At 39.2% G+C, this 136,750-nt stretch overlaps 1 protein-coding gene and 1 long non-coding RNA gene across 7 annotated transcripts; one reads left to right on the top strand and one right to left on the bottom strand.

The window, feature by feature from the left end:
* Positions 1 to 34,694: 34,694 nt before the first annotated feature.
* On the bottom strand, positions 34,695 to 116,336 carry Znf280d (zinc finger protein 280D). 6 transcript variants are annotated; one of them, XM_013116097.3, is made up of 22 exons: positions 116,189 to 116,328; positions 103,461 to 103,504; positions 102,409 to 102,470; positions 99,907 to 100,053; positions 97,153 to 97,218; positions 96,912 to 97,051; positions 89,130 to 89,247; positions 85,188 to 85,355; positions 84,674 to 84,783; positions 77,370 to 77,593; positions 74,042 to 74,199; positions 73,507 to 73,607; positions 72,346 to 72,492; positions 69,915 to 70,049; positions 67,897 to 68,204; positions 67,643 to 67,783; positions 63,428 to 63,490; positions 60,018 to 60,136; positions 59,840 to 59,876; positions 46,304 to 46,349; positions 38,370 to 38,425; positions 34,695 to 36,564 (listed from the first exon to the last, which is right to left on the bottom strand). In XM_013116097.3, exons 3-22 carry the CDS (start codon positions 102,434 to 102,436, stop codon positions 35,973 to 35,975), a joined length of 2,904 nt encoding a protein of 967 aa, XP_012971551.1. In that variant the 5' UTR covers positions 102,437 to 102,470; positions 103,461 to 103,504; positions 116,189 to 116,328; the 3' UTR covers positions 34,695 to 35,972. The 6 variants fall into 6 exon arrangements, with proteins under 6 accessions (XP_012971551.1, XP_012971552.1, XP_012971554.1 ...); XM_013116100.3 differs by lacking the exon at positions 46,304 to 46,349 and having other exon boundaries at positions 36,327 to 36,564; XM_040739590.1 differs by lacking the exons at positions 34,695 to 36,564; positions 38,370 to 38,425 and adding an exon at positions 44,509 to 44,630.
* On the top strand, positions 115,482 to 128,548 carry LOC110341572. The gene is made up of 3 exons (XR_002383539.2): positions 115,482 to 115,808; positions 126,730 to 126,812; positions 127,780 to 128,548. It is a non-coding gene; the product is annotated as an uncharacterized LOC110341572 (long non-coding RNA).
* Positions 128,549 to 136,750: the final 8,202 nt, after the last annotated feature.

Genomic DNA, 136,750 nt, shown 5'->3' with positions numbered 1-136,750 from the left:
AATAAAATGAGAGCAGTTGGCCCAGGTAAGCAGCAGACACATAGTTCCCTCCAGAAGATGCAAAGGGCGAGGAAGCCAAGACCATTCCTAGAGGTGGGAGGAGCATCAGACAGAAACAATACAACATGAGCGGTCTTAGCACACCAGAGAGAGGCTTCCCTTTAAGCCCTGAGAGGGACAGGCCTGGAGGGACGGCTCAGCACATAAAAGCACCTAATTCTCTTGCAGAGGACCCAGTTTTGGTCCCCAGCACGCACATGGCGGTTCACCCTCCTTAGCTAATTTCAGGGTACCCAACACTCTCTTCTGACTTCACTGGGTACCAGGAGTGCAAGCACTGCACAGACATGCAGGCAGGCAAAACATTCACATACATAAAAGAATTTTTTAAGGAGCTTCATTAAGAGTTGGGAGTGGGTGTGAGAGGGGTGGGGAGGGAGGGCAGAGGAGCCCATTGGGATGAATCATCTCCAGAGCAACTGCCCTGAACAAATTCTAAGAAAGAAAAGGAAAACTCATTGTTTTACAAGTTTTGGGGAGCAGACAGGGAGTGTCACGTCATGTAAGTTAGTTTAACCTACTGTATGTGACAGAGTATGGAGGGGCCACAAATTAAGAGCTGTCGAGACCATTTTCTAACTCTCTGTCCCATAGAGAGAGCTGCAGGGAGGCTATGGATCTGGCCCTTTAAAAGTGACAGTTGTCTTTTAGGGGCGGGTCTGTGTCCTAACAGTGCACATGTAAGTGCGAATGTGTGCACAGGCACATGCGTGTTTGTGGGGGCTGCAGACCTCAATGCTCAGCATCTTTCATGTTTTCCACTTTACTTTTTTTGTTTGTTTTTTCGAGACAGGGTTTCTCTGTATTGTTTTGGAGGCTGTCCTGGAACTCACTCTGTAGAGCAGGCTGACCTCGAACTCACAGAGATCTGCCTGCCTCTGCCTCCCAAGTGCTGGGATTAAAGGTGTGCGCCACCACCGACCGGCAACTTTACTCGTTTTTTAAGACCAGGCTGTGTCTATGGAGGTCAGAAGACACTCTGCAGGATCTGTTCTCTCCTTCCCACTATGTGGGTCCCCGGGATGGAACTCCAGTCCCCAGGATGGAACTCCAGTCCCTGGGATGGAACTCCAGTCCCCGGGATGGAACTCCAGTCCCCGGGATGGAACTCCAGTCCCCGGGATGGAACTCCAGTCCCCGGGATGGAACTCCAGTCCCCGGGATGGAACTCCAGTCCCCGGGATGGAACTCCAGTCCCCGGGATGGAACTCCAGTCCCCGGGATGGAACTCCAGTCCCCGGGATGGAACTCCAGTCCCCGGGATGGAACTCCAGTCCCCGGGATGGAACTCCAGTCCCCGGGATGGAACTCCAGTCCCCGGGATGGAACTCCAGTCCCCGGGATGGAACTCCAGTCCCCAGGCTTTGGTTGCCAGTGCCTCTCCTTGCTGAGTCGTCTCACCACCCGTCCATGTTAGCTTTTGTGAGAAGGCGTTGCCGAACTTGGAGCTGTTGATTGGCCAGACTGACTAGCCAGCGAGGCCAAGAGATCTCCTGTCTTTGTCTCTTCGGTGCTGAGATTTGAGGTGTGTGCTGCCTACACTAACGTTTTACACAGGTGCTGAGCATATAATGTAGGCCTTCATGCATACACATGGCAAGCACCATTTGTTTTACCTAAGCTTGGAACAACAGAAAGGTCACAAGCAAAGATAGGTGCCACATCCAGCCTGGCTCCAGAGATTGACCTGACTGGGGCATCAAGGGAAGGAAGGAATGACACACACAGACTCACCCAGAGAAGCTGGGATCGGGAGGACGGGCACTCTGATGCACGAATTAGCTCAACGTGGTTATTGTCTGCAGTTGAACAAGAAGGCGGGGCTATTGCAAACAGCTGGACAAGGAGGCAGGGTTTGTGGTATACGACTGGATCAAGGAGACATATCCAGCTAACTGTGGTAGGAGCAGACTCTGTAAGGGAGCAGGCTGCAGGCTATAAACATCTGGGTGGAGAAAGCTGTGGTGGACATTTTCTGCATACATTATGTATCAGTATCAATACCAACAATATCAACATCACAGCCCAGAGGGAGGTTTTGCCATTCCTCTGAGCCTCACTGGATCAGAGAAGGCCTTGCTCTTCCCATGGGGTTGAAGAGCTGGGATCCTTGACATGGTCAAACATGTCAACAGAACATATTCACTCAGTAGGACTTCCTCCGTTCCCCATAGGCATGTGTGTGGTTAGGATTAGCCTGATCGGGGTCTAAAAGTGCCTTCAGGGAACGGAGGAGACATAATGGTATGGCACTCTCTGATGCAAACTCAAAGCTAAAGCAGGAAGCTGGGGTTCTAAATAATTCAGCAGAAATGGCCCCAAACAAATGACTGGTGAAATTAGCACCAAACGAATTGAAAGGCTAGTGAAATGTCCATGGGATTTCTAGGGCAGCACAGAGCTAACTTCATCTTCTACAGGAAGGGATTTCTGTTCCCTGTGGAACCAAGACTATTGTTAAAGGGGTCACTTGAAAGGACATGCCTGTAAAACACTGTGATGGGGTCCTCAAGTTCTAGAACCGCTGGCTGGGCCAGCATTTTGCTCATGATTTTGAGCAGTGTTGTGTTTTCAGTAAAAGAAAAAAAACATGAAGATCATTAATTCTTGAAGTGCCTCCAGCTAAGAAATCAGGTACTTAAGCTTCCTCTAGAACGGGGAAGCAGCCTTAAATGGGCTAGATATGTCAGGGTTAGCCTCAAGGATGTCATAGCAGCCGAGTCCGAAGAGATGTTCCAGCTTGCTTCTTTGCAGAGCACTGGGGTTTGCTGAAGGGAGGGAGGGATTCATGGTGCCACATTGTGACCAAGAGTCTGCAAGGTGCAGCAGTGTTAGCAGGGTCTGTGGGAAAGGGGAGAGGAAGCAGCTGACACGCCCACGACCTCCGGCCCACTCAGCCTTGTTCCCCTGAGCTCAGCGTTCTGTGTGGTTGCTGGCCTAGGCATTCCTCACATTGTTAGCCTAAAATATCCACAGGCCTTCAGTATGGAAATGCATGTGTCACTGGAGGCTGGGGTGGGGGTGGGGCGCTGAGTCAAGTGCAGAGAGGAAAAGATTAACATGGAAAGATAGGCAGGAGTGTCACACTGTGGAAGTCCTCTGAAATCCAAGAGTTCCTTCCCTCCCTCCCTTTCTCCTTCCTCTCTCTTTCTTCCCTCCTCCCCCTTCTCTTCCTTTCTCTTTCCTTCCTTGCTTGCTCTTCAGGGAGGGCCTCACATATCCCAGGCCAACCTCTCACCTGCTATGTAGTAAAGGTGACCTTGAACTTCTGTTTCTTCTGTTTTCACCTCTCAAGTGCTGGGGGGACAGACTTGCACCCCCTGCTCATTTTTGTGGTTCTAGGGGTGGAGCCCAGAGCTTTTAGCATGCTGGGCAGGCACCTGAGCCACATCGTAGCCTTGGAGGAGCACAGTCGGGACCAAAGCCGCGCAGGGTTTTAGTCTTGGCAGTTTATTATGTATTTGCCAAAGCACTTGCAACCTAAAATTTTTATTTCCAACCATAACCCACAAAAGAAATTGTACAGCCCCTAAAATATTCATATTATTGCTGCTGCTAGAATTTGAGGGTTTGCTTTCGGCGATCCCTTAGCATAAAAGACACCATACTGAAAATAACTGGCACGAGGCCATCCACGTGCTCATTTGCTCCCTTTCACCGTAAGACAATAAAAGAATTAAATGATGTCTCATTTGGCTTTACACATTTGCATACTTAAATGTTTGGATACTTCCCTGTTAAGTAAATGGAGCCTGATAAGACAGAATGCTAGTGTGTGGATATCTAACATCTTCAAATGTATTCATTCTTTCTGGCCGTAGGTTATTAATACCTTTTGACTATTATACTATATGAATGATGTGTGTTGAATACCCAATGCAGGTTAACACAGCTACATATAACTGTGAAAAAATGATATGGATATTTACTTTTCCAAATACATATAGCATGGAAATACACACTTAAAACCACCAAGTCACCCATTAAGCCATGTTAACATTCAATAGCCAGATGTCAATGGCCCTAGGCCTTTCCCTGCTTAATTACAGAGTTTTGCTTTGACCAAGTCAAACTCTCAAAATATGTCCAAGTGTCCCAGGAGTATCCATGGGCATTAAAAAAAAATTAGTTTCAGGCCCAGCCACCCCATTGGTGTGGGAGGCCCATTACACCTGCATTTCTGGTGAATTTGAGATTAGTTAACACAAAGTAATAACTATTATGAAGTCACCCGCAGTCTAGAACTTTCTTAAATGTTGAGGCAGTGGTTCCGGGGTGACATGAAGAGTTTTCCTTCTCTTTCCTCAGCTGTCTGCTGGAGTCCCCATGCAGAACCATGTGGTGCCTACCTGTTCTAGTTTATGAAAGGTCCACATACTTGCATACATATAGCATAATACACTCACATATGCCTATGTAATATTCTTTCTCCAGACTGAGTGTTAGCCACAAGTCTTACATGTAAGCCACTCTTAAACACTTTCTTGGTGGAGCCAGTAGGATGACTCAGCCAAATAAAAGTGTTAGACATCCAAGTCTGACAACCAGAGTTTGATCCCCAGAACCTACATAATAAGACAGTACACATCTGTGATCCTGCATTCCTAAAATGAAATGGAAGACAGAGAGAAAACTCCCCCAAACAGACTGTCACACATGTGCTGAGGCACACACACACACACACACACACACATACACACACACACAGAGTACACCTGAGGGGACCAGAAGAGGGCATCAGATCCCCTAGAAGTGAAGTCAAGGGCCCCTGTGAGCCACCCTACATGCATGCTGGGTCACTGGCAGAGCAGTAACTGTTATTGTTCTCCAACACTGTCTTAGTTAGGGTTTTTATGGCTGTGTAGGCACCATGACCATGGCAACTCTTACAAAGGAAAACATTTAAGTGGGTGGCTTACAATTCAGAGGTTCGGTCCATCATCATGGTGTGACAAGGTGGCAGACATGGTGCTGGAGAAGGAGCCGTAGGCAACAGGATGTGCACTGAGACATTGGGTGTGGCTTGAGCATACAGAGATGTCAAAGCCCACCTCCACAGTGGCACACTTCCCCCAGCAAGGCCTCACCTACTCCAACAAAGCCACACCTCCTAATAGTGTTGCTCCCTATGAGCTTGGGGGGGCGGGGGAGGGGGGAGGGACAATTACATTCAAACTACCAAGAACTAGAACCTTTAAAAGTCATTAAAAATACCTAAAGAAAAGCAAAGACACACGTGCTGATGCGTGGAAGGCTTGCTGTTTTAAGATGACAGTTCAAGTTAACTGCTTAAAGAATTTTGGATCCAAATTTTGACAGCAGTTTTTGAGGAACTTGACGAGCTTTGCAAAGCATTCCTGCTTTAGAGTGTGGCTGTTTTTCTGGTTATTTTCTACAAAGCCTCGGGTTGCTTTCTCCTTTCATTACAACTCAGGTGATGTTTAGAGACAACGTGAGCGTGATCATTTCTTCCACCTCACTTGGGACGTGCGTGCAGAAGCTCCTGCATGTGTGCTGGGGAGAAGCGTGGTTGGTTCCAAACTCACGCAGAGAGGGAAGAGACTGACACTTGGAGCTTTTGATTGTCAAAATAGAGTTTGGCAGAAAGATGTCAGTCCCCAGATCCAATTATTTAATCACCACAGAAATGTGAGAACCCTTACTTCCCTTTGACCATGTTAACAATTAAGTGTGGAGGAGCCACTCAGAACTCACAGTGTTACAAAGAATATTCTCTCATTCTGTTTTCTCTCACACAACCCTCTCACATATACTCTCTCAAACACACTCTCATACACACACTGTCTCACACACAATTTCTCTCACACACCCTCACACACGGGCGCTCATACACTCTCTCTCACACACACTCTCATACACTCACACACACATACTCACACACACACACACACACCTGTGTATATACTTACTCCACAGTTACACCAAGAAATACGTTGTTTTACGCTAAAGAATAGCATGCTAGAAAAAGAGGCTTCAGAAGGAAAATCCTTGTCACACAGAGAAAATGTAAGAAGAGAATTAGACCCTGGGCTGTAGAGGTCTCTTACCCCATTCCCCCACCCCCACCCCCCTCTCTTTTCCTGGGGAAGTCATTTACTCAGAAGAAGTCACAGAGACGTCCAGCTAAAGTACACAGCACACCGTGGTCTCTGGGCCAGAGACGCCAGCTGAGGCCTCTGGTTCAGCCACACCTCACTGCCAAAAGTGCCCCTGGCTGGGAACAGTCCCCACACTCAGGGAAGAAATGTGCACCACACACTTAAACTGTGGGGAGGGGGCCTGGAGAGATGGCTCAAAGGTTAAGTGCACTGGCTGCTCTTCCAGAGGTCCTGAGTTCAATTCCCAGCAACCACATGGTGGCTCACAACCATCTATGAGATCTGGTCCCCTCTTCAAGCCTTCAGGGATACATGCAGGCAGCATACTACATACATAATAAATAAATCATTTTTTTAAAAAAAAAGTGTGGGGAAGAGAATTACCTACCCCTGGGTCCAGCTTAATCCTGTCTACCTACACTAGCTCATACCCATAGATGTAGACACTCCTGGGAGCCACTGGACCTAAGGTCCCTGACTCTGGCATCCACATAAGTCCAAATGGCATACATATAAGTACAGGGTCAAAACATCCTCAATTCAACATAGGGCTGCATGGTCCTCACCTGTGGGAGACTTTGCTGCCCCCTCCCCCTGTTTTATTTAATAACAGAACAACAAAAGTAAATGTTTCGATAGCTCCAGGCTTTGGGGTCACACAAAGTGTTAAAACAGAAGTTTTAACTTCTTTTGCTATGTCACCTCAGCATTAAGCAATGACAAGCGAGCACCTCCATTCCTCGTTCCCTTTCTTCCACTGATGTCAATTCAGAGGCTAGGGTGGGGAATGACTTCACATGTCTTTCTGTATTTTGTACCAGCAAGTTCTTTCTAGGTAGACAGCTCAGTCTCGATGCCTTACTGCACAGCAGGTGCAGTATAATGTCTGTCTGAGCTCCCTGGCAACCCTGCTCCATACACACTGTGTTCAGAAACTGCAATGTACTCTCTGGTCCATCAGTCATTATCAGGATGTCGAACCACAACCATCAAGGACACACAGGTCACAGGGGAAGATGTCCTCACCAAGGCTTACCCCCTGAACTTTCCATCTTCACTTTCCCTTTGGGAAGACAGCCTTTCTGCATGTCATATCACCCAGCCGGGGCAGGGATCAACTGGTACTACAGCAAGGAGACACTCCATTCCACACTACATGGAGGATGGTCGTGCCGGGATTCCTCTGTGGATGCTCTACCTTAGCTTAGCTTTAGTGGCCTGTCTTATCTCCCACAGCAGGAACAATGTAACTACTGTTTCCCAACACATCCATGGCTCTGTCCTGTCCCTATCTGGGTACCAAGTGTTACATACCCTGTCCTGGACATATGTAAAAACATTTATTCACCCTAAATAGAGTATCAGTGACAAACCAAAGGTCTCAACCCATGTCTAGTTTAATGAACCAATGAGTTTACTGGGTTTCCTTACAGGAACCCCCTGAAACAACTGCATCACCAGAATGCTACCAGTATGGATGATGACTTCTCCACAGCTGCAGTAGATGGCACTGTCCCCTTCCTCCTAAATTAGCCTCCCACACTCTCATCAGTGGTTCTCACCCTTCCTCATGCTGTGACCTTTGATACAGTTCCTCACGTTGTGGTGACTCACCAGCCATAAAATTATTTTTGTTGCCACTGCATAACTGCAATTTTGCTACCGTTATGAATCATAATCGAAATAGTTTTAGAGATAGAGTTGTTAAAGGGGTCACAACCCACAGGTTGAGAACCACATGCTGTAGCACCTCCCAACACTACATGTAGCTGGGACAGAATTACATCCAGCTAGATGCTGGGGAGGGGCGGGATAGCATCCCCTGTGAGGAAATGTCAGATCGTGAGGGCTGCCTGTCACAGCTGTTTGGATGAAGACAGTAGTGGCTGCTAGACTCCAGACAAGGTATACAGAATGACACTGGAGCCTGCTTTTGTTACCATATGACCTGGCTCTGCGTTGGGGCCCCTGGAATTCTAGAGGTGACGTCAGGGCACAGGGTTTGAGTGGACCCCTTGGACCAAGGAGCCAGTTGATGTCATTTGAAACCTAGTGGTAATGATAAGCACATATACAGACAGACAGACACATTTGTGCACTCACACACACACAAGTTGTGTGAGCCGAGAAACCTCTAGGGGTAGATGAAATAAGGTCTGTGAGTCAGACCCATTTCTGTAAACAAACACCCCCTCCTTCCCAAGACATGATCTTGGGGTTCAGAGTTGGGGCACAACATAGATTTCTTTTTTTTTTTTTTTGAGACAGGCTCTTGGAATGTATGCCTGGATAGCCTACTACTAGCTGTGTAGCCCAAACTGCTCTTGAACTCTAGGCAATCTGTTAATCTTAAAGATTCAAGAAGACCATAGACCCAAACCAAATCATCACGGCCAAATTAACTAAAGCAGTCAATTAATCAAACGCAAACTTCTCAATTCAGGTACACGGGCTGCCTCCCCCTAAGGTGGGGTTTGAGAGGTCAGCCTTGGATGTGAGGAAGGCAAGGTTTTCATAGCTCAGGGGTAGGGGCTCCAAATGGGGGGTTTGGTGGCCAATAAGGTGGGGCTACAGAAGCAGGACATCATAACAAGGTGGTTGTAATATCGTTTTTGAAACAAAGTTAGGGTTGCAAAATGGTCATTACCACTTTTTGAAACAAAGACACAGTTGCCATTTCCTGGAACAGGTGGTATTGGACCATTTGTAGTTAAGGTTACAGGTGGGGGCACAGTCCAATCCTTGAGAAACAGATTTAATCATGATCAGGAACGAGTCTAATTTGTCTTTAAGATGGCTTTCAAGCTCAAGGTGGAGGCAGGCTGGTTCATCGAATCCTCCAGCTTCAGCCTCATGAGTGCTGGAATTATGCGCATGTGCCACCATACCCAGCTGCAGACACAGGCTTTGGATTTGTAGTTGTATTTTCGTTTTCTGTTGCTGCTGAACAAATGACCACTAAGTAACTCAATGCAACAAAACTGTACGGACTCCAGGTTTGTGTGGGTTAGGAATCCAGGCACAGGTCAGCAGAACTGGGTTTTCTGTTCACCGGACTGAAATCAAGATGTTGACTCCAGTTGGGGGATCTCATCTGGATCTTGGGGTCTCCAAGTTGTTGGAGATTTTCATCTGCTTATGGAGAGACAGTTTTGGAACATCACCGAATCCTACACTGCCGCTCCTGAACACACTAGGAGAAAGAACGTGGATCAGAAAGGGTGGTATTCTCTATTTGCAAAGATCGGTTTCTGGGTTGTCGTAGGCTTGGCTCCTAATCTTTCCCTGCGTGTCTGTGGCTCTCTGCTCAGCTTCTCCAGTGTCTCGGGTGTGTCACCCGTTTAGTACAGAAGGTCCCACGGTGTCAGAGTCTAGAAGTCACAAGCGACAGCGAAGAAGTGGTTGTCACAGGATGATGAATAGCTGCCCTCTGAAGTTCTGATTTGATTCTGAAATGACAAAGCCGGACCCACTAAGGCACCTTGGTCATCCCGGCTCTGGCTGCAGAGTGGCCTCCCAGTGAAGACTGGGTCACAGCCACCAACCCTCTGGCAGGGCCTGAAACAGCAGCCGTAATTATAAGAAGCAGAGAAGAGATGCTAAAACTCTCTTCTGAGTGGCAAAAATTCTGAAAAATCAAGATAATTACAACCCGAGCTCGTCCTGATTTGCATGGCTATTTATAGCTGGGAGGCGCTGCTGCTCCGGGAGCTCTCCCTTCCTTCCGATTTTCCATTTGCATGAAACCCTGCGTGGCTCTTCTCTGAAGGGTGTGCATATGCTGAGTCCATGTGAGATGCCACCACGGGCACTTGTCATAAGAATTAAATCCCTCTCAAGGTTGTTTACAGCTCAGAGCCTGTCATTCTGCCCCTGGAGCTTCATGGCTGGCTGGGCTCTCCCCTTACCCCCAGCTCTGCAGAAGATTTAATTTCTTTTTTGTTTGTTTGTTTGTTTGCTTGTTTATGTTTGTACTTACCCTCGCAGGTGCAGGCTAGAAAAAAAATTGCTGTACCCAGATGTTTTGAAGCTGCAGCAGCATATATACAACTCAGATTAAGTAGAAAAATTGCATAAGATACAGCAGGCATTTCTAGAACAGTAGCCTCTAGGGTATTTAATAAACCCATCATATCTTCTTGACAATAAGACTCTCGAATATAACTTCAGGGGCAGAGGAATAGTTTAAGGCGTCGTTAGCTCAATTCATTTACAGGTGACTTTACAATGAAATTTGTCATTTCTGAGTGGGACTCATTACATGGACCCGGTTTTCACTTGGCAAATGCCTTCCCAGAACAGAACGGGCTGGGAATTGGGTGGAAGCGAGGCCCATCATGCTGTCGCAGTTCATTACTGCTTTAGTTAGACCGGAGGGATCCAGGGCCAGATTGCACCTTTGCTTTGGAACACAGCAAACATAACCCTAGCTCAAACAACCCTCTTGCTGCTTGTTGGGGTCTGCACTAATATGCAAGAGCCATGCCCAAACCGCTGACGGATGCCGATTCCATGGATCCCGTTTGGCTTTTCAGTCACCCAAGGCGCTGGGTTAACTTACTTTGTACATAGCAACTGTCAGATAAAGGGCGGGGGGGGGCTCACTCAGGAGAAGAGACACATGCTTAGAATTTTCAAGGCGGTCTGCCACCTTCCAGAACTTATTTCCCAGGAGTGCATGGAGGTGGTTCAGCCCCTTCATCAGCTAGCAGTTGTAAACACTCCCTCACAGCCAAAACCGAAGCCACTGAACTAGTCACCAGGCCTTTCTGATTAACCCTCCCCTCCCCCAATGACATGCCACTGTAAGTAATTTCTCCAGGGAACCTGTTTAAGGTATTAGTTTAAAAGAAAGCCCTTTGCTCATTAAGCAAAGACCCTCAGGAGTATTAGAGAGTGAGATTCTGGACTTCTACTTCTTTGTAGAAGAGGAGGTGGCACACTGAACTTCAGCCTCCATCCCTGGGCCCAGCTGGAAAAGCTCTTATTGTCATTCTTGGCCCACAGTTCTGCTTCTGCAAGATCAGAGCTAATTAGCATCATTTCTTTTCATGCCTCCCAACTCTGCCAAGCAGATACCATGCAGGGATCAGACTGCACATGCTCAGTGTTCCTAATTGTCACAATGCAGGTTTTCTGCTTGCATTGAGAGACCTGTGTTCCCCTAGGCATACTAACAATAGTACACACCCAGAATATCTTCTGGGAGTCTTCTAGAGCCTCACTTAGGACTCACAGAGTGTGTTAGGAATACACCTCCCCTGAAATGGCTACGTGAGATTACTATTTAGTCAAAGACGGCAGAATGAGCTCAGCTGTAGTGACACTCACCTTTAATCCCAGTACTTGGGAGGCAGAGGTAGGTGATCTCTATGAGTTCAAGGTCAGTCTGGTCTACAGATCGAGTTCCAGGATAGAGCTACACAGAGAAACCCTGTCTCAAAACAACCAAAACCAGCAAACAACAACATAAAAGGGCGAGATAGAAGCATCTAACTTCTGACAAATCCTTCTGCCTGGAAACCATGGATCAGATATTGCAACAAAATCATCATGCACTTTAAACTCTATTTGTATTTTTATCTCCTTAATTCATTCAGACTATCCCCCCCAAATAATAGTTATTCTCAAGGCAACAAGCTATGAATTCTTCAAGAGATAGATGGATTTTAAGGATGAATTTTTTTTTGTTGTTTGATTACGTAGCTGAGGGTGGCCTGGAACTTCTGATTTTCTGTCTCTATTTTCCAAGTGCTGGGGTTACAGGTATGTATCAACTTGCTATTTATGTAGATCTGAGGATCAATCCCAGGGCTTCATACATGCTAGGCAAGCACTCTACCCTCTGAGCCAAATCACCTGCCTTTACTTCACCTTTGCTTGTATGTGTGTGGTATGTGCATATGTATGTACAGATATGTGCACCATTGAGTGGTGGTCCTTAATGGTTGTTCTCCACCTTCTTTTGGAGGTAGGGATTCCCATACTGAACCCAGGGCTTGTCTTTTTTGTTTGACTGGTCAGCAGCCTCCAATGAGCCTTCAGCCTCTGCACTCCAGCTCTGGGCTTACAGATCCACATTCCTGCACCCGGCTTGTTCATGGGTGCTGGGGACCCAACCTCAGGTCCTCATGCTTGCACAGCAAGCACGTTTACCCATGGAGCCGTAAGAGCTTTACCACAGCTTTAACACAAGAACCTTGCACATCAAAACCCCATTCAAGCTTGGCTAGTTACTGCCAGTCTACAGGTGACTGGGCTACAGCCAAATTAGACATCAAGATGGTAGAGGTTAGAAGGCCACCAGCTCCTCACTGTGGTGTACAAATCCAAGTGATGGATTCAGACCAAGAAATGTCTGTTTTCCTGTCCCCAGAAACCTGCATAGCCACATACACAGACATGCATGTGCCTACTTACTAGATCTAAGGTTTTATGCAAAACAGTGAAGACTTCTGCTAAGATTAGATATACTGACTTCAGAAGTAGCACAGTGAAGCCACTGTGTTTCTTAATGTGCCTACCAGAGTCATTTCTTCCAGAGCACTGAAAGCCAGGGATAGGGGGTCTGCAGGTACTGACTCAGACCATAACATAAAAGGACCAGGGAAGTAGACTGGAGACAGAGGATACACTTGGGAGGGATAGAAAGAGGAATGACAGGGAAGCGCAGTGGGACAGAGGTCCCGCAGACCTGGAGCTTGCTAATTTGGCTATCTGACCAGCCACCAAGCCCCAGAGACCCACCGATCTCTGCCTCCAACATGCTGCAATTACAGGTGTGCAATGCCAGGCTTTGTGGAAGCTCTGGGCATCTCGAATCTGGACAGTATCATAAGCACCGTGTTTACTGACTGAGTCAACTCCCCAGCCCCCACGCTACCCTTTTTAAGAGACAGAATATGGGGTATTAACAAGTGAGAAAGCATTATGAAGGTGTCAATCAAAGCTCCAGTTTCTCTGTCACAGCAGTTCGATTTTCATCTCCGGACACGTGACCCTCAACACTTCCTTGCCTTTCCATGTCAGAGCTCTAGCCCTGGCAAGTGCCACACCTGGCAAAACCGTGGGAAAGGCTGACATCTGGGAGGTGGATTTAATTAACTTCGCGGCAGCAAGGCTAGCTCACACTGCTTCTTCTTGCTTTTGATGGCGCCTTTGCTCTCACAGCTGGCTGCGGCTTCATCTCAGCTCTCCTTCTTACTTGCTTCAGCACCTGTTAACCACAATGGTATGGTTTCTGTCTTGGCCTCATCTTTGCTCTCCGACTGTTGCTGCGATGGTCTAACCACAGCTTTGCAGCTGCGATGCTGGCCGTCACCCCAGGTACAGGGGCACACAGACTGCAGTACAGTGGATGTCTCCCTTCCTCTTTGCTCATTCTTCCCCAGGATGCTCAATACACTTCATCAGTTAGCTTATGTGTGCATCTCCCTCCTGGACCACAAATTCTGTCCTATCCAGCTTTTTATTCTCTCTCACACTGACTAGAGCTGACATTGGAAGGAGGAAGGAAGAATGAATGAATGAATGAACGAACAAATGAGTGGAAACATCCTCAGAGTTGCTTGTTGAAACTACAATAACTCTTCGTCCCTCCCAGCAGAGGTTGCTGTATTTGTCCCTTTGCCCTGGAAACGCTTGTTCTTGGTTACTGACTACTCATATCAGCAGAATGAAGGACACAGGCATGTGATCATCTCAACATGAGCAGAGAAAGTATTTGATAAAAATTACATTTCTGTACAATAAAAAATGAAGCAAAGCAGGAATGCTGCTCCCTGCTTTTTTAAGGTCCTATCTGGTGAGTGAGCATCACGCTGAATGTAGTGAAAGGCTGAGAGCTTCCTCCACCAAGCCTGGCGCTGATAGGGATGCCCGCCTTCACTACTCAGGCAAAACGGAATGGGAACCTCAAGCCAGGGAAATCAGGCAAAACAAAAAAGAAAGCATCCACGTTGGAAAATAAGAAGTCAAATTGTCACTTCTGCAGTCGACAGGGACCCTGAGAACCCCGCCAAGACCTATAGAACTAATACGTTCAGCAACGTTGCTAATAGTGAACTACCTGGAAAAGAAATAAGAAAAGCAGTCCCATCTACAATATCTACAAAATATAGCCAGTTTTAAATTTCATTAACAAGGTAAAAGATGTCTACAATGAAAACTACAAAAAACATTGATGATTATTAAGAATATACAGGAAAAATATAGACCAGAGAAATGGGCTCTCGTATTCTGTTGCATAGAGTGATCAAGTAAAGACAGTGTGCTGTATATTTAAAATAAAACAAAACAAAATAAAAAACAATCTAAAAGATGGGACTGGAGAGATGCTCTATGGTTCAGGGAACTGGCTGTTCTTGCAGAGGACCCAGGTTCAATTCCCAGCACTCACATGGAGGCTCACAACCGTCTCTAACTCCAATTCCAAGGGATCCAATGCCATCTTCTGTCCTCTGTGGGTACTGAGCGCACCTGTGATACACATACAATCACACAGGCAAAACACTTGTAATACATAAAACTATTAGAACATTAATAAAAATTTGAGTGTTTTCATCACAAGAGAACCAGGAGTCCTCACAGAGACAAATGTTTGCCACTTTGCACAGTATACAATGTTGAAGCACCATGTGGTACCCCATACCAGGTTTATGTGTTCATTAAATTAAAACCAATTTGCTTGTAATCCCATCATCCAGGAGGCTGAGGCAGGAGGATCAGGAGTTCAAGGTCTGCCTCAACCACATAGTGAGTTTGAGGTCACACACTGGCTCAAAACACACACAAAAATAAACACATAAATCAGTATTTAAAAGAGCTGTTAGTTTTCAGTTTGTCTAGATTTTTTTTCCTGATGTGAATGGGGTGATGATGTCTAAGATATTTCATGTCTTATCAAAATGCTGCTTCTTGAACATTTCCTCTGCACTAAGAATCCATTTGCATATCTTCTTTGCTTACATGTTTAATATGTCCATGTTGCATTTTACTTTTGAGTTGTAAAAATTTGAATTTTGTTCATTTTACATGTATTACTTAGAAATATTTTGCCCAGCTTGTGGGAAGACTTTGTTTTTTTTGTTTTTTTTTTTTTTTTTTTTGGTTTTTCGAGACAGGGTTTCTCTGTATTGTTTTGGAGCCTGTCCTGGAACTCGCTCGGTAGACCAGGCTTGGTCTCAGAACTCACAAAGATCCACCTGCCTCTGCCTCCCAAGTGCTGGGATTAAAGGCGTGCGCCACCACCGCCCGGCTAAGACTTTATTTTTTTAATAGTGTTTCTTAGAGAAGAAAAGTTTAAAGCATGGCCCACATGACCAATTTTAAAATGAATTGTGCTGTAGCTGTCTTACCTGATAAGGCTTCGCCTAACTCGCAAGAGTCCTGCCTGTGTTTCCTTCTAGAATTATACAGCTTTAGTTTTGCTGGTAGGCCTCTGATTCCTTTGAGATGACTTTTGTGTGCTGTGAGGTAAGGGTTCAAGTTCTTTAGTCAAGAAAGGAGGCTGATGAATATGTAACCACCTCAACTCCATTTCCTAAGGAAAAAAAGAACAATACCCTTCCTTCAGAGACTTGTACCCTAATGCTGCTCAAAAATCCACTGACCACAGATATATCTGAACTATCTCTTTCTTCACATTGGTTTTAGTGTCTTTCTCCACTGATACCGCCCTGCAGTGATTTCTGAAATCTTGTAGTGAGTCGGGAATTCAGGTGGTATGATCCCCCCAAGTTTTGATCTTCTTTGCACCATTTTATTTACTTATTTTTGTTTATTGTCTTGTTTGCCACTTAAGTGTTTTTTGTTTGTTTTTGTTTTTTGTTTTTCGAGACAGGAATTCTCTGTATTGTTTTGGAGGCTGTCCTGGAACTGGCTCCTGTAGACCAGGCTGGCCTTGAACTCACAGAGATCTGCCTGCCTCTGCCTCCCGAGTGCTGGGATTAAAGGTGTGCAACATCAACGCCAGCTACCATTTCAAGTGTTTTTCATTTTCTCCTACATTTTAAAATCAGTTTGCCAATGACTGTAAATAGCCCACTGGAGTCTTCATGGGAGCGTCACTGACTCTAGTTTTAATGTGGGGAGTATGGCCATTTGAACACCACTAGTGCTTGCCATTCATGACACGGTTATAGCTCCACTTGCGTAGCTCACTAACTTCCCCTGACAAGGGGAGTAAAGTGTTCAATGTGACAATTTGATTCCTTCATTGATTCCTAACTATTTTATTCTTTAAATGCTATTGTGAACAGGAAGGTTTAACACTTGGGCCCTGCCACAGTTGCAGCTCCCAAATAACACACAAGACACTATATTAATTATGAAGCTGTTGGCCGTTTGCTTGTTTCTTACTGGCTAGCTCTGACTTAAGTATTTAACCCATAATTGTTAATCTAAGTATTTCTCTTACCAGAGAAAAGGGTCCGGACCTCTTACTCTGGCGGCCTACAGTGTCTATCTGTGTCTCTCTTTCCCAGAATCCTCCTCGACTCCCAGTCCCACCTATCTTGCTTCCCTATTGACCAATAGTGCTTTATTCAAACCCATCAGACACATATTTACAGAATAACATCTCCCAACCGGAAGGGTTTCTTAATTTCATTATTAAATTGTTACATTGTAAAATAAAGTTAAATAAGTTAGAAAATAAAAGTGGGGGCAGAGAGGTGGCTCAGCTAGTCAAAGCACTTGCCACCAAACCCGATGACCTAAGTTTGAGCCTTGGGACCCTCAAAGTGAAAAGGTAGAACCAGTTCTTCCACGTTGCCCTCTGACCTCCACAGGCTTGCTGAGTCTCATACGGATGCCCCATACACACCCAACCGCATGGAAGAACTGTCAGGATGACTTTGTGATCTCAGACATGTATGCCTCATAGACACCTGCATGGAAGAACTGTTAGAATGACTTATATCTGTGATCTCACACATGCATGCCTCATAGACACCTGCATGGAAGAACTGTTAGAATGACTTATATCTGTGATCTCACACATGCATGCCTCATAGACACCTGCATGGAAGAACTGTTAGAATGACTTATATCTGTGATCTCACACATGTATGCCTCATAGACACCTGTATGGAAGAACTGTTAGAATGACTTATATCTGTGATCTCACACATGCATGCCTCATAGACACCTGCATGGAAGAACTGTTAGAATGACTTATATCTGTGGCCTTACTAACCTTGCTGTTTGCTCATATTTTTTGTTTTGTTTTTAATAAATTCCCTAGGATTCTTTCAGAGACTAAAGAGAATTAGGAGTCCTCTGGGAGGAAAAAAAAAAAAACCAAACATCTTTATCACAATGCCAATCATAACAGCTTAAAAAAAAAAAAACTCTAAGCAACAACAACAAAACAAAGAAAAGAACCAACCTGGGGTCTCATGTAGCCCAGGCTGGGTGAGAAGAGGGATGAGCTTGAGCTTTGATCCTCCTACTTCTCCCCTGTGCTGGACCCACAGGTTCCTATCTGCATTTCTGCTTTACACAGTGCTAGGGGCTGAGCCTGCGAGCTAGACAAACACTGCTATCTAAGCTTAATCTTTGTATATGGTGAGATTCTGTTTTAGGAATAGCTTTAATACAAATAATCTATTTTGCCATTTGTTTGTTTGTTTTGGGGGGAACAGCTCCTAGTGTAGCCTTAGCAGGCCTAGAACTCACTCTGTAGATCAGGCTGACCCCAAACTCACAAAGATCTATCTGCCTGCCCCTTCCTCCTGAGTGCTGGGATTAATAAGGAGTTTTACCTGCTTGTTCTTTTTTTTTTTTTTTTTTTTTTTTTTTTTTGGTTTTTTGAGACAGGGTTTTTCTGTATTGTTTTGGAGGCTGTCCTGGAACTCACTTTGTAGACCAGGCTGGCCTCGAACTCACAGGAATCCGCCTGCCTCCACCTCCCGAGTGCTGGGATTAAAGGCGTGTGCCACCAACGCCCAGCTACCTGCTTGTTCTTTTATCTATCAAATGAAGAGAAGAATTGATCTTAGAAACCCTGAATGAGTTTGATATGCATTTTAAAATAAGCAATACCAAGTAAGTCATAGATTCACAAAAGAAGGAAGGGGACCAGACAAACAGCATCCATCTCATTCCCAATGAAGCATCTCATTCCCATTTGAATATTAGTTCATAGCAAGGACAACTATTGAGCCTTGTGCAAATTGACAGTAGAGAATGAGGTGGCTTTGTCATTTTTCTTACATCATATTGGAAATATACTGGGAAAGGCTGCATAATTATACTGTTAGGAAAGGTCACATGGATATAGACATCACACAAGTTGGTCAAGTAGCTGTGCAACCCAACAGTTATTTCCAACTGGCTTCCCGGAGGCTCCTGGGGGAATATTCTTACTAATGGCCCAGCCCTTCGGACTTCTTTGACATTAAGGTAAGCAAGCCTTGGACTCTGCAGCAAGCTCTCACACTCATTCATAGATGGCAGTGGTAATACTGGGAACCTCCACCATGGCCTGCTGTTTTCTTATAGATGGCAGTGGGGTTGTGTTATGGAGACAGAAGGAACACAGTTCTTTGTTTCTCTGGGATAAACAGCCAGGACCACAATCATTGAGTTGTATCTCCATGCATGTCCCATCTGTTGAGACAATGCCAGACTGTTTTCCAGAGGGGCTCCATCTTGCTACCTCCCACATGCTATTCTCACTAGCAGTGGAGGGGCCGGGGTTCTGGCTGTCACTGGCATCTTTAAGATGCTCTGACCAGATGCACTGTAATGCTTTATTGTAGTTGGAATTTGCAGTTTGCTTACATTGACTAGTGCTGAGCACACAGCCATGTGCTTCTTGCCATCCATGTATGTGTCTCTTGAGTGTCATGAATCTTTATATGGATGTGACAAGGCCCTGGCCTTATGAATTCACAGCGGTGGCAGTTGCCTATGTAAGAATGAGGCTGTAAACATTAGTCGTGGCTAGGGAAGGGGCTTATCAGCTGCAGGAGAGGAAGCCATTGTCTTTAGTGACAAAGTCACTGCTGAGTTATTCCTGCCCTGGTGGGTAGCTCTACACCCCTGCCACTGTGGGTGGCTCTGGCTAAACCCAGTGAGTCCTGGAGCAAAAACCAAAAGTGAGACAAGTAGAATGGGGACTTGGAGGTGGGGCCGCTGGAGAGGGAGGAGGAGAAGAAAGGTGGAGGGACGTGACCGGAGTGTTACAGACGTGCACTAAAATATTGAAGAATAAATCACTGAGAAACAAAACCAAAAACACAAGTATCTCTGTATGTGCTTTGGCCATTTCTGATTGCTGACACTTGAGTGTTCTTTATATATTTTAGGTACCGGTACGTTGAGAGACACCAGTTCTGAAAATGACTCTACTCAGCTGTCATTTCTTCCTCTTAAGAGATTCCTAAGAATAAGACTTTTGCATTTTAATGTAATTAGGCTAATATTCCCATCATGGATAATACTTTGGGTGACAAATCCAAGAACTCTTTCCTCTATCCTACATGCTGAAGATAGAGGGTTTCTCCTATTTTCTTAAAAATCTTGTAGGTTATGCTTTATGTTTCAGTATGAGATCCATTCCAACTTAATTTGCGTAAGTTGTGAATCGGAGATGAAGGCTCATTGTTTAAACCTTGGTTGTCCTTTTGTTGTATCAGAATTTGTTTAAAGGGCTGACCATGCATCACACATTAGTCAAAACCTTGAGGAATACATTTGTGTGGACCTATAGTTGGGCATTTTTTTTCTTTCCTCTTAATCCACATGACTACCATGCAGCAATGCCATGAAGTCTTGATTGTTTTCATCAATCCAGCTTTTCTTTCCATATAATTTCAGAAGAATCCTACCTGCTTCTAAAATGCATCTGCTGTACTATTGATAAGGACAGGTACATGTGCACACAGACCCTCAGAGGACAGATAAGGACAGGGCACACCTGCACACACAGAGCCTCAGAGGATGGACAAGGACAGGTACGTGTGCACACAGACCCTCAGAGGGTGGAGAAGGTACATGTACACACAGACCCTCAGAGGATGGACAAGGACAGGTACGTGTGCACACAGATCCTCAGAGGATGGACGAGGACAGGTACGTGTGCACACAGAGCCTCAGAGGGTGGAGAAGATACGTGTGCACACAGAGCCTCAGAGGGTGGAGAAGATACGTGTGCACACAGACCCTCAGAGGATGGAGAAGGTACATGTGCACACAGAGCCTCAGAGGATGGAGAAGATACAAGTGCACACAGAGCCTCAGAGGACGGACGAGGACAGGTACGTGTGCACACAGACCCTCAGAGGATGGAGAAGGTACGTGTGCACACAGACCCTCAGAGGATGGAGAAGATACATGTGCACACAGAGCCTCAGAGGACGGACGAGGACAGGTACGTGTGCACACAGACCCTCAGAGGATGGAGAAGGTACGTGTGCACACAGACCCTCAGAGGATGGAGAAGGTACGTGTGCACACAGACCCTCAGAGGATGGAGAAGGTACATGTGCACACAGAGCCTCAGAGGACGGACGAGGACAGGTACGTGTGCACACAGATCCTCAGAGGACAGGCTGGTTTACCTCTTCAAGTTGGGGACTGCATGCAACCTTGTTCTTCACTCTTCAGCAGTCTCTAATTTTCAGCCCCTAAGTCCTACACACGCTTTTTTGGGATTCCACAAAACATTTTTTCCTATGGTTGTAAATAAAACTTTATTTTCTAAATTTGGTGTTTACATGTTCATTTTTGCAGCATAAAAATAGCTAATTTGTTGATATTCTGAAACTTTGTTGATCTCACTTATTAGTACCACATGGGGTAAAGATACCTGTGTATAATCCTTCCAACAATGGATAATATTAAGTAAACTTTTAATTTTTGCTACGCTAATAGGTTAAGAAGAAGCATCCTGCCAGGCGGTGGTGGCGCATGCCTTTAATCCCAGCACCCAGGAGGCAGAGGCAGGCGGATTTCTGTGAATTCGAGATCAGCCGGCTCTACAAGAGCTAGTTTCAGGACAGGCTCCAAAGCTACACAGAGAAACCCTGCCTCGAAAAACAAAACCAAACAAACAAAACCAATGCCCCAAAACAAAACAAAAAATGAAGTATCCCATTGTCTTTTTAAATGTCATGCTTTAAACTATGTGTTGCATAAACACATTTTTTTTTTTTTGGTTTTTACAAGATAGGGTTTCTCTGTATTGTTTTCGAGGCTGTCGGTCCAGTCCAGCCTCAAACTCACAGAGATCCGCCTGCCTCTGCCTCCCGAGTGCTGGGATTAAAGGCGTGCGCCACCACCGCCCAGCTATAAACACATATTTTTATTCATGCCATTTTTACATATAAAATGTTTCTTCCCATATTTCTTTCTTGAAGGTTTATTTTATGTGTAGGTGTCTGAGTGTATGTCTGTGCACCACATGCATACCCATGTTTACACAGACAGGAAGAGGACATCGGGTCCTCCGCAAATGGAGATACAAATCATTGTGAGCCACCATGTGGGTGCTGAGAACTGAAACCAAACGTTCTGCAGGAGCAGCCAGTGCTCTTAGTGCTGAGCCGTCTCTCCAGCCCCAAGATTACTTCTAATTATGTCTGTGGTCTGTGGCCTGCGGCCTGCAGAGGCCACAGGTGCTAGATGTCTCTGGAGCTGGAGTTAAGGCAGCCATGGGCTGCCCAGCACTGAACCTTCTCTCCAGTGCTACCAGCCCTGCTATTGCAAAGACTGAAAAAGGGTGTAAGAGCCGCTCCTCACCCCAGAAATCTTTAGTAAGGGGGAGGGAGATTTTACCATCTGAAGATAAACCAGAGCATAACTGGTAAGTTCTTATAGGGCTCCTTTAACTTTTTCTTACACATGAATTAATCTTTCTTGTGTAAAATTCTGGCTTGATAAAGCACATCGCGAATACTCCAAGACGACACGCAACGATCTGGTTCTCCCTGAACTTGTGGAGTCCTTATTTTCGTTATGTCTCACCGTGCATATAGTTTACTTTGGCATAGGTTGTCTGACTTACGGAGACCATGTTTTTTCCTTATAACCCACACTCGTCCCATACCAAATTCCCATATTTGTGGAACCTTATAGAAGGACTTCCCTCTATCCCATTATCTCTTTGGATATCACTTCTAAGTGTTGATGAATGAGTATGCCTCAATTCATCTTCTGCTCATATCTTAGGAGACAATGAGGAATTTCTCAGCTTAACTTTTCCTTTCCCTCTTTCCTTTTTTAATTTTCTGAGACATGGGTTTCACTCTGTCACCCTGAAAGTCACTATGCAGACGAGACTGGACTGGATGTCATAGAGATCCACTTGCCTCTGCCTCTGGAGCAGCTAGATTAAAGGTGTGGGCCACCACTCTTGGCCTAGCTTAATATTTTAATAAGCTCAAAGCAAAGCCGCAGCCTTTGAAATGTACTGTTACATACCTAATTACTGTCATGCTGCCTGGAAATGAAAGTAAAAACTCTAACAGCAAAACCTTCGAAAGCACAGGCAGTGGGAAGGCATTGTAATGCCTGATGCCAGCAAATGAACCGGCGGCATAGACCTCTAACATAACGAAGTCTTTTTGTCGTTTTTTTGTTTGTTTGTTTGGTTTTTATGGTTCCCTCCCAGGGACGAGGGGTGATTATGTTTAGCGCTTCAAACAGCGCTTTTCTATTGCTTCATCATTCGAGTTCATTAGGATGGGGCTAGAAAGACCTCCATGTGCTTTGAATTACCCTGGAAGTAAGTGCACCTTGATACCGTATCCAGATCGCGCATAGAAACCCATTGTCCAGAGCTGTTCCGTTACATACAAAAAAAAAAAAAATAACTATACCTCTGTCCTTGATAAACAGAAGATGTTAAAAAGGGAACACTGGAGAAAAGGATCTTGTTTTAATAACGGAGTCAGAATACATTAATTATTTCTCTGAAGATCTGCTGTTAGGATTTGTTGTTGTTTTTAATTGAGGTGGTGGGTGTTTTTAAAGACAGGGTCTCATATAGCCCAGGCTGGTCTTGAACTAGCTGTGGCTAATCTTGAACTACCTATCCTCCTGTCTGTACCTCTTAAGCGCTAGGACTAAGGCATACATGACCATGCCTGTCTTGTGCAGTTCTGGGGATAGAACCCAAGGCTTCGTGCTTGCTGTGCAAGAACTTTCCCAAGGGAACCACACCCCCAGCCCCAGATCTACCACTGAGAGTAGACTTTCCCATGGGTTTACCACCATGGTGCCACTTTATGTAGTCCTAGTGAGCACCTGAGGTCCTATTGTCGTCCTGTGTCATCCTGTGTTCTGTGGGTTATTTTTATAAAACATATAACTGCATTTTGAAATTCATTTAGCAATCTTTTTATTCCAAAAATCATTTTAATGTTAATTTCTTGTGATTGTTCATGACTTAAATTTCCTACCACATCATAGTTTTCTATTTTATTTGCTTTTATTTGTCTACTGGTTTGTTTGTTATTGTTTTAATTGCTTGAGAATTGCTTTTTCTTCTTTCACTGAGTTCAAGTTATTGAGCTACATGATTGAAAAACTAAAATCAGCTGGTGGTGGTGGTGCAAAGGCCTTTAATCCTGGCACTCAGGAGGCAGAAGCAGGCAGATCTCCAAGTTTGAGGGCAGCCTGGCCTAGAGAATGAGTTCCAAGACAGCCAAAACTACACAAAAGAGACCTTGTCTTGAAAAAACAAAATTACAAGAAGAAAAACTAAAATCAGTCAGTATTTCCTCTTTTTAAATTATTTTAGGTTGATTTAGGTTTTTTGTTTTGTTTTCATGAGTATGACTGTCTTGTCTGTGCTTATATACATGTACTATTTGTGTGCCTGGTGACCTTGGAGGTCAGAAGAGGGCATCAGATCCCTGAAGCTGGAGTGTCGGGTGTCTGTGAGCTGCCATGTGGGTGCTGGGAACTGAACTTGGTCCTCTGGAGGAGCAGCCCGTGCACCTCACTGCTGAGCATTGCTTCAGTCATTCATTGTAACCGCTTAACGACTAAGACTTAATTGTGAATGAACCTATATGCTCATTGTTTGATCACTTGGTTCTCAGCTGGAAGGTTGTAAAGACTGTAGGAGTTAGAGCCTTGTTAGAGGACATGGGTCACTGTTGGAGGGTCTTACGGATTTTGAATCACCTATTGGTTGATTCAAATAACTCTGATCACAAGGGAAGTTGAATAGTTTGGCATGAAACGAGGCTAAAACGGCTGCCAACAGGGACTTCTCTTTCTCGGTCAACCCTGGCCAGGCGAAGGAAGCAGGCGATTCTTATTTCTCCATTACTCCCAATATATCTCTGTTGAGCACCCACAAGACTACCTACATTAACCACCCAGTTTTAAGATTTTGAACAATGTGAATCTAAAGTCCTTCTGACCTACAATCTCCTATAACCTCCCTCAGCTTCACTTCCTTTAAGTACTGAATTTGGTTTGGATTATTTTCTTCCCCAAAATTCAGTTCAACCTCAGGTTTAGATTAGTATCCTGTATTGCCCAACCTATAGATTTAGAAGTTGACAAATTAAATTCAGGAAAAGAGGGAACATGACATGTAATTTCCAGACACATGGAAGAACCCAAGCAAACTGATCACATCTCTGAAGAGGGTTCTACATGTTTCTCAGATGGTAGAGTGCTTACCTAATATGCATGAAGTCCTGGGTTCCAGCCTCAGCACCACATAAAGCTGGGATTGGTGGATCACACCTGTAATCCCAGCATTTGGGAAGCAGAGGTGGGAAGGCCAGAAGTTCAAGGTCATCTTCGGCTATACAAATTCACTTTAGAATCCACAGGTTCTGCCATGTAATATTTATGATAACCCCATTATATATCACATATAATTTATAATATACATATATAATATGTGCTATATATTATGTATTATGTGTATATAAAGTGTGACATATACAATTATTTCTTGGGAAAGCTTTAATAATTCTCAAAATTAGCCAATTCACACAGAGTGAGAAAGCACTTCAAACGGTACCTGGTTGGTGTGTTTCCATCCTGCTGGGAGTGGTCAGGTCTGAATGGATAATGCTTGGTGAAAACCAAGGACACTATGACATCTGTCTTTGAGTGAGGACCATGTACTGCCGAAAGTTCCCATTTTGTCATGTACATCTTCTGGGTTACGATGATGAAGCGGGTCTACACTTGACCAGCAGGAGCCAGGATTCACTCAACAGCTTGGTTTTGGCTCTTACCTTAACACATATGACAAACACACAGAAATTCTGTATTATGAAATTTACAGTTGTAGAACAAAAACATCACAAATTCAATAATTATGTTTATATGTTGAGTTTATTCTTGTTGCCAAATGACGAAGAAAATGGTGATGATCATTGAGTTTGCATCAATCCAGGCTTGGTGCTTACTTATTCATGAATGCTATACCGAGTGCTCCCCCTAACTCATAAAAAGTTTATAAGCATGCAAGCAGGAACTTACTGAAAAGTTTTTAAATATTTAGTAACCGAATGGCAAGTTTTCAAATTGTGCTGGAAAATTAAAGCCATCTTTCTTGTTTCCTGTAGCAAACCTGCATTAGAATTTTGAAGTGGTTGTTTTGTTTATGTTTTTGGAGTCTTTCCTTCCATGAGGACATGCCTCTAGAACTCTAGCCGAGTGAAAATTCACTGAAGTTTCACTTGCTCTGATTTCCTATCCCAAATGATCTGTTCAGTCATTCTTTACCTTCTATTTTATAAGACTCCCAATGAGGGCGGAGAGCTGGCTTACAGGCACTCCCAGCACTCGCAGCAAGCAACCAGCTCACAACCCTCCAGTAACTCCAGCTCTGGACGCTCGATCAGAACCCCTCTTCCAGACTCTGCTGGGCACCTGCACTCAGTGTACACACCCCCTACACACATATATGCACATTTAAAAAATAATAAAAACACGCACCTGACTCTTTAGATCACTGCGGGCTCCTTGAAGACAGTTCAGAGCTTTAAGCCGTATCCTTGTCAGAGCGTTAATGGTGGCTCTCAGCTTGGCTGATGGCAAGAACTAGTAAAGAGAACTAGTTAATTTTAGATGCCAACTTTACTGCCTGTGAGGCACCAAGAGCCTTGGCTACACATTATTTCTGAGTGCATCTACGAGAGTGTGTCTAGATATGTTCTGTCGCACCTGCTGTGCGGCCTGCATCCGAGAATGTAGCGAGGTGGTCGGGATAGATGACACAGAGACCGGTCGGTTGCTTTAAGAAAACTTTATCTTCCCAAGTCAGTTTAGGAGAGCTCTCAGGAGAAATCTCAGGAGAAGTCTTTGGCGAAATCTCTGGAGAAGTCTCTCTAAGAAAAAGGAGCTTCCCTTTTTAAGGACTTTTGCCATCCATTTACATACCATTCTTTCCACTTCTCACCCTCCTGGCTGGTGGTTTAATCTCCGGCCCCAGAATCGGGGAGACACCACAGGGGGCAGGAAGAGGCATCTAGCCATAGGAGGTGTGGAAGGCATGGTATTTCAGTGAGCCAGCCCTATCTGAGCCCTATCAAGCTTTAAAGCACTGAATTGTTTTCAGTAAACATTACATAGATGCCTGCTCCCAGGCCGAAGGGGAAGTGGGTTTCTGCTCAAGGTCTGGTATCCCCACAATGTTCAGCATTTGGATTAGAACAAGGGGAGCAGGTGGCTCTCCCTGAGGTGGGCAGCACTCATTTGATCCAGTGAAGGTGTGAAGAGAAGAAACAGAGTAAGAAAATGCTCTCCCTCCTGTTACCCTCAACTCAGATGGAAATGCAGCCCTTAGCTCTGGTTCTCATCCTTCAGATGTACACAGCACCACTGCCTCTTGGGGGCCCCAACTTGCAGGTTACAGATCTTACACTTGTTGGCCAATTATTTCTAGTCTCTCAGTGTGTGTGTGTGTGTATGTATGTATGTATGTGTGTGTGTATGTATGTATGTATGTATGTGGTTGTGGGAAGATAGAAAGAAAACGAAGAAGAGTGATAGGTGACAGTAAGCAATATATTCATGGCATCATCATGAACTTAAAATTATACAAGGACAGCAGGCATAGTTCAAGAGTAGGTTGCTTGTGTAACATGCACCAGGTCAGGCCCTGGGTTCAATCCTAAGCAATGAAAAAAATTTTAATTGTGATACTAATATAAGGTTAAACAAGGGGAACAAATTGTAAATTCAGAAGTAATTATTTTCAATTTTCAAATTATGGTTACATATATCTATATATATATAACATAAATATAGTCTTAACCATTTTGATGTATAAAAATCCACACGTATTATTGTTAAACTTTCACAAGATTTATCTGTAGAATTCTTTAATATTGAAAAACTGAAACTTTATACCCTTTAAATAATAATTCCAGAGCCTGGGAGATGGCTTAGTGTGTCGAGCAAATGATTTCTGTGAAAACATGAGGAACCTCATGAGTCCAGATCCCCAGAACAGACATGAAAATCCAGGCACAGTAGTGCCTGCCTGTAACCCTCAGGTATTACCTCAGGGCTGGTGCTTGTGGAGACGGCAAACACTAGAGGCTCATTGATCAGTCAGTGGAGCTGAATTACAATCTGTAATTTCAATGAGAGACTCTGTCTCAAAACAGATGGTGGAAAGGTGATTAAGGAAAATAGTGTGATATCAATCTCTGGCCTCCCCACTTGGCTGCATGAGTAAGTGAACGCACACACACACACACACACACACACAGTTACGCAAAATTAATGTTCTTTATTATTCTTTTTCCTAAGTTCCTTGACACCACCATTTTACACACTCCTTCTGAGTTTTAATGCTACATACCTCATAAAAACAGACTCATAGAATATTTGTATCTTTGTGACTGACTGTCTTACTATCCTTTTGCTATGAAGAGGCACCATGACCAAGGCTACTTATAAAAGAAAGCATTTTTTTTTTGGTATTTACGAGACAGGGTTTCTCTGTATTGTTTTGGAGGCTGTCGGTCCAGCCCAGCCTCGAACTCACAGAGATCCGCCTGCCTCTGCCTCCCGAGTGCTGGGATTAAAGGCGTGCACACCCAACGCCTGGCCTGGCTGAGGTAATTTTATACACTATTTTGCTTACCTATACATTTAACAAACTTGTATATTGCAGCTGATAGGGCCAGGAGGCCTTTATCCTTTGGGGGGTGCTTAGAAAAGCATACTGTGCACTTGTATTTTGTCACATGAGGTCAGGTATGAAACTGCCATGTAAAGTGCTCTATCAGGTCAAATGCTTGGTTTTAGGCCATGCTGGACTTCAGACTTCAGATAAGTGGAGCTTGGTAGGTAGAGATCTCACGTACCGCAGCACTGACCACGTCCAAACTCGAGACAGTTTAGTTTGTTTCAAGTATAAATCTTTTCTTTAGACTAAAAGGGGAATTTTAGGTAGAGATCTCATATATTGCAGCAGAGCTCCATCTGTATTTGTTGTACATTGTTATATTTGTCCTCTGTGACTGGCTTGTTTCACTCAACAAGTCATTGATGTTTTCATAAATAGCAAGATCTCTCCTCCTTTTGAAATGTGATGGATCAAAACCAGAGCACACTCTATGCAGGAGCTCTACCACTAAGTTACTCCCTCAGCCTGAGAGTTCTTAATTTTATTTGAGACAGGGTTTCTCTGTATAACCCTGACCTGGAACTCACTCTACAGACCACGCTAGCCTAAGGACTCAGAGATCTGCCTGTTCTGCTTCCTGAATGCTGGGATTAAAGACATGTGCCACCTGACTAAGTTGTTTAATTTTGAAAACAAAAAATTATCATGGTATGTGCACCACAAACATACTATAGTGAGAATATGGTGTTGGAAGATAACTTCTGTGATCAGTTCTCTCTTTCCACCTTTACATGGGTTCTAGACATAGAAAATGGGTCATCAGGCATTCAAAGCAATTGCCTTTATCTGCTGACATCTCCCTAGCTCAAGAGATCTTTCTTTTAAAGGCCCAACAATGTACCATTGTATTTTTATTTTTATTCATTCATCTGTCAATGGACATTTGGGTTGCCTCTATGGCGTCACTTCTGTGAATAGTGTTGTAATGAACATGGGAGTGAAGTTAGCTCTAAGACCTTGGCTTTGATTGCTTTGTGTGTATGCTCAGAAGTGAGTGCTGGGTCACGTGGTTATGTGTTTGATGTTTTGAAGAAGCTCCACACTGTTTTCCATAAAGCCTGTAGAATTCATATCCAATGGTGTACAAGGAACCCTTTTCTCTACACCTTGGTCAGTACTTACTTCTCACTCAACAGATGTGAGCAGCTACCTCAGGTGGCTTTGACTTGCATTTCCCTGATGATGTCTTAGTTGCATTTCCTGTTGCATTGATTAAACACTCTGACAAAAACAACTTAAGGGAGAAATGGCTTTTTCGGCTCCCAGTTCAAGGTTACAATAAATCATTTGAGGTGTCAAAATGGCAAGAACTTGAAGCAGTTAGTTCTATTGCATCCATAGTCAAGAGCAGAAAGTTATGAATTAATGCATGCATGTTTGTGCTCAGCTGGTTTTCTCCAATCATATAATTCAAGATCCCTTGTCTAGGGAATGGTGTCACCCACAGTGGGCAAGTCTTTCATTAATCAAGACCATGCCCCACAGACATGCCCATAGGCCAGCCAAATCTAGACAGTCTATTACTGACTCCCTTCCCACATGGTTCTAGATTGTTTCAGGTTGACAAACTAACCAGCACAGCCAGTGATGTTGGGGATCTTTCCATTTACCTACTGATCAATCAGATGTCATTGTTGACACATTTTCTACTCAGTTCCTTTGTGTAATTTTTGGTCACAGGAGCTGAAGAGATGGCTTAACACTCAAGACACTTGCTGCTCTTCCAGAGGACCCATGTTGATTCCCAGCACTCACATGAAAGGTTACAACTGTCTGTAACTCCAGTTCCAGGCGATCCAGTGCCCTCTTCTGACCTCAGTAAGCCCTACATGCATGTAGTACATAGACATATATGCAGGCAAAATACCCATACATATATAATAATAGCCTGGTGTTTGTAGCACACGCCTTTAATCCCAGCACTCGGGAGGCAGAGGCATATGGATCTCTGTTAGTTTGAGGCCAGCCTGGTCTACAGAGTGAGTGCCAGGACAGCCTCCTAAGCAATACAGAGAAACCTTGTCTTGAAAAACAACAACAAAATATTTTAATTTTCAGTCAATAGCATCACTGCTTCAATATTGAGTTGGCAGTCTCTTTTTCGTTTCACTATTTCCTGTGCTTTTTGAATTTTTAGTCTGATGTAATTTCACTTGGCTTTTTATTTTGTTGTCCGTGCCTCTGGTATCAGACCCAAGAAATTCTGTCAAAAACAATGTCAAGAAATTTTTTGCCTTACATAGTCTAATAGTTTCAGATTTTGCTTTGTTTTTGAATATTTTATTAATTCTCTGAAAAGTCCTTACAATGTATTTTGATAATAGCCATCCCCAACTTCTTTCTCATCCATTCACTGCCATACCCCAACAACTTTATGTTTAAAATTCACAACCCATTAACTCCAATTTGGTTGTGGGGTCATCCATTGGAGTGTGTTTGAATTGCTAGGGACTATGCCCTTAAAGAAAGCTGACACTCTCATGGAAGCCATCAACTGCCTATAGTTCCTCAGTTAGGTGTAGGAACTTGCACTCAGTATGAAGTCCGATCCAATGTCATGCCTTTGCACATGGATGTCCTGTCTTCCAAGCAGTTTACTGAAGAGACAATCTTTTCCCTCCTGTGTCTTCTTGGTGAAGATTAGTTAATTGTAACAACTGTTGTGATGGTGTTTATGTGGTATGAATGCAAGCACCCATATCTGCTTGTGTGTTTATGTGTGGGAGGCCAAAGGGCCTTTCAATTGAGCCCAGGGCTTACTGATTTGGCTAATTCAGCTAGCCAGCTCACTCTGGAGATGCCATCTCTGTCACTACATCCTGAGAGCTAGAATCCCAGGCTGTGTCCATGCTCACCCTACATTTATGTAGGTGCTGGAGGTCTGTGCTCTGCTCTTCATCTTTGTGCAGCTGATGCTTTACATGGAACACCAAAGGAACAATTTTAATGGGAACAGAAATAGTTGTTAATCACAAAAATAACTAACAGATGACATCAGTGCAATTATGTTAAAATCTCAACAACTTACAGAAAATGTATTGTTAAATTGCATACTTTCTTTTCTAAATATAAAATTATATGCTAACCTTTCCTCTTGAGGTAAGCCCTTGATTGCTACTAACAGGGAGTACCACCAGGCCCCCTTTATTTCATTTTAGTTCTTGCTGCTGCTGTTTTGACAGGTTCACTATGAAATTAGGCTAGTCTGGAACTTGATCCTCTTGCCTCTGCACCCTAGGGGCTAAGGACTGTGCTACCACACATGACTGGTCAAATCTTTGATTTCATATGTATAACTACTGTAGAATAATAAATGAAACTGCAATTAATCACCAGTGAGTTATCTCAAGAATAAAATATTCTTAATAAGAGAATATTTAGTGCCTAGTCTCATAGGTTTGGGGGAAACACCAGCTTTAGAATCAGGTCAAGCTAGGCCCAAGTTCTGGCATTGTGACCCTACATGGTAGCCTCCTGGGGCATTGGTTTCTTCACTTTTGTGTGTATAGCAAAGGTAACATATCTCACTAGTTTTTTTTTTTAACAAATGTTAAGAATAATTTTTAAAAATATTCAAGGGGTGAGAATTAGAGAGGTGGCTCAGCAAGCAGGCTTGCCACACAAGCCTGGTGACTTGAGTTTATCCCCAGGTCACATAAAAGTAGAGAGCATTTACTCATGTTTTCCTCTGACTTCCACATACCCACCAGCACATACACCACCCCCAATCCTACATCAAGCACACAATAAAATTTTTTTTAAGTTCATAGGGTGAAAGCCTTATAAGGTCTTCTCTAAAACATCAGAAGGATACACGAGGTATTCAGTTTTAATGTAATTTAAAAAGAAAACTCCACAATCAAAACAATGCTTCCTAGTGCCATGTACCTACAAGACAAATGGATCTTCTTCTTCTTCCCTCCTCCTCCTCCTCCTTCTTCTGTCTTATGATATTTTATTGAAGGATAAATCACTTACATGAGAAGCCAAGAAAGTTGAGAACCAAAGGTTTGCACGCTGCTCTCTGGGCCAAAATCAGAACCCAAAGAGAAAGCGTCTTCTCCCCCAAGCTCTTTTATCCCTTGTATGTTCTATGTAACCGTGACCACACCCAAACAGGCGTGGTTAGCGCTAAGGGTCTCTTCCTACAATTCCTGTTTTACTCTAAAGATTCAGACTTAGACCAAAATTAAATTGTGTCAATATACAAAATGTCTCAAACATATATAAAACATATATACATAGATTATAAATAAATTATAATCTACCTGTATCCTATCCTAAGCATATCTATCCCATCTAAACCCTAAACTTATCTGAAAGAGATACCCAAGTCTGAACACCTCTTTCCAATCCCAACACTAAATAATTGAAAACTAATTCTAACAGGTATAGTGTTAACAGTAGGGAAAGAGGGCGTAGTATTTTTTTTTTACAACTTTAATTTTAAATAGCTTGCTTCACATGTCAATCCCAGTTCCCTCTTCCTCCCCTCCTCCCACACCACCCCCCCAGCTTCCCACACTATCCCCACTTCCTTCCACATACGGGATATCCACAGTCTGTCATTTTGCTCAGGGCAGGGTCCAGGCACTCCCCTAAGAGTCCAGGTTGAGAGAGCATCCTTCTTTGTGTTATGGATACACGAAGTCCATTTGTATGCCAGGAATAAATACTGATCTACTATCTACTTCCCAGGGCCCCATAGGTTGCCCAGGCCTCCTGACTCTTACACTCAGGGGGTCTGAATCAATTCCACGCTGGCCTCCCAGCTGTCTGTCTGGGGTCCAAGAGCTCCCCCTTGTTCAGATCAGCTGTCTCTGCTGGTTTTGCCAGCCCATTCTTTGCCAATTTGCTCATCGCTCCTCTCTCTCTGTCATTGGGTTCCATGGGTTCAGTTCAGTGTTTAGCTGTGGGTGTTTGCCTCTGCTTCCATCAGTCACTGGAGAAGGTTCTAGGATGGCATATAAGGTAGACGTCAAGTTCATTATCAGGAATGGGCATTTAAGGTGGTCTCTCCACTATTGCTTAGCTTACCAGTTGGTGTCATCATTGTACATCGCTAGAGATCTCACTGGTGCCAGATTTGTCTTCTAACCTATGACTCCCTCTTTTATGGTATTTCTCATCCTGTTCTCTCCCTATTCTACTCCCCATTCAAACTTCCTGCTCCCCCTTGACCTACTCTCTCTTCTTCTCCCCTCTCTTCTTCCCAGCTCCCACTCCCCCAACCCCCACTGTGTTTCCAATCTGTTCAGATCTTGCCTCACCCAGCCATGCATTATCTCTCTTAGGTTCTCTGGAGTACCATGCATTATCTCTCTTAGGTTCTTTCCTGTTTCCCAGACTCTCTGTCAGTAGAATTACAGGCTGGCACTCTCCTGATCCATGTCTAAAATCCATATATGAGTGAGTACATATCATGTTTGTCTTTTTGTGACTGGGTTACCTCACTCAGGATGGTTTCTTCTAGTGCCATCGGCAAATGGATCTTCTGATGTAAAGTCATAAGCACATCACTAACGTTTACCCAAACTCAAAGTAAGTATATGTGAACTTACAGGCTGCATCCATCCAGCATCTTCCTTTGTAAAAGTTATACTGGTTCACAACAGGCTTAGTATTTACATCTTCTCCACCTCTTTTCTCATTTGATAAGCCGCATCGGCCTCAATATTCACTGTGTATGAAAGTTTGCTTCTGATGGCTCTCCACTGTTCGGAAGCTTGTTTTGTATATCTGAACTGTTAAGCACTTGTATTACCAAATACATGGCTTTTCTCATTAACTTCTCTCCCTGGCTGCTTAACTTTCTCAAAGAAGCACGTAAGAGTACAGCACCAGTTCCTTCTCATTTAGGACAAGCAAACAGTTCACTAATCAGTTGCTTTGAATTCCACAACTCTAAAGGTATATGGGCCAGAGGTGAAAACTCTATAAGGCTCAAGGGGCTGGGTAATCTGGAGGCTTACTTTCTAAGGGTTTTGTACATTAGAGTTTTATAGCATAGGAAAACAGGTTTGACAAGAAACTGAGTGCTACTGAGAAAGTGGGCTTCATACAAACTTCCTTCTATGCCCTGGCTCTTCTAAAGCAATTCCCCGTAGTTGATTTGTGTTACAACTTGTCTTGGAAGCAGAAAAGAAGAAAATAGCAGCTCTCTTCAGATAGTAAATAAACAATTCTTTTTTTCCTATTTAACCTCTTTTAAGTTGATCTCTTGATGTGAAAGAAGTACTCTGCGTACTATTAGCAGTGTGTCCCTTGTATTTTCAGTTCTCTATCTTGTGTCAGTAAAGCACACAGAATGGAGCCTGCAGTACAAAGCTCTACAGCATATGACACAATAACAGCCAAAGACAGGCTGACCAAGCAGTGGTCTGAAAATAAAATTATCCAAAGACAAGTTTTTATTGCAAATATTTACTCAAAAACTACTATATACAACAGAATTTTAACAGGCGTTGAAAACATTTAACATTCAGTGAAACAGTTTAAGAATTAAAAGCACATTTTAAGAAGTAAAAATACAGCATTTAAAATAAAAATTTATTAGTACTTCAAAGCAAATTATTGTTTGTTATATTCATTTCTATATCTGAAAAGTCAATTTAGTAGCTGATTTATGGATAAATTAGGCTACTTTCCATGACCAATTTTTTTTTTTTAAATCTGCTCTAGGGTCCCATTTGAAGTTTCTACCTTTATAATTAAGGAAATTCCCTTAAACATGGTAGAGAATATGCCAAAGCATGTTTTCACTCCAATGCTTTTCACCTATACTCTACCATACTTTGGTTTGGCTTCCAGATCATTTTTATGGGTCTATTGCTAAAAATCATTGAAATAATATTAAAAGCATAGTAGCTACAAGGGTTTCAGTAACAAATTTCTACTTTATACAACTAGCCCACAGGGGCGGGGTGGGGTTCTGCACAGCTTATACACTGACTAAAAGCACAAATATAAACTTATATTTTCATAATTTCACTTTCACTGAAAGTTTTATAAAGGTAAGCTGACAGCCTGGCAGGCTAACACTTGTATGGAGGTGCACAGATTCTAAGATTCTGTTTGCATGCTTCTGACGGACTGGAATGTTATAATAAATCCAAACTTGAGTTTATATTCATCCAGATTCTCAACAGGTCAATTTAGCACTCTAAGCATGCTTCATTACCAGGATCATATTAAAAAAAATAATAAAGCCTTCATTAACAGTAACAATTGATGGGCAGTTTAAAGGTATTTTCAAAATATGCATGGTTTCAAATCTCTTCCTTTAAGTTTACTAAAAGGAATATACAGGTGATAAGGATTTTAAGTTCAGGACTAACGAAAGTTTGAAAAGTCTGATTAACATATGTAATATTCTTACAATAATTTCATACTGGTGAACAAGATTTTTTCGAAAAGTGCTATAAGAGACCTTTGGATGGCAAACATAGTTTTCACTAAAGTTGTTCAGGTTTTTAAAAGCTTCAGAATTCATACTAACCATGCTATTACTGGCAAACTGACTTAGTGAGATTGAACACACAGGTGAAGCGTAGGAAAGACCTCCCTCAGCTCTCCCACTGCTGGCCTCTACCAGGGCACTCTGGAGCTCACTGGACAGCAACGCTCTAAGTGCTTCTGTTGGGAACTAAACTGGGAGTGACTACATCACTTCAGCTTCTTTCCTTTCCTTCTGCCAGGTCTACTGCTGTCTCCGCTCTACTTCCTCCAGGACTGCCACCTGTTTCATCAGACACCGTGTCATTGGAATTAGCTGAAGAATTATCACCCTTATGAAGCATCTCTGTGGCTTCAAACTCGAGTACCTCTGATGGCATCAAAGGTTCCAAACCAACACTGCCTTGCTCACTAGCATCAGAACTCACAGATTCAGGTTTTTCTCTTTGCCTCAGAAACTGGTCAATGCCGGCAACCCCTGACATTAACTGGGAATTCTGCCCAGTCTCTGAAGAAAACTCAGCTGCAGGGGAGTTGTGCTCTTTACTCTGATCACATGAATTCGTGTGTTCTGAACTCCGGTGCACCTTCGGTTCCATTTCCTGACAGGTGTGTTGTGTCTGTTCTTCCTTTCCCATACTATCTGCTCCAGCATCTGAACCATGACTGAAGATGTTCTTGGAACTGCCTTCATTTTCTGTATCTGAAACTGCTACGTTTCCTTCACAGTTTGCTGCTGCTGCAGCTTCACATACACTTGCATCACGCCCAACGCTGCCTTCTGATGAAGGAGCTTTATCCTGCTTACTGAAAAATAAAACCGTTTATTATCCAATCATAAAACCATCTAACTCAAGGCTATCAAAACACAGGCATACTCCAAGAAGTAAAACACGCTAAAAGACCTACCCAAACAGATATAAGGCTCTGAGCCTTGGCTATTCTCTCACAACTTGGGAGACAGTTGTTTGCTAGCAAAATTATAATAAATACTGAAGGCACAAATCAAAAGGAACTTGGAACCTGAGTGCCTACCAGCTACCTTGGTCACAGCTGTGACTGCTGTTGTTTGCTGAAAGCCCTGCCTGTGTCTAGGTCAAATTTAAATGTCTTTAACAATAAGTAAAATCGATGGAAAAATTAATTTCTTTTATGTTTTATATACTCTATGCTATCCTATATGAAATCAAATGTCTTTCTTATATAAAATCAAATCAGCACTCACAAACACTTCCCTGATTTTTGATAACCTCATATATTCGAAAACAAGCAAAGAATACATACATGCATGAGTACAATTTCAGCTACATACATATTTAGGTATGTTTTCTCTGATCTTGGTTTGTAAACTGGAATAATTAAATGAATAATAAAATGTGTAGATACACAAATAAATCGCCATATATTCTTGCTTAAGTTTATTTAGATTTAGACTCTTACTCAGTGTGCTGAGTGTCCACCCCAGTAAAGACCTCAGGTGCCATCTACTATGAAACCCCTGAGCATACAAGTCTATTTCTTTGCAATTTACTTTGTGCTATTGATCTGCATTTAGACTGATCTTGGGGCAATTCTAAAGGCTTCCAAACCATGCCCCATTGAGATCTTCAAGTAAATGTTGAATAATGAAAAACTTCATTTGGAAAATGGTCTTAGCAAACATCTGCTTGTCTCCATGCATGTCTCATCTGTGTTGTTATTGTGAAGGATTTTTTGTTATATCTTGCAGTTATGATTCTGATTTTTACATCCAACCATCTTAATTAAATCCAATTACTCACTCTGAGCTTATTTTCTTGTGTTCACTGGTCATAAGTAAATCCCACCCTTATCCTCCTTTCATATATGTAAAATTAATTTTTTTGTTCAGATCATATTGGACAGACTATAATTCATAGGAAATCTGAGTAATGTACAGATGATGCATTTATTTCCCTAACTGCCTAAGATGACATTTGTTCAACTTCACTGCTCAGAACTGTAGGACAAAGGTACAAGGATGCAAGATTGTTTTATGAGTAAAAGCCCTAACAACATTTTTTTTTCCAAGAGAGGGTTTCTCTGTATTGTTTTGAAGACTGTCCTGGGAACTTGTTCTGTAGACCAGGCTGGCCTCGAACTCACAGAGATTCGCCTGCCTTTGCCTCCTGAGTGCTGGGATTAAAGGAGTGTGCCACCAACGCCCGGCTTGTGCTAACAACATCTTGATAAGACCTTTACTCAATAGTTTACTTTTTTGGGAGGGAAGAAGATTATTCTCATCAGATTAGCAAGTAACCTACTATAAAATATAAAAATGAGAAAATTACATACTAAACTGTCTAACCTTATAATCTATAATAGCTTATAACTGTTGTCATTTAAGAGGTAACCATTTAATAAACATAATATTTAATGTTAGCATTTTACTTATAATAAATACTTTTAAGAAAACCATGAATATTATTTTGTTAAGTTTGAAATTTCAATTAAAAGTCATTACTAAAGCAGTATCACATACAAAAATTCAAATAACTTTTTGCCAGTTGCTAGTAAAATATAATTTAGGTCAAGTATTAATTTATTTCAGTAAACTTGACCAAGAGATGTGTTTGTTCCTTATTCTTTCTTACCCTTCAGAATGTGATGCTCCTGTTTCTCCTTCAGCTGTATTATGTCTTGCTGTTTCCTGAAACAATAACATTTTTACATTCATGGCTAAACTTAAGTATTATTATCACTAAATATCCTGGATAGGAGGAACTTAAGTGTACAAGCTAACACACTAAAGGAACAGAAAATGACCTTTCCGATCTTAAGTGTACACTAGAGTAATTCATGTAATATACAATAGGCATTTTTTCAAATCCATAACAAAAAAGTTCTGAATCAAAGTTAAGAAGCAGTACCAATTTTACTAAGAGCTATTTCTCAGCTGAATGTAGTGGCTTACATCTTTAACCCCTGCTCAGGAGGCAGAGGCAGACAGATCTCTGTGAGTTCGAGGCCAGCATGGTCTACGGAGTGAGTTCCAGGTCACTAAAGACTACATAATGAGATGTTGTCTATTTGCCTCACGAAGGTTTTCAAATGTGGACCAAAGTTCCTTGAGCGGAATACTAGTTGCAGCTGAATATAAATAACAAGATGATGCATCCAATAATCTTATATAAAATGCAGATACTTAGGAAAAAACACCTTTGAAATTTTTATTTAATATTTAATAATTATGATAAAAGATTCTGATAATTCTGTCAAGTCAAAATAGAAATATTTTGCTTATTTCAAATGCTGAGAAGGAATACAAAAACAAAAAAACTCTGTATACAGGAAGCCGCTCAGCATTCCTGAACAACCACCACTTTCCAAGCACATATGCTGTGTTAGTGCATGAAGAACACTAAATTTAGTTTCATTTAGTACACAGGTGAGAGATCACAAATGATCTGTACAAATGAGAGTTAACTGGAGAAAGCCAAAAGGCCAAGCAACATAGAAAGTGTCAGAGATAAGTCTAGGTCTTGCTCTAAACCCACAGCAGATTGACTCAATACTATGATGTCAGTAATGGCCTAGTCACACAAAATTAAATCCTTATTCTCCCCCAATTCTGCTAAAATTAGAGCCTAGAAATAACAGACTTTCATTCATAAAAAGCAAAATACCAAACATGCATTTCAACAAGGTTTTAGAAGCTGGAGAGTGGCTGAAGTAGCAGAAAAGACTAAGATGACTAGAGGTGACAATGAGATGCCTGCAGCAGGGCAATGCAAGACGTGAGTCACTCTGGACGGAGGACTGTTTTTAGAGAAACCTAGTCTAATGTAGAACATGTGAAAGGGAGAACTGAAGCACAGGAACTGCTGGCAGTCCAACTGCTCTTTTTCCAATGTACACAGAGACCTGACCACAGAGACCAACGGTCAGCTCTCCGAATTACCTAGTCAAGACTTGTGAGTACCAGGAATAGCAAATGTCAGCATGAGGGACTGAGAAAACAAACAAAAACAAGAAAGACCTGGATTTCTCTTTGTAGAAAATAATCAGTCCCAAAGAAATATTTCCTATAAGGACTGTGAGAAAAATCTCTTCTTAGAATCCTTCAGCTCAGCACAGCATATCTAACTTCACTACAATGGAGTCTAAACAATATCCATGCACAATATGTACACAAATCCAGGAGGCAAGCTCACATTAAAATTTATATCAGTGGGTCTAAAAGTGTGACTCACAGACATCCAAGGAATCCATATCAGTTTTTTAGGAAGTGAAGTCACAACTCAGTGTAATACAAGAGCCGTGGAGAATAAAAATACTGGCACTACAAAATAAATCAAGACAAAAGCACCCCAACTGTACCACACACACACAAACAGAGATAACTTACTATTATTACAGTGCTGAGGATCAACCCATGGCTATGGGCACTTTAGGGTGGAGCTCTACTGAGAGCTACATACCACAGCCTTAGGTTTCAATCTCTGAACTCATGTCTTGTTAATGTTCTGTGCATATGTTCAAAGCACCAGGGTCTACAAACAAATTGTGAGCTTATCACAGACATCCCCCCCAAATAGAACATCACTTTTTTTAAAAAAAATAAAAGTCAGACTATGCATATTTTGATATTGAGTAGATATTTTTATAGTAAGGTGAGTTTGTCATATGAAGGGGGAAAATCATGTATTTATTGCTAGCAATAAAAAACAAGCAAAAAACTCGTACTTCTGGAAAACTCCTATGCATCACAAATAAACTTAGTGCCAGTATTAATGAATGAGACTGATATTATCCAATGCTTGTCAACATTCTGTAGATCTAACTCAGTGAACCAAAATTTTTCAAATAAGCAGTACAAAATTTACTCACTGATAAAAGATCTATTCAAAATATAATATAGGATATCTGGATTAAAAATGGCAAAATTCTAGAAGCAACCTACACATGACTCCACAAATGACAATTAGATTTTATTCTAAAGAGAGGAAGAGGCAAAACATTAGTAATTAGAAAGATGGATAGCTGTAGTGCTGGAGACACAAATGGCTACATTAGCGACAGGAGCACACATGCCCCAGTACCAGCACATCCCTCAGGGAAGGAAGACGCTATACCCACAAAGCCAGGCAAGCAGGAATCTTGTTGAAGACAGGATTGCCTAGTCACAGCATAAGCCCACAATTCTCACAAGCCTTAAGTCCAGTAGGGTAATTGGTAGGATAATAACTCTTCCTGTGTGGTAGAACAGTACTGGAAAAGAAATCCACTTACTATACCCCATATTGCATGACAATAAAGTCATCTTGAGAGGGACAATCACAAGTCAGGGTGTAGGGAGACACTACCACAGAAAAGGGGGTGAAAGATGGACATGCTAAGCAGTTTAGGCAGCAGAGGGCTCATGTTAGAAAGGGCCAAAGGTCAGTGGCCCCTCTCCCCATGACAAGTTTGGCAATCTGCAATTACTGGGGAGGTGATTGTCCTCTGCCTGTGGCTGGCTCAGACTCTAGAGTTGCGTTCTTGCTATGTGAGGTCTGATGCTAGCAAGAATGAGAAATGTATGGCCTGTCTTCCCACCCCCAGGGCGGTCCAATGCTATGCAAGATCTGAAACTATTGGGTTCCCTCAGATCTCTTCAGCACATATCAGTTTGATTGCTTCCTCTAGTTTTTTATGCCCTTGGCAGAATTCATTCCTTGACTTGGATGCTCATCAAGAAAAGTACACTCAAGCTGGAAAATCTCTGGAGGAAGTAAGAACCTGCTTCACCTACCGTCCACAAAACTGAGGCAAAGCAGTGGTTTCTAGTGCACAAAGAAGGAATGAAGTGCTGGGCAATACTGGGCTCAGGACAGAATAGTGGAAAAGAGAAGGCATTCAAGGTCCACACCACGTGTCAAAAGATCCAGAACGAAGGTTCTAAAATTCTTCACCCTTTGAAAAACCTGTCATTTTTATTGCATTCTGTTCTTTTTTCCTCCTCCTTTTACAACAACACATAGTTATATTTATTACATCTTTATTTTTACTGTGCAATTAGATTCCCTAATTTTGTGCTTTTTGCTTCTTTTTTATATTCTTCTTGATTTTTTCCTTTGACTTAAGCCTACTGCTTTTTTATTTATCCTTTTACCTGTCAATTTTTCATTTACTCCTTTACCTGACTGATTCTTTAATTTTGTTTATTCTTATTAACTGTCTATAATTTCTAGCTTCAAAGCCTATCAACACCATTCCTATTATTTTATTTCATTGTTTATTTGCGGGTATGTGCATGCATGTGTGTATCATGATGCATTCAAGTCAGAGGACAATTTGCAGGAGTCTGATCCATGAACCAAACTTAGGTCATTTGGGCTTGGTGGCAAGCGCCTTTACCTCCTAAGACACCTTGCTGGCCTGTACCATTATATTTTCTATTAGTTATTGGTGGCATAGTAGTTGGTTTTAGTTGATTTAAATTATATTTTCAGGTCTGGTTTTGTTTGCTGTTAAGGCAGTTTATTTTCTTTCCTTGAGGTAGTACTACATACTGAGCCCTCAAAGAGAAGGCTGCTTACTTCCGAATAAAACTGGGAAAGCTATCCATCCCAACAGACACACTAGCAACAACTCAGAAACACAAGAAACATTAGAAAGCAAGGCATTAAAAACATAATAAAGAAACACAATGCAACTTATCACAAATACACTAGATCAAACAGAGGAAAGAATATCAAGGGTGGAAAACAAGGGAGGAAATACTGCATTCAGATATCACTAAAAGAAAAAGGAACGTAAAAGATAACAAGCTTTATACAAATTTCAATACCTCTGGGATATGAACAAGAGACCAAACCTAAGAATCCATAGGTAACTGAGATATAAACAAAAGACACAGAAACCTATTCAAAGAATTTATAGCAGGAAAAGTCCCAAGTGGAATAAATGATACATTCAAGTTCAAGATAAGTTTAGAATCCCAAGACAAGACCAGAAAGAAAAAAACTGTCACATTATAGTTGAAATGCCTGGGTTACAGTACACATATATAATATTAATGTCTACTAAGGGAAAAACCAACAAAGTCATATAAGAACAAAGTCACACCTCTCAGTAGAAACCCTGAAAGCCAGGAAAGCATGAGACATTATGCTAAACCCTGAGAACAAATAACTGCTAGAAAAATTACCATGCTAAGCAGTTACTGCATAAAATTGACGGGAGTAACAAGACCCTCCAAGAAATCCACAAGCTCGGCAGTTCAGAGTGCTTGCTGCTCTTGCAGAGGTCTGGAGTCCTGATAGCATCAGCACCCACAATGAGTGGCTCTTAAATGCCTCTATGTAACTCCAGGGATTGTGAATCTGCCTCCTGGCCTCTGTGGGTCCCCACACACATGGGTATACACAGATGCAAACACATATAAATAAAATAAAACTTAACAAAGAGTCAATATACAAAATTATTTAAGCATTTTAAGAAATCTGATTCATATATTTCAAAAGTGGCTTCCCTGGCATCAAAAGCAGGAAATCAAATAAAATCTAAGAGTGTGATGATTTAGTCTAGTTAAATATGAATGCTAACAGGAAAAAATAAATGTGATTGGTATTGGATTCATTAAAGTTTCTTCATGTTTAGACCTTCACATGTTTGAAAAGGAGAAGAACAAAGCCTGCTGCCCTTGATGGACAGGGATTGACTACAGCTATGGGAAAAAAGAAAAAAATTCCCACCCTCAAGACATCAAGACCCAGAGTTAATTTAAGAACTCAAGCTAACAAAAGTGGTAGGTACTGCTATAAACAAGTAACAGAATATAGTCAGACACTCCAGGAGGCTCAGTTTCACAGAAGCCAAGAGCTGAGTATATGAGCAAAGAAATTCTACAGCAATATCAGGACTTACTAATAAATTGAGTCTAGTATAGCCTTGAAGTAATCATGGCAATGAAAAAACTCAAATTGAGGTCAATCCCTGACTAGATGGACCCAAGTCTCACATGAATGGCCTAAAACAGAAAAAAGTGATATAATACACAGACAGTTTTCTTCAGTCCTAAACATGTCTTTCAATCAAATATGTAACTGAAAAACAAGGGAGGGGGTACACTATCAGGAGACAAATAAGTAGATTCATCACAATTCAGACACAGGAATTTACTAATTCTAATCCCAGTTCTTCCTCCTTCCCCCACCTCCCATCTGCTCCTTGGAAAGGATAAGGCCTCCCCTAGGAAGTCTACTAAATATGTCCCATCATCTTGTTGAGCCAGGACCAAGGCACCTCTCCACCCCCAACACCCCTATGTCTAGGCTGGCAAGGTAACCCTTCATATAGAATGGGCTCCACTAAGTCAGTTTGTGCATTAGAGTTAGGGATCCACTGCCAGTAGCCTCAAATATTGTCCCAGTCGCACCATTGTTGCCTACTTTAAGGGAGTCTAGTTTGTCTTATGCAGGTTCCCCATCTGTCAGACCCCAGGCAGTGATCTCTCACTAGCTCCAGGTCAGCTGATTCTGTGGGCTTCCCCATCATGGTCTTGACTTCTTTGTTCATATTATAGCTACTCCCTCACATTGACTGTACTCCAGGAGTTTGGTCCAATGGTTAGTTGTGGGTTTCTGCATCTGCTAGCAAATACTCTCAACAAGAGCTGAGCCACCTCTCCAACCCAGAGAAGTCTAAATTACTAATGCACTAAATGGTTTAGTTGAAAGGGCACAGCATGAATGAGCAGAATCTGAATTTCAGAAGAGAGTCATAAATGATAATCAGAAAATACTCAAGTAACACTAAAAGGTTTTATAGCATTGATGGGCTTGTCAATATAATGGGGCAACTGAAAATTCAGCTGTACAACTGTGGGTGGTCAGGACACAGAGAATATCCAAATTGTAAAACAATCCAAACTGAAAAATAAAGAAAGTGAAAAGAATGAGTTAGGTAGTGGAAATCAGAACAAGGCATTTAAGAGTAGGAGCTAACATCAAGTTGCTTTAATAGATATAAAACTGGAAGCTAGCAGGAACTATCGGTACAGTTGAAAAAATATCAATTAGCATAAATGCCAAAAATAATAGAAGATTCAAATCAGCCATATATTATAATGAATCAAACAGACTTAAGCATATCAAATTCTAACAGCTGACAAATGAAGATAAAATTTTAAGGGAGACAAAAGAAAAGTGACAAATTATATATACAGAAATGATAAGAGACCTTGTTAAGAACCAGGAGGTAGCCGGGCGTTGGTGGCGCACGCCTTTAATCCCAGCACTTGGGAGGCAGAGGCAGGCGGATCTCTGTAAGTTCGAGACCAGCCTGGACTACCAAGCAAGTTCCAGGACAGCCTCCAAAGCCACAGAGAAACCCTGCCTCGAAAAAACCAAAAAGAACCAGGAGGTAACAAATTACAAACTTCTTATCCAACAAAAATATCTCCCAAAATGAAAACTTTTTTTATAAACAAAAACAGCAAAAAGTTGTATAACATGAGATATGTGAAAGTAAGGCCTTCAAGTCAAAGAGAGAAACAAAAAGGTTTACAAAGAAATGAAAAGCATTAGAAATGGTAAAATAAAAACATAAATTAATTTTTAGGTTTTCAACAATTCTCAAAGATTAACCATATAAAGCACAAAAGTTCATTCTTTGTATTTACAACACATAAAAATGTAAAACATGATAATGGAGGGTCAAATTATCACTATTTTAGCATATGTGCTGCTGAAGCGAGCACTCAAATTATCATTAAGAGTACAAGAAGAAGCATCCCACAGGCATTAAAAAGACAAACACAGACACTGCAAGCAACACTGTATCAACATAATTCAGCATCTTAGGTAAAAATGTACCAATTCCTTGAAAATCAAAATACAGAAGTCATTAAGAATAAGCTAATTAAAAAAAATCTCATATCCAACAAAGAATGTATTTTAGCAAAAACCTTTTAAACCAAAGAACACTTCCTACAGTTTAAAAAAAATGTTCTTCAAACAAATCTTAAACCTGACTCTTTTCATTCTACTCACAAAGGGGCAAAAACATTAAAGGATTAAAAACAAACTGCCAATAAGAAAGCAAAGGCTAGCTCAAAACTGCCTCTAGATGATCAGGAAGAGCCAGACTGTTCAGCAAGTGATGTTTACATGATGATTCTGGGCTTCTACCCACACTGAAAACATAATATACACGGAAGATATTTGTATCTAAAATGTATTATATGTTCTTGCTGATTTTATTAAATATCCCAAATTATTAAGTCATCTGGAAATATAAATTTCTCATGGTGTCAAATGCCTGAGGTTTTCCTGATGTTGGGTTTTCACTTACAAATTTATCACTATCACTCAATGGCAAACTAAGAAATAGGCAAATCAAAATATATGATCTTTTTATCAAAACAGAAGAAACACCTTACAATTTACTTTAAATGAGACATTTTTAGTCTCAATTATTTTCATCCTACTAACAGCAATAATTGTTACTGATACTCATTTGCAGTTGAAATTTTTGAAAAATCATGGCAACAGTTCTTTCAAATGAAAAAAATTATGAAGTTATGAAATAAAACAAACTTTACCTTAGACACAGATTCTTGTCCCTTAGTGGGAGCTTCAGTTTTTAATCTTAAAAACAAAATAAGTATTGATTATTTTATATTGTACTTACAATTAGAAAATATGAAATAGGTTTCTGGCATGCTAAAATTGTAAATCTAAAACAATGTACAGCCTACAGTAGAACTGAAAGACGTTGTAAATACTTAACGTAAAAATAAAATACTGAGAACAAACAACAGGCTGAATGGGTATGCAAAGCAAATGAATGACATGTACTTCAGGACAGGACCCTGGCTCAGGGGTAGAGTGCTCACCAAGCCGTATGTGAACCCTCTGGTGTGATCCCCAGAACAAGAATAAAGGACATGTATTTCCTTCCTTTCTAGGAACAACAGAATTTAAATTGTCTCTTTGCTAAGTATACTTACAAAAAGAATGAAAGTAAAACATCAGTAAAACAACTTCCAAGAAATACTCTAAGAATGAAAAGCTAGCAAAAGACCTTTATGTGCAATTTGCACTAATGTTTACTGACCTTAGAGCATAAAACCTGCAAGATGATTTTGATCTATTGCAAAACTCAATGTGATAAACCTATTGCAATATATATTATAATAACTTATTCTGAAGGCAGTAAAAAAAAAAAAATCAGCCGGGCGTTGGTGGCGCACACCTTTAATCCCAGCACTCGGGAGACTGAGACAGACGGATCTCTGAGAATTTGAAACCAGCCTGGTCTACAAGAGCTAGTTCCAGGATAGCCTCCAAAGCCACAGAGAAACCCTGTCTCGAAAAGCTAAAAAAAGAAGAATTTTGAGGGTAAATCCTCATAAAAATTGACATTCAAAGCACATTTTAAAAATTCATAACTGCTAAAAAATTGTTAATTACAACCTTCTAATTTTAACGAGGACACATGGCATCTCTATCATCTTTTAAAAAAAATCACCTTATTAGGAGACAGAGCAGGCAGATCTTTATGAATTCGAGACCATCCTGGTCTACAGAGCAAATTCCAGGACAACCAATGAGGCACAGAGAACCCTCCTCAAACAAACAAACACCAACCTAATAAATTAAGTTTTTCGAAAGGACCTTTGTTATAGAAATTCTTGAGGACACTGAGTTTGATTTTAAAATGCTTAAGTAGGGTACTTAACCAAACTGAAATACATCATGAAGAGTTAAGAAATTTGTAATTTTATAGAATAACTATCTATATATAATGAATAATATACTTAACATAAAGCTATTATGACAAATTTTATGTGTAAAAATTTTGATATCTAACAGAACTATCAATTACCCTAATGACCTTTTCGATGGTTAGTGTCAGTATGGAGGTATCTATACTAGTCTGCCTTTGGAGTTCCGGCAAAACACGGTCCTCAGCTGCTGCCACTAAGAGCACCACCTGTGCCTATTTATTTTGTTCCTTTTTAAAAGGGCCCTGTACTTCTTCCTTCGCCCCTGTCTGCCCCCCACACTCCTGTCCTAGTCTTCCCCATTCCTTTCCCCCTTTATGATCCCTTTCCCTTAATAAGAAACCCCTCCGCTTGAACTCAAGTCACATGGAGCTGCTTTCTAAAAATTACCAACAGTCAATGAAACATGGAGTTAGCATACATCCGCCTTTGTAAGGATACAATTTAAAGTCAGGGTATATGCAGATGGGTATAGCTAAGTGCTAAAGAATCTGCTTCACATAAACAAATCTGCACTTAATCCACAGTGACATTAAAAAAACAAAACTGGAGGCAGAGGCAGGCGGATCTCTGTGAGTTCGAGGCCAGGCTGGACCGACAGCCTCCAAAACAATACAGAGAAACCCTGTCTCGTAAAACAAAACAAAACAAAACAAAAAAAAAACAAAAAACAAAAAAAAAACCAAACCACGAGAAAGCTGTAATTGTTTTCCTAGATATTAGAAATGAAGTATAGAAATGATTTATCTACATCGTACTTACAAAATCATAACAAAATGGATAATAAACTTTTTTATGAACCACCATGTTAGAAGTATATTATAACAATTTAAATAGAAAAAGTAAAATTTGCACTAAAAAATTGAGAAACTTAAATTTCTATTCTTTTTTTGGGTTAAGATTATTTAATAGTTTTAAATATTTAAATGTGAGCAAAACATGAATAAACACATTATGTACATTATATAGTACAACTTCATTGATTTAATGAAGTACATAGGAAAATTTAAAAAGCTTTAATACTATGTATAAATAAGAAAACAGTTCCTTAAAAAGGCAAAAAATTTTATTTATGAAATCTTGAAATTAAATATTTGTCTATTGCAATTGACTTCCATTTCTTAAATTCAGTCTGAAAACCTGCATGACCCATCCAGAAAGTATTTTAAAAATATTAAGCCAGGCATTGGTGGTGCACGCCTTTAAGCCCAGCACTTGGAAGGCAGAGGCAGGTGGATCTCTGTGAGTTCCAGGTCAGTGTGGTCTACAGAGCGAGTGCCAGGATAGGCTTCAAAGCTACACAGAGAAACCCTGTCTCGAAAAGCAAAAAAATAAAAAAAATTAAGATTTTTTTTTCATTTTACTCTACTATTGAAAATGCTAGCAAATACCATTTGACACATCTTTAGCATTTCACCAGGTCAAAGTGAGGCTGGCGAAAGACTTTCACTATTCATTTCATTAGCTATGAGACTGACAGGTAAGAAAACAAGAAGTTACTGAAATAACTAGCACTAAGAGGCTTATTATCTCAATCCTGTTTTGTGCCTTTACCATACTAGTAGTCTCCTTATAGGACAAAATTGTAATAATCATTAGGATCCAGAAGAACAACTCTAAAATAAATTAGATATGTACACTGTAAATTTCATCACTATAAACTTATCAATGAAAAATACACTATGATTTTAGACAAAAGCATACTCTAAGATTCATAAACTTAAACATACACATTAATACATTATTCAAACTTATAGAAAAATAATTGTAGCTAAATTAAATATTAAAGATACTTGCTGAAATAGTTGTAATTTGAGATATAGTCATTTTCCTAAGCTCAAAGTTCTGAGCTAATGGCCTGCTGCTAGACTGTGAGTGTGTACTGTTTTATAGAATGCAGTATAGTTTTTAAACAAACATTCAGATTTCAAGACAAAGAACAGAAGCACTGATTTCAACATCAGTAACCATATTTGCAAATAAGTTATTTTTTATTCTCCATGGAAACCCACTGAAATCTATTTGATAAATTTCTACAAGTTATACCCTGTCTCAATTTCTACAGATCATGTACTCAGCACAAGGCTCATCATGAAAGGACTATCCTGGTTCAATTATATAGTACTATGCTCTTCTAAGATTTCATTCATACTATAGATATGTCATGAGTCAAGGAAGGACCCAAAAGACAAAAACACTCAGGTTCATTTTAGGTGTGCCACAAATTTTGTTTTTAATAATATTTTTAAAAAAATCAAGACTTCTCCCCAGTTTTATAAAATATAAATTTCAATGTAAGGATTTCTGTTAAAGAGGGCTGTGGAAATGGTTCAGTGGGGAAGATGCGTCTGCCCAAGGATGAGGAAACTGAACTCGGATTCCCAGCACTGTTAAAAGGGACTGAGCCACTATGATCAGGAGACAGGAAAAGGACGGAAAAGAGCACAATGAAAATTAGCTCTTTAGGAAGAAGAGAAGTTAGCAAAGTAGAAGACCAACCCAAGAAGAAGCAAAACCCGACTGTTTTAAAAATTAAAAGTATCATGAAACAAGATAGCAGTGACATAATTGAAACAGTACAGACCCAACTCACAGAAACAGAGGACAGAACATAAATAAAACAGAAGTCAAAAGACAAAACAGAAGAGGTAGCAGAGGTCACTCAGTTCAGGGAAGACCATGACAGTTAAGTGTCCACACTAACTGGAAACAACAGAACTTAAGTCTACCAGAAAATGTATATGAGGAGAAAGAAACACAATCCAACACAAATATATGCCTTGACTAATCAGAGCAATGACAGGAGTGTTAACTAAGATAAGAAATTCAGAGGAAATGAGTCATTTCTGCAGAAGATAAATCCAGTTTTGGACACAGAGATGTTGTGATGCTTGCAAGACATCCACATGCAGGTACCATTCACTCCCAACATTACTTCTATACAGGTAACTTCAAAACCAACATCAAGAACAAGATGACTCCATTTTTCTTAGCTTTCCAATTATCTGACAATTCAATGATAAAATATAGGATATTACCCTGGGATCCCAAGATTTCATTATACAACTGCCTTAAACTTACAGATAAAAGCAACTGAAACCTGAAGTACTAACCCTGCGATGCCACAAAAGCAGATTAAACACATGGGCTACACATCACACTCCTCCTGCATTGCTTCCCAGAAATCCCTACTCCTGATAATTAGGCTCTCTTATGACCATGTCGGGAGAAAAAAAAAGTTTCTGACCCCAAAACATGAGTGTGGCTGTCAGATTAATCTTGCCAAAAGACCTACTCCATGTAACTCTTTGTTATGTTTTGTTGCCATGCATCAGAAATGCTGCACTCAACATGGGAGATAAATTATTGTCTCAATGCTAGGAATGTGTCACTTGTTGCCTGCCCTTGGGTTGAAAGAGAAGCTGAGTCTTATCCAGTTCTATGGCTAGTCAACCAAGGCAGAAGAAATGCACCTGGGATCATAGGTACAACCAAATAAACAACAGTTCTTAGTTTTATTTCTGAAAGCAGATAGTGAAAATTGGAAGTGAGATTATCTACTTAACAGTCACATGAGCTATGGCAAATTATTTGGCTTACTACACCCCAGTATTCCATAGGCTCAAGATAATAAGAGCATGTAGCAATTTCTCAGAATGATTATATAAATGCAAAGAATGCCTACCATACTTAATGCCATTGATAACTATTATTATTGCCATGGAGAAAGTCTAAAACAATTTCCAGGTTCAGAATGTAAGAGTATACTACAAAAGCTACTTGAGGATCCTCACTGCTTGATTCTTCTGCCATGCTTCCCCCACACCCTCAAACATACTAGGCATTAATTTCAATTAATATTCCCTAGGACTAATCTTATTTTCTCTAGTAAAAATGTCATATCCATGCCCAACATGAGGATTTGATCCGGTCATCTAAAGCTAGACCATCACCATTGCTATCCAGTATGCAGGAACATAGTGGTGGGACACTTTCTCTAGAATGTGCTGGGCTGGACTATTGCTCAGTTGTAGAAACATGGCTCTGGTACTTGGGAAAACAGTTGGAGAAATAGCCAGCATGCTCCAAACTCTACGTTTGACTTCCAGCACAGAAATCAATACATATTAAGGAGCAGAAATATCATTTTAGATAGATTTTTTTTTGTTTTTGTGAGACAAGTTTTCTCTGTGTAACAAATGGCTCTGGTTGTCCTGGAACAAACTCTGTAGACCAGGCTTGCCTCAAACTCACAGACATTCTCCTGCCTCTGCCACCCGAGTGCTGGGATTAATAAAGGCATGTGCTACCACTGCATGCTGATAAGATTTTTTTAAGTGACATAAAGAACAAACAAAACAAAATATGCACAAAAATGTAAAATTTAGGATCATTAATGCAGGCACTGTTAACACCAGAGCAGAGTTCCAAATTACTTTTCCCACTATTGATAACCCATTTACTATCCATAACAAAGTCCTCTAACCAGAAGGCTGAAAGAGTGGCACTGACCTCAGAACTAAGGGTAGAGATTGGTATAGACGATCTAAAATGGACAAACTACAAGAAGTTCATCTTTCCATCTCTCTTGGTCTCTCACTCTTCCCTGCTTATCACAGGATGCAATGAAGAAAGCTAAGTTAACTGCAGAAACTATTTTATATCTACGTATATGTCATACTATGTCACAGAAAGCCCAAATGCATTATATCTGGAGGCTAGAGAGATGGCTCAGTGGTTAAGAGCACTAACTGCTCTTCCAGGGGATCTGGGTTCAATTCCCAGCACTCACAAGCACCTGTAACTCCAGTTCCAGAGGCCCCACACCCATGGCAAAACACCAGTGCACTTAGGATCAATAGGTAGGTAGGTAGGAAGGAACCCAAATGCATTGTATCTACTTAAAGAAACATAACTTGAGTTCTTGAAGATTTGGTTTGAGATCTAATGACAGGATTCTAGGAGGAAGATCTTCCAGTATCTCCAACAACCACAGTCATCACACAGAGGTTCACAGAATGGAAGAGCCCCAAATGACCTTACAAAAAAATCAGTCTCGTTTGCTTTTTACCCTTCACTAACTTAAATATATGAAATGAATATTACATTTAAACTCTACACTTGAATTACGACCAGACTCAGAACTTGTAACTGCTGAGGCTAGAAATTAACAAGAAATAAAGGATTAGCTCCTTACATATTATTCAACACCCACAGATTCAGTAAGAGTGCTTTTTAACCAAATCAGTATTTTCAAGTTAAATGTTTAAAGAAAAAGGTTGCCTTTACCAAAAAGTACTTACTATTTGCACACATGAAAAATGGTGATTATTGATTAAGTTAACAGTAGTATAACAAAATGGCATTTTACTTTGGGGTCCTTCTGATTGAGCATTACACAAAAATCATACAATGTAACTTACATGTAGTATGAAATATTTGCATAATTATGAAATCAGCTGACCATGTATCCCTGTAAGGACATCAATTCAGTGTAGACTTCCTGTTTACTGTTCTGGCTCCCTTTTTCTATATTACCTTGGTGGCGCAGACCATACCCATTAGTTATATTTCCAATTCTATTCCTGACACAGTCTTATGAATAGAAGGTGAGTCACTAGCATAAGTGTCATGAGCATACAGGAAGTTACCTGCATCAGACCATGAAAGAGCTACTGAATACCACTGGTGCTAAGCATAAAATTCAGTACTCAGTAATTCTGAAATTAGAGATAGGAATTCAGGAAAGTCAGTTTTCAATTTTCTTTTCTTTCTAGTAGTCTTTGCATTTGAGGGGTTAATAAAGTATAGTAAACATATTTGTAAATGTATTTATGTCATTTAAATTTTAAAAACGAAGACAACTTCCAACCTAATTCCCACACAAGACACTATACTAATTATGAAGCTGTTGGCCATTTGCTATGGTTTCGAATTGGCTAGCTCTGACTTAATCATTAACCCATAATCAACAATATATATTTCTATAAGGACTTATCTTTCCAAGAACGCCAGACTTATATTCTCTCCTCCAGGGTTCACAGCTCGACAACTCTCTTCGCTACATTTCCCAGAATGCTCCTAGACTCCTAGTCCCACCTATTGGCCAACAGTGCTTTATTTATATATACACAGAAGGACTTCCCCCAACAATGGGTCCTTCCTTCTTTTTACTATTTTTGAGAAACAATCTCACTGTGCAGCCCTGGCTGTCCTGAAACTCACTCTGTAAACTGGCTGGCCTCAAACACAGAGAATCACCTGCCTCCTGAGTGCTGGGATTAAAGGCAGGCGCCATCACAATATGTGAGAGACTCGTCTTTCTATTAATTTTTCAGCAAGGACAAGGATCTCAGAAAACAAAACAATAGTTGATCTCAGTTTTGTTTTTACAGTGACTCTATGTAGGCTCACTGGAGAACACAGGAAGAAGAAAATTGAGAAAAGGGGTAAAAAAAACCAGCAACTTCATGCCAAAGTTCAGTATGACCTAATACTGGAGAAACCTGTAATACTTTTCAAGATTACTTCAGTGCCACAAAACAAAGAACAACACAACTCTAGTAGCTAGTACAACTAATGTGTTTTCATAAAATTGGGTTGTATAAGCAGCTGGGAAATTTTGAAAATGCCTACTTGGTTAGGTGTTGGTGGCACACGCCTTTAATCCCAGCACTCAGGAGGCAGGAGGATCTCTGCGAGTTTGAGGCCAGCCTGATCTACAGAGCGAGTTTCAGGACAGCCTCCAAAATAATACAGATAAACCCTGTCTCGAAAAAAACCAAAAAAGAAAAAAAAGCCTACTTGAAGTAAATTAATAAAAAGGTTGTCTTTAAGGAAGGAAGTATCATTTTAAAAGGACTATTGTCCTTCTAAGGAAAGAGGGTTCTGTGCTACATTTCAAAGAGGCAATGTTGTTCCATAGTCTTTAGACAAGAAAAAAACAAAACAAAAACAAAAAAACCCACTCAATTCTGGTGTTAGAAAATTTCATAATATTTATTTATAGCACTGTGATACCATTTACCAGCAGTTGAGAAGAACATATTGCCTAACTGAACTGTAAGTCAAACTGTATCTAACTACAGTACAGATGGACTGTCATTAAAACTCTCAACCATGAGATTCCAGATATCCAGTCGCCATGGTCTCCTGTCATCAAGAAATAACAGCAAAAGCAGCAGAACAGCTGGAGCCGCAGCAGGGGTAGAAGCAGGGGCAGCAGCAGCAGAGGCAGCAATGTACAGTTACTAAGTGCCTAGTTTCTCCAGCCTGTACCAAATAATTTAAATGTTTAAGTAAATTATTTGAATTAGTAACATGACCCACTGATTTCCACACATTGTTTCTACTCATTATAGCTGTCCTACAAAGAATTAGTTTCTCTTAGTGATGAGAATTTTACAGTAACTATAGAGTACTTAAGAAGGATCTAAGCCTCTATCTGTCTATTTTATTTCAGGCAGATACTCTTTCATAGCACCATCCATCACAATGGTGTGGATAAACAGATTTTCAGTGTGGAAGATTAAGATCACTACGGTCTCATATTTCAGTCAAAGATAAAAAAGGAGCAGTAAGCCTCTCCAAGTAGCCAAATACCAAGCTGGTAAGAGAAAGGCTCAAGAAGGATCTCAAAAATGACAAATAGATTGAAAGTATGAGGTGGGCCATAAAGTGTTAAGTACAAGGCAGTATAATTCAGTGGAAGACTGTAATAAAATTTAAAAAGAGCACTATCAAAAAGAAATCTAGGATACTCTGCACATAAGGTAAAAAATGAGAGTCAGAGGTAATGATTTGTGAAATGATATAGGTGGGCTAAAATGAAAAATGGGTTGAAAATCAGGGTGATTGTCTTTCAGTAATATAGACCATGGGAGCTAATATAGCAATAATAACAACCATACAGTCACTTTCATACTCTCTATTATATGCTATGCACTTCAGAGACCATAAACATACGTGAATTCCTTTAATTTCCTCAACCTTTGTACATAGGCTCTTTTGTGATTTACATTTTAAGAATGAGGAATTGGGGCAGAGATGTGAGACACCCTAACAGAGTCACTCATACCTAGTAAACAAAGCAGGAACTCCAATTCTGCAATCTACTACAAAGCCTACACTCTTACTACATCATAGAATCTATCTAAGGGTCTGAGAATACAGAGCTGGGCACCAAATCTAGAAGCCAGTTAGTTAGGGAAGAGGTAGAACTTTATAAAGTTAAAAAGAAATTAAAGAAACTTCTTAACAAATGATGTAAAGTCTAGAAATAATAATAGTCTCAAAATGTTACTAAGGTAACCAAGCACTTGAATAACAGCATCCTTTGTACCTACAATCAGAGGCAGAATTAGCTAATAATTGGTCTGCCTCTATTATGTACTACTTTGATTTTTATAAATGATGATATCATTTTTCCTGATATAAGTGAGAGAAAGCACATGTACTTGCTAGCATTTAATTATACACTATACCTTATGTGATTCAGGAATATTTTCTGAATCCTAAGCCAACTATTATACAAATTAGTTTTTAGATCCAATTAAGAAAAAGACTTTATATGATTTATTAGATTTTAATATCTGGAGATTAATGTCAAATAAATACTGATGTAAAAGTGGGCCAATTCACTATAGAATTAAAAACACTACATTAATTAATCCTCTCTCTCTCTCTCTCTCTCTCTCTCTCTCTCTCTCTCTCTCTCTCTCTCTCTCTCTCTCTCTCTCTCTCTCTCTCTCTCTCTCTCTCTCTCTCTCTCTCTCTCTCTCTCTCTCTCTCTCTCTCTCTCTCTCTCTCTCTCTCTCTCTCTCTCTCTCTCTCTCTCTCTCTCTCTCTCTCTCTCTCTCTCTCTCTCTCTCTCTCTCTCTCTCTCTCTCTCTCTCTCTCTCTCTCTCTCTCTCTCTCTCTCTCTCTCTCTCTCTCTCTTTTTTTGACACAAAGTCTTGATATGTAGCCCTGGCTGGTCTAGAATTCATTATGTAGTTGGCCTGGAACTTATAGAGATGTACTTGCCTCTGTTCCCCAAGTGCCGGGACTAAAGATATATGCCATCACACCAAGCTAATTTTAACCTACACTTGATTTATTTGACTCTCGGGAGATTTTCCCCAAACCATGTATAAATTATGGACATTAGTTGATCAGTTCAGATATGGAGTCATTACCTTTTGTAAGCACTTAGGATACTTTTTATAAGAATACATGTAATACTGAACTGATCCAAGACTAAAATGGGCATTTAATTTCTCAACATCAAGCACCCTGCTGCTATTCTTGGGAAGAGGGATATGTTGGATTCTGAATGCAATGCACCTTAAGAAAAACAAAAACAAAAAAAAAAACACATGTAGGCATAACCAAGTTAGTGCCTAGTCCTTAACTTCCTTATCTCCTTTTGTCTTTACTCAAATACTGCCTCTCAGTGGGGTCTTTTTTGATCATCAAATGGCACCCCCTTTCAAATCCCACTTCATATGTCCCTTATCCCTTTACCCTACTTCATTTTTCTTCCTAATACTGAGCACATTCTAGCATGCTTATTTATTTTACTTTTTAATTGCCTGTTTTCACCATTAAAGTGTAAACTCCTCAAGGGCAGAATTCCAGTCTAAACTTATAGCACATAGAACAGAGCCAGGCATAAGGTACATGTTCAATAAATATCTGATGAAGGAATAAAAGAAATCCAAGAGATACAATGCTGTTCCAGAAACATTAAGAATTCAAAACTATACAAAAATCTAAGAATGGCAAAGGATTAACAGTGTACAAACTACCTTTTATTCAGCAGTAACTCCAAAGAACACAGACATGAGATGGCTTTATGTGACCAGTATATAAACTACTTTTAAAAACTTAATGGTAAGGACAGGTTGGAATTAAGAAAGAGCTGACTAGTACTAAACAAATTCGACTAAAGGCCTCTAATAAAGGTTTGTGTTGTTTTAAAGCATGTTTTAAAAACAAAGTTACCACTGTCAGAACTTCAATAGAAAAATATATTGAGGTTTCATGGTCATGCCTGTAATCCCAGCAATTGGAAGGCTGAGGCAGGAGGACCATGAGCTACATAGCAAGACTGTCTCATTTAATACTAGGGAAAAAAGGAAGAAAGAAAAAAAGATAGATAAGACAAGTGAACTTGGTGCACATTATAAAAACCAGTTCTGTGAAAGATGAGTTAATATGCAAATATCCAACCATGGCCAAGGAAGAACAGATTCTCTGGTGTGTGAATGACAGAGAATTATTGTTAAAAATAGTAAAAGGCCATTTTTTTCTGATCAGTTTTTAAAAGAAATTATGAAGTAATAGAGACCAGTGTATCAAATCCACTACAAAACAAGCTGTTAAAAGGGATTTTAGAAATGCTTCATATATAGTATAAAATTGTTCAGAAACTTAAAACTAATGGAATCAACTTCTGTTTTTTGTTAATTGCAAGGAACACAATCAAACAGAAAGTGGTCATCTGAAAAAGGCTTTATCTCTATTCCAAAAGCATACATGAAGCTCTGACATTGGGGTAGGTAAGTAGATATTCTAAAGATGCAAGAAAAATAGGCTTAAATTATAATTAAAGAGCCTGTTGATCCTGTTAAGATCATAAAAAGCACCTCCTTTGTCTCCAAAATCCACGAAATCAGTGCTGCAAGAACAGAGGTCTTTTAGTTGGGCTGAGGGGAACACAAATGTACTAAGTGGATGTGTTCTCAGCAGACAGGTCATCCAACCAGACTCCATATAGCAGTTAATGTTCCTATTTGCAGGATAAAATTTAGTTTTTTATGAAGTTATTCATTAGGAAATATTTCTGACAAAAATACAAGATTTACTAAAGTAAAAGATCAAAACATTTGATTTGAACTCAATGTAGCTAAGATAGGAAGTGACAAGTTTAATATGTTAGTAGGAAGACACTCATGCATTACACTATAATATAATTTTACCCAAAGGGATGATATTAATGACTTGGCAGAAATTACATATTAATTGTTACTTTAAAATTTGTTTTTATAATCTTCAAGCAGTCTCACCCCAAAACTCCCAATTACTTAGGTTAATAATCCTCAAGTAGGGACAGAGGACATAGTGGTTTAAGCAACACCTTAATAGAAAAGCTACAAACAGGCAGCCTACATGAATTTTTCAAGATCTTGACAAAATGAAACAAGCATTAAAGTATTAGAAAATAGAAAAAATGGACATCAATAAATTTAGAGAACAGAAGCTCAAGCTATCTGAATTAACTTAAATTGTTAAAAAGAATGGGAATTATATTGAACTTATAGTTAATATGGGACAATATATTTTCAATGACAGAAAAAAAACTATAATTTTAGAACATGTCATTGAGAAATGTTGTCTGGGGACTAGACACAGCATTATCTCCAGGGTGTTTGCATGCCCTCCTGGACTGCCTTTGTGCTAGAGGAATATTTAAGGGCAGCAGCCAAAATGACAACATTTTAATTTGGATATCAAAGCACTGATTTGATGGACTTTGCTTGTTTACAATTGGCTCATAAGATTAAGAGCAAGAGCCAAAGCCAGCAATGGGAGTCATGCTCAATTTGGTTGGCTTTTAGGCTGCCTCTGGCCAAATCAGCCTCAGTCTGATGGTAGGCCAGAACCTAGAACAGGTCCCACAGTCAGTTCATTCTCATTCCTGGGAAAGAGAGAACAGGCAGCACTTGTGTCCATCGAAGGGGACACTGTCCAGATACACCCTGGACATGTTTTGAAATCTCTGGGCTGTTTCTGCATCTGAAAAATAAGAAAGATAGCACAATGACAGACAACGAAATGAGGAAAAAGACAACCATCTGGTCTAAAAACTCAAGGCATAAGGTAAGAAGAAAGCAGACAAACAAAAAGATAAACAGCTATATTATTTGGAATACATTACTCTGGAGGCAAGTACAGCAGAGAAAACACAAATTATTGTAAGCAAAGAAAGACCACAGCAATAAAAGTTATTTTTAGAGAGCCAACTGGAGAAGGAAAAAAGTATGTTACGACACGAGAATCTGACACAAAGACAAGGCAGAACAAGAATCTAGACGCATGTGAAAGCTGAAAAGAGTAAAGAGCACTGGTGTCATGTGACTTGTATAGTTGCCTTGTGTAAGAAACATCTCAGAACTTTGAACTTAGGAAATTCCAACTTCTCTTGAACCCCAGGTCACGAGCTCCATAGAGCAGGAACCTATTTCAACAAGCAGCTTAAAAATAAAAACAAAAGACTTCAGTATTTTTTCACTCCTCATAAAGGCACACTTAATACAATTGTGCTAAAATCCACCAAAGAAAAATACACTTAATAAAAATTACACTTACTCAGAAAGATGTTCAGAAGTTGGGATACAAACAGAAACTGAAATCAGAAGAAAAGTTTCACATTTACAAGAGTATATGAGCAATGATGAGTGAAATAAAAAGACTTAGTAAAGAGCCCATATTTTGGCTGACTAAAAATAATAAATACAAAATATCTGAAATAGTTATGCATACATACCTTTCTCTATTAAAACTTGGCAAGTATGAGTTTCATGTTGACTTAAGTGTGTAGCCATATTATCTAAGCCAGAAACATCAGTTAGGAAATCACAATTAAGGCACACCAGAGAAATGCCCCTATTAAAGAAAAAAAGCAATAAAAGGTTTTATTTTTTATGAAATCATACATAGGCTCAAGACTATTTTTCCATGCTTTTTGTGTCATACCTTATATTTTGCTATATAAACTTGATATAACCTTTGGAAAATGATATAGCCACATACAAGTTATGATATCATTTATTGATATATAAGGCATTTGTGTTTAAGAGATAGGGGAAAGTTTAGTGGCAGAGCTCAAGGCCTAAAATGCTCAGTTGAGTGCATTCCTAGTACCACCTCTTCTCCTCAAAGGTATTTATATTTTAGGAACATTCACCTTTTGTACAGCTGAAAAAGCTAGAAGTCTGCTATGAGCTTGGTTCCTAATGACTTTGTTTCTCTTATTAGTTCTGGTTGTAATTCTTCTGCTTCGAGGAGACTATAAATGTTTGTTTGTTTGTTTGTTTTTAAGACAGGGATTCTCTGTGTAACAACATTGACTGTCCTAGAACTCACTCTATAGACTAGGCATGCCTCTGCCTCCTGAGTGCTGGGACTAAAGGCGCGTGCCACCATGCCCTGACAGACTATAAGATTCTTTAGAATCTCTTTAATAAATTATTTTTGCTTAGATAAAAAAACAAATGACCATGCAATGTGATCATTGTTACTGTCAGTTTAACAACAAAGCATGCATGCCTGAAGTTTGTCACAGCATAATATTTTATAATGTGGTGGTGCATGCCTTCAGTCCCAGCACTCAGGAGGCAGAAGCAGGCAGATATGAGTTTGGGGCCAGCCAGGTCTATAGAGCGAGTTCCAGGACAGTCAGGGCCAAACAGAGAAACTCTATCTTGGATAACAAACAAGACAAAACAAAATTCAACTTAAAAAAAAAAAGTGAAACTAGGGGCAGGAGAGAGTTCAGCAAAAACATTGGCCACTCTTCTGGAGGACCTGGATTCAATTCCCAACACCCATATGGAGGCTCACAATCATCAGTAAAATCAGTTTCAGAGGAGCAGACACCATCTTCTGGCCTCTGCAAGCACCAGGCATGAATGAACACAGGCATACATGAGGGAAAACATCCATACATGTAATAAAATATTAATTTTTTGAATGTGAAAATAGGCCACAGTATCTCCCCTGAAATTCCAACACACTGCATTCCACCTACAGGCTGCACTGCTACTAAAAATCCCCAAATATTTCTTCCTGGCTGGTCTTTGTTCAATGCCATTCACCTGACACTGGAGCTCCAACTAGTCTCTGACTCTGCTTTTCTAAAATATTTACTGTGAAGCACTTCACGATATCAGTAGTGGAGTACTCTGTGTATAGCTGGTTTCAGACAAATCTCATCTAAATTTTACAACAATTTGAAGAAGTAGATGCTGTAATTATCATCTCTTTAGCTGGCATTAGCTTAATAGTCTACCAAAAACAAAGCTGATAAGGGTCAGAATTAGGTTTGAAATAAAGTCCATATTGAGCACACTGATTCATTTGTAATGACAAAATCAGTCCTAACTAGCTGACAGTCCCAAGCTACATGGCTGACTCACCCACAACTCACCTCATACAAAGCTGAACTCAACCTCCTTCAGTAAATGAGTAAGAAAAGAAAGAAGACTATATATTGATGTAAACCATCCCAGTACTTTCCAGTTACTAAAAATTGAAGCCAGCTGATGAGATAGTTCAGCAAGTTAAGAACACTTGACATGAAAAGCTGATGATCTAAGGTCAACCCCTAGAACCAAAAAAAGGAGAGAACCAACTTCTGAAAGTTGTCCTCTGACCTCTACATGTGTGATGTACTATGCGTGCATGCAAACACACACACAATAATACATAAAATAACTTATTTACTTTCCTATATCTTTTTTTTTTTTTCAGTAGCCTTGGCTGTCCTGGAAACAGCTCTGGAGACTAGGCTGGCCTAGAATTCACAAAGATCCTCCTTCCTATGCCTCCCGAGTGCTGGGATTAAAGTGGTGCACCACCATCACCCTGCTCTAATTTTCCTATATATCTTAGATAACTCTGCTTTATTCAAATATTGGAAAGATTTTTGTTCTCATCATACAATGCAAATGTACTTCTCCTGGTCCCCATCTGTCACTACTACAATGAATTTACCATGAATACTATGACATACATCTGATCTAATGACAGTAATACAACCCTGTAACATCTAGTCACAAGCAACCAACAGACACACTGACACTGAGTTCATTAAAAAGATATAGCAAACTACAATGACAAAGCATTCTGTATCTATTAGAATGCCTGTAATAAAAAACAAGTAACGAGTGCTAGAAAGATACAGAAATTTGTATCTCTTACATAGTACTAGTATGTAAAATAGTGAAACTATTGAAAAAAGAGTCTATCAGTTTCTCAAAGGCTTAACAGGGAATTTAACCCAGTAAACCTAATCTTAAATACTCACAAAAGAGAAATGAGTGTTTGTAAAAACTTTACAAAAAAAGAAAACTGTTCATAGCAATATTACTTGTAATAACCTCAAAATGTAAAACTAACCAAATGAATAACCTATGGTATATTCATAAAGTAAATAAAATACTATTCATTAGTTTAAATAAGTATTGCTACATTCTACACCATGGATGAACCTTGAACGCAGGCACTAAGGACCACACAGAATACCATCCCATTTATTTACAAAACATCCAGAATGTCTATTATCAGCACAAAGAACATTAACAGTTGCTTGATGGGCAGAGTTGAAAGGAAATAGGGGATGAGTACTAATAAATGGGATTACTTTTTAAGTACTAAAAATGTAAACATATTAACTATATGACTGATAGATAATACAACTGAACATAATAAAATTTATTAAGATTACATGTTAAACACATGAAGAATATGCATGTATAATGGTTAATCTTAATTATTAATCGAAGGGGGTTAAGAAAGAAACTTCCAGCATTTCCGTGAGAGAGTTTCTAGGTTAAGTGAACTGGGAAGACCCACTCTAAATCTAGGTATACCACTCCACAGATTGGGTCTTCGAGTAAAAAGAAGAAAGGGAGCCAGACTAAGCTTCCTGACTACAGACACAAGGTGATTAGGCACCCCAATCTCTTGCCACCCAACTTCTCTACAACAGACCGAACCCTTGAATTGAGCCAAAATAAACTCTTCTTTCCTTAAGGTGCTTGTCAGGTATTTATATCATAGCAACAGAAAAAGCAATTAACACAGGATATGAATTCTAGCTTTAAAAAGTTATCACATAAGAAAAAAATTACAGTCATTGTTCAACAGAAGATTATATAAAAATCACTCATTTACCTGAGATTTTCTGAATGCTTCTTAAATATACAAAACCTTTTACTTGGACGGTTACTATGAAAGCTGGAAAGACAAAAATGATTACAATATTTTTACTGGACAGAAAGTCACATTGATTTATATATACTTAAAGTCTATACTTAAGTTTCTAACAAAACAACATGCTGAGAATACTGCTTTCTTTTCTGTTTAATTCATCATCCCCTACCTTCCTCAAGATGGGACTTCTACACACTGATCTCAAACTTATGGGCCAGGGGGGTCTCCCTACTCTGACCTCTATGTAGGTGTGTAAACAAAACAAAGGATATAGTCTACGTATTTTATTTTAGTCTACGTATATGGACATTTTGCCTGTATATATGTCTGTGCACCATGTATATGCCTGTTGCCCATGGAGGGCACTGAATCTCCTGGAAAGGAAGGTATACAAGGTTGTAGCTGCCACATGGATACTCAGAACAGAACCCTAATACGCTGAAAGAGCAGTGGGTCCTCTTAACTGCTGAGATGTCTTTCCAGTCCTGTGGGTATCACCTTTGTGTTTTCTCTATTGGCGTCTATTTTCTCTAAGCATGCTCCTAATCAATATCTCATTGCTATTGCTACATAAAAAGAGGAATAAACAGAGCATTAAACTAACTTTTTATCTATTAACCATTGAAAACAATTTTTAATTTCTACTAATGATATAATTCACTATGATATGAGTCATTATCAGTAACAATTTACCACTTTTTAGTGTTAGTATGCTTACATAGATGGAAGGGGATTCAAATTAATTCCAAAAAATGTAAATGATACAGAAGCAGTTACTACTTGAACTAAAGGCTACTGTTTACATTTTTAATGCCAAATATTTCAATAGAGGTCTTTAAGATTACCACCAGCAGTTTAAAAAAAAATAAAATGAAAATAAGGACTCCTAATCTAAAATAATACCTCCACTCAACACAGAACAGAAAAGGTCACCAACCACACTTTTAGCCATATGATCACAGGTCTATATGACCTTTAACTGTTGTATACTAAGCCATGGCTGGTTTATTAGTTATTTCTAAAAGTGAAGAAACATACCACAGTTCCAGCATCACCCGAGAACTTATTTAGAAATGTAAAAATCTCAGGTTACCCATGAATCTGCTGAATTAATCTCTGGCAGTGTGTTGGGCCTAAGAAAGGCTAGGATGTGTGAAAGGTTCAGGCATTACGCTGGCCTGCCCTGTTACCTAGCAAGATGCACTCAGGCAACACTCTGGCCAGCCCAGAGTTCTGTGAGAACCACGCAGGTGCAACCGACCCCTTTAAAGGACTGACCCCTGCCCAATTATGCTTTTTTTTTTACTCTTTTACTTTCTCTCTCTTACTCTCATCCTCTCTCAGCTCTGCACGGGTTGGTTATCCCTCACCCCCCCTTCCCTGTCCACCAACAAAACTCCACGTGGGACGGTTTGTGTCTTGTTACTGGGTAAACCTAGACATTTTAACAACAATGTGAGGCCCAGTGTAGGCTCCTGAGCCTGACTTGATTTTAGGGTTCGGATGAATGTCGTATCCAGGCAGAATGAAATCAGAAAGCCCGCCCTGTAGTCCTAATTAATTTTGGCATGCTTTTGGGTACCACTGACCAGTTCTCTACCGACTTTCAACAAGCCTCTGGAATTCCCCATTTTTGTTATAAAAAAGTCCAATGCCTCTTGGAGGCTTTTACATGATTTGAGGAATATAAATGAGAGGATGATACCTTTTGGGACCCGGCAAATGGAGCTCCCCTGGATTCCGGCAATTCCCAACACCCATTATTTAACTATTACTGATATTAAGGATTGTTTTTTCTCTATCCCATTACATCCGGGTGATGTAGAAAAATTTGCCTTTTCCATACCTTCAATGGAATGTATAAATGGACTGTCCTACCCCAGGGCATGGCCAATAGCCCTCCTATTTGTCAGTATTATATGTTACATATTTTTTCTTCCTTGATTGGTCATCCTAGTATATTATTCTATATTTATATGGATGATATTATTTTGGGGGACAACCCATCTGACCTCCAAGATCTTACTGCCAAATATCTTGCCATATTAGAAGCCAATGATTTTAAGGTGGCTCCTGAAAAGATTCAGACTAGTCCTCCTTTTATGATTTTGGGGTCGCCTTTAATCCTAGCACTCCAGAGGCAGAGGCAGGCGGATCTCTGTGAGTTCAAGGCCGGGCTGGACTGACAGCTTCTAAAACAATACAGAGAAACCCTGTCTCGTAAAAACCAAAAAAGATTTTGGGGCCTATGTTATTTCTTGATACTGTCTCTCCTGTTAAAACCCAACTTCACATTCAGGATTCTTACATTGATAACAATTTCTAATTAATCTGACCCCTAGCAATAAACAACAGAATTTATATTGCCTCCCTTTGTGTTATCTAGATTTAAAACACAAGCTCCATAATTTTGTATATTAACAAAAAGGGGGGTAAGGAGCCAGATGCGGTGACACACACCTGCAATTATAGTACTTGGGAGATGGGAACAGGAGAATTTTAAGTTCAAGGCCCATCTGGGCTACACAGTGAAACACCTGGATTAAAAATTTTTTAAAAAATGGACAAGGTGCTGAGAAAGAAAGAAATCAAGCACAGAAGTAATTTTCCTAATAGCCTTAAAGAAACAAATAAAAACCTTGGAATGACCATAACAGAGGAACAGAAAGACCTCTCCAACGAAAACTCTGAAATACAGCAGAAGCTGAGGAAAAAAAAAATATTGAGATACATTTGGAAGCACAAATAACTTCAGATAACCAAATAATCAGAAAACAAAACAAAAGAGATAAGCTGGCTGTATTATTGCAACCTCACCATGTTTCAGTGTACAACCTTAGAACATACACACAAATATAAAATTTTATATTATGAAGTGAGGCTGGTATAAATGTCGCAGACATTTCAGAACTGAGCATTATATAAAGAGGGGAAAGGAGAAAAAGTTATGTTGGTCTTTATGACAAGTGAACATGACTACAGAATAAATGAGAAAACAAAATAGGACTGAAAATAATGACCCTGATGATACAGTGACAATAGAGCTTAATAGGTGCTGAACACCATAGACTAATAGGAATTCAAAGAAATGAAGCATAGGCAGGAATTCAAATGGTCCTATTAGGTAAGAAAGAGGGCTTAATCACTGATAAAGTGCTGAGGTACCAGGAGGTCAAGCTAATCACCAAGACAGTACTGGCAAAGTACTAAAGCCACCGCAAAGGTAGGATGACCTCTGAAAGCAGAATTTGGCAATAATCAAAATGCAACAGGAAAGCCAGGCTATGAAAGTCAACTATACATGAATTCTATCCAAACAACCTCAGAACAGCATCATTCTGAATAAGCAATATATCAGGGTTATTTATAAAAGGGCAATTATGACAATTCTTTAAAAATAAAAAAGCCATGGTGCTTGTTTCTCTTCAGGACCCAGGTTCAGTTCCCAGAGCCCATAAAGGCAGCGCATAGCTGTCTATAACTCTATCTTTAGACACCCTCTTCTTGTCTGCACAGGCACCCATATACATGTGCCATACACTCACAAACACAAATATGCTTAAATAAAAAAAATCTTAAAATGATATACATTTTAAAAGTCTATCCTAGAAGAATAACATGTTCAATAATAGTAATATCCAAATGTGGATCATGAGAATGAATCTATCATAGAGCAAAGGACAGGACTCAGTGTAGAACGAATGCATTATTGGAAAGAATTCCAACAGTGGCGTCATGATATTCACTGAATGTAAGCACATAAGCTTCAGAGAAACAGACGGCTGACAATGAGGCTACAGAGAAAGATGCAGGGGAACAAACCCAATAAAGTTCCTAGCACCACTGAAAATCCTCAAGTCTACTTTGAAGAGAGTAATGGTCATGGGAGTACATGGATTTGTCCATTAAAGATATTTAAACATTTAAATTTACATTTGAAAAGAACCATTTAAAAACATTTTCAGAGAATAAAATGAAACCAACAGAATAATTACTCTTTTAACAAATTTATCTTAATTTCATTGTTTAATTAATCATTTCATACAGTAATTTCTTGATTTGCTTTGTTATAACAGAAAAGACTATTAGACTTCTCATATAGACCATTTGTTTTCAAAATAAAAGCTTCTTCAATTATAATTATAGTAGGCAAAACACTGACTGAACTCATCTTACCTCATCATGTGATTTACATAGGCTTTGCTACAGCTAGTGTTGTATCTGCAAAAACTACAGTGGACATATGTAGGAAAATGGTTTGCAAAATCTTTTATTTCAGAACAACACTCAATACACTCGTGAACACCTCGCCGTAACCTTGTGGAGACATAAAAAAGATATTTTAAAACAAAAACAGTGAGAGAGGGCTAAACATAATGTTTCTATACTTGAGTTTAAACTGGGAATGTGCATCAGGAGTAGAGCATTACCTTAAGTTCCTCAAAGCTGTATTCACTTTACTTTTTTTATTACTATTAGTCGGTGTGCTTTGTTTCTTCTGTGTATTACAGACTTTTGACTTGTTTTTAGATTTATTTCCATTAGACTTGCTTTCATTAGGTTTACTGGGCTCAGATACAGTTGTATTCGATGTACTTGTATCCAAGTTAGTGGGGGTTTTAGAAGTTACATTTTCAGTCCCTGCAGGTGAGAGCTGGAGGGTAGAAGTACTTGCACTGATGGAAGGTGTAGCTGAAGGTCCTGACTGAAGAGGTCCAACTGAAGCTCGAATGGTAACCTAAAAAATGAAGAAAATGTTTATTTAAAATAAGTTAAATCTTAAGCATATTTTAAAAAGCACAGATAACTAACTAGGCTTAGTCATCTATTTATTTTAAATATTAAGTCAATTAAATTAATTCAATTCATATTATTATCAGTTGTATGTTAACATTGTTAATAGTAAATAACATTAATACAAATTGTATGACTCTAAGAAGATCACATTTCATAGCCATTTTTAAGCTCTGATAAAACTAAAAGTAATTCTCAAAAAGAAGAACCCAAAACTTAATAAAGACTGAAAAAAATAACTCTAGCAAGGTCTGTTACCCTTTAAAATTATTAGTATTAAGCAAATATCAACAGCAAGAGTGACTTATTCTTTCTTGATCACACTGTCTATGATTTGTGCAAGTGATTGTATCAATTCATTATTCCATAAGGAGAATATTACATTTAAAATTCTTCAACAGAACTAATAAGGCTTATTATTTAATGTTCAGAAACATATTGTTACATCTGTTGGTTGACAATGAAAATGCAATCACCTACCAACATTTTCCTTAATTAATTTGACTATACTCTCCTCATATCCAAGGGACAGCCAATGATGAAATCCTATTAACACATGTGCTTGTATAATGTGCAAAAAAACTGCACCAAGAATCAAAAGAACTGAAGTTAAATCTGCCTTCCTAGCTGCATGACCTTGAAAAAGTAACTGAGTCTTAAGCCTTTCCATATCTATCACATAGAGTAATACCAACTTTAGGTACATCATTTACTGCTATATGGATTAAGTAGTAGGAAAAGTACGCTTAGAATTAGGTAATTCTAAGGTGGTAGAAAAACATTTAGTGTCATTAATATTATTACTATTAATTTGGAAAGAAATGAGAGAGGACTGCACTGCTTACATCATTAGTATTCTGCATGTGTAGTCCCAGCATGAAATGAATGAATTGCAGGGTAGGATGCTGGCTAGCTCCTCTTGCTCTAAGTCTTCAGAGCATGGCTTTACATTATTTAGTCAATTCAAATAAAAGACATACCCACATTCAAAGGTAAGTACCCAAAGCCAAATATAAATGTTTTGGGGATTGTTTCACTTTGGATTATCCATGCCTCTGTTTTCTCTCCACTGGAGCAAATATTCAAGAGCTGACTGTATATAAAGAAGTCAGAGAAAACAGATGTATATAAGGCAAAAAGGGAACAGTATGTTACAATCATCAATTTATAGTCAGATAAGGGCTTGCTCACAATGCTGTCCAGCAACAGAATTTGCTTCTTTGAGAGTAGACTCAGCAATAACAACTTCAACAAACATCGAGAACCTGTAGCATTAGGTACTCTAAAAGATGCTGGAGATACAAAGATAAATGAAAAAATATGATTCCTGACATCAAATGTCTCAGTGAACAGCTATTAAAACCAATACATATACAACTAACCAGAAAAGCTCAAATAGCCATACAGTATTGAAATAACCCTGATAAATGGAGAAGCCTATTCAATTGCACTTTTTAAGAAGGAATGAATATACCCACCACTAAGCTCAAAACAATGGTTAGATGTTTCTCTTTCTAAGCACAAAAGCAGTAAAATCTAAAATTAGTCTTAATAAAAATCATGTTGTTTCTAACATATTTTGTTCCATAGATAAAACTAGGCAGGAGTCAATTTTTAGTATACAAATGAAGTAATAACACGCATTTGAACATACTTTTGTTCCAGGGGGCAGTCCTTCTAGCTGCTTAGGTTTTACAAATGTTCGGTGATGTTGAGTCTTGTGATCCATTTTCTCCTTGCATGTCAAAAACTGCAATCTGCATTTGGTACAACGATGTATTCCCTTTTTCTATTAGAAAAAAAAAGAAAGTAATTTCTATAGCCATAAAACCTGTTCTGGAACTCTTAGTTTTAATGATACCTTACTACAATAAATAATTATCAAAGAATCATCTCATTTTTAAAACCTGTATTAATTAGTATTGGATATCAAGAGTACCTGTTATGTGGTAAACGGACATGAGAGTTAAAGAAATGACTGCTAGCTCCCAAATGGTGGCTAACAAATTGTCTGTAACTTCAGTTCCAAGGGCCCCAACACACTTTTATGGCTCTGCATGTGGTGCACAGACATATGAGAGCAACACACCCATACATACAAAATAAAAATAATCTTTAAAACAAAATTATTAAAGTTATATAAAAGTTTCTAATGAGATTCCTGGCTCAGGGTGGTGGAGTACACTTTTAATCCTAGCACTCAGAAGGCAGAAGCAGGTGGACCACTGAGATTGAGGCCAGCCTGATCTAGGACAACCAGGGCTACATAGTGCGATCCTGTCTCAAAACCAAACAAACAAAAATGGTGGTATGAAATGTCTTTTAGTTATTAGCCAAGCATTTAAGGACCCGATACTATAAAAATTAGTTATTCTATGTTTTTATATAGAAGGGGCTGGAGAGATGGCTCAGCAGGTTAAGTGCTTGTACTGTTCTTCCAGAGGATCCAAGTTCAATCCCTACCATGTACATATACCCACACACATACAATTTTTTAAATGTTATTTTTAACATTTTGCTATTTCCCATTAGTCTGTATATGGATAAAATGACCTCTCTAAAACCAAATAAATTTAACTGTACATTTCTAAGAAATGAAAACAGTGTTATTCAATAAACTTCCTGTAGCAAGAAAACATTCCATGCCTGTGCTGTCCAACATGATTATCATTATTAGTCACCCATGATTACTGAATACAAAGAAGTGTAAAGGACTAGGGAAAATGTTATTACTCTGATCTGCTTATTGTATACAGTATAATTGTACCAAATTAGCACACTGTATCCCACAAAATATACAACTGCTATATGACAAAACAGTATTTTAAAAGAGGAGCTGGAGAGATGACTTCATGGTTAAGAGCACTGGCTTCTCTTCCAGAGGACCAAGGTTTAATTTCCAAGATCTATATGGTGCTCACAACCATCTGTAACTGCAATTCCAGGGGACCCAATGGAAGTCTTTTTCTGACCTCTGCAGGCACTAGTCACACACACAGTGCAAATACCAAATCATATTAAAGCATTCTTTTAAAAAAGTATTTTAAAAGAACAGACAAGTTACAATGCTCAAAGCATAATAGTAGGACGTTAGAGTTGTAGCTTCATCTTAAGATTATTTAATAAGCATGATTCATTCATTTTTTTCACAGATGCAGACAACACAAATAAATTAAAACAGAAAATATGGTCAAGAATCAGAAACATAACAGGCTGGTAACACAGTTCACATGAGTTCATTTCCCAGAACTGTTTTCCCTATAATCACTTGCATCTCCTGGTATGCAGATTTTAAAAAGTACAAATTCACTGAGCTTTGCAGTGAGCTGGCAAATCCTGACCACACTATCAGATCCAATGTAGACATGGGTTTGATTCCAACAAAGGCATTGCTGCTAAAGACAGGTTTCAGTGATGCAGCAACATTGTTAGCTCAATGGATAGCTTAATTGCCCCAGGAAAAGAACCAAAAAAGCATCACATCAGAAATGCAAGGAAGGATTCAACAACTAATAATGAGTTCCAGAAATTACATAGCTAAAGCTAGCATAAGTCATTCATGAAACAAGCTGTGCTCCGGCAAAATAAAATATTGATCAAGTACTGTTTCCTTTGTCATGTAACTATGAAAAAGTACTTTAGGTCAACAATGACAACACATCTTATCATAATACCAGGGGTCTAGACAGTGGAGAGAAAAACAAGACAAGAGGAAAAAAAGATTAAGAATTCTCTATCTTGATTCTTTCTCAATTCTAACTAATTTTTTCCTCCTCCTGAGAGGGCGCTTCAAAATCATTCTCATATGTACTGAGACCCTGAAGTAGCCAATCCTTCCCATATTTCATTTGCCTTCTGTTTTGTCTCAATCCTAGGCTTCCTATTTCTTGCCATCATTGAAACTCATCACTATTTATAGACCAAGAATCACTAGAAAAGTAGTAAGGAAAGAAAAGAAGAGGAAGTTTTACAGGTGATTCTGTATACACCTGTATATGTGGCAACTTCACTCCCTCTGACGAACAAATTTAATATTCTGAGTGATAATGAGGTAACATGAAAAAAATAAGAATTATTAAACTCACCTGATGCTTCATGTAATGATGCATATAGGGTGTGGCAATTTTAATAACTTTGAGGCAGAATGGACATAGCAAATTCTTAGTGTTTTCATGTGCTGTTCTAAAATGAGATTCTACATCAGAAAATAAAGATGATCTGTAATTGCAAACCTAGAAATAAAAATGTGATGTTAAAATGATAAGTTTGTAACTGATTTGCAACTACCTAGTAACAAAGATGGTTCGCTTATTAGATTATATATTACCAATCCAGCTCTGATGCCTATTCATGCAAGACACTCACTAATGAAGGCACCAAAAAGCAGGAGATACGTCAGAGCTCAAGACTGCCTCCCGAAATAGGTACCTTCATTTTTATCAGATCACTTCTATATCACCCCATCTCGTCTTGAATACTGAAGCTTTGGAAACTTCTAAAGGTTTTGGAGTCCTATAAAAATATTCTATGCCGGGCGTTGGTGGCACATGCCTTTAATCCCAGAACTCAGGAGACAGAGGCAAGTGAATCTCTGTGAGTTCGAGGCCAGCCTGTTCTACAGAGCGAGCTACAAAACAAAACAGAGAAACCCTGTCTCAAAAAACCAAAAAGAAAAAAGAAAAATCAAAAATACTTTATATCTACATAAAACAGTACTAGTAAATTAAATAGGAAGGACTTTAATTTTAGCTACCATTTCTATCTAAATGGTAAAGACCAATATTTTTACCACACATGAAAATTATATGAAATTCAAAAATCAGAGTTCATAAAGTTTTATTAGAACACAAACACATCCATTCATTTTCTTTCACTTGATGTTGGGTACCACAATGGGAGAGTTGACAGGCTGTGACAAAGACTGTATCCCCCTGTAAAACTAAATGTTTACTGTTTGTTTCCTTAAGTAAAAGAGAAAATTTCTAACAATTTATCTAACATGTACAAATCTTCTTTTTTTTTTTTGAGGGGGGGAGGGTTTCGAGACAGGGTTTCTCTGCATTGTTTTGGAGGCTGTCCTAGAACTTGCTCTGTAGACCAGGATGGCCTCGAACTCACAGAGATCCGCCTGCCTCTGCCTCCCGAGTGCTGGGATTAAAGGCGTGTGCCACCAATGCCCGGCAACATCTACAAATCTTAACATCAAAACAACAAACAGTTAATAACACTATAAAACATGGATGTACCTGGCAGATGTATGGCATTTCACCAGGCTTATGATTATCCTTCATATGTTGTAAAAGAATCTGTTCAGTTTCAAACGATAGTTCACAGATTTTACAAATGGCTATAAGTAGGAAGAAAAGAACAACATTTTAATACGTAAATATAAAGGTTCTTTTTTGGATAACGGAATCAATAAGTATATCAGCAGAAACAGCAGTTAGAGGTAGTGAGCAGTCATACACACACACACACACACACACACACACACACACGTAACTCAGTGTAGTTCTTCTAATCTTTAGCACTACCACAAATGCATGGCCCATGTCTTATTGTCTCGGTACTATATACCCTGCCTGTATTCATGTGGCTATTCCAAGACACACATCTAGGATTTGAACTGAAGCTGTTAGAGTAAGTTAACTTCTTCAATTTTGCCCCCAAAATTCAAAGTCTATTTCTTGTTCTTATTTCTCTATCAGTTTCCTCAAGATTTTCTCAGCTTCAACAGTCAAAACCAGGAACATTCAAGACTGAAACATGGCTGCAACTCACTAGAAAAGTCATGAAGCGTGTGTGTGCTCTCAATGTGACACTGCAGCTGGAAGGGGGTCGGGAACTGGCGGTAGCAGTGCTGGCAAGTGGTGTGCTTCTCCCAGCTCTCACTGCTCTGCTTCTCAAGCTCCAAATGGTGTTTCATATGGTTCATAAATCTGTAAAAGATGTCGACAGGAGCAAAGGCTCAAATTAAAACACTGAAAGAAACTCTCAAACCCACTATAAATAAAATAGTGAATATTTATTCTAGATTTTCAGTCTTCAATTTCTCTAGAAAAGTGCATGTTTTAAATGACTTAAGTGGCTAAGTAAATATCTTTTTTTCATCTTCATTTTCAGTTGACTGTTTTAGACAAAATAACAGGTTTCTTTACCATGTGAAGTACTATTTACATTGTAAAATTTAATATTGGAAGGGAATCCTATCAGCAAAAGCAGCTAAAGTCATGAGAAAAACCCTTTAAGACCTTGAAGATAAACAATAAACTCCAGCTACTAGCATTTTTTACTTGCGTCTTTGTTTTTAAATGCATACAATAGCAATTTTAATGCCTACAATTACAAAATTTTTTTCATTTTATTTAGTGACACTCTTTACTGTTAGCATAAACTGTTCACTTTAACTTGCAGACTGTGTCCTTTGTAAGGCAATCTAAATTTTTCAGTTTTACACTTTGCTATTTCAGTGTCCTTAAAAGGCTTCTTATGAGCAGAACTATGACCCTAAGTTCAGACTATGGTATAAATAGGAATACCTATTTAAAGGAACTTACTGAAGCTTTTTGCTGAATTAGAAAGTAATACTATTTGATCAAGATAATTTTTAGACTCGGTCAACTATTAAAAAAATTACTCAGTTGGAGGCTTCATGGAAATGATCATGAAACTATACGATAATGCTATTAATCCAGAGAACGGCCATCATGAAGGCTGTGACATCTGTCTCTTCCTCTTATCTCTGAAAAATATTATCTCTTCAAAGAAAATTGTAATATACTTTGAAATATCCTTTTTTCTTTCCTTTGGTTTTAACACTAGCTCTACAAAGACCTACTAAAAACACTAGTCTTGGTTAAATATTTAAATATAGCCAAAATACCACAAGCCACACATTGAACTAAAGTATATTTATATAAAGTAATGCATTAACTAGCTGGTTAATTTCTCTTAATGTTTACATAAGACCTAACTGGAATGCATAGTTCTCATGCCAATATATGGGAACAGGGAGAAAAGGGCAAACTTCTTACAATGACTTACCTGTTTTTAGTTAAATCTAATAGGGGACAAAACAGTAATGAAAAAACCTGTACTGACGAGTCAGAACAGAAATCTTGATATGTTTCTTACCATTATATAAATTATAAACAAGGCCACAAACATGGTGGCACATACCTATCCTAGCACTTGGGAGCGAAAAAAGGCAGATCTCTTGTGAGTATGGTGCCTACCAGGACTATACAGCAAGATTTTATCTCAAAAACAAAGCAAAATACCAAAAATCCACTTCACTTTCCCAGATTTTACTGAAGAAAAAAAAAATTGGGGTAAAATACTACATATTTAATTCCTTTGGTCATGAGGTATTTACCATTAAGGTTACATTTCTCAAGCAATAGTTTTCTGGTTCAGTTTTTATATGTTACTAGATATTCTAAATATTCTAATAATATAAATACATGAAACTAATGTCCTGAAATAATTACTAGAAAGTCACTTTTCATGTTGAATATTAAATGGGCTAATCTTAAAAGATAAAAACACTTTTGCTAAAATGAATTACAGTATATATCCCATTTAACAGGGAATAAAAACAGTGAATCACACTTATACACTTTACACTCTATCACAAACTGAATCTTGTAATGGTAAGAATATGGAACTAAGTGGTGGAGGTCCACTTTAATACTGCTTCAGTATTACATCCAAAGCACAATTTCCCTGTTGGACAACAGGGACCACTAGCTCTTAAAGTTATTGGGGAATGTACAAAGTATTATCATAACAACAGAAAGCCACAGATGACAGAAAAATGAATGAACTCTGCAACTGTTGGTGTATACAATGTTTTGTTTTGGTTTTTTGAGATGAGGTTTCTCTGTGCAGCCCTAGCTGTCCAAGAACTCATTCTGTAGACCACGCTGGCTTCGACTCACAGAGATCCACCTGCCTCTGCCTCCTGAGTGCTGGGCGCGCACCACCACAAGTGACATAGGTGATATTTCATAAAATTTATTCTTATTTTATCTACACTGGTATTTTACTATGAATATCGGGTTTCCTGGAACTGGATGGAATTACAGACAATTGTGAGCCACTATGTGGTGTACTGGGAATTGAACCCAGGTCCTCTGGAAGAGCAATCAGCACTTTTAACCACTGAGCAATCTCTCCAACACCCATAGGTGGTTTTTGTTGTTGTTGTTGTTGTTTTGTTTTGTTTTTTAAGATTTATTTATTATATATACATTGTTCTGTCTGCACTGCACGTATCCTTCAGGCCAGAAGATGGTTGCTGAGAATTGAGCTGAGGACCTCTGTTAGAACAGCCAGTGCTCTTAACCTCTGAGCCATCTTTCCAGCCCCATGGGTGGTATTTTTATATCATATGCCACTCAAAGATTCCTAAAATCTAAAATATTTGTATATAAATTTTTAAAATTCCATTAAGAATGAGATAATCTAATTTTTACTTAAATTTTAAAATTAAACAAAATATGTCTTTAGAAATTAGTAAATCTCCAAAAAGATCACAATTGCCATAAGATATATATATATATTATAAAGGTGATAGATATAAAGTAGATTTGAACAAATAGTATTAGTAGTGAAGAAGTCAATTTGGGATCTTTTAGAGAACTACTTGCATTGTAAAGAAATTATACTAGTCAGAGACATCAGAAAATTAAAACTACACAACAAAATTCCCAGAATATTAATAAGTTCATTTTGCTCCAAATTAAAATAATCTTTGTCCTTTCTTTCTTTTAGTTTTTTGAGACCGGGTTTCTCTGTATTGCTTTAGAGGCTGTCCTGGAACTTGCTCTGTAGACCAGGCTGGCCTCAAACTCACAGAGATCCGCCTGCCTCTGCCTCCTGAGTGCTGGGATTAAGGGTGTGCGCCACCAACACCTGGCATCTTTGTCCTTTCTTAAGCCATATGAAAGGAAAAGGAGATTTAAGAGAAGAATCTGAAAATACAACAAAGGAGAAAATACTGAAATTGCTTACCTAGAATAGCAAGACAGTGTATGATAAAGACACAATGGTTACATCTTTAGTATTTCAAGTTTCATTAGATAAAAAAAAATACATATTTACATACCTAATATTATTTTTGAGAACTTTCAAACAACTGAAGCACTTAAAGGTTGTATGAGTCTTCTGTTCTTCCTGGACATCTCCTTCATGTTTTCCATAATAAAAGTCATTAACTAACATGATCAATTTTCCTTTCTCTGAATCAAGAGTCTTAGCTTCATTTGCTGTATTTGATATTTCTATTTTATTCAACCCCAAAAAGTTATTTATCATGTCTGGACAACAATACTAGAAAAGGAAAAAAAAGATGCCTTATTTATTACAGAATAATAGCAAAAAAAATTTATGTTTTCATCTAAGGTTAAACCACATAAAACTATGCTTGGTAAGATATCTGGAAGAAATAGTGAAAGTCTGTGGTGAATATTCAAAAAAGCTTAGAAAAGTAAATATCTTTTTAAAAATAGATTATTTGTTTAGCGAATATGTTATGTATGGGAGTGTGAGTGCCATAGTGCACTTGTGGAGGTCAGAGGACAACCTGCGAACGTCGGTTCTTTCCTTCCACCATGTGGGTTCCAGGGATCAAACTCAAGTCGTCAGGTTTGGCGGCAAGCACCTTTAACAGCTGAGCCATCTCGCCAGCCCATAAACATTATCTTAACAAAACAAAAATTTAAAAAGAGATGAAAAAAAACCTTAAGACTAGGACTTGGCTATAGATTCTAAACTTTTCCCATGCAATTTGGCTGCTTATATACATATTTAATAGTCATTTGTTTCTTAACCAAAAATCATTCTTAACCTGTCAACAGTACATGAGGAAGATTAGTGTTACATGTTTTGATGTATCTATCAGGTTATATGGAAACTTCCTGCTGGTGGTGGTGCACACCTTTAATCCCAGCACTTAGGAAGCAGAGGCCAGCCTGGTCTACAAAGTGAGTTCCAGAACAGCCAAGGATACAAAGAGAAAACCTGTCTCGAAATACCAAAAACAAACAAACAAACAAACACAAAAAAGCTACAACTTCCTAAGCTAGGTAAAATTAGACTTTTACACAGCTAAACTGCCATTCCCTAGATTCACTAGATTCACAGTACCAGAAAGTAAAGTATCTGGGACACCTTGGAATCAAGAGTGCTTAAATATTTGAAGAAAATACTTCTCAGTAATAAAATAGTTGTCACATAAATTGGTTGTAACATGAAATTTTCCACATATGCACTTTTTTATATTTTATTTTTTTATTTTAGAAGCACTCTTATTTACATATCAGTTTCCCCATTCCCTCCCACTCCCATCCTCCCATGCTTCCCACTGACCCCCCCCAACCCAACCCCCACACACTCCCCAAGGATAGTGAGGCCCTCCACAGTGGACCATCAAAGTCCATCACATCATTTGTGGGAGGACCTAGGCCCCCATTTATGCACTTTTAAAGTAAAGATATAAGTAATTTGTTTATTGTACGTAATTTTTAGTTGTAGGGCTTTTTCGTAAGTTTTTCTTCCAGAGCAAACCTAGAAAAATCTGTCTCACAAAATCTAGAAATGCTCATTAAAATGGCAATTCCTGCCATGTGGTGGTGCATGCCTTTAATCCCAGCAGGGGCAGGCAGATCACTGAGTTCCAGGTCAGCATGGTCTACAAAGTGAACTCCACGACAGCCTGGGTTACACAAAACAAGCAAACAAAAAACCAAAAACCCTAATAAATTTATATATATATGGTAATTCCTGGAATTATTTCAGACCACCTATAGGAAGAAGCCTAATAAGTGTTTTTAGTTTTTTTTCTTTTTTAGCAAGAAACACAGGTAATTCTTTTATAATATAAATGCTTCTTAAGTATGCTATTAAGTCAGCATCTGAAAATCTTAACACAATTATTCTATGCTGTGGATACAACAATCATTTCCTTTTCTGTCACATGTGAGTCTTTAGATCATTATCATTCATGGAAACACTCAGTATATCATGAGGAGCCAGGTCTGTGATAAAAGACAGATCAACAGAATTTTCTGCAAGGTGGCATCATTCTACTTCATTTCACTGTCAAGTTTCCTTTATACTCTCTGTGTGTTTATGTACATGCAGGTGTGCACATATGGGTGTGTGAATGAAACTACATGTATATGTATATGCAGGCAAGACAACAAGTTTGCTGCCGTTCTCCAAGCAGCAGCCACCTAGCTTGGTATTAGAGCATGAACACCATTTTAAATGTGGGTTCTAGAGATTAGGTCCTCCTGTAAGGAACAGATTGCTTCTACTATCATCACAGACAACTTCTCAATTTCTAAACTCACAAAAGTAAAAACATCAAATAACATTCTAAATATATCTAGGAAACAGGAAAAATACTGAAAAAAAAACCTGACTCATAAAAGAGGAATGTAACTTTTATTTATTAAATTAAAATAAGTGTATTAGTTGGACATTGTGGCTCACATCTTTAATCCCAGCACATAGGGGGCAGAGGCAGGTGAATTTCTGTAAGTTCAAGGTAAGCCTGGTCTACTTAGTGAGCTCCAGGTCAGCCAGGGCTAAATAGTGAGATCTTGTCCTTAAGCATAAGTATGTCCTAATAAGATGTGCTTTTTCCCTGTGATGGAATGGAACCACAACCCCACTCCATCCCATTTTTTTAAATATAAAACGAGAGGTAAGAAAGATTGTTATTTATGTTTCTGTATTTTTTAATTAATTAATTTTTTTTTTTTTTTGAGACAGAGCTGGCTGGCAATCTGCTAAGTAGACCAGTCTGGCCTTGATCTCACAAAGGTTTGCTTGCCTCTGCTTCTGAGTGCTGGTATTAAAGGTCCAGCCTTATTTCTAAAATTTTCCTGAGGAATATGTTAACATACATGAACTCAAAACTAGGAAAGACAAGCTATTTCTAAGGACTTTTATAAGACTAATAGAAACAATGCTACTTTTAATTTTAAGGAAAAAAAAGCATGGGATGGAGCCAACCTACCCTACTATAGAAAAATCACTTGAAAGCAATGGCTGCAGGTCAGTGGTAGAGAATTTGCCAAGCATGCTAAAACCCTGGATTCAATCACAGAAACACAGGTGTCAGGAGGGAGACTTGAACAAGGAAATTACTTAAAAGGTATGTATTGTGTATGTATATCAATGGCATTACTTTGACAAAGCACTATCCCTTATTTAAAACCTTCCTGTGGGGATAGAAAAAAAAAATCACAGGAAAAACTGGAACTTACAAACATTTTTAATGCGAGTCTTCAAATTAATAATGGGTTAACATTATACCCTAAATGTTAGATCTGGCTTTCAATAGAAGCTACTCCATATTATACTTGGTATGTGATTCTCTTCCGAACCTATGAAATGACTTACGGAAAGGTATGGTACAAGGGTTATGTTCTCCAAAAATGTATATTTTAATATTTATGAAAGTTAATGGTTACACTAACATACTTGTAGATTAAGATATATAGAAGAGACTATAAACTACTTGATGTTATATTTTCTATCACAAGAAAAGACAAAATCAGAGTTCTAAAATTAACACAAAGTCCTTGTTCACAGTAACTGTTCAATAATATTGTACATTTAGTCCCTCTGGGGAACAGATGAAAAACAATAACAAGTAAAGTAGACAAGGTAATAGTGAAAGGAGTAGGGAATTGGTATTGGGGAATAACAAAATATCCTAAAACATTCAAAAGGCAAGAACAACTTGAAAAGCAAGGATTAAGTTTAGATTTTGGATTTATTAAAGATAGTAAGATATGGAGGGTACAACAAAAGTAGGATCTGAAATCAACTGAACAAGTTTGTTTAGCCATAAAATCATTTTGGCTCTAAGCCCTGTTCTACAATCTTTCACTTATCCCTTATTTTTATGAGTTAAGCCATTCCATAAATATTAAATACCTTCAATGTTGTAGCTGCAGTTTGACTAATTATCACATACCATCTACATTTCATTCTTGCCAAGCAAGAAACTTAAAAGTACCTGTAGCTTATATTATTAAAAGATTTGTTTTATTTCATGTGTATGCATGCCTGCATTTATATATGTACATATGTGTGTAGTTCCCTTCAAGGTCACACGTCAGACTAGAGTGTCAGGCTCCTTTATAGGACTTGAGTCACGTGTAGTTATGAGCAGCCATGTGGGTGATGGGACCTAAATCTAGGTCCTCTGCAAGAGAAGTGCTTTAACCACTGATGTATCTCTCTTCAGCCCCTAAACCTTTTTTTGAAATGGGTACTAGAATTGGAATTTTTATAAAGTTATGCTGTGCGTCACGAGCAAGTATAATGTATAGGGCAAAGCCTGAAGATTTAAATGAAAGACAAGACGTCCAGCCATTTGTGCTAAGAGAATGTTTACTGCAAGGAGGAAGCAGCCTTATACACAGATTTACAGCACAGTGGAGAAACTCCAGGTGTTAAGAGTTTGTGTTTTCATAATTAGAGGTTGATGCCAGTGGGGCAAGGCCAGGGCTGTAAGCCAGGACTAGAAAACAAGATGTACCTGTGGTTATTGGCTGACAAGAAACTCACAGAGACTTCATGAAGGCTGGGGCCCAACATTGTTTTTTTTTTTTTTTTTTTTTTTTTTTTTTGGTTTTTCGAGACAGTGTTTCTCTGTGGCTTTGAGGCTGTCCTGGAACTAGCTCTTGTAGACCAGGCTGGCCTCGAACACTCAGAGATCCACCTGCCTCTGCCTCCCAAGTGCTGGGATTAAAGGCGTGCGCCACTAACGCCCGGCCGGGGCCCAACATTATGCATGATTTTTTGACTCATTTTTACATTGAATAATGATTAAATAACAGTAATTATTATACCCATTACCTTTACTTTTATCATTTCTTTATTAACACATTCAAAAGCCTTTCCTCTTTTTGGTATACAATATGTTGCTTTTGATTATATTCATCCTACCATGTTATGTTCCAATACAATATAAGAACTTCCTTCCCATCTAACTGTATAACACAGTAGTACTAACTGTAAACTTTTCAGTCCCCTTCTTCTATAATCTCCTCAGCCTCAAATAAAATGTTTCAACTTCTGAGATAATTTTTTATTTTTTACAGCATGTAATATTAGTTTTTCTGTCCCTAAAAAAATTGCCTTGTGGTTTTAGAGTTACCCTTCCTAGATTTGATGACTATATATATCCATTATGAAATAAAGAATATACACAAGAATAAAACACATATTCACATTATATGAATTATGCTACTTTCATAAAATGCTATGGGGTTCTACTATTTGACTATTACATGGCATTTTGGCAATTTCCAAAAAAAGTAATCATAAATAATGCTAGAAGATATAAAACCACATTTAGGACAGAGGTCACCAATCTTTCCTAGTGCAGAAGTGTCCTGATTAGTTTTCTGCAAACTTGAAACAAACTAGAGTCATCTGTGAAAAGGGAACCTCAATTGAGAAAATGCCTACACTGGACGGTAGATGAGTCTGAGGCAATTTTGTGTAATGACTCATGTGGGAGGGCCTAGCCTACTAGGGACAGTGCCGTACCTGTGCAAGTAGACCTGTGTTGTTTAAGAGAGCCAGCTGAGCAAGCCATAAGAGGCAAGCCAGTAAGCAGCAGTCTTCCAAGGTCTCTGCTTCAATTCCTGTCTCTAGGTTCCCACCTTGAGTTCCTGCCCTGACTTCCCTTAAAGATAGGCTAACGGTAAGCTAGCATAAATCCTTTTCTGTTTACATTACTTTTGGTCATGATAACACAAAAAGAAAACCAGACAGTACATAAAGTAAACTAATATGAAGTTATTTTCTTTGAGAGTCACTTTATGAATCAGGCAGATAGGAATCGGGGCCAGATTCCTCACTTCCGTCCCTGTATAGACTTTTTATGAATAGTATGATTACAACACTTAGTCTAAAAATGAGTCAAATGTACTGCCTTTTGCCCCTCGATCTCTAATGTCAAACATACAAACCATCATTAAGTCTTACCAAAACTTATAAAGAAAGTGGAAGTCACTTGAACAGGATACCTTTCCTGTATGAGCAAAGCACAAAGCACAATTCTCAAAGCTACACTCTGGGAGCTGGAAATAGTATAAATTAAATACAATTCTGAATAAAGAGGCTAGGTTTGGAATTTTTTTAAGTTTTTCTGTCTATATTAATTATTCATAAACATGGGTTTCACTACAACATTTTCATATCTGTACATAATGTATTTTGATCACATTCAAACCCTCATTACCCTCTCTTGTTCTTGTTACTACTCTGCCTGCTCCCAATAAATACTAAATCCTCGTCTTCAGCTTCCTTTTTTCTTTGTTTTAGCTCAGGAAGTTTGATTATGATTACTTTTATGAATGAAGGGTTATTTGGAGAAGTACAGGCAACTTAACCAGGCCACACCACTGACAAAAATGTCTCCCCTTTCTCCATAAAACTGCCAGTTTTTATGGAGTTCCTCCTATTATTGTTTTTGAAAATATGAATTAAAAATTGTCAGTCACTGAAAGAGCAAAACCTATTTCTTTTCTTTTATTCTCTTCCTTTTGTACTCTATATTGCTGTTTTTCTTATCTTCTGGCTTTGTGCCATTTATAGTAGGAACAAGGTTACAGAACATTTTGATAAAAGTACAGCAGAGCATAGTAAAAGCTAATATTTGAAGGACTGTGTTAAACTTCACACTACATAAATACTTTGAAATTTTCTTAAAATCTTAAACCAAAAAGCTTCCTACCCCAATAAAAACTTTTAAACTAATTTATAATAATTGTACAAACTATATTCTGGACTTTATCAAAACAATATGAAAAAACATGAGCATTTGAAATTTATGTCTGATTACTGACAATTAATATGCATACCTTATATCAACTAATGCAGAAAACACACATTAGCATATATGTACACTATAGAATTTAAGTAATAAAAAGATAAAACTTATAAGTTTTATAAGTCTGAAAATGATTTAATCAATATATTGTGTTTAAAATCAGGATACAATGAGCAAATATTATAGAAATATGAACTAAAGAATTTCATACTACCTTTTTTATGTTGCTTGTTTTTTGTTTTGTTTTGTTTTGTTTTTTTTGCAACAGGGTTTTTTGTGTAGCTGACTGTCCTGTAAACCAGGCTGGCCTCAAACTCATAGATATTCACCTGCCTCTGCCTTGAAAGTGCTGGGATTAAAGGCGTGCACCACCAATGCTCAGTCAAATTTCACTATCTTATAGAAAATCATTTTGAATATAAGTTTTTACCTAAGCACTATGGATATACCTTACTTGTTAAGACAAACCATTATTTACTAAAAATCAGTCATTAATATTTTTAGAGATTTTCAATCTTTTTTAAATTAGATTTTGAAAAAAATTTTACCGTCATGTGCTTTTTCAGAGGATCCAAAAGGTTGAAGTGAATATTACACTTAGGACATGCTCTTGGAAAAGTTGTTCCATTTTTAGATTGATTTGATGAGCAATTTGCACCTAAAATAAATTCAGATCAATATTAAAACAAAATGTATCACTTTTCAGGTTTTGTTTTTCATGAATTATTTGTAATTACTAATGAGTGAACACACACACCACACACACACACACACACACACACACACACACGTCACATTTGTGTTGGTGGTCATGGGGCCAGAAGAAAATGTCAGGTCCTCTGGAGTTGGTGTTAGCTGGTAGTTGTAAGCCACTCAATATGTGTGCTGGGGATCAAACCCAGGTTCTCTGCTAGAATTTTAAATGCTCTTGACCAATAAGCCTTCTCTCCAGCCCCAAAATCCAGCGCTTTCTATTTTAAATGACCACTATTAGTTTTCTCAACTTGTAACAATCTATAAAACTTATCTTTTAACTATTACAGAAATTGCATTCTCATTTACCTTGCAATGGCGTCACCTGCAGAGATGACACTGATGGAGGCTTTTCTGAAGAGAGTACAGAAGAGTCATCTGCTCCAGAAATATTGTCATTGGGTTTAGGTTTTTTTGAGTTAACACTGCTTATGTCAGAAAAAGGACGTTTTGATGTAAATGAACTTTCATTCAAACCTAAAATGATTTAAATAATGGGAAAAAGATTTTAAAATATTATAAAACACTGCTCATAACTACTTAAGTCTAAATGTGTGAGAACTAAAATATATAATTGAACTATGTTATAGCAATGATAAAAATTAAATGATATTGCTGGGCACAGTGGCACACACATTTAATCCTAGTACTTGGGAGGCAGAGGTAGGCAGAGCTCTGTGAATTTGAAGCCAGCCTGATCTACCTAACCAGTTCCAAGCCAGGTAGAGCTACATAGTAAGACCCTGTCTCAAAACAAGCAAACAAATGATACAAACTTAAGAGAGTATGAGGAAATAGCATAGAAACGTATTAAGGACTGCAGTTACTCAATCAATTTGTGAAATTACCTTCTATGGAAGAATATTCTCAATGGCTTGAAAAAAAACATTAGAACTGAAGAAAGATATTTTGAAGTTCCTAAGAACCAATAATCTTTACATGCTTAATACATTTAAGTTTGTACTACACACATACACACACCCCACATGAACACACACACAATAATTTGCACCAGTTATAGATTCTAAAAATTTTTCTCAAGACAGCGTTCCTCTGTGCAGCCAGCCCTGGATGTCCTGGAACTCACTCTGTAGACCTGACTGGCCATGAATTCAGGGATTCAGACCTGACTGCCTCTGCCTCCCCAGTGCCGGGATTAAAAGTGTACACCACAATGCCAAGCTATTTTGTAACTACTTAAAATGCCTAATGTGTTATTAGCTCTTTCCCACCTAACAAAGTGCTTTATAGCTGACATTACACACTTACTGGTATGTACAAAGTAGAAACTTCTACTCCTGAATCATATCTTACTCAAATGAAAGGGCATAAGAGAAGGAGTTGTACCCATTTTATGGAATATATTAAGGAGTGTCTGACTAAAAATAAACAAAAAATTCTTCCATTTACTAGATTTCTCTATGAATCTTTATTTACATAGAGATTTCGTTCTTAAAAATAATTTTCCACTTGAAAAGTCACCACAAAGCTAAAGGATTAAACCTTATAGTATAAGCAAAAGAGAGACAGTTAGACTATAACTAAGCCAAAGTCTTTTTTTTTTAAATAACACATAATGTACTTTGTACAAAGAATTCCCAACCTGCACATTAAATAGTATCATCTGTACACTAAATATAGAAACAATAAATGTTAGAAATATTCCAGGCACTTAAATCAGATAACTTAGATTTGAACCCAGATTGTCAGTTTCTCTGAGTCATCGTTTCCATAAAATAAGTTATGATACCTTATTTTACAGTTTTTTAAGGTCAATTCATAAACCTTAAAATACTGGGTATACAGAAAAAAATAACAAATAGCAATTATAATTACTAACAAAACACTTTATACCTTAACTTGCTTTAAAGGGTAAAATTATTCCAAAAGATCTGCCTATCATTATTTTTAATGAGGACAAACATGCCAAGAAAATAAGGATATTAGACTAGTTCATTTCACTGTTTGATCTTTTAAAACAAAGTAATAATGATCAGAGAAAGACACTGCAGATACATGAAAAAGATATCTGGTAGTATAATTATATTAATATGTTTATGTTAGTTGAAAAACAAATGGATGGTAGCATTTTTAATTATTAACTAATTATAAAATAGACTAGATGGTAAAAGTTGACTTCTTCAATGTAAGGATTTATCATGAGAAATCTCAACATTAAATAAAACCACTCTGCATTCATTCCAATCTTTTAAATTTTTATTTATTTATCTGTGTGCATGAGTGAGGGTGTGCACAAGCCATAGTATTTGAGTGAAATCCAGAACAATTTGTCTGTTCTTTCCTTCCACCATGTAGGCTCCAGGGATCAAACTCAAGGTGTCAGACTTGCAAGCAAATGCTTTTACCAACTGAGCCATATCAATTGGTCTTGCATGTGTTTTAAATTCTGACCCTTTATCTGTTTTGTTAGGCTTGTACTATTCTCTACCTCCAAACAATTCTAGTTTTGCCAGTAAAAATCCTACTTTCTTTCAAACTCAAAACCCCATAATCTACACAGACAGTAGTCTGTCAATAAATCATGCTACTGAAAGATAAACACTGAATGATTCTATTTGTTATCAAGTCCTTTGAACATTACAAGTGTATTTTCACATTTCACTTATGTTGTTTGGGCATCTAAAAAGCCCTATGTGAACTACAGCAGAGTCAAAATGTTATCTTCAGGTGCCTTGCTCCACGTGTGGAGAACTGAATGGATTACACAAGAAAAATGAATAGCCCCATCTCTTACTAGGAAAAATCCAAGTATGCAGAGGTCAGTTGATCTGATAAAAACTAAACATTCTTAACCAGAGGTTCAAACCTACAACTTCCTAGTTATCCCACTTAATGAAGTTTCACTCACTGTAGTAGAAAGCTGAGAGGGAGAATAGGAGTCTTTACTGGTTCTTTCTTCCCAGAAGTTTCAAGACTGCAGACTTTTCCTATGAGTAAAGTCTATGAGCTTCCTAATGCCAGATTTAATACAAATATTTTTTCTCCGTTTCTTTTCGCTTGTACCTATTTTATTAACAAGATATTAGTAAACATTTTAGTAAACTATGTATGTAAGTGACATTCAGAGACGTGTTTATCAATAAGGTATTTTTAAAATGGAAAAGCACTTTAAGTCCTATTATGAAAAAAAGTGCAGGAAAGTCTGGTAAACACCTCATTATTTTATTAAACAATCTAAACATTCCAAAACATCTTGTACATCTTAGTTAAAATACCTGAATAAATACAAATTGATAGTATTCAAGAATTAACTTGCCTTAACTATGAGGAATTTTCACAAAGACAAAATTCTTTCATGGAATGTTAATATACTTTAAATTAATGAAGAATACATATCATATGTACTAAAAGAACTGTAAATCTTCAATAGGTAAATTTCATTACTCCTCTAAAGATCTTTTTTACTATGTCTAAGTCAGTAATATCTGCTGCCTGTTTTTGAGACACAGTCCCACTATGTAGCTTAAGAAGGCCTTGAAATCATTACATAGTTCAGGCTGACCTCAATCTGACAATAATCCTCTGCCACAGCCTCTCAAATGCTGAGATTATAGGTGTATACCAACACATTCAAGAACTACTTCTTCAAATCGCCTTTCATTATGAGAGGAGGGAGGGAAAAGGAGGGTATGGTAGATACATACATGCCACAGCACACGTGTGGAGGTCACGACAACTTGCCAGGAGTCCAGTTCTCTCGTCCCATGGTGTGGGGCCCAGGGATGGAACTCAGGTCATTGTGTTTAGAAGCAAGTGCCTTTGCCTGCTGAGTCACCTCATTAGTCCAAAAACTATTTCTTTATTGTGGCCACTTTAGAGCACCATAAAATCATACTTAACTACATACTGAAATCACTTATTGAACTAGAAAGACACTAACCTAATTAAGAATTCAATTACAACCAAATACTTTCTTATACTGGTGCCCACGGAAACTAATTTTTCTTAACAATGTTTATACTAACTGAAGCCTTCTCTAATTCACTGATGTTTTTTAAAGCATGTATAAGGTTGGATTCATAGGGGGAAAAAAAGAGCACAATGCGGTTTAGGAGTACTGTACACAAAACTGCCTCAGAAAGACACTTAAAAACTATTTACAGCAGTCCATATTACAATATACAAACACTTTCACACAAAGATATGGGTTTCAAAACAGAAAGTTAATTCAATATTATTATCATTAAGTTTCTGTTAACTATTTTAAGGAAAAAAAGTAACGACACTAACCTGCAATAGAAAGTGCTGGTGTCCCTGGGTAATGTGATAATCCTGTATCCTGGGTCAAGTCAAACAGTAACTCTGAGGAGTTGTTACACAGAACTGGTGAAGAGTTTGTTACATAACCCTGTTAAATTTGAAGAAAGAATATTACATATACTGGACATAATTATAACTATTTTTTTAAACATAGGTATAAAAACAATTTAATGGCGTAACTGTATCATTAGGATGAAAACCTTTGATGATTCAGTAAGTTAAAAAAACACAAAATTACCAGTTGCACAATAATATCAACTATCAAAATTGAAAGCAAACTAACAGAGCTCATTTCTTCCTGTCTGGCCAGCTGAAACTGATCACCTAATATGGGGAGCAAATTCTAATCCAGTGTTTTCAAAGTAAAAGAAATGCAAACTTACTTTGTATACATAAGATCAATAGATTCTTAGAGGTTCTAAAATTGTAACATTATCATCAAGAAGTAAATAACATAAAAAACTGCATAAACAGAGAGGAAAATGACAGCACAGTGACATGAATGTAAAAAAACTAAAAGCTTCAGAAACTTTTTTTGTTGTTTTTGAGACAGCGTTTCTCTGTGTAACAGCATTAGCTGTCCTGTAAGTCTCAGAGATCTGCCTGCCTCTGCCTCTCAAGTGCTGAGATTAAAGTTGTGCGCCACCACTGCCCGGATAGCTTCAGTAATTCCTATATCCTATTCCCAAATATCACTGTAAAATTTTTTTTATATAAAATGAATTTTCAAACCATGTTTTGGAGAACTTCGTAACTATATAGTCATAAAGAAACATTTCCTTACTTTTCTAGTTGGCCTTCAGAAACCTATCCTAAGCCAAAGAATGCTGAATGTCTTAAGGCAAAAACCAAAGCAACTTGGGCCATAGAATGAAATAACAGTTATAATCAGAAAGGGGTTAGGATAGAAGCTGTTGATAAAAAATACCTCAGCCAGCCGGGTGTTGGTGGTGCATGCCCTTAATCCCAGCACTCGGGAGGCAGAGGCAGGCAGATCTCTGTGAGTTCCAGGACAGCCTGGTCTACAGAGTGAGTTCCAGGACAGCCTCCAAAACAATATAGAGAAACCCTGTCTTGAAAAACCAAAAAAAAAAAAAAAAAAAAAAAAAACCTCAGCCAATGGGCCTTCTCCAAGAGACCTATAGTGTTGTAGAATATTATTTTAAAATGTGTTCCATTTGTTTATGCTGTGGAACATTTGTTTAATGTTGCATTTGTTTAACTCTGAAGCTGTGTTACTTTGCCTGTCTAAAACACCTGATTGGTCAATAGCAAGGCTGGGTAGAAATAAGCCAAGCTAAGGGCAGGCATTAAGAAGAAGAAAGAAAGGAGAAAGGAGAAAGGAGAAAAAGAAGAAGAAGAAGAAGAAGAAGAAGAGGAGGAGGAGGAGGAGGAGGAGGAGGAGGAGGAGGAGGAGGAGGAGGAGGAGGAGGAGGAGGAGGAGGAGGAGGAGGAGGAGGAGGAGGAGGGAGGAGAAAGGAGAAAGGAGAAAGGAGGAAGGAGGAAGGAGGAAGGAGAAGAAGTAGTAGTAGTAGTAGTAGTCGTCTCCATGTGTACTTATCTACATAGCAAGCTGAAGGACTGCCTGGGTAACCTTGTCTCAAAAAAAAGGGCTATTTTAAACAAAAAAGTAAAAGGATATATACTAATTCAGAAACAAAACAATAAAGACAAATATATTCGATATACTCCTCTTTTTTTTTTTTTTTTGGTTTTTCGAGACAGGGTTTCTCTGTATTGTTCTGGAGGCTGTCGGTCCAGCCTGGCCTCGAACTCACAGAGATCCGCCTGCCTCTGCCTCTCGAGTGCTGGGATTAAAGGCGTGCGCCACCACCGCCCAGGTGATATACCCCTTTTAAAATTTACTAGAAAGATACAAATAAAAATATTTAAAAATTTTACTGGCATTTAAAAAAAATGTCTACTAAAACTAACTCACAATGTTTAGCTGTCAGAGTCATGAGTAGAAAAGTGTAACTTTAAAAACTATGAAAATGGGGGAGGGAAAGGGAGAGGGACCTGGAACTGACTTGTGAAGCAACCTTGTTTCTTATCTAAATTTAAACTGGAAAATAAAATAAAATAAAATAAAAACTATGAAAATGTTAAGAATAACTGCAAGGTGGAATCATAAACAAGGTCTAAGGACATCAGTAGAAAATTTGGTCACATTCTAATGATGAATCTGAAGTATGGTTAACATTGTTAGTTATAACAAACAGATAAGATGGAAGCTGGATGAGAAAAAATAGGAAACTCTACTACCTTTTCTATGAGACTAATATTAATTTTAATAAAGTTAAAAGAAGGAACTATTCACTACTGGCAAACTCTAGGTTATATTTTGGTATTACTTTGCATAAACCTTAAAAGTAACTATCAATGTCTCTAAAGGACCCTCTATTCTACTTTCAAGAATTTATGGTAAACCTTAATAGAGAATTATTTTTAATAGTCAAAAATTAAACCCTATATTTTCAATAATGGAAAAAAGCTAAAATATGAGTTATCATACAATCTTCACTATCAAGTTTTCAAAAAGTTGGACATGTTCCTCAACAAGGAAAAAGTAATAGTGCTAACCTGCACAATTGAGTTTATTAATAAAGTGAGTGTATGTGCACTTTATTAATAAACTCTTCTTCCTTTACTAAATCCCCCTCAGATATGTTTATCGTAAAAACATTAGGTTTTGTTTTTGTGCTTATAAATTACAGGAAAACTAAGAATTTCATTTGATTACCAATTTTACTGACATTTGTTTTGCGATCATAGGAACATTTTATAATCCCAAGCAGCACCACTTAGAATTTGAAGCTGGCATGAGCATCTCAATCTTAAGACAGTATAAAGAAAAAAAAAATCATTAATTCCAAAACTTAACAGTAACAAGTACAATCTTACTTTATTGAAGTAAAAACTTTCTTCAAACATTTGTAATTTCAAATATTTACTTACACTGTCAAAAACAAAAGGGGAAAAAAAACAGATCTCTCATTAACAAAACTATAGTAGCTAGTTCCAGGACAGCCTCCAAAGTCACAGAGAAACTCTGTCTCGAAAAACCAAAAACAACAACAACAAAAAACCAAAACTATAGTAACGTTAATATGTTAACTTTATATAGTAAAGCTGATCATATTAAACGCATCCCTAAAAAGTAACTTATTAAGCACCCTTAGTATTACAAAGAAGGCAGCCCATTAGTCAACAAATAACTAGCTAAAAAGAATTTTCAAACAGAATTTATAAGAGTAGATATAGATACTACAATAGAATTAGGATGACTAACGTATATTTAACCACTTAACTTTTCAAACTAAAATGCCACTGTAAATATTAATTCACTTGTATCAATTAGTTATCAAAGTAGTATTAATGAAGACCTAATATTCTTTCCCATTATATAGATAAATAGGCTCAAGTTAGCTATGGTTGAGGAAGTCTCTCAAAACTGCATCATTTGTTAATGATAGTGATGAAACTATAAGCCAAGTCTAAGTGAAGACATAAAATTCATACAGAGAGTAAGGGGGGGGGGTGCATACCTTTAATCCCAACACTGAGGAGGCTGATGCAGGCAGATCTCTGTGAGTTCAAGGTCAGCCTGGTCTACAAAATGACTAGAACACACACAGAGAAACTCTATCTCAAAAAGCTAAAATTAAATGAAGTAATTTATACTCATTAGTCACACCTCATACTGATTTTATCAATGTTAAGAGTAATATATTCCATCCCTGCCTGAAAAAAGTATTAACGTACAAAGATATTCCATGAAAAATTAAACCAAAAATGGCATAAAATGTTAAACTTACTTATAATTTATTAAATTAAAAACTTATAAAAATAATAATTTACTAAACATTCATGGGGAAAGCCTTTAAAATAAGACAATTTATTCCAGAACACAAGGCTATGACTTTTAGTTTGACCACTCAGACAACTGAGATTTCAATTTATGATTTCAAGGCTCTCACAGAAACCAACTGGCAAATCTGCTCTTTTCCAACAAGATTCCAGGATCACAAACTATTAACTGAGGTGTTTTATGTCCACAGACATAAAATATTCTTAATTGAAAAGATTCTAATTTGGAACTTTTACAAAAACTAAGATACCATCTTTGGTACTTTCTTCCTGAGACTGGGAGATTTGTGTATTTAACTGTATTAGTCAACTTTTCCTTCTCCAGTTTTTTCCTCTAAACGGAAAACAACTAATGTTTAAGTATAAGAGAAGAGTTAATTGTAACGTTTACTGTATTTTTTTAAACATGAACAAGTCTTTGGAACCTTACAGGAGAAGAAATATTTTAAAGAGATTTACTATTCACTAAGGCAGTGCTCACCTAGCTTTCCAGCATCAAGATGATCTTACATACTTAAAAATAACTAAACCTGGAGCTGGAGTGGTTAAGAGCATTGGTTGTTCTTCCAGAGGACCTGAGTTCAATTCCCAGCAACCACATGGTGGCTCACAACCATCTGTAATGAGATCTGGCGCCCTCTTCTGGCCTGCAGTCATACAGACTAAATGAATAAATCTAAAAAATGTTAAAAAAAAAAAAAAACTAAACCCCAAAACACTTTTTTACATTGGTAAAATCTGTAGACACTTATCAAACTAGAAATTAAAACAGAAATACACTAAACGTTACTTCATAAAAGTATTACTTTGTATCTTCGCAATTTTCATTTTCATTTTCATTTTGGAAGCCAGGGTCTCCAGTATCCCAAGTTAGCCTGAAATTGTTGTATGTGCTTGAGCCCAGATCTTTGTGTGTACTAGGCAAGTTCTCTTCTCTAGTAACTAAGCTAAATTCTCAAGAGAATATGGACTCATGACAATATGCAATTGAGAGAAGGAGCATTTCAGTAGTGTGGATTCTACCAAAACTCATCAGGTAGTACTTTCTTAAAGGTGTATCACTATGGAATCTGTGAACTTCTTCTGATACCCTGTCCCATTAGAATTATTAACCCATAGTATACCTTAAATAGATCTTTTATTCAGACCTTTCATTAACACATATTTTTTTTTTGGTTTTTTACAAACTATTGGTTTCATTGAATTATCTTTTTTTATTTATTTATTTATTTTATGTACACTGGTTTAGAGTTTCAGATTCCCTGGAAATAAAGTTACAGTTTTGAGCTGCCATGTGGAGGCTGGGAATTGAACCTGGGTCCTCTGGAAGAGCAGCCAGTGCTCTTAACCACTGAGCCATCTCTCCAGTCTTCATTGAACTATCTTAAATAATGAAAAAGTTCACTACACATCATCAAAAAATCCATTTATTTATACCACCCATCAAGAAAAGCCATAGAATATTAAAAAGCTGTCAAGATCAAAATGGCAAATTAAAGATTTCCAACATTTTAATTTTTTGCTTGACAGCTCGGACTTCATTTATCATTGGTAAGAAAACACTACTATCAGCTGTTTTCCATAAAGTGATGAAGTAGCAGGCACACTCTGTTCAATATTGAAGAAATCTGTACCAGAAATCTGAGGTCTGAATAACTACATCCTAACGTGGACTCCATGATACCATCTTCTGATATTAATATGCTGCATGATTCCCTTCCTGTTAATATGGCTAGGAGAGCTGACTTGATTCTTAAAAAAAAAAAAAAAAAAAAAAAAGCACAGTTAAAATGGCAAGGTATAGCTGGGCATTGGTGGTGCGCGCCTTAATCCCAGTGCTGGGAAGGCAGAGGCAGGAGGATCTCTGTGAGTTCCAGGCCAGCCTGGTCTACAGAGAGAGTTCCAGGACAGCCTCCAAAACAATACAGAGACCCTGTCTCAAAAAAACCAAAAACAAAAACAAAAAAAAAAAGGCAAGGTATATAATATTTTATGAAAATAATTGTTTCTTAAGACTAATTTAAAAAAAAGACTAATTAAAATCATCTTGGTCTGCCTGGCAGTGGTGACACACTCCTTTAATCCCAGCACTCGGGAGGCAGAGGCAGGCGGATCTCTGTGAGTTCGAGGCCAGGCTGGACCAACAGCCTCCAAAACCAGGTCTCGTTAAACCAAAAACAAAAAGAAATAACAAAAACAAACAAACAAACAAAAAAAAACTCATCTTGGTCAGTAGTCCCAGCACTCGAGAGGCAGAGGCAATCAAGTCTCTGAGCTCGAGGCCAGTCTGATCTATAGAGTGAGCTCCAGAACAGCCAGGACTACACAGAGAAAAGCTGACTAAAAGCAAACAAAACACTCACCACCACCACCAACGACGACAAAAGAACATACCCTTACTTTCAGGAGGCAAGCTGTCACTTTGGGAAGACCCAGGTAGCAAGGAATGAGCCAAAACCCAAAAGGACACTGAAATGCAGTCTGACAACCACTTAGGAAGCCAAATGCTACCAACATCTATGTGAACCTGGAAGATACTTCCCCAGTAATGCTTATGATAAGACTACTTTGAGGACCACAATTTGAATGGTAGTTCTATTAGACCCTAAAGAAGAGGATCCAGTTAAGCTACCATCTGCCTCCTACCAACAGAAACTATAAGACTATAACATAATTAATGTATGTTGTTTTAAGGCATATTGTTTATGACAATAATGATATGAAGAAATAATATACCACAGCTTGTCAGCCATTATTTTTAGTAAAAATGTGTTCAATTAAAATGCAGCAGATATTTTAAGCTTGCTAATGATGCTAATACTTTTCCTAAAGACAATCATCAAGGTATTTCAGACACAGAAATGCTTTATGTATACTACCTATTTCACCACACAAAACATTTAAAAGGAGACATATTCAAGGGCATAGTTAACAAAATAACATTAATGGAAGTTTATGTTTAATACACTGCAAAACTTCACTGAGGAACTGTCTGTAATTGGAGTACTTCATTGGGAGTGCATGGAAACTTTGGTGCAGATGAGTGCTTGTTTGAACTCACACTAGGCCATCAACAGCTTGGTCAACATGCTTTTGTGTCATCAATGCAAATGTCAAACAGTGAAAAACAAAGTGTCTTACATTATCTTCCCAATGGTGCTGAACCCCAAACACTTGAAAGTATCTTGAGGAACCCTCAAGAATTACACATCATCCTTAGAAATGCTGAGATGAGGCCCTACTTCCATTTTTCAAACTGTACATTCATATATAACATATACACATGTATATAAAACTATGGATCAGCCTATACTTATATCTGAGAGGCACTCAGCTATGGGTCCTGAGTGAATCATTTAATCACTATAAATCTCAGGATTTATTCAACTGTAAAATGGGGGAACACAATGCCCACTTCCTTGGTATATTTAAGAATCAAATGAGATTAATTTATGTATAGCATTTAGTACAAATATTTATAACTATTACTATCTTAATAAATTTTAATTATTGCCATTATCTATTACTTTTTACTAAGGATTTTTAACTAAAGTATGAAGATACATTTCCAAGGATAAAATGCTATCAAAGCTTCTCAATAATTTCAAATTTGAAAATATCTGGCCTAGTTTGCATGCATAAATATTTTGCTATCATGTGATATTCATTATAATCCTTTTATTCATGTTTTCACAGTCTTAGTTTTCAAAGCTGTATCTAATCAGTTTCAATATACTCCCCATCTTACTAAAAAGTCATAGAGATTGTGAGCTTTTCTGATACCTATTATGCTAACATGTGACTACTAGTTGATAAGCTATAGTTTTAATTGGGTGTTATTAATAATCCCTGAGCTGACTCAGTAGGTTTAAAAACACTTACAGGTTTAGAAAATGGCTGAACAATAACAGGGCTATCTGAAGATCTAGAGTCAGGATGAAAATTTACTGGCAAGGCAGCCACAGGATTTGATGCTGGATTCGTGAAGCGTTGATTTGTAGGCTTGAATGAAGTAGTAAAACCTGTATTTTAAAAATTATACAACACATTGAAGGCATTCCTATATAATCAACTTTTTCAAAATATTTTAGTTTCAAATTAAAGTAATGAGATAATATTGTACCTCGATTAAGTGCACCATTCTTTATTCCTCGTGAATGTGAGCTGGAGTTGACTCTGTTCAAAATATCTAAAAATATATAAATTTGTTTGAATGAAACATATACTAAGATATTAAAAATTATGAACTAAAATCAGATATTAGAAGAAATATTACCACTAATTTGAAAATTATTTAACAACATTAACTGTTTTATAGAACTCTCGTTGTAAATAAATGTCCAAAGGCCAGAAGTAAATTGATAAATCCAAATGCATATAAGCCAAGGCAAAGAAATTGTCTCTATAAAATCTTCCAAAAGCCAGGTATGGTGATGCATGCCTTTAATCCTAGCACTCAGAAGGCAGAAGCAGGTAGATCGCTGTGATTTTTTTTTTTTTTGTCAAGACAGGGTTTCTCTGTGTCTTTGGAGACTGTCCTGGAACTTGCTCTGTAGACCAGGCTGGTCTCAAACTCAGAGATCTGCCTGCCTCTGCCTTCCGAATGCTGGGAATAGAGGCATATGCCGCCGCCGCCACCGCCGCCCGGTCAATCTCTGTGAATTTGAGGCCAGCCTGATCTAGAGTTCCAGGACAGTCAAGGATGCTACACAGAGAAAATCTGTCTCAAAAAAAAAAAAAAAAAAAAAAGGAAAAAGAAAACACCTACAAAAAACACATTTAAATATGGTTGAATGGAGTTGAAGTCTATACTTTCCTTGGGATGGTGATAGATTTGTATACATATTTGGGTTCCTATGACTTAAATAAACCCTGATCGAGCCTGCAGATTCTATTCACAGTTCTGAAAGTCCAAAAGTTGCATAAAAGAGAATCTCCATGGACTATTATCATTTCCTCTGAGTTCCAAAAGAGAAGCTACAAGAAGTTATCTAAAGTTTACCTGGTAACCTTATAAGAGGATTCAGGTCTATCATCACATCAGAAGTTAAGATTTGGCATGACTTTGAGGGACTGATTTAAAGTTCTTACTGTTACATAAATATGGATGTTTTTAACATCTAGCTTATTCAGTAATCAAACAAAAAATTGAAAGAATAAAGATTTACTTAAATTTTCTTGTTGGGAAAAAGTTAAAACATTTACTGAAATTACAAAAATTATTTTTCTTCATAGTAGGAAAAAACCTAGACCCCACTAAATAATTGTATAAAGGTACATATAATAGTTGTTTTTCAGAGCCAGAGAGATGGCTCAGTAGTTAAGAGTATTTGCTATTCTTGCAGAGGACACAGGGTCAATTCCCAACACTTACATGCTGTCTTACAACCACCTGTAATACCAGTTTGAGGGGGCACAATACCCTTTTCTGGCCTCTATGGGCATCAGCTACTCATTGAAAACATGCATACATGCAGGTAAATACACATCCACATAAATTAAAACTATTAAGATCTTTTTAAAATAGTTAAACTAGTTAACATTTTTTTCAGTAATGTTAATGCAGTGCTTATTAATCATGTAGCACATTAATTAAAAAAAAAAGAAGCTACTCAAACAACTTGACATTTTTTTTCACTCAGAAAACCAAGATTAATGTTCAAACTCTCATTGGTCAGTGATGGCACCCAACTTTAATCCCAGCCCTTGGGAAGCAGAGGCAGGAAGATTCAAGGCAAGCGTGGTCTACAGAGCAAGTTCTAGGACAGGCTCCAAAGTTACACAGAGAACCCTGTCTCAAAAACAAAAACAAAAACAAAACAACAACAACAAAAAAAACTAACTCCAAATAACTATTGTTATACAATTTTAGTGGTTGTGATCTATAAAAGACAAGTTCCTAAACATCTAAATACATATTTCCTATGCTGAAACTCCTTATGACCTCCAGAAAAAAATAACACAATCATTTTTTTCATCTTCATGGTTCAGAAAAAAAAAATCTAAGGTCAATGTCTTTCTTACAGAATTTTAAAAACTAATATACATTGTATAGTTGAGTACAGTTAACAGCCATCTGTAACCAGTATAAATTCAACTTGAATCGTGTCATATTTTATTGAGATATTTTGAATTATAATAACATTTAAGTATAAGATAATCAATATCTAGGAAACAATAAATACGAAAACAAACCATTCTGACACTAGCCACACGCACACCATCATACTAAACTCTTTTTTTGTTGTTTGTTTTTTTTTCTTTTGTTTTTTGTTTTTCAAGACAGGGTTTCTCTGTATTGCTTTGGAGGTTGTCCTGGAACTCGCTCTGTAGACCAGGCAGGCCTCATACTCACAGAGATCTGCCTGCCTCTGCCTCCCAAGTGATGTAATTAAAGGCGTGTGCCACCAAAGCCCAGCCATACTAAACTCTTATTATAATCCAAATAGCATCCCACTTAGCATTCCATGGGAAATGACCTATCTATTATAGGAAATGATAGTGACATTTCATTTGGTTAAAGTATTCTCTCCATAATAAAACTGTACAAGAGTACCATTCCAATACTACAGACAAGAAAAGTAAGAAGTAGGCTTTCAGAAAATTTCATAGTGCTCTCTCACCATTAAACCAAGGTAAAATTTATAATTCCTGCTCTCAGAAGACCTCCAATGCCACCAGCAACTCACGTGCATTTCCAAGTTTGCTCTGCTGGTCTTTGTCGTCTACCCCTTCTTAAAGCTCCAGTCAGTTAACCCTGAGCAGTTGGTCTTCCAGTCATTATGTCATTCCTAACTTTTTTGGTAGGATAGGACATTTTCACAACAACCTAAGACAAAACCTTAGCAGACTGCCTTCATTCAAAGTAAATGCTTACTTGAAATTGCTGGTTTTGAACTTGCTATCTCTGCAACAAAGATGGGCTCGTCGTCATCATCCTCTTCAACTTCCTTTACTTTCTTCTGCCATGGTTCTAGCTCCTCTTCTTCACACTCCATAAAGAGTTCTGCCATTTTTGAATTATCTAATTTTAAAAGAAACAACTTTCTTTTAATTAAAAAATTGTTTGCTATACAAAACATATTAGAAATTATCTTAATAACCCTAATAACAATTTCTGAATTGGTGTTTGTGATGAATGTATGATAACAACACTAAGAAACTGAGATCTTACTCTCTAAGCTCTACTAAACTAGTCAACTTCATACAGACAATAGTTATTTACAGCAGCTAGAAAATCCAGTCAAAATGAGTTTCAGTCATACATCTACAATGATTGTCTCCACAAAATTATATCCTATCCATTGTCTTAAAAAAAGAAAAAGATTTAACAAAAGGGAGATAGACTGTAGTAAGAAGCCACAGGTGGGAAACAAATTAATGAACCAGACTTAGAAATGCAAGGAACAAGAGCAAAACCAGGGATGTGGTGGTAGAGAAACAAATAGGAAAGGACTGAGGCTTATCATAAGTTGATCAAATTACACATTTCTCCCTACAGAAATTGAACAAAGCAATGCACACAGTAAAAACTACTTAGAAACTCAGACCAAGTAACACCTCTCTCATAAATGTGGATAAATAAGTACCAGGAATTTTAGGAAGGAAAACTTCCTATCTAAAAGATCAAAAGATAGATAGTAAAACAAATTAAAAGGATTCTAAGAAAGATAACATAAGGCAAGAAAAGTAGAGAAAAGAAACTAGTATATTTAGAGGTATCAAGCAAAGAAATTAATGTTTGAATACAAGTAAAACTGATGGGGCTTATGGGTAAAGGTGCTTGCTGCCAAGTCTGATGATCTGAGTTCTATCCCCAGTCCCTAACTGAACCACCTCCCACAAACTATCTTCTGACTTCCCTATCCATGCATCTTTGTACATAAAGAACAAAAAGTAAGACATAGAGAGCACAGGATACAGCATTCGATACAAAATAAAGTCCCAGTAGAGAGTAAGTCAGTAAGTCTAGAGAACAACTAAATGGGATAGATGCAGGATAGCAGCACTTTAAGAGGACTTCTCTAGGAAACCAAAGGATTAAAAAGCTATCTTTAAGATCATTTCACAGAGCAGGGCGGTGGTGGTGCACGCCTTTAATCCCAGCACTCGGGAGGCAGAGGCAGGACGATCTCTGTGAGTTCGAGGCCAGCCTGGTCTATGAGCGAGTTCCAGATTAGCCTCCAAAACAATATAGAGAAACCCTGTCTCAAAAAACCAAAAAAAAAAAAATCATTTCATAGGCCAGGTGGTAGTGGTGCACACTTTTAATACCAGAGGTAGAGGCAGGAAATCTCTCAATTCAAGGTCAGCCTACTCTAGAAAACAAGTTTCATGACAACCAGGCTACACAAAGAAACCCTGTCTCTCCAAAAACAAAACAAAAAGATATAAAAAGTAAAATGGCTGGAGAGGTTACTTAGTAGTTAACATATACCAAAGATGCCCCAACAGATCTGGCACCCTCCTCTAGAATGTGTGAGCACCTGCATTCACACATGAAGATAACCCCCCATAAACACACTACACATAATTAAAAATAATAAGTATAAAAAGAAAGTTAAAATGGATTGGAGACATGACTCAACAGTTAAGAGCATTTGCTGCTCTTCTAGAGTACCCCAAGTTCTATTCCGAATACCCACACTGGGTGGCTCATAATCCCCTCATAATCCAGGGAAATGACATGTCTTCTTTTGGTCTCTAAAAGTACTGCATACACAAGATATAAACTCAGACACACACATACAAATAAATAAAAATTGTAAAAGATACATTTTAGTTTTTGTTTTGGGGTTTGTTTTTTGTTGTTGTTTTATTTTATTTATGTATTTATTTTTGGTTTTTCAGCACAGGGTTTCTCTGACATTTCTACTTTAAACTCAAAATCGGGACAACATTCTACCATGTTCTTAATATGGCTATAATCAGTCACAAATTTAACATGGTCATTTATAAGAGGCCTGGAGCTTTCCTCTCAACTCTCACAGAAGACATCAAGTCTAGCAATACTTTGATCCTGACTTTCTACCTACCCTCCAAAAATAAATTTCTACCCTGTAAACTAATATAGTGTACACACACACACACACACACTTACTTTTAACAAGGCTCTGGCATTGTTAATATATAAAGACTGTTCAGAAAAGGCTATACTTTTACATAATTTTTATAAATGCTTGTATAAGCATAGAAGAAATATATGTCAATATATACTGAACTGATAAATAGTAGCTATTTCTGTTAGTAAAGTTAAAGTCTTCATTTCTATTTGACTTGTTAGTTTGTTATTTCAACAGTTCCAAGGTTTTAAAAGGTGCCCCACCTCTCACTCTTTATCATAAAGTATAATGACTTCAGTTACTGCAGCAGCATTTACCTTTTGGTTGAAAGAAACCGTCACCCATCAAGTTGCAGATCTGACTTCTTATAAGTTGTCACCTAAGTATTGACATATGACAGTCAATTTTGAGTCTTATTTTGTTTTGTTTTCTGTTTTTTTGTTTTCGAGCCAGGTTTTCCCTGTGTAGCTTTTGGAGTCTGTCCTGGAACCAGTTCTTGTAGACTAGGCTGGCTTCGAACTCACAGAGACTGGGACTAAAGGTGTGCACAGGCAATTTTGAGTCATTTTGACTAAAAATATCGAGATGTAAAACTTGGAATTAAAATTATAAAACTTAGAAATTCTTAGCCAGCCAGAAACACACCTCTAATCCCAGCATTTGGGAGACAAAGGCAGGCAGAGTTTGAGGCCAGTCTGATCTACATAGAGAATTCCTGGATAGCCAGGGCTACCCTGAGAAACTCTGTCTCAAAAAGCCACACAACACCCCCGCCTCAGGGAAAAGAAAAAGAAAGAAGAAAGGAATTCTTGATGAAGGAATTAGGGAGATGGAACAATGTCTAAGAACATTTGTTTCCCAAACAGGAGGACCTCAGCTCAAATCCCCAGGACTGATATAAAAAACCAGGCATGGAAATATGTACCCTCACCCTCAATGTTGGGGGAGAGACAGGCAGTCTAGCCAAAACAATGTGCTTCAAGTTCCATGAGACACACTATACAGGGAATAAAGCAAAGAGTGACAGGACACCCCCATTTCATTCTCTGACCTCTGTCCAAACACAGAGCATACACCTGCATTCATACACCACAAAAACATAAAAAAGAGTAAATTCTGTCCAGGCTGAAGAGATGATGGCTCAATGGTTAAGAAAACTGGCTACTGTTACCGAGGCCTGGGTTCAATTCCCAGCACTCACATGGCAGCTCACAAATGTCTGTAACTCCAGTTCCAGGGGATCTGATACCCTCATACAGACATGCAGGCAAAACACCAATGCACATAAATATAAGAACCAATCAATCATTAAAAAATGTTTTTAAAAAAGAAAAAAATTCTTGGATCAAATTTAAATATTTAAACTTACCATGTGACCCAAAAAAGCAGCAAGTTATATTTCAGTTTGCCTTTCTAGAAAATAAAGATAACTACCATTAGGGCAGATTACAATGTATATACAAGTTATCCTTTTTATTAAAAGAAATCTGTTTAAGTTGGATATATTTGTTTCGCATATAATTTATTTAAAATAATTAGTTCATTCCTAAATAGTTCCACATTTCAGAAATAAAATAATAGCAAGTACTTCCAATTTCAATAAATCCATTAAATTAGTAAATTAAAACTAAGCTATTTGTGATAAGCATATGAAACGTATTTGTAATCCAGACACTTGGGAGGCTGAGACAAGATTTGATGCCTAGACTATATAGTGAGGCATTGTCTCAAACAAACACACAACAAAATATATGCATAAATAACGGTCTTTAATAAAAGGGAGTAATTTCCTCATAATGCACTGTTTTAGTAAATGTCACTTCTCAAATGCTAAATGATACTAATCTGTTTCCTATGCATACTCAAAAACATATTTCCGTAATAAGAAACAATTTCAAATATATTTTAATATTGCAGGGTATTTGTGCACTGTGAAGATATGTCATCGTGATTGGTTTAATAAAAAGCTGAATGGTCAATAGCTAGGCAGGAAAAAATAGGCAGAACCTCCGGGCAGAGATAGGAATGCTGGGGGGAAGAAAGGAGACATCAGTGAGACAGGGAGGCAGTTGGATACACAGAATGGAAGAGATGTAATAAGCAACGTGATAGAATGTGGATTAATAGAAGCAGGTTAGTTTAAATTGTAAGAGTTAATTGGGGGGCTGGAGAGATGCTCAGAGGTTAAGAGCACTGACTGCTCTTCCAGAGGCCCTGAGTTCAATTCCCAGCAACCACATGGTGGCTCACAACCATCCATAATGAGATCTGGTGCCCTCTTCTGGTGTGCAGACATATATGGAGACAGGATGTTGTATTCATACTAAATAAATAAATCTAAAAAAAAAAAAAAAAGAGTTAATTGGGGCCAGGCACACGCTTTTAATCCCAGCACTTGAGAGGCAGAGGCAGGCAGATCTCTGTGAATTCGAGGCCAGCCTGGTCTATAGAACAAGTTCCAGGTCAGCCTCCAAAACAATACAGAGAAACTCTGCCTGGAAAAAACAAAACAAAACAAAACAAAAAAGTTAGTTGGGAACAAGCGTAAGCTAAAGGCCAAGCTTTCATAATCAAGAAGTCTCCGTGTCATTATTTGGGGGTTAGTGGTCCAAAGAAAGTCTGACAAGAAAGACCTGCTATATCTGGTGCCCCTCTTTGGGCACCAAATGATGTTTTTCTGTCAGCTGAGCAGCTGCACAGGAATCTACTGATATTTTATTTATTGCCTATGACCCCATGACTCCCAAGTCAGCACCCCCCCCCCTTGCTGGCTACTCAGGTCATGGCCTGGAGGGCCAGTCTTGCTGATTTACCAACAAAGACTCAGGAGTCAAAAACGGTGGGATGGAAGCTTGCTAGATCAGAGAAGCTTAGAAACAACCAGCTGACTGTACTTTTTGGCTGGAGAGACAGCAAGAGACACATCCCTTAGACTATCCAAAACACCAAACTGTAATTCCATCCTTTCCTTCCAAATTCCTGGCTTCTCCACGGGTAATTCTGGTCAGCTAATCACAGGCTCCAGCCTGATTCTAACTTTATTAAAGTCTCAGAATATCACAATGTAGTCAAATACCCCGCAACAGTTTAGTTCATTACTTTTCTGATTTTATCAACTAACTAAAAAGAAATAGAAAAACAGTTGGATATAGCTCCTCAGAGATCATTCATTCAAAATATTGGTAGCCCTGGCCAGCTATGTGGAAGGCAGTATGTTAAAATTTTAAGTGAAAATAAAGATTTGTAAGAAATTTACAATTAACCACACTTTATAACTCATTGGTCTTCAAGAAAAAACTTACATACAATAAACATTACCAAAAATCCATAATTGGTCAGGAATGATGGAACATGCTTATAATCCCAACATTTAAAAGGAGGCTGAGGCAAAAACAAGATCAAGTTCAAGGCTATCCTGGGTGACACAGTAAATTCCAACTAGCTTAGACTTCAACATTTCAAGACCTGTTTCATAAAACCAAATCCAAACAAACAACTGGATGGCTTTTTAACTCAATTATTTATTGATTGATTTTTCAAGACAGGATTTCTCTATATAGTCAGCTCTATCTATCTGTCCTGGAAGTAGTTCTGTAAACCAGGCTGGCCTCAAATTCACCTACTTTACCTACTGTGTACTGGGATCAAAAGTGTATGCTGGTATCAAAGGTGTATACCACCACCCTGGGCTCTAACTCAATTAAATACTTGCATTTTGCCCCTAACTTACAATCTATGATAATTCTTGTTCAACATAAAGGTCTTACCAGTACCAATATTAAGAATCACAATTATACTATCTGTTGTAGAATATTACTTTAACTAGGCAAAGATGTGTTACATTTGTTTATGCTCTATTTGTTTACAATGTAAAGATGTGTTGCTCTGCCTGACCAAGGCACCTGACTGGTCTAATAAAAAGCTGAACAGTCAATAGCTAGGCAGTGGTAGAGGGCTAGGCAGGGCTGGCAGGCAGAGAGAATAGGTAGGAGAGTCTAAAACAAGAAGAGAATAAGGGAGAAAGAGAAGAAGAGGCCCAGGGCCAGCCAAGCAGCCACAGAATAGGACATATATAAAGGAGTAGGACATATAGAATGAAAGGTAGCAAGTCCCAAAGCAAAATGTAGACATCAAGAAACAGGTTAAATTGAGTTGTAAGAGCTAGTGGGACAAGCCTACTTAGGTCAAGCATTCCTAACAAACAGTAAGTTTCTATGTCTTGAGTTGGGAGCTAGTTGGCAGCCAAAAGAAAGTGCACTACAACTATCAGACTCATATACTTCTACTAAGTGGTCATATAAATTCCATGAAAAATGCTTCACAATTTGAGTGAAGGATACAATTTAATAAATAACTAAACCACCTAAAGAGAAAGAGTATCTAGCAACGGCATCAGCTTGCATTTCACAGCTCCAAAAGTTTTCTTGCCTCTTCAAGCTGCTTTTAAAATAGCCAGAAAAAGCAAACTATACTTTAGCTACTGAATCAGACCCAGATTTCATGCTCATGTTGATTACAGTGTTTTTATTGAGAAAATGAAGTCCAAGCAATTTAGTGAAGATCCTTCAGTGGCCATCAAGGTGGTGCATGGTTTGGTGCATAAAGGAGCTTGAGCAAGCCTAAAAACTTGAACTTGACTCAGGCAAGTTGTCCTCCTATCTCCACAACATGTGTGCCCAGGCAGACACGCGTGTGCACACCCACGCACTCTAAGACTTCAAAATACAATCTAACCTTTTGTAGATCAAAAACAATTATACTTTCTACTTAGCTTTTACATAAATAAGATTAAAAGGTTTTTTATTAGAGGTCAATGGAAAATTTAAATACATGTAATTTGTTTTGAGTATTTGGCAATTTATGAAATTCTGTACTAGAGAGATAGCTCAGGGGTAGAAAGCTAGACTACCAAGCAGGTGGTCCTGGATTCAACCAATCAAACAAAAAAAACCTCTTAACGAAAAATTATCAAAAAAATAAGTTCTAAAAAACTGTATTTACGGTAGCAGAGAGTAAAGCTTCAGTGTAGAATGCATGCCTAGCATATTCAAGACCTTGTGTTTGATCTCCTGCATTCTCCTTTCCTCTTTGCTTTTAATAGTAAAATAAACTTTGAAATCAGTATGCTTCAATACAGTTTTGTGCCACCACGATGCCTCAGAAAGCAGTGTGCTTGTTATATAATATTGGCAACCTGAGTTAAAACCCTAGAGAGAACTGACTCTACAAAGTACATGCATGCTATGGCATGCAGGCACACATCATATACTCACACAACAAATTTTTAAAAAGGAATAGCAGTTTTAATTTTCTACACAAACCAAAAACACCAATGTCATTTTTAAAATATTGTACATTTGGAGATCTTAGCAGTGACAAGCAAACAGAAAAGAGAACCAATACTGACAGAATACATACATATACAATTATGTATAATTCTAAAGAACACACATTACCAAATGAGAAAAAAATGGAAATTTTCAACCTTTATGGAATTGAAAATTGCTACTTTCAAAATCCCCTCAAGGGCCACGCCAATTCTAATCTAGTACAGGAATATAAATTTCTGCCTAAACTGACAGATGAGGATCTTTCATTTGATCACTTTCTTTTAATGACATACTTAGGACTTAACCATTTTGGTTATCAAGCTATTACTTTCAATGTTTTTCTAGAAGCTTCTAGGTACAATAAATATAATGAATGAAGAAGTTGAAGTCCAACACTATGCCTAAGTCTATCCAAAACAAGTAAATTCCTACTGAAGAGGACAAAAGAATAATTCTGAATTCTTTTTTTTTTTTTTTTTTTTTTTTTTTGGTTTTTCGAGACAGGGTTTCTCTGTGGCTTTGGAGGCTGTCCTGGAACTCACTTTGTAGACCAGGCTGGCCTCGAACTCACAGAGATCCGCCCGCCTCTGCCTCCCGAGTGCTGGGATTAAAGGTGTGCGCCACCAACGCCCGGCTATAATTCTGAATCTTAAACAACACACATTTCATTTTAGCAAAGCTGCATGACAGTCTAAATTAGAACTCCCAAAAGACACAGAGGTGGATCAGAGAATTCCTCCATAGGACATGTAGCTAGGGTTAAGGGATTTATTAAACACTGTTCAGAACACTAGCTTCCTAGGTCTTGTTGCAAGTACCCCTTATGTTCTGGAAGGATGGGTTCCAGAGTAAAACTGTTAGCTGTTAAGCCCTTGGAATGACAGCCATCAGACCCCATCCTTTATGCCTCTCTACTGCCACCCACTCCCCCTTTTTGTTGAGTGCTAAGACCATTCTGAGGGCTGTAAACCTTTCTGAACCTGAATCACTTTAAAGAAATTCCCCTAGCAGCAATAACCAGGGTCTCAATATTGCTGAAGCCACACCTGCATCATGTCAAGACTTTCTCCAGCCACAACTACTCTAGGTCATCTGCTCTAGATTTAGAATTTTCCACTGCAGAAAAGAGAAACCTTAGTGAGCTTTAGAAGACCTTGCTCATTCTGCAGTTATTCTCACTTGGGATGGGATATGTACTACTCCTGTGATTCAATAAAAAGCCTGTCGCCAGGCGTTGGTGGTGCACGCCTTTAATCTCAGCACTCGAGAGGCAGAGGCAGGTGGATCTCTGTGAGTTCGAGGCCAGCCTGGTCTACAGAGGAAGTTCCAGGGCAGCCTCCAAAACAATACAGAGAAACCCTGTCTCGAAAAACAAAAAACAAAACAAAAAGCCTGTCATTAGTGCTACATGAGGTTTGTGCCTGTTGGAACTGACATCCATGTGCATGCAAGACTGTATCTGATGAAATTACAGTCTGAACACAAACATGCTATATGCCCTTTTTGTAACTATACAAGCAGGCTGTTTTAGCTTGACAGGATGGCCAGGGAGATGTACTTTGCCTAACTTACTCCAGTGTTGTAATATTAGACTTAATGATCTTTTTTGTTTTTTAATATAATCTATTTTATTAAGAGTAGATCAGGGCTGGAGAGATAGCTCAGCCATTAAAAGGGTAGGCTCACAACCAAAACGATAAGAGTAAATTAAATCAGGTCAGGCATGGTGGCACACACCTTTATCCCAACATTGGGAAGACAAAGACAGAAGGATCTCTGAGTTCAAGGCCAACCCGGTATGCAGAGTGAGTTCCAGGATAGCCAGGGCTATACAGAGAAATCCTGTCTGGAAAAAACTTGATCTAGGCTATAAGCCATTACCACTTTATTGTTACTCACTTATCAGCCAAACTGAACTGAGCATGGCAGCACAGCCACAAGGCTTTCTACTGCTCACCACTCTGCTGTAAGTATCCACCTGAAGATCCCCAAACCACTTTAATGTTCATGTCTGATCTGTAGCTACTTGAACTCCATTTCTTGAAAATAGTGCTCTCAGCTTTCATTCAGCTTCTCCTTTTGAGCTTTTTACAGATACTCCATATCTTCCCCTTAAATCATGTAGAAATGGGTTGCTTATAACATTTGAGACCTCAGATTGATCCCCAAAAGACAGTGAATAAATTCCACAGTTTCAGCTATAAAATTATCAATTATGAACCTCTAATCCTGACCTCTCACCTATAGTTTAATCCTTACTGAAAACTGCCACCTGGGTTTTTTTGTTTTATTTTTTTAGACAGGGTTTCTGTGTAGTTCTGGCTATCCTGGAATTCACTTTGTAGACCAGGTTGGCCTTGAACCTGAGTTCTGCCTCTGCCTAGAGAGCTGGGATTAAAGGCATTCCCCACCACTTGCTGGTTTGCCATCTGGATATTTAAATTCACCTGAATTCCATATTTCTAAATCCTTCCCTCAAAATTGAGGTCTGGGGGTCTACTATGTAGTATTTATTCATAATAATCAAATAAGTGGTAACTCCAATGTTCAGATGATAGATTTTCAAAACTGTGGCATTCCATATAATCTATTATCACTCAGCAATTTCTAGAAACAGTACTGGTACAGGCTACATGAAACTTGGAAAATATGCTAATAAAACGATTCCTAAGGACACACTGCTATACTCATGGTCAGTGCATCACTCAAGCCTCATCAGAGCAGCTTCTTCTTGTAGTGCATGAAAATTAACAGAGACCCATAAGTGACACTGTGTAGAATGAGAATAACCCGGCCCTAAATGGGTTATTTTTATCACACCTCTCCCCTCAAGGCTCACGAATCTAAACAAAAGAGAAAAAATTGTAAAAGCCAAAGGCAGTGGACTACATCTGGAAACAGCATTTTCCAGAAACAACAATCTGGACAAAATCTGGACAAACTCAAGCCTAACAATCCCAGATTGGAGAAGGGACAGTCCTACCTAACTGCTGGGAGAGGAAAAATCAGTTTTCATCAATAGAACGACACTGGGTATAGCAACAACACTCCTAAACAGACTCTATGAGCTAAAACAACAAAAATCAGACTCCATGTGTTTTTTTAATGTAGTTTTTGTTTGGGTTTTCTTTTTCCTAAGAGAAAAACATGAAGGTAGTTGGGCAGGGAAGTAGTGGAGAATCTGGGAAGAGATGGTAAAAGGAAAGACTATGATCAAAATGTATGAAATTTTCAAAAAATAATTTTTAGAGAACAGCAAAAAAAGAATACATACTAAGTGAAATTAGTCAGATATACATATTCCACTTATCTAAAATATTCAAACTAGGGAAATTTCAGAGACAACAGGCCAATTAATGATTTCTAAGAATGGGGGAGGGGGATGAGGAGACTACTTAATGGGAACCAAGTTTCCTTTTGAGAACTTGAAAATATTCCGGAATCAGATGACATTAATTGTTGGATAACATGATGACTACACTAAATGCCACTGAATTGTATGTTTTAGAATGGTTAATTTTGTAGCCGGGCGGTGGTGGCGCACACCTTTAATCCCAGCACTAGGGAGGCAGAGGCAGGCGGATCTCTGTGAGTTCGAGGCCTGGCTGGACCAACAGCCTCCAAAACAATACAGAGAAACCTGTCTCATAAAAAAAGGGGGGGGGGGGCGGAGATTAGACAGATTGGTCTAATTTATGCATTAACTAGGAAAAACCCTATACAATTAACCAATCAGTCCAAATTATTAGTGTTCACAGAACACTTTTTTCCTTCTTCAAGTACTTCATGACTTTTGTTGTTTCCTAGAGATTTTCAAAAAATAAGGGGAAATTTGCTGACTAGTTTAAAATAAAATTTATTACATTTGTTTGTGTGTATGCACATGCATAACACACATGTGGGGGTCAGTTCTCTCCTCCCTCCATGTTGGTCCAGGGAATAAAATTCACATTAACAGGCCTGGCAGCAAACACTTGAACCCACTGAGCCATCACACCAGCCCTTACTGCTTTTAAACAGAATCAAACTCATTCTATCTTACATGGTTCTACAAAAGTATCCTTTTACATAACTGAAATACACTGTGGGACCTTAGGGATTTGTGTTTTTCCTACATCTTGAAATCTTGTGCTACTTCCACCATTCTAGGTTACTACTGCTCAATCTTAACTATGGTAAAAACAAAGAAAATGAAAATTGAATGATGATTCAACTGCCTAGAAAAAGGATAAAGAGTAAAATAAATCTGACTAATGCAAGATCTTTCACTTTTCAGTATCCTTATGGGTTTTCACCAAATGTCACATCAATTTTCAACAGGTAAGACTGACATCATCCTTATATAGTCTGTGTCAGGGAATACAAACTTCTACTCATACACAGATTCATTACCTAGAGGCTTGTGAGTTAATTAAAGTTAGGAAAAGAAAAGGTACACAAACTTCCTATTCTCGGGCTCATAGAAGACTAAAACTCACAAAAATGGCTAGATTTCAAGATTTATGTATCATTTTATCAAAAAAGAGTTTAGGATCTGAGCAAGAATAAATCACTGGAAAGCTGGATATGGTGCCATATGCCTCAAATTTCAAAACTCAGGAAGCAAGGTCATCTTTGGCCATAATATCAGTACCAGGCCATGATGTGGGACACCCTTCTGTACACTGCCAATACGTGTTGTTTTTATTGGCTGATGAATAAAACTGCTTTGGCCTATGGCAGGGCAGAATATAGGAGGGGAATCTAAGAGATATAACAGGGAAAAAGCTACCCGAGGAGCAATATGCCAGAGCACCACTGGTAAGCAATTCAGATAAATAGAAAAGAGTTAACTCAGCCCGGCGTTGGTGGCGCACGCCTTTAATCCCAGCACTCGGGAGGCAGAGGCAGGCGGATCTCTGTGAGTTCGAGGCCAGCCTGGACTACCAAGCGAGTTCCAGGACAGCCTCCAAAGCCACAGAGAAACCCTGTCTCAAAAAACCAAAAAAAAAAAAAAAAAAACCAAACAAACAAAGAAAAGAGTTAACTCGTATGTAAGAGCTAGCTGGTAATAAGCCTGAGGCATCGGCCAAAGTATTATAGTTGATATTGACCCTGAGTGATTATTTTATAAGCAGCTTGCAGGACCAGGCAACACATAAAAGCCTCTGGCTACAAGGCCAGCCTGAGCTACATAAGATTCTGTCAAACAAAACAAAACAAAAAACTAAAAATAAAAGACCTATTTTTTAACAAGGTATGTTGATGCAAATTAACCTCTTTCAGATATGAGAGAAATTCAAGTCTTGTCCTTAGGCAAACACAGCAAAATTCTTCCTGCTATCTGTTGATTCTCAGTTGTCCTTAACTCAAAATACCCTTTACATCAACATGACATACTTTATGATGTGTACTTTGGATTGATATGCACTGATCTTCATCTGCTTTTAGTTCTCACTGAATGTGGTTAAAATTTCACATTTTTTTACTACTCTTTGCCTAACAGAAAAGAAAGTTGACTAGTCACAATTAGATAAACCAGAAGATGAATGAACATAGCAGCAAGACAGATGTGACAGTGTAAGTGTACTTTATAAAGGAAATCTTGGAGGCTTCATACCAGGTATCCAGATAAACTTTCTCAAACTCTAACATCAATGAATAAGTAATATTTTAAGAGAGGGAGACTATGCCAGGTGGTGGTGGTGAAAACCTTTAATCCCAGCACTTGGGAGTCAGAGGCAGGTGGTTCTGTGTGAGTTCCAGGCCAGCCTGGTCTACCAAAAAAACCAAAAAATAATATATATATATATATAGTTATAAACTTTCTATTGAATAAATATAACAGGCATGCATGCTATTTACTCTTTTACTCTTCTCTACTAAAAAAGGTAATGTTGAGAAAAGAAAAACACTTGCCTGAAGGAGTGCATACTACACTTAAACTAGAGAGAAATGAGACACTAAGATTTATGGTTCTCCCACAGCAAGCTATCTTAGATTTTTTTTTTTAAATTAGCAACAAGCTTGCTTCAACTGTCAATCCCAGCTCCAGCTCCCTCTCCCTCCCCTCACCCCCACTCCCTCCAAGCCCCCACACTCAATCCCCACTCCATTCCCCAAGTAGGGTGAGACCCTCCATGAGGATATCCAGAGTCTGTCATTCGTTCAGGGCAGGGCCTAGGCCCTTCCCAAAGAGTCCAGGCTGAGAGAGCATCCCTCACTGTGGGAGGGGCACTCAAAGTCCATTTGTATGCCAGGGATAAATACTGATCTACTTCCCAGGGTCCCATAGATTGTCCAGGCCTCCTCACTGACAGCTACGTTCAGGGGGTCTGGATCAGTCCCATGCTGGCCTCCCAGTCATCAGTCGGGGGGTCCAAGAGTTCCCCCTTGTTCAGGTCAGCAGTTTCTGTGGCTTTCACCAACCCTGTCTTGACCCCTTTGCTCATCATTCCTCCCTCTCTGTCACTGGGTTCCAGGAGTTCAGTTCAATGTTTAGCTGTGGGTGTCTGCAGTCACTGGATGAAGGTTCTGAAGTCGGGCTGATGTGGGTAGAGCCAAGGGTTGGGTCTGGCAGGACTCATGTCTTACTTGACTCGATACCTTAGATTTTCACGGCTCACTACTGCTACAAACTCGAAACTTTCAAAGGGAAATGTTTTCCACTGTTCTCTCCTTACCTCTTACAGGGTAGAAACATTCCAAGGGTTTTGTTTGTTTGAGAAAAGGACTACACCACCCTGCTTGCTGGTCTAGTTCCCATAGGAAGATCCACTTCCCTCTGCCTCCCAGAGTGCTAGGATAGCATACCCCACCACATCTGGGCAATTCCAAGTTTCTTAAACATTCTACTCTCCAAAACTGTTCCTCTTCTTCCTACTTCTATTTATTCCTAAAGAACTTGTCCCTCTATTTAATCAGACAGATACAGGTAAATTCATACTAAGCACTAAAACCACACCACAGATTGCATGCTAATTACAAACAGAAAAGTCAACATTTTAACTAAGAGAGCAAAGCTAGGATTACTAAGTCTCCCCACATTTTAAGATATGAAGTATTCTACATGATTTATGAAATAGTATAAAAATATGTACCACACAAATTTACCAAATTTTAGCAAACATCCTTATCTTTCTTATTCATGGTACTGTGTTATAGTATACAGGAAAATGGCCTTCATCTTTATTATGTACATATCCAGTACTTAAAGGTGAACTGTCACATCTGCAACAAACAATATGTTCAGTAGATCGAGACAAAGCAAATGTGGCAAGATACTGACAAATATTCACACTAGGTAGTGGGCATCTAAATTTGCTATATTCAAATTTCCAATATGTTTAATAAAAAACATGATCACTGATAACATCCAAAGACAATATATGGCCTCAAAAATCAAAATGTAAAAGAATGGTAAGTCGAAGAGAATTTCTTAAATATGGAGGCCTATGCCTCCTTGCCTATTCTCACCCATCTCATTGTCACGAAGACAGGACATACAACAGAGGGGTGAGCACTGAATAAGCAGTCATTAAACTCATGGTTCTGTAATTGGCCCTGGTAGTCAAGCGTTCTCATTGAAGTCATCTCTGAGGCTGACCTTCAAAAAATTCTCCCTTTGGAAAGGGGCCCAAAGGAATACATTAAGTGACATCAATGACAGATACAAATGCAAGAAAAAATTACAATGGTGTTGTGTGTATTGGACAATCAAACGTACAAGGTCCTCAAATCTCACCATCCTATTCTTTCCATCCATCCAGACAGCCTGAGTTGGTACAGTCATCTCTCAAAGGCCAACCTTACAAATGGCAAAAGAAGGCTTTTATACTTTCTACTTCCCTCGTGTGATTTTATGCTTAAGGGCACTAAAAGGCATCCAATTATTTAGATTGACTCAGTCCAAACTTGGAAACAATAAATCCAAATGTTTAAGTATGGCAGACTTAATAGAAAAACCGATCTTCGCAAAGCCAAAGGTCTCCACGCTCGCAGCAGGTTAACGTCCATTTTTTTTTTCCTCTCTAGAATATCTCCTAATGCTTTACAACTGCAGGTGAGTCGTGAAAACACCATCTCTTGAGCAGCCTAAAACCTCAAAACGCGATCACTCGTTTGTGGTTTAGTAAGTGAAACCTGCAAAGCCCGGCTGGAAAAATCTGTCGGGCTCGCTGCTCCTCAAAGCCCTTCTCGTGTAGACAATAACGGGACTTGTGTGACAGAGTGGGGACATCCCTTTGACAAGAAAGAAGGATGTGAGCCTGGAAAGGAGCGGCCGTCTAGCAAAGGCAGGGCCTCTGTGGCTGTTCCTGCGGACGCCATTGGGGTTCAGCTCTTGCGTGAAGACTCGAGTGGGTTGCGTTGTGAGGAGCTCGGGTCTCCGCCACACGCCCGCGGACAAGGTACAAAGGACCGAGGGGAGACGTCTCCGGAGAGCAATGCCCGGCTGAGGAGAGAGCGACGCGCGGGCCTGCGCTGCGGTGAGGCGGCGAGCCGAGGCGAAGGCCGGGCGGCCTGTACTGTGGGCCGCCGCTCAGCCGTCCGCCTCGCCTCGTCGCACCGGGATCCCTCCCGAGCCAGGCCCGGCAAGATGGCGGGCCAGCCCCACGCGCAGCCGGCCCCTGCCCGGCCGGGCCCGGGTGCTCCCGCCGACGCGCTGCGGCCCGAGACCCCCACCCGGCGCCCCCGGAGTGCGGCGGCGCGGCCGCGCGGGAGGGCCTTCGCGGGCGGGCGGGCGGGCGGGCGGGCGAGCGGGCGGCCGCGCGGGGCGGGGGGCGCTTACCGTGAGCGGAGCGGCTCGGCCTGACTGGAGCCCTGAGGAGGAGGAGAAAGAGGAGGAGGCGAGGGAGGAGCGCGGGCTGTGCGCCGCGACCGCGGCGGCTCCCATCGCGGAGCGGCTGCCGAGCGCCGCGATGGGGGAGGGGGCGTCGCGAGCCGCGGCGCGCTGCCTCATGGGTAGGCTCTGAGCCGGCCTCACGCGTCCGCGCTCCCCGTCTTCCCGCCAACGCGGGAGGCGAGCGCGGCCATGTGCGCCGTGTCGCGGGCCCTCGAAGGCCGCGGGGCCGGTCGTGCCCCGGAAGCCAGAGAGGCCACTCGGGGACCGGCTGAGGTAGGCCGTGGTGCTCTTCGGCCACCCCAGGCCTGGAACCTGTGGGCACAAAGCCGGGAGTTCCGGACTCCCGTGTGCGAGGGTTACGGGACACGAAGAGTGAACCTGAGAGGAAAAGGAATTCAGCTTCTATGATGTTGTCAATATTTTTTTAACGTACGCTTTTGTTAGGGTCTCTTTTTCATCCCTGTCGTAGGAACAGTAGTAGCCTGTAATTGGAAAAAGGGAAAACCATGGCCAGTGCGTTTATAAAAACACTTTGCAGGTCAGATCTGTAAAGAAACTTGGCCCTGTCCTGTGTCAGAAACGTAGATGAACGTTTGTGTGTCCACGATGTCATTTTTTTAAAACAACGATAAATTGTTGAGGGGTTAAGATCCTTGTTGCTCTCCCAGAGGGCCCAGGTTCGGTGTCAACACTCCTTAGCTCCAGCTCCAGAAGATCGGACGCCCTCTTGTTTCGGGAGGCACCAGGCACTAAAGTGGCACACAGACCATTAGGCAGGGAAAACACAAACGCACATAAAATAAATTTAAACAACCTGTATATCCGTAGATAGAGGTCTGTGGCAATCACAACTAATTTTAATTCCAGTCTTAATTACTAAAAATACATTTAACACGTAGAGAATAGCTACAAAAGGTTTTAAGAGACACAGCAGATTTCAAAGGGGACAAAAGCAGAAAGCTGATATCTATGCAAAGTAAGTCACTGCAGGTGTTAGGAAAGGTATCTAGGAACCCAGCAGGAGAACCACAGAGCCCGGGCATGGAAGCCAGCAAGGAGCAAGACCCATCAGAAAGACAGAAAGATGACACTTAAAGAGGGCTCAGCAGTGTGAATAATTAGGAGTTGTCCACTGTGAAAAGGACAGCTGGGCAATGCAGTCACCATCTCAGTTGCCTGTACTAATCAGGGTTCTCTACAGTAACCAAACTTCTAGAATGAATCTCTCTATGTATATAGAAAGGGGTTTATTAGAATGACTTTTTAAAGATTTAATTATTTATTATGTGTACAGTGTTCTGTTTGCATGTATCCCTGTATGCCAGAAGAGGGCACCAGATCTCATTACAGATGGTAGTGAACCACCATGTGGTTTTTGGGAATTAAACTCAGGAACACTGGAAGACCAGCCAGGTGCTCTTAACCTCAGCCATCTCTCCAGTCCAACTAATCCAACAACCGGCCATGAACTTTAGAAAGCCCAAGAACCCAGTAGTTGCTCAGTTCAAACTGGATGTCTCAGAGATCTTTAGTATATACCCTGGAATTGCCAAGAAGTAGGCTGTCATGCCTGTGAAGGAAGCTCTCTTTTCTTCCATGTTCGTATATCGGCTTCCAGCAGAAGGTGTGGCCAGGGTAGAGGTGGGGTTCTCAGCTCAAATGATCTGTATTGAAGATGTGGATCTTCCTACACCAAATTAAGCAAAAGTTCCCCATAGGTGCCCTAGTGGGACCGAGAATCTGTGGAGGGTGTTGGGGTTGATGACACAGAGACCAGTCGGTGAAAGAAGGCTTCTTACCCTGACTGGTTATATGCACTGATACCGGGGGTCAGAAAGAGGCAGTTAGTCATTGGAAAGGTCAGGGTCAGGGTGTTTCCATTGGTGAGTCCTTATCAGAAACTTATTGCTCCGGTAAACATGTTTTTCTTTGTGATTACGGGCACCAGATTATTTTTAGTAGACATGTTTTTAGTAAACATGTTTTCTCTATGCTCCCAGGCTGATGGAGAAGTGGTCCTCCGGCCAAGATCTCTTGTTCCCACATCTGCCTCCCCAGTGCTGGGATTAAAGGCGTGCACCATAGAGGAAGAACTGTAGCAAGGACAAGGTGTATGCATAATTGAGCAGTCCTAGATATGGTCTTACTGTTCTTTGTTTCCATCTAGCTCAATGGTTCTCAACCTTCCTAATGCTGTGACCCTTTAATATATTTCCTCACTTTGTCATGACCCCTGTATTAGTCAGGGTTCTCTAGAGTTGCAGAATTTACAGAATGAATATACATTATGTATACACACACACACACACACACACACACACACACACACACACACGGATTTGTTGGAATGACTTACAGGCTGCGGTCCAACAATGGCTAGCTGTGAACAGAAAGTCCAAGAACCTGGTAGTTGCTTAGTCCAGATGTCTCAGCTGGTCTTCTGTATATGCTGGAATCCCAAAGAATTAGGCTCCAACACCAATGAAGGAATGGATGTGCTGACAAAGTAAGGGCAAGCAGGCAAAGGACCAACAACTCCTTCCTTCTTCCATCCACCTTATATAGGCTTCCAGCAGAAGGTGTGGCTCAAGTTAAAGGTGTGCCTTCCTGCCTCAAGATCTGGATTAAAGGGATGTGTCATCCCTCAAGATCCCTATCAAAAGCTTGTATCTTTCAGCCTCAACATCTAGATTGAAGGCTTGTTGACTTCTGGACACAAGATCCAGATCACATGTCTGGGCATTGGTGTTTAATTCCAGCACTGGGGAGGCAGAGGCCAGTCTGGTCTATCGAGTGAGTTCCAGGATAGGCTCCAAAACAATACAGAGAAACCCTGTCTCAAAAAAACAAAAAAGAAGAAAGAAAAGATGTGTCCTCCATTTCTTTATTGAAGTTCATTCCAGATTTAGTCAAGTTTACAACAAAGAATAGCTGTCACAACCCCAAACCATAAAATTATTTCATTGTGAGCTGGAGAGATGGCTCATTAGTTAAGAACACCGGCTGTTCCTCCAAAGGAACCAGGTTCAATTCCCAGTACCAACATGAACCCCTCACAATTGTCTGTAACTCAAGTTCCAGTAGATCCAACATTTTCATACAGACATCCATGCAGGCAAAACATCAATTCATATAAATAAAAAAATTTCATTGCTACTACATAACTGTAATTTTGTGAATATTGTGAATCTTACTGTAAATATCTGCTATGCAAGATATCCTTTTGGTGTCTAAGTCCACAGGTTGAGAAACATTTGTCTAGTTCCTGCAAGGTGGTCTGAGGAAGCTCTTACTGCTTGCAAGAGAAAGCTGATTTTTCAGGGTGCTACTTCACCCTCTAGTGTGCAGGTCCTCGACTACAGAGGGTCCATCCAGTGAGGCTTTGATCTCCCTGATATTCAACAATAATGACTTACTTTTCTGCCTTAAACCTTAAGGAGAGTAAGAAACATTAAACAGTAGTTCTGGCTTGTTTGGTTTTTTGTTTGTTTTCTGTCTCTGTTAAACATAAAACTTTTCAAATTCAAATTATTTTAACTCCCCTACCAAGTAAAACTTTTATGCAAATGTTTGAATTCTGCCCCACCTGCTAAAGCTTTTGTTTACAATACTGCATTCTTCTAACTGAAGTGACCTTTGTGGCACACCCATTTCTGTTTTACTTCATTTTCTTTTCCCTGATTCTTTTAAAACTGATGAATCATCACGAAAGACTGTGAGGTTGTACTCCAGCCAGTGGGAAAAAGACAATCAGCACTAGGGTTACAATACAAACCATGGAGGGGAGGCTGGGGGGGATGGGAGTGCGGGAAGAGGGGAGGGAGAGGGAACTGGGATTGACAAGTAAAACAAGCTATTTAAAATTAAAATAATTTTTTAAAAAACGTTCTCTTTGGTTCCTAGAATCTCATTTAAAAAAAAAAAAAAGAAGAATACAAACCATGGAAACTCCCTGTCCCAGACAGAGCGATCCCTGTTTTGTTGTTGTTTGTTTTTTTCTATGAGCAGGGCAGAATGCCCTTCTGATCATCAGTAAACCTTTGCCTGTTGAAACACTTAGATTGGAGGAGTAGAGAACACACAGATACTCTTAAAGTCAGATACCCAGGGAAGGCCTATAGGCCATAACAACCAGTTAACCAATCAACACAGGACAGGTCACCCAACCCCAGAAGCACACCAATCCTGAGACTATAGCATACCCCTAGATACTCCCCTTATGTGCCCCTCACCCTCCACCTCTGCCTCATGGTTCCCCTGGGTCTTTCTCCGTCCCCTGGTGAATACATGAAAGGCCTAAGTTAATGGAGTTAGCTCATTAAACAACAATAGAAGACTCTTTGCTTATGCATTGAAATGGCTCTGTTGGTGATTTGGGAGTTTCAGAATTTGGGCACAACAGACCCAAAATAAAGCACACAAAATTAAGGCAAAGGTGGTAGGCTTTTTAGTTACCTTGTGGACATAAGTGAGAAGTCCATGTGTTTTAGCAGTTTCTGTGTGCCTGTTTCAGTCAGACTGACCTGACACTCTGCCAATGACAGTTCTTGTTTCAGGGTATATAAACATGACCACTCCATGGTGTGGTTGAGGGGGAGGTCTTTATTGTAGGTATGAGAGAGGGAACAGCCAGAGGCATCTGGAGGAGTCCAGAGCAGAGAGAGAGAAAAGTAGATTGAACACAGCCAGCAGACTGGACCTGGCCAGGGCTGTCTTTGAAAAAGGGAAGAATAGTAGGGGACAGAGAATAGAGAAATCATAGTGAGAGAAGCTGGAGCAGAGAAAGAAACTATCAAGAATAGCAGGGTTATAAGGAGAATGAGTAGCTGGGGGAAAAGAAGCTGTGAGCAGGGTGGAGTTCATCGTGGAGAGGGAGATGAGAAGGGCTGGGATGTTTGTGTGGACTTTGAAATGTGTAACAGGTACTTGTGATACACAAGGATCCTGGAGGTCAGATTGATATGCTAATAGCTTTGATATGCTAATCTTCTGCCAGAGGTAAGGGAAATGACTCCTTTTGGTAGGTGGGAACTGCTTAGACAAGTTCCTGGGGCATGCTGGCTTTTTTTATCTAACCACCAGGAATCCTCCTACAGTCCAGGTTGAGCTCACTGGACTGCCTTTTGGAGTTTGGGGAACTGGTGTTTCCTTTGGACCTAACACAGAGGTCTACAAACATGAAGCTCAGGACTCTTGTCTTTTTTTCTTCCTCTGGATAGTGTAGTATTAGAATGCGAAGCATTGTAATCTCTGTTTATTCTTCTGCTACTGGAGAAAGCCAGCTGATAATAAAGCTAGCCCTGGGAGCAGGAAAGGCCAGAAAGATCAATGGCAGGGAAAGGAAGCCAGTTCCAGGGAGCCTCATAAACCTCAAGATCAAACCCAGCCTGAACCCCTTGCTCTTGCTAGACTTCTTAGTCATGTGACTTAATAGATACCCTGGTTGGTTAGGGCCCATGGTATCTCTAGAGTTCTTTGTTATATGGGTTAAATTCTTCCTGAAGAATTCCAATAGAAGTTTCTGTGGCATAACAGTTATATTTAATTGAATGTTTTTGAGCTCCTGAAATCTTGTATCTCTCCCAAAGTGGAACCTTTCAAAATAATCCCAAGTAATCCAATTGTTATGAGTCCCTTCCAGAGAGCAACAGAAAAGGATGGCTCCTGTTATCAGACCATGAGAATTGGCACTATACTGAGACAGACATCATGACAAAACCTTCATACTGCCTTGAGGAGATATATTATTTATAATTTATCAAAGCCACACTAATTAGCTATAGAAGCCAGGCGGTTAGTCCCAGGACTCAGGATTAAGAGGTAGACAGATCTCTGTTAGTGTCTTTAAAAAACAAAAAACAAAACAAAACAAAAAAAAACAGCTCACACAAAGGTGATCTCAGCAGCTGGGATCAAACTCCTTTAATCCCAGCACTAGGAAAATGTGGATGGGCAGAGAAAGGAATAAAAGGAGGAGACAGGAATTCAGAGCCTTCAGTCTCTGAGAATTGTGGAGACAGGATTGCCATTTCAGCTGGGTAGAGGTAAGATCTACTAGCTTGGCTGCTTTGCTTCTGTGATCTTCAGTGGCTTTAATAAATCATAAACAATATATCACCACACTGTCTCTGTTCTCCAAAGGGCCAGCATGACCTTCCTACACATCATTAATCTCCTGTAAGTGCCCTTTCATTGCCCCAACTCTAAGAAGTCCTGTTTGTTCTCTCCTTCCCCTTTAGGACCATCTAAGACCCAAATGCTAATGATCCCCTAGAGTCAGAGTTTTTTCTGGGCTCCTTTACCGACAGTGACTTAAGTATGCATCTCCTCTTGCTAAACTTCAGGCTAGTGATCAGTGCCCTCAACAACTGAACCTAAGAGGATAAAGAAAAAGGTTTTCCTTTCAACAAGCCCACTTTGAGTTGTCATCAGCAGCTGAAAAACAAGGAAAATGATGAATTTTGGCTATCTCTACCACTCTTGGATCCACCTCAGCCTTTGTGACTATGTGTAGCTAGTAAAAATGTGGGGATCGCCCAACATAAACTTCTTTCGAGTTCCAGTTTGTTTCTCAATGTAGCCAGAATAAAAAGCCTGGGATGCTAGGGCGATGGCAGCAGCACTTTGTGGAAAGACATTAGGTCTCTTATTACCCTTATCCTCATTGGACTGCCTAGAGCAAAAAATAACCCTTTATTGGCTTGTAAGACTCAGATTTAAGAGTTGTTTATGATAGCAACAATTACTAATCCTGGTAAATGATAAAAGTGGTGATGTACTATTCACATGTGCGCACACACAACATAAACACAGCATAGCCACCCAGTGATAATAGAGCAGGCAAAGCCGGCTGGGCAACTGAAGACTGATAGTACGCAGTGGCTAACCTCTTACTTACATCATCTCAAAAGACAGATAACCCTCTTGATAAAGGAAAGGCTCAGAACAGCCAGGGTTGGTGTTCTGTACAGCAGCACATATACTAAAATTGAAGTGAAACCGGAAGACTACCCTAGCCCTTGTATAGGTCTGAAACCAAATTTATGAAACATTTCATAGTTCTTTTTAAAATTTATTTATTTATGTATAGCAGAGTTGGGGGAAGTGTGTGTGTGTATCCAAGGCCAGAGGCCAGAGAACACCACACAAGATGTCTCACAACCAACTATAATACCAGCTCCAGAAGATTCAGCCCCCTCTTCTGGCCACCACAGGCACTACATACGTGTGGTTCACAGGCATGCTGGCAAAACATCCAAACACATAAAATAAAAATTAAGCAACTCTTTTAAAAATCAGAACTAGCCGGGCGTTGGTGGTGCATGCCTTTAATCCCAGCACTCGGGAGGAAGAGGCAGGTGGATCTCTGTGAGTTCCAGGTCAGCCTCCAAAGCAATACAGAGAAACCCTGTCTCAAAACAAAACAAAACAAAAAACCAAAACAAAAACAAAAAAAAAAAAAAACAGAACTAAAGCTATGCCAACAAGTGTAGACAGAGTTTCTGTTCTGTCTGGTCCTGCCACCCTTCAAACCCAAATAAACACACAAAAACTTATATTAATTAGAAACTGGCCAATGACTCAGCCTTCTTATTGGCTACCTCTCTCTTAGTTAATAATACATTTCTATTAATCTATGTATTTCCACATGATTTTATCTTACCGGAGAATATCCGTACCTGCTGCGCCCGCTGCACAGCCTGTATCCGAGAATGTGGCAAGGGTGTCATTGATGACACAGAGACCAGTAGGCTCAAGAAAACTTCCCAAGAAAGGCTTCCCTCAAGAAAAGCTTCCACTCCCTTCCTTACCCCTGGCTGGTTCTGCTCTGACCCCAGAGACTGCGGTGGGTGGGTCAGGAAGAGGGGGTTAGTCTTTGGAAAGGTTGAGGTCAGGGCATTCCCATGGGCGAGCCCTTTTCAGGAACTTATTGCTCCTGTAAACATTTCTTATGGACACCGGATTGTTTTCAGTAAACACGTTTTTAGTAAGCCTGTTTTTAGTAAACATTGTCTTACAGCTGCCGACTCCCAGGCTGATGGGGAAGTGGGTCTCCGGCCAAGGTCTGTTCCCACACAGACCTGTTACTCCTTCCTCAGCTACGTAGAGCATCCCCCATCATACACCCTTACTAAAGCTTACCCCTAGTGAAATACCACCTGAAGCAGATGCAGGTACTCAGTCATAAACATATGCCTGTTGTCTATTTCTTAGGGGAGCCCAGCTGTTTGAATGTGGGTCTTTCTAGGTAAGAGTCTCCATGTGACTTCTTCACATAGAGGTAGATCTTAGTGTACCAGAGAAATGGGTGACGGCAGTCCTGCAGGCTGCTCTCCTCTGTATTAGTTTCAACTGAGTGTTGAGAAAATAGTAAACAGCTGTGACTTTGAAATTCACTCCCCAAGAAAAATCTAGAATATAAAGACTCATTATTGGTAATTGAATATAGCAGTCTATGTTTTAATAATCAGCAGAACTAGAGGAAGCACTGACGTTTTCTACTGAATACTAAAACATGCAAAAGGCCAACTGAATAGAAAATCACTCCACCTGGTAATTGGAGTCCTTTCAGGATGATCAATGCTAGGAGTAAGGATGAGGTTGTCTTCAGAAAGCAATTTGTGTTCCACTGTAAACTACAAATGGGCTGCCAGTGTTCTTGGGCTCAATACCATAAACCATATCATCAATAATTTAGACTAGAAAATATTAAATAACACTTTTCCACTAAAATCTGTATGCCAGAACTAACCATGAAGCATCAAGATGTTAATTTCTTATTTTGGAACTGAAACCAATGACAGCTATGGATACAATTTATCTAGTGTGAAAGTACCCCCCCCACACCCATTTTGAGACAAGGATTGAGACTAGTAATCAGAGTTTTTTTGTTTTTTTTTTTTGTTTGTTTGTTTGTTTGTTTTGTTTTTTGGTTTTTCGAGACAGGGTTTCTCTGTGGCTTTGGAGGCTGTCCTGGAACTAGCTCTTGTAGACCAGGCTGGCCTCGAACTCACAGAGATCCGCCTGCCTCTGCCTCCCAAGTGCTGGGATTAAAGGCGTGGGCCACCAACGCCTGGCTAATAATCAGAGTTATTTAAGCTAATACTGAGTTCTCTGTATGTGCTGTGCTGTATGTCCGGCCCAAAGGTGACATTTTTAATGGCAGATAGCAACATACAGATGAAGTTTATTTTCAGAGCACAAGGATATCAGTATTTTTAAAACATAACAGCAGGGGCCTGAGAGATGGCTTAGTAATTAATCCCCATGGCTAACCATGCAGAGGATCTGAATTCTGTTCCTGGCATCCTCATCCAGAAGTTCACCTGTAACACCTGCAACTCCAGCAGCAGGAGATCCAGCACATTCCGCTGGCCTCTGAAGGTACCCACACACAGACACAAATATATAACTAAAACACAAAGAAAGTGTTTAAATATATATGTACACACACATACACACACACACACACTAGCCTGGGCCATAAATATTTGAGTATTGTCATGAATGGCTAAATTGTTCTTCATCTGTTCTGGAATATTCTTAACTATTTTCCTTATAGTGTTGCCTCTATGATATTTTCTCTTACCTTTTCTTTTATCATTCTCATTAAATGAGTATAAGACTTCTTGGGCTCCTCTGTATTTCCTGTGGGTTTTTTTTTTCAGGTGTGTGTGTGTCTGTGTTATGTTCTGCATAATTTTTTATGATGCACCTTCTAATTGGCTGTTTCTTTATCCATTAAAAAGTTGAACAGAAAATACAGATAACTCTCTCATATTTCCTCACATTCTCTTATTAGTAACATTCTCTTATTAGTAACATTTCACTTCAGGATATACTACATTTGTGACAATCACCTATAATTTCCATCAGGGTTCAATCTGTGTTGTTCAAGTCTATGGGTTTGACAAGGTCCTATATGTAACATTATAGTGTCAGTAAGAGTGGTTTATACTACAACCCCCTCTCCTCTGTCTACCCATCCCTCCCTCCTACCAGTTAAACTTCTGGGACCCACTGATCTTATTGTCTAAATAGTCTTGCCTTTTTCAGAATGGGATATACTTAGAATCATGTGCATTGTAGCCTTTTCAAGCATCTGTAGTGTAGATGAGAAATGTCCCCTATAGCGTATTTGAACATGAGTCCCCAGTTAATGGCATTGTTTGAGGAAGTTATGAAAGCTTTAGGACAGTGGTTGTCAACCTGTGGGTCACAATCCCTTTCCACAGGGGTCACCAAAGACCATTGGAAAACACAGTATTACATTACAATTCATAACAGTATCAAAATTAGTTATGAAGTAGCAATGAAAATAATTTTATGGTTGGGGGTTACCACAACATGAGGAACTGTGTTAAAGGGTCAAAGCTTTAGGAAGGTTGAGAACCATTGTTTAGGAGTTAGATTAGCCTTACTAAAAGACTGCTTCACTTCAGGGTAGGCTTTGAGAGCCTAAGGCTTCATTTAATTTCCTGTTCCAGCTTTCTGTTTCCTGTGTACAAATGAAAATGTGATGGGCCAGCATCCTGTTCCTGTGGCCATAATGGGCCTACCTTCTGTAATGGTAAGCCAAAATAAACCCTTTCATCCTTAAATTGCTTTTGGTCATGGCATTTTGTCATAGCAACAGAAAAGTAACTAATACACGTAGTATGCATTTGAGTTTCCTCCATGATGTTTCATATCTTAAACATCATTTGTTTTCATCACTGAGTGGCTGTACCACAGTTTGCTTATTTGCCTATTGAAGACATCTTGATTGCTTACAGTCTGGGAATGGTTATAAAGAAAACCACTGAGTATTCACGTGCGTGGGGGGGGCAGGAAATACCTAGGTCTTCACAAGTTTGATTTACTTGAACAAGGTGATATAACCAGGAAATAACTGATATAGAACCTGAGCTCAGAGTCTGTACATGTGCCCTCTAAGAAACTGCCACTTGTGATGCAAGAATGGGAAGAGTTTGGACTGGAGAGATGACTCCACAGTTAGAAGCACTGGTTGCTCTTCCAGACGTCCTGAGTTCAATTCCCAGCACCCACATGGTAGCTCACAATCATCTGTAATGAGATCTGGTGCCCTCTTCTGGCTTTCAGGGTTATGTGTAGGCAGAACACTGTATACATAAATAATACACCTTTTAAAAATTGTTTAAAAAAAAAAAAAGAGTGGGAAGAGTTCGTTGATGCAGAAATCCGAGTCAAATCAATCGATAGTCAGATCAATCGAGGGCAAGACCAGGAGCATAAGCAGAAGTTGTGAGAACGTTTCAACATGTGTAGTGGTGAAATGCTGCTTGGGAAAGTGGGATGAAGGTCGCACAGCGATGTAAATGTATTATTAGCCAATGTCACTGAATTGTAAGCTAAAAATAGTTACAATGGTAGTATGCACATTTTACTTTAATTAAAAGCATGTTGATTTGTCAGTAAGGAAGTGAATTAATCTGACTAAAGCTAGAACTTTATCCTGAGAAGGAGCTGAATGTATAAAATTAAAACAAAACTGATATTAAATGTTGTATTCTGAGGTCTTGGAGAATCACTGGAAATGTGCAAGGTGACATGCGGGTGAAACGTGTAATTTCGAAGAATGAAACTGCACTGCATCGCGTCTGTTCAAGTGGGAGCAAGCTGGAAGCTGCAAAGAGCTCAGCTGAGTCTGGGGGAGTCCTTGTCCACATCTTCTCGTTCCTTCCAGCAGCGGTGTTATACTAGCACTGCTGTCTCTGTCATAGTCTTAAGGGAGCGAAGGCTCACTCACCTCTGTGCCACTAGTATTATGTAACAAACAATTTTAAACTAGGTCTCTTAATTTCAAATCCAGTGGGATTTATGAGGAGGCAGAAATAACTCGGACTTAAGAATCATAATGAATTTTAATTCTGACTTTATAAAGAAGAGGAAGCTGTGTGGCTTCAAGAAACTCATCAAGCTTGCCTGGGCCTCAATCTTCTATGAAAACATGGTTAAAAAGAAAAATACCCACCCCCTAACAGTGAATACTACACATATGGACAGCAAAGCCCAGAACATGATCCCCAAGATGTGCTCAGTAAATGAATTCCTTTCTTCCTAAAAGAAATTGTGTTGTTAGGGCTGGTGGAAGAGCTCAGCCATTAGAGCATCTTTTGTTCTTCCGAAGACATGGATTCAATTCTGGATCCAGGCCTGTGGCTGTCAAGTAGGTCTAACTCCATCTCTTCTGGCCTCCACAGGCACCACACTCTCATACACAGACTCACAGCCTGTCAGCTACACATACACATAAATAAAAATAAAATAATATCATTTTTAAAATTGTGATGTTTGTCTGGCATTTATTTTGTAGCACATACATAAATAAAATTTTGATGATGCTTTTTGATTTCTTGTATATATAAATTTAGGTTTTTCTTGCATTGACAAATGCTAATTTTCACACGTTAATCTTTTTCTGGCTAAGAGAAATACCCATCTTACTAATTAAAGACACAGACTTCTAAAGAAAAATTATGAACATGATTTGGAAACTCATGTACATATTTATTTAACACCATTTCATATCTTTAAGAATCCTCTTGGAAACTTATTTAGAAAACTGAAAAGTCCTTGAATACCAAGTGGTTTTGCAGGAATTTTTTAATGAGTTAAGTGTAAATGAATCAAAAACACATGAATTATATTTTCTGTAAATAACACATGGTTTTGAAAACTGAAAATGTATTTGGAAAGAAACATCTCCTGTGTAGTATTGAGTCAGAACACAGAGGTGGCACTTCCTAAAAGGAAGCAGGGTTTTCTTTAGAAGGCAGAGGACTGTCTGCTGAACTCTCTGGATGGTCATAGCATTGCTTGTGAGACTACTCTTTTTTTGGATAAAAATGCTTTAGGATGGTGTCCAAGGCTGCATCTAGTGAGACTTTTGGCATTCTTATTTCAAAAGGTGTAGGATTAATCATGTTCTTTGGATAAAAGAGGAAGCATTGCTTTTATCACCGTAAGTTTTTCATATGGGGCAACTATAGGACTTTAGATATGAGAATAGCTGGAGGTGGGGGTGGTGGGGATTGTTGGTGAAATGGGGCACACCAATCCCCAGGAAGAAGTATTCTGTAGGAAAGGCAGAGAGACGAGTAAGCTGGATTCTCACCACAGCCTTAAAGCCTTTCACTGACCATGTTTAGTTATGTTGTGTCTGTGACCCCTCCTCCTCCTGCTCTACCCCCTTGTCTCACTTTCCCCCTGTTTTCCCCCTCACAGGAGATCTGGGATCCACATGAAGCAGTCATAATTTCAATATTACTGTTCCTCTGGTTGAAACCATCCAATTTCTTCAATAGTAACCAGAAGAGTTTTCATTTGTTTGAAGTGGTAGTCATCTTCTTCCCTCATTCAAAATGGAGACACTGAGTATGTTTTGTTAGTTTTAGAATTAAAAAAAACATACAAATTAAATGACTTTAGGTGAAACGTGAGTTTGTGCAGTGAAATGACTAAATAGAGATCATCTGGAAAGACCAGAGTACTGGTGGGAATATGGACAGGTAGATCAATGGGTCAGAATTAAGAATCCAGATAATAATGCTCAGGCTGGGTGGGGGGGCACAGGTTTAAAATTCCAGTACTTAGGAATGGAGGAGTTCAAGGCAAGTCCTACGACATAGTGAGTTTAGGGCCAGCCTGGGCTGTAAGAGACATTGACTCAAAAAGTAAAACAAGAGCAAGGAAGACAGCCTAGCAGGTAGAGATATTTGCTTCCAAGGCCTGAGTGCAATTTTTGGAACCCACATGGTAAAGGAAAGAACTAATTTCCTTAGGTTATCCTCTGATCTCCATACATCCACTGTGGTGTGCACACACACTAAGTAAGTTTGTTAAAGGCAGAAAAAGAAAATGCACTGGCCATTGTTCAAAGCTAAACACAGAATTGCCATAAAATTCATTAATTCCACTATTGGCTGTAATAGGCACAAGGGTTTACAGATAAACGTTGGAGAAAGTAGGAACGCTAATCATGGAGGGTTGTCTCCTCAACATAGTATATAAATACTTGTTTTCCACTCAGAAAGCTGGGAGTGACCCAGCTACCCATCGAGCCAGACATCATCCAAATCTGCCATGCTCATCCAAAATTCTCCTCCCTAGACCTTCAGCTTTAGCTTTGATAGAACCCATCCTTAGGGGAGGTGCCACATGTACTTTATATCCTGCTGATCTCTACACTGTCTCAGTCAGAGAACACACTAGATCCCATACCCAGAAGCTATTGAACCCATCTTCGTGGTCACTTGTATTGAGTTCAGTTGCAATGTAATTATACCTCCTTGTGGGACAGGGATGGTATTACACCAGGAAGCATGTACTGTGTTTAAATATGCTTACAAAAAGCCACCTGCTGTCAAACTCCAGAAGTTTTTGACCCAGAATGAGCTAAGTCAGGCTGAACTGAATTTTCCTTCTTAGTTCACATAGATCATTTCTCTGGCAGCAGTAGAACTTGCAGGAACCCGCTGAAATTGGCTACATACTCAAGAAAAATGAAATGATGGTGTCTATGCCAACATTTGCCTGAGAATGGTTCCAGCAGCAGTATTAACTATAGCCAAATTCAGAGAGATGTGATGGTCATCATCTGGTGACAGATATAAACTAAGGTATAGTCATACAATGGAATATTACTTGGCAACAAAAAGAAACAAAGTACTGATCCATGCTACAACATAGAGGAACCTGGTGGTGTGAAAGACTCCAGTCACAGAAGACCACCTGTGTTATGATCTCATTTATATGAAATGTCTAGAGTAGGCAAGCTCCGTGTGACAGAAAATAAACATCAGTTCCAGAGATCTGGGAGAATGGAGGAAAAAGAGAGAGGAGGGGCTGAAGAGGTGGCTCAGAGGTTAAGAGCACTGGTTGCTCTTCTAGAAGACCTGAGTTCAGCACCCAAAAAGCAGCTCACAACAAACTGAAACTCCAATTCCAGGAAATTCAACTCCCTCTTCTGGCCTCTGGAGGCATGGCACACATGTAGCACATGGATATACATGCAGGCAAAACACCTATACATATAAAACTAAAGACAAATTAAAAGAAAACCATAAGAAGACTAGCTATAAAAGGATACAGGATTTTTTTTGGAGATTGTGATGGTTAATAGTCACAGTCAGCTTGTCTAGATCTAGAATCACTATGGAAACATTCCTTTGGATGTATCTATGATGGAGTTTCCAAAAAGGTTTAACCAAAGAGGGAAGACCTGCCCATGGATTGGGTTTGGACTGAACACAAAGAAGAAAGTGAGCTGAGCAGGAGCCTTCAACCCCCTCTGCTTCCTGACTGTAAACACAGTATGGCCAGCCTCCTCATGTGTCCCTACCATGATGGTTGTACCCTTGAGCTGTGAGCCAAAGTAAACCCCTTCTTAAGTGATTTTGACAGCTATTTGGTGACAGCAGTGAGAAAAGTAACTAATACAGAGATGATGACAAATTTCTTAAATGATAGTATTAATGGGATCATAACTGAATTTTCCCCCAAAACCATAAAAATGGGTAGAAAGTGGGGTATGTAAAATATATCTCAATAAGGACATTACCTTAAAAGAAACAAAAAGAAATAGAAATGTTGGTTTTTATCCTCAGAATAAGGCAAGGTAGTTCATAGTTGAACTTATACATGTACACATTGAATTTAAGGTTAAAGGGGTAACAATTACCAAGGCAACTTCAGAGAATGAAAGTACAAATAATAACTCAGGTTGTGCTTCACTTGTTGGGAAACCAAAGAATATTTAGGTTTGCTGACACATGGGAGGGTCAAGCATGCATGTGCATGGGTGATGCTGAGAAAACTGACTGAATGCCAGTTCCAAGAGCCAAGGCCCATAGAATGTCCTTAGGAGGCTACGGAGACTAACAGCAATCTTTCAGTACAAGCCCTCCCATCCCACTCTCCCGGTGGCCAGTGCAACAACTACCTTTAGTTTGCTACCTATCCGAACCAGGGACAGTTCCAACCTTGTGGGGTGGTTGTAGTATGCTCTGTGATAGGCCATAGGCATGTTTTCTGGCATGCATTTATTTATGTTCATTTTCCTTCTGTACCCTTCCCTGGTGTAGGCAACATTGTAGGTTAACCACGACTATCTCAGTTAATATCTTCATCTCACACCTGAATACCAGGTGAAACGTAGGCTATCAGCTTACTTAAATCTCTGTAGGAAATACCTGTGAGTAATGGAGTACAACAGTTTGGGGGGAGGTGAAACGTAGTAAACTGTGCTAAATGTATGTTCACTCCTTGTAAAATGTAAAGACCATAGCTTCAAATAAGGCTCTTCCATCACGGACACCAGGGATTCTCTCTCTTTTTTTTTTTTTTTTTTTTGGTTTTTCGAGACAGGGTTTCTCTGTGGCTTTGGAGGCTGTCCTGGAACTGGCTCTTGTAGACCAGGCTGGCCTCGAACGCACAGAGATCCACCTGCCTCTGCCTCCCAAGTGCTGGGATTAAACAGGGATTCTCTTGATTTACCCACTGCATAAATAAAAGTGATGGGTGCAGCTGAGTAGGTGACTCATTGGGCATGAAGGCTTGCCTTGCAAGCATGAGGGCTTGAATTTGAGGCCCCAGAACCCATGCAAAAAGCTGATTATGGCTGCATGCACACCTATAACTCCAGTGGTGTTGGGGACAGAGATAGAAAGGTCCTTGGGCTTGCTACCCACCAGCCTAGCTCCACGTTCAATGGGAGACCTGGTTTCTAATAATCGAAACAAAGAGTGATAGAACAGGATGCCTAACATCCTTCCCTGTCTGGCCTTTGCAAGTACACAAGACACACCTATCCATTTATGCCACACTCATAAACACCACATAAGAGGTTATCTGTTGTTTAGTACAGATGACTCATAGCTATTTGCTTCATAAGAAAATGTCGTTTATCAACCTGACACAGCTAGAGTCATCAGAGAGGAAGGAGCCTCAGTTGAGGAAATGCCTCCATGAGACCCATCGATAAGTCATTTTCCCAGTTAGTGACCAATGAGAGAGGGCCCAGACCATGGTAGGTGGTACCATGGTAATGTAATGGCTAACTGTAATGGTTAATTTTATATATTAATTTGGCTAAGAGACTTCACTGGCCTCACCATGTTTCCCACCATCCTGAAACGGTGGGCCTGATAGAACAATGGAATGGCCTTTCGGCAGCAGTTACACTGCAAATTAGGTGGCAGTAGCCTGGAGAGTGGTGGAGAGGCTATCCAGAAGGCAGGATATCTTTGAATCAGTGTCCAGTATATAACACAATTTCTCTCATAATCAGGATTCACAGGTCCAGGAATCAAGGGGTAGAAAGGGCAATGGATCTACTCACTATCACCTCCAGTGACCCACTGTGAAAATTTCTGCTTCCTGATCCTGTGACCTGAAGATTCTGCTATCCTAGAACTTCTGATTCTAGAGTGGGGAGTGTTCCTTCCAGAAGGTACAACTAACATTCCATTTACCTGGAAGTTCAGACTTCTCCCTTGCCACATTGAGCTTCCGATGCCCTTAAACCTATAGGCTAAGAAAGCAGTAAGTGTTAGGAAGGGCAGTTGATCCCGCTTACCAAGTGGAAATTTGATTGTTTCTCCACAGTGAATATAAGAAAGTTCATGTCTGGAGTGCATGTCCTATTATGAAAGTCGATGGGAATTACAGCAAGCTAATACAAGCAAAAAGACACAGACCCTTCAGGAATGGAAGTATGGGTCACTCCTCCGGGAAAAGAGTTAAGACCTTGTGCTTGTTGAGGATAGAGGAAATATAGAATGGGTCATAAAGGAAGGCAACTATAAATACCTGCTAAGGCCATGTGTCCAGTTGCCAAAAGGAAGATTAGAATTGACATGAGCGTTTCTGTGGTGGTTTGAATAAGAATACTCCCCCCCCCCGCCATAGGCTTATAGATTTGAATGATTATTCACCAGGGAGTAGGAACTGTTTGAAAGGATTAGAAGGTGTGGCCTTGTTGAAGGAAATGTGTCACTGGGGGTGGGCTTTGAGGTTTCAAAAGCCTATGGCAGGTGAGGGTTGAGTCACCTCACCCCCCACCAGCTGCCTGCAGATCAGGATGTAGAACTCTCAGCTACTTCTCCAGCACCACGTCTGTCTACCTGTGTGCCACCATGCTCCCCATCATGATGATAATGGACTAACATCTGAAACTGTAAGCAAGTAAATGCTTTTTTTCCTAAGAGTTGCCTTGGTCTCTTCACAGAAAAAAAAAGTGACTAAGATAGTTTTTGTCATATTTTGTTAATAATATATTTGTGCAGACATTTGAAGTTTCTTAATTTCTTTTTAAAAATATATTTAACTTTATTTTATGTGCATTGGCATTCCCTGGAACTGAAGTTACAGACAGTTGTGAGCAGCCATGTGATGTTGGGAATTGAACCCCAGATCCTCTGGAAGAGCAGCCAGTGCTATTAACCACTGGCCTATCTCTCCAGCCCTTTTCTTTATTTCTTTATCATGTAGTACAACATCAATTGAGATACAATTAGTGGTTATCATATTTAAATTTTGAAATACTAAAAGAATGTCTCTGAAGGGACATTGCCATATATTTTAAAATATGTAATGCAGTTGAGATTGTACATGGCATAGTTATATCATGTTAGGCATAATTTTGACCTGGTTATTATTTTCATTTAGAAAATAAGGAGATATAATTGTGTGATAAAAGATAAAATGTTGGCAAGGGGTTGACTTGTGACAGCTATGCCTGGTTGTCAGCTTGACTGCATCTAGAATTAACTGAAAACTCAAGCGACTGGGCACACCCGTGATGCTTTTTCTTGATTGGATCATGTGAGGTATGAAGACCCACCCTAAATCTGGTCCACACTTTCTGGATATGCAAGAAAGAAGATTTTGCTTTTTGCCTGCTTGTTCTCATTCTCACTAGCAAGTTCATCTATCCTACTGCAGAGGCAGCTCTCCATTGATTTTAGAGCCTGCTTCTTCAGGACTCTGATGTATACTGAAGACCAGCTGACAAGTCTTGTGGGTGACTGAAAAACTATTAGATTCTTGCACTTTCCATTAGGAGATACCCATTGCTGGACTGTCTGGACCATAGCCTGTAAGCACTCAATATATATATATATATATATATTTCTGTTCCTTTAGATTAAAAACTTGAGGGTTCTTTTTGTTTTGTTTTGTTTGTATTACAGTGGTTTTCAACTTGTGGGTTACTACTCCTTTGGGGGTTGAATAACAAATATCATGTGTATCAGATATCTACATTGCAATTCATAACAATAGCAAAATTACAGCTATAAAGTAGCAATGAAAACAATTTTATGGTGGGGTCACCACAACATAAGGGATTATATTAAAGGTTGTAGCATTGGAAAGGTTGAGAACCAGTGCTTTAGAAAAATCCTGAATAATACAAACATACTATCTAGACATTCAGTTCATGCCAGTCTACATATCCCTTTGAAGGTAGGTTTTCAGATGAGATTAACATTAAAATCAGTAGCCTTTGAGTAAGTCACATTGTCTTTAATAACATGAGTGAGCTGAGAGGGGGAAGAGGGAAAGAATATATAGAATATACACATAGTAGATATATAGTGTATATGTATATGTATATACACTATATATATAGACATATACAGAAGGTATGTGTATATGCACATAGATATGCATAGTAGATTATATATGTATACATTATGCATGGAGAGAAGAATATTCACCAATATGCACAGTCTCAGGCATGCTGCTCTTGGTTCTCTCTCTCTTTTTTTTTTTTTGAGTTTTTTTTTTTAACCAATAACAACTTGGGAAGCACCAAGCCAGGCATTAAGGTAGCAAAATCATTTGTCCAGTTAAAAACTAGAACTTGTAATGACTTCAACATATCATACTCTGTATCAAATGTCACCATATTTTCCCTATAAATGCTATTGTGTCAGAAATGTGACTGGTACATGTTTTCTGTATCTTTTTATTTTTTATTTTTTTGGTTTTTCGAGACAGGGTTTCTCTGTATTGTTTTGGAGGCTGTCCTGAAACTCGCTCTGTAGACCAGGCTGGCCTCTAACTCAGAGATCCACCTGCCTCTGCCTCCCGAGTGCTGGGATTATAGGTGTGTGTACCAATGTCTTTAATTTTTATTTGTTTAGTATCTGGGAATTGAGTCAAGTCTCATGTATGGTAAACACACCGTCTGTCACAGAGCCGCATCCTGCACCCTATCAATGGCCTTACTTTGATACAATTCACATATTTCAACAGCCATCTGTTAAAAGTTTAAAATGGAATGATCTTTAGTATGTTCTCAGAGCATGCAGCCACCTCTGCAATACATAATGTTCCTATCACCTCAGAAAGAGAGACTTCCTCTCTCAGCAGTCACCCTAGTCCTGCTTCCTCTGCTTACACCTGGGAAGTCACAGATTCCCTGTTGTCTGTAGACTCACTGATACCAATATTCTACAGAAGGAAGCACAGAGCGTGTAG

Source organism: Mesocricetus auratus, unplaced genomic scaffold (assembly GCF_017639785.1).
Source record: "Mesocricetus auratus isolate SY011 unplaced genomic scaffold, BCM_Maur_2.0 Super-Scaffold_100691, whole genome shotgun sequence".
In the NCBI taxonomy this organism is placed as follows: Eukaryota; Metazoa; Chordata; class Mammalia; order Rodentia; family Cricetidae; genus Mesocricetus; species Mesocricetus auratus.
This window is presented reverse-complemented; position numbering and strand designations above follow the sequence as displayed.

Coding starts and splice junctions, on each gene's coding strand:
- Znf280d (XM_013116097.3), bottom strand. CDS start 102,436: ATGGGTGACGGTTTCTTTCAACCAAAAG. Junction 72,493..73,506: donor AAATGCCATACATCTGCCAG/GTACATCCATGT, acceptor TTTTATTTCTAG/GTTTGCAATTACAGATCATC. Junction 63,491..67,642: donor TATGTAAATCACATGATGAG/GTAAGATGAGTT, acceptor TTGTCTTTCCAG/CTTTCATAGTAACCGTCCAA.